This window comes from Oreochromis aureus, linkage group 4 (genome assembly GCF_013358895.1).
Source record: "Oreochromis aureus strain Israel breed Guangdong linkage group 4, ZZ_aureus, whole genome shotgun sequence".
NCBI classification, from domain to species: domain Eukaryota; kingdom Metazoa; phylum Chordata; class Actinopteri; order Cichliformes; family Cichlidae; genus Oreochromis; species Oreochromis aureus.
Window position 1 is genome coordinate 22,709,728 of NC_052945.1, and position 112,903 is coordinate 22,822,630.

General features: G+C 40.5%; 11 protein-coding genes across 15 annotated transcripts; 6 read left to right on the forward strand and 5 right to left on the reverse strand.

The window, feature by feature from the left end:
* Positions 1 to 1,230: 1,230 nt before the first annotated feature.
* zgc:55558 lies at positions 1,231 to 5,394 on the forward strand. Its single transcript, XM_031732665.2, has 5 exons — positions 1,231 to 1,537; positions 1,736 to 1,848; positions 2,899 to 3,077; positions 3,575 to 3,734; positions 3,831 to 5,394. Exons 2-5 carry the CDS (start codon positions 1,738 to 1,740, stop codon positions 3,942 to 3,944), a joined length of 564 nt encoding a protein of 187 aa, XP_031588525.1. The 5' UTR covers positions 1,231 to 1,537; positions 1,736 to 1,737; the 3' UTR covers positions 3,945 to 5,394.
* Positions 5,395 to 6,110: 716 nt separating this feature from the next.
* Positions 6,111 to 17,157, reverse strand: pold1 (polymerase (DNA directed), delta 1, catalytic subunit). Of its 2 annotated transcripts, XM_031732664.2 has the most exons (27): positions 16,941 to 17,157; positions 15,874 to 16,069; positions 15,613 to 15,726; positions 15,272 to 15,412; positions 14,943 to 15,068; positions 14,508 to 14,676; positions 13,944 to 14,058; positions 13,684 to 13,813; positions 13,378 to 13,544; positions 13,177 to 13,281; positions 12,877 to 13,017; positions 12,654 to 12,764; positions 12,340 to 12,531; positions 12,174 to 12,262; positions 11,960 to 12,076; positions 11,457 to 11,570; positions 11,171 to 11,318; positions 10,080 to 10,175; positions 9,835 to 9,972; positions 7,860 to 8,035; positions 7,522 to 7,674; positions 7,328 to 7,430; positions 7,105 to 7,237; positions 6,809 to 6,922; positions 6,637 to 6,689; positions 6,422 to 6,519; positions 6,230 to 6,317 (listed from the first exon to the last, which is right to left on the reverse strand). In XM_031732664.2, exons 2-27 carry the CDS (start codon positions 16,058 to 16,060, stop codon positions 6,230 to 6,232), a joined length of 3,318 nt encoding a protein of 1,105 aa, XP_031588524.1. In that variant the 5' UTR covers positions 16,061 to 16,069; positions 16,941 to 17,157. The 2 variants fall into 2 exon arrangements, with proteins under 2 accessions (XP_039466983.1, XP_031588524.1); XM_039611049.1 differs by lacking the exon at positions 16,941 to 17,157 and having other exon boundaries at positions 6,111 to 6,317; positions 15,874 to 16,060.
* A 2,057-nt stretch (positions 17,158 to 19,214) lies between these two features.
* On the forward strand, positions 19,215 to 29,240 carry gys1 (glycogen synthase 1 (muscle)). 2 transcript variants are annotated; one of them, XM_031732662.2, is made up of 16 exons: positions 19,215 to 19,377; positions 20,964 to 21,122; positions 21,222 to 21,403; positions 23,505 to 23,696; positions 23,847 to 24,032; positions 24,202 to 24,346; positions 24,768 to 24,885; positions 25,009 to 25,129; positions 25,241 to 25,347; positions 25,437 to 25,496; positions 25,760 to 25,952; positions 26,193 to 26,319; positions 26,401 to 26,496; positions 26,614 to 26,777; positions 27,560 to 27,640; positions 27,760 to 29,240. In XM_031732662.2, exons 2-16 carry the CDS (start codon positions 21,005 to 21,007, stop codon positions 28,003 to 28,005), a joined length of 2,136 nt encoding a protein of 711 aa, XP_031588522.1. In that variant the 5' UTR covers positions 19,215 to 19,377; positions 20,964 to 21,004; the 3' UTR covers positions 28,006 to 29,240. The 2 variants fall into 2 exon arrangements, with proteins under 2 accessions (XP_031588522.1, XP_031588523.1); XM_031732663.2 differs by having other exon boundaries at positions 21,004 to 21,122.
* Positions 29,241 to 29,250: 10 nt separating this feature from the next.
* On the reverse strand, positions 29,251 to 32,669 carry aspdh (aspartate dehydrogenase domain containing). Of its 2 annotated transcripts, none has more exons than XM_039611368.1 (8): positions 32,598 to 32,669; positions 32,380 to 32,436; positions 32,135 to 32,279; positions 31,884 to 31,968; positions 30,943 to 31,092; positions 30,627 to 30,850; positions 30,400 to 30,539; positions 29,251 to 29,461 (listed from the first exon to the last, which is right to left on the reverse strand). In XM_039611368.1, exons 2-8 carry the CDS (start codon positions 32,432 to 32,434, stop codon positions 29,424 to 29,426), a joined length of 837 nt encoding a protein of 278 aa, XP_039467302.1. In that variant the 5' UTR covers positions 32,435 to 32,436; positions 32,598 to 32,669; the 3' UTR covers positions 29,251 to 29,423. The 2 variants fall into 2 exon arrangements, with proteins under 2 accessions (XP_039467302.1, XP_031588521.1); XM_031732661.2 differs by having other exon boundaries at positions 32,531 to 32,669.
* A 700-nt stretch (positions 32,670 to 33,369) lies between these two features.
* On the forward strand, positions 33,370 to 35,056 carry tmem86b (transmembrane protein 86B). Its single transcript, XM_031732694.2, has 3 exons — positions 33,370 to 33,660; positions 33,826 to 34,069; positions 34,261 to 35,056. Exons 1-3 carry the CDS (start codon positions 33,610 to 33,612, stop codon positions 34,710 to 34,712), a joined length of 747 nt encoding a protein of 248 aa, XP_031588554.1. The 5' UTR covers positions 33,370 to 33,609; the 3' UTR covers positions 34,713 to 35,056.
* hspbp1 (HSPA (heat shock 70kDa) binding protein, cytoplasmic cochaperone 1) lies at positions 34,897 to 39,609 on the reverse strand. The gene is made up of 8 exons (XM_031732682.2): positions 39,253 to 39,609; positions 38,902 to 39,032; positions 37,418 to 37,634; positions 37,112 to 37,336; positions 36,673 to 36,828; positions 36,000 to 36,096; positions 35,795 to 35,906; positions 34,897 to 35,553 (listed from the first exon to the last, which is right to left on the reverse strand). The coding sequence occupies exons 2-8, from the start codon at positions 39,019 to 39,021 to the stop codon at positions 35,473 to 35,475; spliced, it is 1,008 nt and encodes a 335-aa protein (XP_031588542.1). The 5' UTR covers positions 39,022 to 39,032; positions 39,253 to 39,609; the 3' UTR covers positions 34,897 to 35,472.
* Positions 39,610 to 40,061: 452 nt separating this feature from the next.
* On the forward strand, positions 40,062 to 44,445 carry tufm (Tu translation elongation factor, mitochondrial). Its single transcript, XM_031732659.2, has 10 exons — positions 40,062 to 40,151; positions 40,888 to 40,934; positions 41,024 to 41,162; positions 41,280 to 41,446; positions 41,573 to 41,842; positions 42,108 to 42,240; positions 42,944 to 43,048; positions 43,291 to 43,442; positions 43,663 to 43,782; positions 43,975 to 44,445. Exons 1-10 carry the CDS (start codon positions 40,115 to 40,117, stop codon positions 44,143 to 44,145), a joined length of 1,341 nt encoding a protein of 446 aa, XP_031588519.1. The 5' UTR covers positions 40,062 to 40,114; the 3' UTR covers positions 44,146 to 44,445.
* Positions 44,446 to 53,123: 8,678 nt separating this feature from the next.
* On the reverse strand, positions 53,124 to 60,900 carry kcnj12b (potassium inwardly rectifying channel subfamily J member 12b). Its single transcript, XM_031732689.2, has 2 exons — positions 60,119 to 60,900; positions 53,124 to 55,904 (listed from the first exon to the last, which is right to left on the reverse strand). Exon 2 carries the CDS (start codon positions 55,806 to 55,808, stop codon positions 54,525 to 54,527), a length of 1,284 nt encoding a protein of 427 aa, XP_031588549.1. The 5' UTR covers positions 55,809 to 55,904; positions 60,119 to 60,900; the 3' UTR covers positions 53,124 to 54,524.
* A 22,455-nt stretch (positions 60,901 to 83,355) lies between these two features.
* LOC120440019 (putative leucine-rich repeat-containing protein DDB_G0290503) lies at positions 83,356 to 98,100 on the reverse strand. Its single transcript, XM_039611569.1, has 17 exons — positions 98,084 to 98,100; positions 97,514 to 97,574; positions 95,900 to 96,236; positions 95,597 to 95,699; positions 95,330 to 95,465; positions 95,086 to 95,195; positions 94,690 to 94,949; positions 94,318 to 94,511; positions 93,964 to 94,074; positions 89,684 to 92,590; positions 88,490 to 88,637; positions 88,166 to 88,271; positions 87,241 to 87,397; positions 86,894 to 86,980; positions 84,918 to 85,059; positions 84,664 to 84,746; positions 83,356 to 83,694 (listed from the first exon to the last, which is right to left on the reverse strand). The coding sequence occupies exons 1-17, from the start codon at positions 98,098 to 98,100 to the stop codon at positions 83,638 to 83,640; spliced, it is 5,016 nt and encodes a 1,671-aa protein (XP_039467503.1). The 3' UTR covers positions 83,356 to 83,637.
* A 1,847-nt stretch (positions 98,101 to 99,947) lies between these two features.
* On the forward strand, positions 99,948 to 103,959 carry natd1. The gene is made up of 3 exons (XM_031732657.2): positions 99,948 to 100,270; positions 101,251 to 101,369; positions 102,263 to 103,959. The coding sequence occupies exons 1-3, from the start codon at positions 100,171 to 100,173 to the stop codon at positions 102,377 to 102,379; spliced, it is 336 nt and encodes a 111-aa protein (XP_031588517.1). The 5' UTR covers positions 99,948 to 100,170; the 3' UTR covers positions 102,380 to 103,959.
* A 1,029-nt stretch (positions 103,960 to 104,988) lies between these two features.
* Positions 104,989 to 108,466, forward strand: tmem11 (transmembrane protein 11). Of its 2 annotated transcripts, none has more exons than XM_039610638.1 (2): positions 104,989 to 105,105; positions 107,882 to 108,466. In XM_039610638.1, exon 2 carries the CDS (start codon positions 107,889 to 107,891, stop codon positions 108,396 to 108,398), a length of 510 nt encoding a protein of 169 aa, XP_039466572.1. In that variant the 5' UTR covers positions 104,989 to 105,105; positions 107,882 to 107,888; the 3' UTR covers positions 108,399 to 108,466. The 2 variants fall into 2 exon arrangements, with proteins under 2 accessions (XP_039466572.1, XP_031588541.1); XM_031732681.2 differs by lacking the exon at positions 104,989 to 105,105 and adding an exon at positions 105,438 to 105,580.
* The last annotated feature ends 4,437 nt before the right edge of the window (positions 108,467 to 112,903 follow it).

The window sequence follows — 112,903 nt, forward strand, 5'->3', positions numbered from 1 at the left end:
TAAACATGGCTACAAAGTCCAGTTCAGTGACTCCAGCTTTAGGGATAGAGTAGTGGTTAACACATGTTTGCTTACTAAGCAAACGGTTGCTAGCTCAATTCCTGCAAGAGACAAAAATTTCCCTTGGGGATGTCAGACAGGAAAGCAAACTGCTGTGATGACCCATATTTTTCAACTTTGGGGATTGTCAGCAGTTAAAAGTTAATGCCACGTGGTACTGTTGGTTGTCTTTGATAATTTAATTTTGAAATTATAAAGACTAACAATGATTATAGCTACTACTAGTGATTTGACAATCAGCAGTGACTCCCCCAGCTTTACCCAAGAAATTGTAAATACATTTTTTTTGTGTAGGTATGTAACATAGATAATAAGACTATTAAAACGTAAAACAAATCAACATCATGACACACCAGTAATACAAAATTAGAAAAATAAAAATCTAAGTGTTCCTAAAGAAAGGTATTGCGAGAAGTAAAGCGCTTTAAAGGCAAGTAAAAGAATATATGTCTCTATCCCACTTCACTATTTTAGATGATTTGTTGAGTGGGCCGTGCAGTTCATGTCTGTCTGTAACTCTCTCTATAAACCTAAAATTAAAAGTTTTTATCCAGTTGAACTGCAACAGGTCTGAGACGTCCAAATATCATTTGGGAGACAAAAATAATATTCCTATATTACTATTATTTTATTTTATTTTTGTTGTTCTTTTTAACTATGGTTTTGAGTAACGGTTTTTATTAATATAATAATTGCTGTATTAATAATTACATAGTTACTGTGCATTAACTAATTTGGTGTTGCAGTTCCTCAATTTGGCCACAAGGGGGCGATGAACACACATGTACTGTATAGTGTCGAGTTAAATATCGTAACACTTCCCGTAAGCACTTTGAAAAGAAAATTAACTGAAGTCACGATACGCAAAGCATTCACAAAGCTGCTGTTTGCTTCAATGTTGTTTATTGGATGTATAACATCGTATTGTTCGGAATCCAAATTAAATTTAGTTCTCTTTGTGAGCATTTCTTTCCGCTGAAGTCGACAAGTCGAGTATGTGAGAGGAGGAACTAGAAGATTGCCTTTTAAATGCCACGCCCGTTTTAAGCCGTACCTTTTTATAATTGGACGCAGCAACTCTGGGCGAGGTCATGAACCAGTTCCCTGCTGTGATTGGACAGTTAAAATGTCCGTCTTCGTGCTGTGTTCTCATTGGCTGCTTCACCCGGGGATTAACGTAAAGAAAAAACGCTCTACTTCCAATGAACGACAATGAAGAATAAGTAGGAACTCGAACGAATCTGGGATTTTAATTATTTAATAACATAAATTCTGATTTTTACTAGTAGCTCAACAGTTTTACTTTAATATTTTTTGGACGCGTGGGTCAGAAAAGAAAGTTCTGGACACATCCTGAAGTGGTTCTACAAGTGTCTTAAACAAGGAAATCAGGCTAACGTTATGTAGCGAGCTAATCTCATTTATCTAGTCCAAAAGTCCGTTTTCATTTTACGCCGTTATAACTTCTTTTACAAAGGTAAGCCAAGCAGCATATGTCTCCATTTGGTAATCATTTCGGTCGACTCTACTTTGGCAAGAAAAAAAAAAAAAGACTTTAAACGTCTGCGGATAAATCTGGGTCAGTCAGTGTCTTCTTCGCCATGTCAGCTCAGTGAAGAAGAGGGGCAAATGGTTAGATCTCTTAATGTTCACCTGTTGGCTTCATCCTCTGCAGGTATGACCGAGTACAAACTTGTGGTGGTCGGGGCAGGAGGTGTGGGCAAGAGCGCTCTCACCATCCAGCTTATCCAGAACCACTTTGTGGATGAATACGATCCAACTATCGAGGTAAGTGACCAGCAGACGCAAAGTACACGGTCTAATCTGGCGCATAACCAGCCTCTGTACTGCTCATTAGTGCTACAGATGTGTTATTAATCAGGATTTTATTTTATCCATCAGAATTCGTCCGGTTTTAATGGTTTATATGTCCCGGTGTTGTTAGAAGAGTTGCCGCTTGGAGCAGTTACAAGGATCCCGTGTTTATTTAATAAATTCTTCTCATTTCTGGCAAATGTTTGTGCATGAAACTGAGTGTCCAACCCAAGTAAAATCCCGGTTTATGACCTCAGAAGGAGCATTTCTTTTAAGTATCGCAATTGCATATTAAAAAGAATCAGATTAATGTAGATTGTAGTTTTACAGTAGTGCAGTTACATCACAGAATTACTATTCCTGCTGCACGACCACGTAACAAATCTTTCAAAGCGTTTTTGTTTGACACTGAGCTGATTTTAACACCATTTAATTTCATGTTTTTCTGTTAAGAGATTCACAGTCTTTATATATTTTGTGTCTGCAAATGGTGTACGTCACCACGTGGACTGCTGCTGTCAGAGTCAGGCCAGAAAACGTGTTAAAACCTGCCCAAAACCTTCTAACACTGTAGTCCTCTGACAAGGCAAGAGTTGAACTGGAGGTGCAGCTTTGTCAGCAAGACTGTGCATGAAACACCAAGGTGAAGAGGTGGAGTAACGGATGAGCAAATATCCGTTAAATTTCTGTGCAAATCCAGACCACTTTAATTTAAAATTGTTAAACAGACCTGCCTTGGCAGAGCCCATGCCCTCGGGATAACCTTCTAGTTAAAGATGGCAATATTTGATAAAAATATAATCATCTTACCTGCAAATAACTGTCACGTTCTAAATTATCCTGGGCAAATAAATGTCAGCCTTCGTGCCAGTAAACGGTGGGATTTCATAATTGCTTATAAAATATTCACACTTGGGCACATTCATTTCAAAACCACCTAATCACCAAGATCTTGTTGCTACATGATGCAGCAGCGTGAGACTCAGGATGATGCAATCCGGCCTAACTCGTGCTGTCTTGCAGGACTCGTACAGAAAGCAGGTGGTGATTGATGGAGAGACATGTCTGCTGGACATCCTGGACACTGCAGGTCAGGAGGAGTACAGCGCCATGAGGGACCAGTATATGAGGACGGGAGAGGGCTTCCTCTGTGTGTTTGCCATCAACAACAGCAAGTCCTTTGAGGACGTTCACCTTTACAGGTACAGGAAGTCTTGTGGGTTCACGTCAGCACAGACAGCTGGACAAAGAATTCAAACAGTGGTCTCCAAGTAGGACTAATTCCTTATTTCAGTCACACAGAGATTTAAGACAGCTGCGCATAGCTGTCTTAACTGTGCATATTTAGGCACTCAAAGGCTATTTCCTGTTTAGCGAGAACTGCACTCAGTTGTCTACCAAATATCTGCAGATAAACTGAGCGTGTCTGCAATTTTTGTGGGGTCATTTGTAGATTTCGTAACTGATCCAAATATGTTTTGACTCGTAAATATAAAACGTTGCAAACAGGGAACCCACAGATAAAAGTGTAACACACACAGAACTCAGCAAGTGTTGCAACACCAACTAAATTATTCTGTCTGCAAATGATAAAACTAAAAAAACCACAGGCCTTCAGTCTGGCCTGCTGAATATTATTGTCAGTCTGAACTGATAGATCAGTGTTTACAACGTGCTCTGTCGCGTGTGTTCTCCTCAGAGAGCAGATCAATAGGGTGAAGGACAGCGACAGCGTCCCCATGGTGCTCGTGGGGAACAAGAGCGACCTCAGCACCCGCACAGTGAAGACGCAGCAGGCACAGGAGCTGGCGAGGAGCTACGGCGTGCCGTTCGTAGAGACCTCCGCCAAAACCAGACAGGTAACGGTAACCCATCGACAGCATTCATCAATCCATTCTTGTGTTCCTGAATAAAACCTCTTAAAACGTCGAATCGGCTTCTTCTCTGTTTTGCAGGGTGTGGAGGAAGCTTTCTATTCTCTAGTACGGGAGATCAGAAGATACAAGGAGACCAACCGCAGCAACAAGAAGAGCAAGAAGAACACTCAGAGACGTTGCATGATACTATAGCAAACCACACAGAGAGCCAGCATCACTTACAGCACTTGTGTCATCCTCCCCTCACCCCCACACCTGCCCCTGCACCTTGGAGACATCGCACACACCTCCACACAAGGACATAGACATGCAGGGAAAGAAAAAACATATATATTTTTATTGGTGTGAAAGTTTCCAGTTATGGTGTGTATTCACAAGGTTTGTTATTCATACATTCATGTGCAGTGTCAATTTAGCAGCATTTGGGCAAGAGTACTTTTTAAAATATGGTTTTACTGGAGGTTAGTGAGTCATTTTTAGCTTCTGTTGACCGTTTAGATGTCAGGAGTTCACGGTAATGCATCACTGCACTTTACGCTGTCACATTTCCATTTGTTATTGTAGTGCTCAGCACATTTCCACTTTTTTTTTTATTTTTTATAAAATTTGCTGAATGGTTAGTGTTTGACTTCATGAGGAAACTGTTTAAATGAGCTGGAGAGTTTGGAGGTTTTTTTGTTTTATTTTTTTTTCCTGTGAGACCACTTTACCATGGACACGTAGTTAGTCAAATCCTTCCCCTTGTGTGCATGTTTTTAAATACATATAGGTTGGTGCAGTCTCTGGGGCTTGAAACACATCAGCATTATTTACTTTTGAATTAATTTTTTTCTACAACAAAAATGTTGTCGTGTAGGATTATCCCGTTAACAAACCTCAAAACTGTGTTTCAAACTCCCAGGTGCACTTTAGTCACTTCCTGTTGTGTGGTTAATGCAGATTTTAGGATTAGTGCCACTTTAAAAGCTACTCAGGAATACAGCGTCGTATCAGACGCTGATTTATAACAGAGAAAAATCAGACGATCTGATTCCTCTGCTAGTTTTTTCTACCATCCAAACTTGAGGTTAAGGCCATTATTGGTGTGAACTGTCACACTTGACTCCAAAGTCCACTTTTAACGCAGTTTTTGTGCCGGTCCTAGTGTCGTCGGGGGTTCGTTACTGTGTCCAAACACTGTTTATGTGGCACCAAACTCTACCACAGCACATAGTTTGTCAAAACAACCCTGTGGTACTACACAAAACATGTTGGGCACAGTAACAGTCGTGAGGTGTGGTCATACTTGATGCTGGATGTTAAGGATATTCAATAGAGCACTGTAATTAATGGATTGTTACATTTATATAATCATTTTTCTGTTTTCTGTTACTACAAACATCCCACAATTTAAAAACCAGCATCTATGTATTTACTAAAAACTACATCAGTGTTCAGTGAACTAACTTCAGGGGAGTTGCATCCTGCTAACAAGTCAATCCATCCATCTAGGATTTTTACTTTTTTAATTGTCTTAACCAGAGGGGTCTGAATGCCTAATGCATATATGATTATTATATGATCAAGGAGGTTAACTGAGTAAGACTTTGTAAATCTGTAATGCGCTCTGCTGTAAGAAACGAGTAAAAGTCTTCAGCTTTTCCATGGTGTCTGTTTTGTTTATATAATATTTTTACTTGCAGGCTTTTGAGAGGGAAACACTTCTGTGCAACAGGTGCATGTCCCTGAATTGGGATGCAGCTTATGATGCAAATTTCCAACTTTTAAGAGTTTTTCTTACAGCCCGGCCTTGAAAAAGCGTCACGTGCACTTCCACAGGTGATCTTCAGACCAAGCCTCACAGAAGTTATCAGACTGGTTTTTGACCAAACATTGTGTCAGCTCTCAAAAAAGGAAAAGAAAACAGTAAAAAATTATTTTACCTATCAGTGCTTTCGGTCGTTCTTTGAACATAAAGTTGTAGCAGTGGTTTCCCCTGACCTCCTTTGCACTCCCGTTGCCGCTTGCAGCTATATTTACGCGTTTTTCTTCTGAAGTGCAAAATCAGTGGGGAGGAAGGGCTGTGGTTTGAGGTTTGACTGAGACAAAGTGCTGAAGGTAATCAAGTTCCCCTTTTCATTTCTGTGAAATTACACACTTTGATGTCAAAGACTCGGGTATGCCAGTATGTACAGCTGAACAGGGTCATTCAGAAACTGTAGACGTGATGCTGTTGACGTGTGTTGATTCATCACTTCTACAGAGATTCCCTTTTAAATGTTCAGTGAGTAAAAACCATTATTCCTTTCTTTGATTTTATTTTACAAAACACTACTTATTGTCATTTATTCATATTAGAAAAAACAGAAAATAGATATACAAGCATTTCTTTTTTTTTTTTCTTTTCTTTGTTTTTTTTTTTTTTTTATACAAAAGACAGAGAATAGAGGTCGTCTGAAATTAGGCACATGAGCGATTGCAGCATACTAGCGTCTCCCTCACCATCCGAAACGAGACACCAGATTGCTCTGGTCGTCCAGGTCTTTCTGAACCTTTTTCCTCATGTAGAAGATCGGACAATCCCGGCTGCAGAGGAGACAGCGGGTACAGCGTTATTGTAATTCTGCTGCAAACCAATCAGCCGTTGCTCGTTATCATGAAAATGATCATAATGTTATTCATATACACACCTGGTGCACAGCACATCTTCATGGAGTGAGCCTTGACAGCGCTGACACTGAGTCCACAGGCGAGAGAAACGCTCCTCCAGCGTATTCAGGTGAAAGATCTGTGGTTGATAATGTGCTCATTAGCAATGCACTAAGACAGACCTAAATTTTATTGGTTTGGTTTTTATCCCCCGACAATCTGATAGAGAGGAGCTATTCTGCTCTGCCACTTTTACCTCTTTTTGGTACAGCTCAGACTCTTTCTTCTTGCAGAAATCACACACGGCCGCTGCAAAGGTGCACATTACATGTTAAACTTCCAGCTTTGTCATTTTTCAAAACACCAGCTGAAGTAAAGAAGGTGGAAATTACACACACACTCACACACACACTCACACACACACATACCGTCTGTCTTGAGCACAGCTTTGCAGCCAATACAGGTGCTTCTCTTCTGAGCAAACGCCATGAGGCCTCCAACCTTTGAGGTTAACACAGTTTTACAGCGTGTGTGGTCGCCCTCTGAAACACACCACCAAATTCAAGAGCAACGATAAGATTTACAGTAGCACATCACACTTCTTACGTTTATGTTCACAATAACCGTTTTTGGAAAGTCTAGTTCTTACTTTTATTTCAGTTAACTTTTTTAAACTTGTAGTTTTCATAAATGTTAAAATATTTGCTCAGGTGTGCTGACTTACTGAGCAGGATGCTCTCTGCTTTGCTCTCTCCCAGGATGGGCTCAAATATTCTCAGCAGAGGTTTGGACAACTGCTGCTCCAGGTAGTATTGTGTGTCAATGGGAATGTTGTTCTCCAGCACGTAGATGGGGTCCTGAATGGACAATGTGGAATGGAGATCATTATCAAAGCTGAAGTGTCCACTAAGGAGGGAACAGATGAAACATCAACAGGCCATACACACCTCTGACTTCATGTATGCCGCTGCTCCCTTCGCAGCCTTGATGATGACATACGGGACTCGGTCTCCCAGGTTGGGGGCGCTACCTGCATCTCTTTTCCTCATCCTATAAATCAGATTTAAAGGCTTAAATGTTTTTTCTCTGACATCTTATTTGAAGTAAGACACCTCAGTATCTAGCAATCAGCCAATCAGACCTCTCTGCTAGCTCCACATGCGCCTGCTTGCCAGCGTACTCCTGGGCAGTGCGCGTTAGCTCCTTGGTGATGACCAGCTGGCTGATGTCGATGCGATTGCAGAGCAGGTCTGAGATCACCTCTTTGGCGTGTTCCACGGCCCCCTGGGGATCCCTGAAGAAACATCACAATAGCTCTGGTTGTTGTTTTTAAGCCATGTCAACATCTCATAATTCATGGTTCATAATTAACCAGATTGTCAAAGACAGAGCTGAGCAAATTAAGTCCAAAGTTTAGAAGTCATGACTTATTTCTGGACTCCACAAAATAAACTGAGTGCAGCAAGCGTATGCCTTTACCTGTCAATGAGGATTTTCTGCAGACAGGTGTTGATGAGGTTAGCCACCAGAGGGCAGTTGTCTCTGCGGACGGTCTCAATTCCTTTGCAGTCCATTTTGTCATGCGTGCTTGCACTGGAGGAGAAATACAGGCCTGCGTAGCGCTTCTTATTGATCAGCAGATACGGGTAGTACACCTGGTGAAATATTAATAAAGACATAATTAATACAACAACTCTCTGAAAGCATCGGGTCTGAGCTAAGAGGACCTGACTGCAAACCCAGGTCACCTTTAGACCTTCAATAGGAATAGGATAGAGGAAGACAGTGACACATACAGAAAGCAAAAGGCCACACATTGGACAGCTGAACTGAAACATGACCCACATTCCTGAACTGTGCTGAACAGCATGAATCTGGTAAATACGGGAAATTACTTGCTGGCTTGTACTGCTTGGTTACAATAAAAAAAAAAAAAAAATACAAAAAAAGTTTGCATAAAACAATCCATCTAATCATCTTTCTAATTATCTGATATGCACCACTGCAAAGGTAAAACGATGAAGGACATTCCAAATTAACCAAACACTCAAGGCAAACTAATTTTCAATCACAACAATTTAACTTTCGTCTCCATCAGTGAAACTATTAACACATCATTATTAAACCACCCACCCACACAAACACGCACACACACACACACACACACACACAGTGTGACTATAAATGAAAGTGAACTGTGCAGTTTTTGTTTTTATTTTTATGTGGCCAATTATATTCATAGCATAGACCTGCATCATTAAATAAAGCCATAGTATAAGCGCCCCCTGTTGGAGTTAAATAGTATTATTGCCCCAGTTCCTGCTCTCAGGCTGTAGCCTAATCCATATGCGATGTAGCATTAGCCAGCAGCCCTCTCTGAGGACCTGAGGCTCTAGTTTAACTTCACTGACAACAGCAAGCTGCAAAACTGTTCAGGACTTTTTATTATCTTGCAGAGTCCGTTTTTCAGGTAATAAGTTGGTGCTTTTTGAACATTTTTAAGATCTTCAGATCACCCCATCTTAATCCATTTGCATCACATTTTTAAAGGTTTGAAAACTATAAGTCCCGCCTCACAGCCACATGTTTCTGCCATACAGTCACACTGAAGTTCAAATCAGCGTTTAACCTGACTCATAACAGGCTGCTTAAATAAGGGGAACACTTAATCATCACAGCATAATGCAAAATTATTTCAACTTCAGGGATGCAAGTCTGTCCAGTTAGAAAACGCATGTTGTGGTATGACTAGATTCTATTTGCACAAATAGGTATTTAATTTTTTTCCCCTCAGTCAAAAGAAATCTTTCCACACAATCATGCATTTGAGTGAACTGGTGGACATGCGTACCAGATGTAATGTATATGATCAGTTTTTCTACATGCTATTTTGAAGTGCTGCCTGCGATGCATTTTTGATGATCCTGATGAAGTCTACAGGCCAAAACACATTGGTCAAAGAATGAAGTTGTTCTTCATACTACAAATGTTGCTGAAGCAACTTCAGCAGTTTATGGATCTGCCAGTTCTGTCATTCCCCAGCAAATAACACTCAAGCTGCACGCCACTGGGCTATATGCAAAGGTCACAGTAAAGCTGTCAGACCCTTATACCATGGTCATGGAGCCTGTTCCTCCATGACCAGGAGCAGATGACAGTGCTGCTGTTGGGCTTAGAATCTTTTATGTGCACTTTGTGTAACAGACTGTAAAACCAGTCAGAAGGAAAGAGGAGAGATCGTGACCACCACCTGGAAAAACCGCTTCTCTTTTTGGGGGCTGTCTTGTTGTTGCCTTTGGCATGCACCTGTTGTCACTTTCATTTGCACCAAAACAGCTGAAACCGTTTCACAACAGCTTATTTGTCCTAACAGGACAAAAATATCGAGATCAAGTGTTTTGAGCAGTATACATGTAGAGAAGTCGGAGAAGAAATTTCTGGACTGAAACGGTACCTTCTCAAACTCCAGTTTGATGGGTGGTGTAAAATGGGATGATACCCACTCGGCCGCCTCTCTCCCGATATCCATGGCCTCTTTTACTGTTGCAACTCCAAGCTTTACCATGACAGAGTCCGTGTCTCCATAAATTACCTGAACAGGACAAAATAAAAATGAAAAAACAAAATATATAACGTGTCAAGTGTTTTTGATACATCAGATCATCAAGGAATAAGAGATTGGTTCATAACTGGGCTCACCTTGGCGTCAGCCTGGTAGCCATTGGAAAGTGTGTACTTAGACTCCACCAGCTGCTTGGTTTGCTCAATCATCTGTCTTCCAAAACCGGTGACACTCTGGATGAGACAAAATGCAATATTTCAATACATTTACCGTAGTTTTCGGGTCATACTTTTTCCCCACACTGTGAACACTGCGGCTTATACTGACGTGCGGCTAATGCATATTTTTTTTTTCATGCGGCCAAAAACATTTTGCCTGGTAACAGTAGACCAATCAAAATGATAAGTAGTATATATACGGTATATATTTTTATCGGTTGTTAAGAGACGTTGTAATATTGTTTGTGCACTGTTCCGTAAAAAAAAACATAAGCAACATAATTTGTGTGTTACCGATACGTACGTATACTTAAAGGTAGCTGTGTTACAGGCGCTGTTCGATGAAAAAAAGCATTTGCAGTATGTATTTTTGTATGTTACCATAACGTTTTTGTTACCATGTTTATGTTACCTTTAATTTATGGATTAAATTAAACGTTAAAAATCCTCATGTGTAATATTTCTGTGTAAATATCTCATATTACAAATGAAACGCATACAGCTTAAGATCCGGTGCGGCCTGTACAAGTAGAAAATTTTTTTTTTTTTTCTACAATTAGAGCATGCGGCTTTTAATCAGGTGCGCTCTGTAGTCCGGGATTTACGGTAATCACTAAATTACCAATAATGCCGGAAAAACCTTTAGCATTTCAGCCACACTGCAGGTCAGAAGTTTTGAAGTTTAGGGAAAAGATCTCACAAAACAGCCTGAAACTGAGATCACTGTAGTTCAGCTATCACCTACAGAAGGTCTTTGTTTTTGTATTTTTTGTGAGGGGGTAGGGTAACATTTTTCTCCACCTGTTCTGTGGTGTCTTTTTTTTTTTCCCAACACTAATCTTTGCCCTACATCTCTGATGTTTTCTGTTTACATCTGTGCACAATAGAACGTACTGTGCAAAGTAGTTAAATGAAGGCAACCTGGTTTAAGACTGACAAATGCAGTTTTGCAGATCCTGAATTGTGAACATTTGAAGTCCAAAAACAGTCGTCCGATCGAAAGCGCTGACCTGTGAGATCTCTAGGCAGGGCAGTTTGCCCACTTGGGCCCCCGTGAAGCCATACACAGAGTTCGCGCTGATTTTGAGGGCCAGCTGTCGGCCGTCCAGCACCTGCTTCTTGAAGGGGTCGGTTTCCTTTTTTAGCTCCGCTTTGGCCCTGCAGACAGACGGTGGGATCACACAGGTTGTGAACTCATAGATCAACCATTTCCAACTCAACTCTTCTTCTACAGCTTTTGGAAAATTGTCATTCCAGTCCAAACAGTTTCTGTGATTTATTTTAAACAATTCAAACCTCTTTCGGGCAGACAGCAGGTTTTCCAGGATCTCTGGGAGAAGTCCCTTTCTTAGAGAACTCTTCACAAAGAGATCGCCTGTTGGAGTCTTAATGAAGTCCTCGGGAGCCAGGCTGAAAACAATCATTAAATAACTCAGCTTTCACTCAAATGTAATATAAACAGTGCATGAATAAAGTGAATTCACATCGTGCACAACTGTTCTGGTCTTTGCTTACTTGGTCAATGGCCTTAAACTAGCTAAAGAAGCCTACCTATAAATTCAATTGCTTTCTCAGTTTCACATCACCCTTTGAATACTGTTCAATATAATTTTTGTAGTTTTCAACAGAAGTAGACAAAACACATTAAGCTTGTTTGTCTGCGTGTTTTATTTGGCTGATTTTTAACGCGGGTTCGCTGTCCTGAGAGGGGACGCAAATCTCAGAATCCGGAGTTTTGCTTGTTAGGAGAATGCATAAACCATTACGCCACAGGACCACCTAAAAAGAAAATTGCTTACCCCAGTTTATCCACTGAGCCCTTCTGCAGCAGAGTGGTGTAGCACAGATTGTGAGCCATCATGATGGACGGATACAAGGAGGAGAAATCCAATGTGGCAATGGGAAGGCTGTAATATCTACACAGAAGAGAGCAGGGTAGAAAATGACATGACAAGACTGCACATGTAACACGTGTGAACAACAGTGGACTGACACAATCATAGGTATATTTACCCTTTCTCTGGCTCGATGACAGTAGCTCCAGTGTAGTCCTCGCCTCCTTCTGTCTTTACAACAGGCATTACCAGATCCTGTTTCATGGCCTAAACATAAACACGCACTCAGTTTCCAAATCCCAGGTATGCAAATGCAGGAGCCATGTTTGCTTCGGGATTGTTACCTGTCGCAGCAGCTGAGAGACCACTTTGATCTGCTGGCCTCGTGAGAGCAGGTACGTGAGAGGCACGCCGGTCACTCTGGCCATCTCCATGTAGTTAATCACACACATTAGCTTCTGCAGCAGGCGCAGGGGGAGATAGGCGTCTTTCAGGCAGTAGACTGCCAAACGACGGCGCGTCTGCTCATTTCCATTCTGTGACGGAGGAACAAAGAGAAAAGGATGAGGGAAAAACAAATTAATATTAGATTTTTTTTAAAAGATGATTGCACAAAAATAGCCCCAAAAACTCCCCAACAAGGCTGTCTTGATCTTACCTGCAAATCAGTGATGATTGAGTGCTGCACGTCCTCCTTCTGCTCTTGCAAAAAGTGGAAACTCACAGCGTTCAGTGTGTATGAGCGCAACTTATAATCCCTGAGAAGAACCTGAAAGAAAAGGCACCAACTCAAAGCTCAGTCTTTCCCTAACAACATTCCCAAATACAAAATGTACCACATAATGTCTTTGTTGACCTGCACAGAATGAGAAAGTACTGACCTGGAGCAGGTCAAACTGAACACGGCCCTCCATGTTAATGGTCTTGTTTTCTCTGCGGCCCATCTGCTTGCTCTGAAAATTCAAGTCTTTCAAAACTGATTTGATGCCTCGCACTCGGCCCAAGTACGGAAAATAATTCACCTGAAAACAAGAGAACATTTATCACCTAGTGGATAAACACGGGAATGAATGAGCAATTAGGTTTTTCCATTAAATCTTCAATATACATGTTGAACCTTCATCTTTTAAGAATAGTTCAGGCCTTGTCAGTGGCCTAACATAAATCAAGCTCCATCTAACCTTCAAAGCAGCTGCCCTGTTGAGCAAGTAGGGAAAGTCAAAGTTTTGGATGTTGTAGCCAGTAATAATGTCCGGATCCACAGTCCTCAAAAACTCAGCCCAGCTCTGCTCATGCAGACACAAAACAAAAAAGTATGACTTGAAAGGAAACCATATCAAACTATGTATGCATTTCACTGCTTTAAATGTACACGTGTATACCTGCAGTAACTTTGTCTCTTGTGTGAAGCACAGTATCTGAGAGCCAACGATGCTGGCGCAGGACTGCAGGGTGAAGACTGTGCGAATGAAGGGCTCCGTCTCACCCTGACGCTGCACCATAGATGCAATTTGAATCACAGGATCTTTGTCCGGCTCTGGGAAGATTCCTGGAAGTAAAGAGGCAACACCAGAGTCATTTGATTTTCATCAAGTTAGACCAGCCTTGGTCATGAGCTTAAATAACTTTTTAACAGTTATTCTAATGCAGAGTAAGAACTCCAGAGAATTTTTTTGTAAACAAAGCACCTTTTCTTCCTGCGCACTCTATGTCAAAGCTGAGGACTCTGAGCGGTGCAATCCTCTGCCACTCTCCCTCTGCAGGGTGACTTATCAGATCCGTCCATCCCACATCCACCTCATACTGACACAAGGAGGCCTGGAGGGAAAGAACAAGAGTGGCAAAGTTCACAAACACCATTTACCTATGCAAATACATAAAAACCGCATGATCGAACATGAAAGTGAACTAGTGACCAAGGTAACACCGTGAGAGATTGTACACCCACCTTGCTTGGGGACTGAGAACTGGTGTTATCTGTGCTCTTCTCTTCACGTACTCTGTACTTCCCTTTTGGGAGCTCAATCCAACAGCAACCCACCACGTCGCTGTCCACCATAAACCTGACAACACATACACATGCATGAATATATATACACACACACACACACACACACACATGCATGAATATACACACACACACACACACACACACACACACACACACACACACACACACACACACTCTAAAGAGACACAATGTTGATTTTTTTTAAATTTACTGGCAATTTTTATACATACAACATTTATCCAAATAACTTCATTAATTACAATAAATGTCTTCCTTTGAACACTTTAACAATGCTGAGATTTCAACAGTGTTTTTGTACACAAGGGTAAGCAAAATTAAAGCAACAGAACACTACAGTGAATATAAGTTTAACCTTGGGTTTCGTTTGGTATTTTCAAAAAAGATACAGCCTTCTTTTGTGTATTTAAAAGATAGTGGTCATTTTCATCTCTCCACCATGTTTTCAAAATTATTTTTTACCTTTTTCTTAAGCACACACACCTGATTTCAAAGTCTATGTTGGCCTCATAGGATTGGTAATTGCTGGTAGGGAAATGGGAAAACTTAAAGCCCTGTTCCAGCAGTCTCTTTGCAGGGGCGATGAGACGAGGCATCGCCATGGTTATCCGCAAGAAATCGATAATGCGTTTCCCATGGTAACCATACATGCCTGTGAGAAAGAAACAAAAAACAAATAGAGGGATAAATGAAGTTTTCATCTCAAAAGAACACCATTTTGTTTTATAATCGTATAAGATTGTAACACAGTAATAAAATATAAATGTTAATGTAAGTTAATGTATTACTGAATGTTGCTATCTAACAAGGTTCAAGACCTTGATCACAATACACATCTGCATTTGTGCTTGTCTTCACAGACTCTGGTTTTTTGTTTTTTCCACTTAATAATAAACTTTAAACGTCACTTGTACTCACTCTCTTTGCGGGTGATGTCCACAGCCAATACTGTGACTGAGATATTGTCCTTATTGGAGCGCATGTCCTTCAGGACAGCAGAGTTCAGCTCCTTTTGAAATTCCACCAGGTGAGCAGATGTGAACCCTTTTCAATTAAAGCAAACAGAGGGCAACATTAGATATAAAGCATGAATTACATTTTTATTATTTTCTCCCTAAAAGCAGAAATTAGACAGCTTAGAACAAAGAGAAGAGGTTACAACTGTAACAGCTACTTTAAAGCTATTTATAGTGAGGAAATGTAGTATATCACATAAATGCAAAGTCAACATGATGACAAGCACTCACCATTTGGAGCAGGAACGTAGAAGTAAGGGGCAAAGCCGTGAACATGGCAGCACACGCTGTTGCCATTGTCTGTTACACCAAACATCCGAATGATTGGCACTTTTCCTTGCGACTGACCGGGCATGCCCGCTACCGTTTCCCCTGCATGACACAAAACCATTGGAAGCCAAATTACACACCACAATATTCATGATCAACAATGAATATGCTCTGAAAGGTTGATATAACTGTAAGTCAGCTCGGATGTTTTCATATGATGCTACAAGCTGGCCAGGTCGATATTTCTGGGACTCAAATTTAGAGCAAAAGCGGCTTTGACAAACATTATATTTGATAATTACCCAAATAGTAGTCCAGATCAATCTGCTGGAACACCAGAATATCAGATGATGGGTCCAGTGAGGGGGCAGGAGGACGTCGCCAGCGAGGGTTTAGGTCTGCTGAGAAAAGGTCACCTGACAGGATGGAAGAAGAAATTAAATTATTATGCTTGAGGGATCTGTAGCTTTACTACAGGTCACTAAATAACTCATTAAATTCCTCCTGCGTGATGAGAACATTTACATCACCTGTGAATGTGCGCTTTGCAGTTAAATACTCACCTACTGGAATAACATCGTGTCCCGCCTGCCCCTCCATCTCCTCTGCATCCAAGTCTGCTTCTTCAAACATGGACAACTCCTCTTCAAACTGCGAAGGACTGTCCTCCCATTCACCCATCGTTTTACCCCGTTTGGCCTGGGATGGACCACCCATGAGACGGCTGCCGTTGTGTCGTTTATGATCCATGCCTGCAAGCTGATTTAAAGAAAACTTGGTAAAAATCTATGGAACAAACTTGGAGGTTAAAAGTCTGTAATATGTTTAAGCACTTAAATGTGCAAGCTCAAGTGGTCAAAGTGTAGTTAGGAAAATGAGTTTTAGTTAACATAAAACTCGGCATTTAACATATTCTTCTAACCATTTTCTAAACATAAATGAACCAAAATTGTTTCTGCAGGGAAAATCCTGTAAGTATGGCTCTTTGCTCAGTCTATATTACTCCTGATCTGTAGTCAGCCACAGCATATAACAAGTAAATATGAAGGCCAGTGACAGATAAAATTAGTGCAATCCTTTCAGTAATAATTCATTATAGCTGCACTGGAGGGTATTTACAAGTGAAAGGTAGAATGTACAAAGAGTTACAATAAGAAGAAGGAGCGATATCAGAACACAGAATAAAAGGGAACACATGCAGTCTCGACACGGTCAAAAACACAGTAAAACAGGGATGTTGGAAACATAAACTGGTGCTTATTAGTCATGGGACTAGTAGTAATCATCCACAACCTTCCCACTGCACAGCCTGTTGCCATGTTACTGTGAGTGCTGTTGCACACCTTTTAGCTCCACACAGCACACTACACAGTTAGCATCACATCCAAACAGTGCAGGTCTCTGTCCCCTTCACCTCTACATTTGTGATAATTCATCCACGTGTCAGTGGCGTACTTTCAAATGTAACATTTGACTGGAAGGTATTACATTATATGACACTCAATAATGGAGCAGTAAAGCCTCATGACAAGGTGCAGGGACGTTTCTTTTCTTTGTAACAGCTAAGGCAGTAAGCTAGCGCGCGCGGGTATAAACACATACAGGTCTCGCGCCCTCGGGCTAATCTTACCCAGTTGTAGAAGCAATCCTTCCGTGAAATCTGACACGAAAACTTATCAGTGGCTGCTGCGTTTCTAACTTCTAAACGCCTAACAATGGCACTTCCTCACAACAGAGCCGGACTGACAACAGCTCCCGCCACCCTTCTTTGAGTTGTGAACTTTCACCGACGAACGCGCGGAAATTTTGCGTCTAGATACCAGGCTAAGAAATAAAGCAATGGACAATTACGTCACAGAATGGGCGGAAACCTAACGGCATAAAAGAGGAAGTTGAGCGCGACTCGACTAAACCCAGTACAAGAAAAAGACCGTGCTTTCCCGGCAAAATGACGTCGGATATTACGTAGTAGTAAGGGAGGGAAAATTGCTTCTTCTTTTTTTTAACCGTCTTTCCTGTTTTTTGTTTTTTTTTTGATCGACAGCTAAATAGATATTTGGCATGCTTCGTTCATTTAGGTAGAGTAATTGAGTTAGAATTGGCAAAAGCTGCGGTAATTAGTTAATTGTTTATTCAGTGCATGCTTATAGAATAGAATAGAATAGAATAGAATAGAATAGAATAGAATGCCTTTATTGTCACTATACAGTTGTACAATGAGATACAGAGCATCTCCTACTCAGTGTAAACATGCTTGGGGGGGGGGGGGGAGGTACAGTTCTGCAGTGCTATGTACATATGGACAGTTAACATAGGGGGAAAAGATATATATATATAAAATGTACAATATACAAGCCGTATTTTTAAGAAAGAAATATACACATATTAGATAGTTAATGCATGCCTATTTATGGATATGATTACTTTATTTTTCTTATATAGTCATAAGCACAGGCTGATATATAATATGTGTTGTAAATGCGCTCTTTAAATGACACTTTTAATAAAAACTGTTAAATCCTCATAGCAGGAGGAAATGGCTGATGTGTCTGCACTTGTATCTGAACTCAACAGTCTCATCCAGCGAATACATGATGGACTGGACTAAATCAAGACTATACTTTCTAAACTATTACTGCTGCTGATGTTTTATTGAGCAATAGAATATAGTTTGGAGATAAGCTGTCTTGCACAATTTGGAGTTGGCAACAGTGAGTTTACTAATCTACAGATGAAAGAAAAATGTAAAGTGTCTTTCGTAAAGGGTAATGCTACCACGTGCAGCAGAACACTTTTAGTACTGGTCCTTCCAGTGTCCTTGGAGCTCTGCTAAAAAATATGAACATTAGTCACAATATTTTCTCCATTCTGGTGGTTTGATTATGTTGTGCTGTGAAAAGGTTATGTTGTATTTTACTGTAAAGTACTGCCATTTAAATACATTTTTTTATAGTATTATTACTGTATAATACACTACTACTGCATACTATTTTAAATGCAATTAGAAAAGAAGTATTATGGCTGTGATTTATTATTTTACAATAATCTTTTACATTTAGAGTAATATACTATATACATATAGCACGGTTTCCTATTGTACACATAGGAAAACAGCATTCCTAAAGAAAGCTGAGATCCTTCGTTGTGTGCAGCAAAAGTTTTGGAGTGGCAGCAGAGATCATTTTCATTGTGATGGAAAACACCGTCACACTGGTCCAGTGTCTCACACAGGGGTTCGGTGGTGCCTGGGATCTAGTGGAGGCCATAGCATATGATTCACATTATTCTCATTCTCATCACACCATTCAGTGACTCGCTGTGGAGAAGCACTGCTGTCCAGGAAAAGACCACTCCCATCAGACTATAAATGCTTTTTAGTAAGTTCAGTGTGATCACTCAGAACAACTATGTGTCAGTTTGCCCTGACCCCTCTCTCAACAACATGCCAGCAAATATCCCCCCGCATCTCTTCACTGTATGGATGGAGAGGTCAAGGTTTTACTTTAATCTGATACCTCTAAGTAGCTCCATGGGTAGGATAGTCCACGGATGTCTCTAGTCATACTGTATTTTTAAAACTATAGCCCTCTGAGAAGCTTATAAATAGCTCTTGCTCTCCCCCTTCTCACAGGAAACTAGAAAAGGCTCCCTGCTGTACGTGACTCTCCTCTTTTGTGCGGCTAAAACGTTCATTCACCAATAACAGCAGCTCTTTAACCAATTCCCAGCCAATCGTGCGTCCCCACCGAGGAAAACACCCAGTTCCTGTGGTGTATTATGCAAAAGGCGGAGACACCGAGGAGCCAGGGACCAATAGGAGTGCTGCTCATGAATAATGTGTGGGCGGAGACTCCGAGCTCACCAACCCAGCCTCCTTCCTGCATCGCAGGCCATGAGCGTCCCGTCCCTCCGCACGACCCGAGCGCACCGGGCCAATGTGAATCGCTGACATTTAACCAACGCCGCCGCCCCCTTCTCCTCACTCTGCGCTGTTATTCTTTTATGGACGGACTGCGACAGCTGCCAATGCGTGCTTCATCTTCGTGAAGTTGGGACAAAACTGAAGGGTAAGTGAACATCTTTATTTCAGCCTGCGCGGTGACAATAGATTACATCCTATCCGTGCGCGCATCGGTTCAGGACGCGCGGTCTGTGTTTTTCCGCAGCTGTGTTGCAGTAGGTGCTTCATGTCACGTTCGCCCCGAAACTCACGATAGACACGCACACAGGCGTGTTGTTGCTCCCTGAGGTCTGAAGACGTGCCTGTCTCGGGACATTGTGCCCTTTACTCAGCAATGTGGACCTGCTGAGCAGTAACCACTTTATCCATTAAAAAGGACGTCAGCAAGGTCACGATGGTGATGATGATGGTGATGATGGTTTACAATGAAATCCTAATGAGGCAGATAGGAACCCCTTCATAGAGCCTGAGGGAATCCCATGTGGATTCCCAGAGAAAGTTTAATTCAGCAGTAAGGTGTTTACGCTCAGGATCGGTGTAAAGCATGGTGATGGTGGAGTGAGGACCTTTCATATCTCGCTATAAAAACACAATCAGAGTAGAATCTTCGAGGGGCTACATCCAAAAAATAAAAAGGCAAATTTATGCAAAGGTTAAGTGTTTGGTTTGTCATCAACTTGAAGGCTTCTTCGTCTGTGAGTCCCTGGGGTCAGCCTTGTGTTCAGTGTTATCAGTAGCAGCTCAGCGCAAACACGCTGGAATTTGAGTATCATCTTCTTCCTTACAGTTTAAAAAAAAAAAAAGATCAAAGCCCAGACAGGACGTTGTCTGCATGCCTGAACATCAGCTGATTGCATTTTACAGTAGCTCATCATCAGCAACATTTACTACAGGATCAAGTTTATACCTGATCGGTGTCCTTATCTGTGCATCTGTTCTCATGCCACTCCCCACTTTGTGCCAGAAGTTTCATCAGATCTACAAGCAGGAACAGAACACGCGGTTTTGTACTCAAAGAAGAGGAATGACCTTTAAATGTCCAGTACTAATGAGAAGACAGGTGCAGGAGTGCTTGGAAATAAAATGTTCTGGCAAAGTGATGGGCATTTCTGTGCACGTGTGTGTGAACAAGAAGCACTATGGTCCTATTAGATGGTGACCCAAGGAAAACCTGAAGATAGATTACTGTTACTCAACACTTCAGTGCGTTTGTTTGACCAGGCGCTTGGTTCCTGTGAGAGCAGCTGCAGGTTTATCTTATATCAGGGAAAGAGGTGAAATGTGTGGAAATGCGACTTGTGAAAAGAATTGAGATACGTTGAGTTTGGATTCCAGTTGTGTAATGTCGTAAGAATGATGCAACAGGGCATGTTGTTCAATGAAAGCGTAAACGTTTCATACAGCTAACTGAGGAAATGTTGGTTAAGAGGAAGTTGCTCATTAAAGCCGCTTGAGGTTAACCTGGTGATGCATAAAGATTAAGGGCAGCTTTTGTTTATGATTTAGACAACGTATTAAAAGACTTGAGATGCTTTTATCGAAGATGAGGGGTTTAAAATCAGTGTGTGACAGAAATAAACAAACTGGCAACGTGTATCCAAGTACATGTGAACTGCTTGGAAATAACTGCAGCACATGACAGTTACGTTTTGTGTCTGTGTCTGTGTGTGTGTGTGTGTGTGTGGTCGTAAGGTGTCCCCGTCTCAGCAGAGTGTGTTCTATATTTACCCAGCATGCCGCTGGCTCGAAGCCTGTCTGTCACGTCCTTGTCAGGACTGGAGGAATGGGACGAGGAGTTTGATTTGGAGGATGCCATCCTTTTTGAAATAGCCTGGGAGGTTGCTAACAAAGGCAAGTGTTTGGTGCTTTTAAAGATAATTTAAAAAAAAAAAAATGCCAAATGAAAATGTAGTTCTTGTTAAATCACATTATATCTTTCTATGTGTGAAGTTGGAGGCATCTACACCGTCATCCAGACCAAAGCCCGTCTGACCTCAGAGGAATGGGGGGAGAACTATTTCCTGGTGGGTCCCTATGTGGAGAGCAACGTGCGCACTCAGGTGGAGCTGATCGAGCCCACAAACCCTGCGCTCAAGCGGACCATTGACAAGATGAACTCCAGTGGGTGTAAGGTACTACCATATGTAAACTAAAACGCACACACACACACCCTCACACAGACACAGACACTGAGTTAAATTTATACGATCCACTGAAGGGCAGTCATCCTAACAACTCGTGGCTGAGGTACTAATAGTTTATTTGTGTATGCGTGCAGTGAATGTGCGCTCTAACGCCCAATTAGAGCTCATCTTTAGCTCGTCTTTTACATCTGACACACTCCCACTCTGCTCCGCCTTCTGTCCTTGACCACAACTCAAAACCCAGTGACATTTCCCCGCAAAGGTTAAAAGTTGTATCGATGTCTCTCTGTCTCTCTCTTTCACACAAATGCGCTCCAGAAATAGATGACGGAGTGCGATACTTCTAAAGCTTTGTGCTGTGTCATTCTGGGTGTAATGTGGAGTTGTGGGAAAAGGTTAGGACTGGTAGCGGTACCCTTTTAAAGGGGTTAGTGCAGCCAGGTCAGTAAAGCCTGTATGGTTTACTTTCAGACACAAATGGTAAGACAATAAGAGAGCAAAGGCAGGCTGCAGCAACACTGAATTTGCATGTTTCATATTATGTTACTAGTTCCTTCCCTCTCCTCTGCTCTTTGTTTCTGTGTGCACGTGGTTTAACAGCAGAGGCATGCGAAGATAACATTACTTATGTTACCTTGCTAATAAGGGTGTCCCAGCAACACTCAGTGTGTCTGAAAAGTTGTTTGTAATGATAGTGTTGTTTAGTTTTAGCCAGTGCATTACAGGTATCATCCCAGGACCTTCTCATTTTCAAACAAAACGTCTAAGGTTTTATGTATCAGAACATAATAAAAATCAGTTGATTCTTACGAAATACTGAAATGATTTATATACAACCTGATGAACCACAGTGCACGACATATTCACTGTGCCGTTGTTATTTTGCAGAAGCAGTGTGGGGGGAAAGAGTACACCCTATGACTCAGTAGTTCGTAGAAACAGCAGCAGTAACTTTTAGTGATTGTTTTTTTTTTTTTTTTGTTTGTTTGACTCCGTCTCTGATCATGGTTGTGGAGGAATTTTGATCCACTCTTCTTTACACCGTTGCCTCAGTTCATTCAGCTCTTTGTCAATGTCCCACCAGAGCATTTCCATCATGTTCAGGTCTGGACTCTGACTGGGCCGTTACAATGCATTGATTCTTTTCTTTTTCAGCCACAAATTTCCTGCCGTCCTTGTGATCATTGTCCCGTTGCAGGACCCATTTTCTACCAACTTTAGTTATCGGATATATGAGCTCACATTTGACCCCTGAATACTTAGATATACACACAAGTTCATAGTGGACTTCATGACTGCAAGGTGCTCAAGTCCTGGGGTTGCAAATAAGCCCACATCATCAGTCCTCCACCGCTGAACAGTTTGACCTTGAGGTGAATTTGCTTGTCCACTCCTGGGAAGATTGAGGGATTGTTAACACACACTTGAATGTTTCAGACAAGCAAAACGTCTGCTTTTATAGAGCTGCTCACACTTACTTATCATTTGATTGATCAGTTTAATTAATTTAAAGTTATCCTCTTAATTCCCGTGCAAGTAGTAAGGATGTCTTTGTTTTTCATACACTTTCATGCAACCTTAGTTATTTAACAAATTTTTCAGACCTGCTAAAGACCGTAGTAGAAGTGGTAGTAGTGGAACCTGAATGAATGGGGCCCAGGGTTGCTTACAGATGCACAAGTGGTGTGGGGGCAGGGTGCCAGCAGTGATAAGGGTGAGGAGGGGAATAATTTGCCTGTTCATGGATCTGTGCAGCCTAAATAAGGTTGAAGGAATGTAAGAACCTCAAAGCATTTTAAGAGTTGAAGATGATGATTTGATTACCAGATGATGTGTTTTTAAAGGTTTACTAATTGCTGGGAGAAATTTTAGATCATTAGTTTTGTCATTCGTGTATTAAACTATTCCACTTTAGTTGCATTTTAAGTAACATCCATTGCAATTGTACCAACAAGACATATTCAATCCAGGTTATCTTCAATTGGAATACATTTTTGTAAAGACATAGATGTTATTACATTTTGTTAGAGAGAGAAGGACTAACCAATTATTATTTTTCCCCCTTCCACCCTTGTCTGTTTTCTTACAGGTCTACTTTGGCCGCTGGCTTATTGAAGGCAGTCCCTACGTTGTGCTCATTGATATCGCGTTCACCGCCTGGTCTTTAGACTCCTGGAAGAGCGAGCTGTGGGAGCTTTGTTCCATTGGTGTGCCGTGGTTTGACCGTGAGGCCAACGATGCGGTGCTGTTTGGTTTCCTGACCGCTTGGCTTCTGGGAGAGGTCAGCAGCTCAGTTTTAATACTACACAGCTGATGAGAACGGGCATAAAACATAAAGATGGATTATCTGTAGGTCCTTCAGCAGTTTAAAAGGCTCTTAAAGCAGCATATTAAACTAATCTGAACCCCTTTCTTTCCTTCCACATCACAGTTTGCAGCCCAGTGTGAGCAGCCTGCACACGTTGTGGCCCATTTCCATGAGTGGCTGGCAGGGCTGGGGCTGGTGTTGTGTAGACAGAGACAGCTTCCAGTGGCAACCATCTTCACCACACATGCTACACTCCTGGGGCGCTACCTGTGTGCTGGAAACGTGGACTTCTATAACAAACTAGCAGAGGTACGTACCTGCTTTTTATTAAGTATCAGTTCAAATAAACGCACAGGAAAGAATAAAAAGATGCCATCAAGCAGTTGTTGGCTTTGAATGTGTGATTTAGCATCAAATATTAACTATTTCAAAAAATAGCTGGCTACATTATAGATCTCTGTGGTCTGTCTGTGTTCAGTTCAATGTCGACAAGGAAGCGGGCGATCGACAAATCTACCATCGCTACTGTTTGGAGCGTGCAGCGGCACACTGTGCCCACGTCTTCACTACAGTGTCTCAAATTACTGCAATCGAGGCAGAACACCTGCTCAAGAGGAAACCAGGTGTGTAGCAGTGAATTGGTGTGTGTAAGACTGGCATCATGCCTTTTTGTCCCATGACAGCTGGGATAGTTTCCAGCTCCCCCTGCAATACTCTGAATATAGAAGTATGAATATATAAAATATATAATATAATGCTTTCAGTGTAGTATTATCTTTAATTAACCCTTAGAAAATCCTTAAAAATCATGACTCATTTTACCTTAAGAACAAAAAAGTAACAGCTTCCCAAAAACCACTTTAAAAGTATTACATAGTAATATTTTTTTCCACTTTAAATTACTCACTCTTTTAAAACTACTTCAGCCTGAACTATACATATCGACTCTTAATTATGCTTTGGGGATTTTTTTATCTACCTGGCTATCAAATCATCACTTTTTCTCTACTGCATGCTTATGCTTTGCCTCACGTGCTTCCACAGATATCGTGACTCCCAACGGGCTCAACGTGAAAAAGTTCTCAGCTATGCACGAGTTTCAAAACCTCCACGCTCAGAGCAAGAGTCGGATTCAGGAGTTTGTCAGGGGACACTTCTATGGGTTAGTCCGCACATCACAGCGTGTGTAAAGTGCTTAAAAGTTAATGAATTTAGCCAGAAAAGAGAAGTGACAAATCAAGTTGTGTATTTATGTTTTTTTAAATTGTATGTTGGTGACCATCAGACACCTCGACTTCAACCTGGACAAGTGTTTGTTCCTCTTCATCGCTGGGAGGTACGAATTCTCCAACAAAGGAGCCGACATCTTCTTGGAGGCTTTAGCCAGACTCAATTATCTACTGAGAGTACGTATGCGTGGCTGTGTTCACAGATGTGGAAGGAGAAAGGTCAATCCTAGGTGTTTTTTAAAAAGATAAAACAAAATCTAACTCCAGTTTCTGTATGGTCCATTAAAGGTCAACCACAGTGATGTGACAGTGATCGCATTCTTCATCATGCCAGCTCGGACGAACAACTTCAATGTGGAGACCTTGAAGGGCCAAGCAGTCAGGAAGCAGCTCTGGTGAGGTTCTTTACAGATGCTGTTATTCATTTAGAACTTAAGTGGAGTAATGGATTTGTATTTTTATTTTATTTTTTTGTCCCTGGCAGGGATACTGCTCAGACTGTGAAGGAGCGCTTTGGAAAGAAACTTTATGAGTCACTTCTGGTGTAAGTCGACCCCTTTTTAATCCTGCCTCTTAAAAACTATAAGATGTAAAAAGATAAGTATTAGACACCCAGCTTATTACAAGAAATATCTCCTAATAAACAGTCCCCAATAAAGGTGTCCATTAAACTTGGATATACCTGAATCTGTGAAAATATTGAAATCTTATTGGTTTTATTAAATTCAAACCTGCTAATTATTTGACTTTTTTGTCACTGCTTTGCTGTGAGTTTCATTTTAACATTAAGTCGAGCTTTTTCTTCAGTGGGCAGCTGCCAGATGTGTCGAAGATGCTGGACAAAGAGGATTTCACCATCATGAAGCGTGCCATCTTTGCCACTCAGAGGCAGTGCCAGCCTCCAATCTGCACTCACAACATGCTGGAGGACAGCAGCGACCCCATCCTCAACTGTGTTCGCCGCATCGGCCTTTTCAACAGCTCTGCTGACCGGGTCAAGGTAGGTCGGGTGACCGCTGGAAGATTCCCTGTCACCTTTCTGGGATTTAAGTTGTTAATTTATTTTAATTTATTTTTTTAGTTTGTGAGGTATCCTAATCACACCTAAAAGTATAAAGTGTTTATGTGAGCATGATTCAGTAATTTTATTTTTTCCTCAATCTGAACTACCCCTCATGCTGCTGGTTCTGGTAATGTGCCCTATCTGTCTGTAACACTGAATTTCTTCTTCATCTGTTAGATTATCTTCCATCCCGAGTTCCTTTCATCCACCTCTCCTCTTCTTCCAATGGATTACGAGGAATTTGTAAGAGGTTGCCACCTTGGCGTCTTTCCCTCTTACTATGAGCCCTGGGGCTACACACCTGGTATGACTCATTCATGCTGACAAGGTGCATCTATGTGTGTATTAATATAAAAGTACTAATTATTGTTTCCCTGATCATCAGCTGAGTGCACTGTCATGGGAATTCCATCAATCTCCACTAACCTGTCAGGTTTTGGCTGTTTCATGGAGGAACACATAGCAGACCCAACGGCATATGGTGCATCTTCATGTCTTATCTTCTAAATTCTACTGTTTTTCAAAAGAAATCATCTTTTTAAGATAATCAGGAAAAACTGCTGCTTTTTTTTTCACATCATGCATTTTTGCTTTGCAGGTATCTACATCCTGGACCGCAGGTGTCGGGGAGTGGACGAGTCATGTAACCAGCTCACTTCCTTCCTGTTCCAGTTCTGCAAGCAGAGCCGGCGCCAGCGGATCATCCAGAGGAACCGCACTGAGCGTCTGAGCGATCTCTTGGACTGGAGATACCTCGGCAGGGTAACGTTACAAATCCTGTTGCACATCTCTGGACCCCCTTGGCCTTCATTGTCTCTGTTGTTTTCCTTCTTGATCAGGGGTGTCAAACATAAGGCCCACGGTCCAGAATCGGCCCGCCAAAGGCTCCAGTTCAGCCCTTTTGGCAGGTTTGGAAGCTGTGAAGGGGGGCATAAATTTTTGAGCTTCTTCTGCTGTTAAAGTCATCCCCTGTGGCCATTCATACTACACCAAAGTAATTCAGTAATATATAAACAATTAAATGACAGAAGGAGAAAAAAAGGAACTATCTACTATAGAAATTTATGCTTTTTTTTTTTTTACATTTGGTTCACATTTAAAAAAAACAAAAAACAAAAAAAAACATAATTACTGAACAGTCTACACAATGAATGAACAGAACTTTTTCTGTGATTTTTACACATTTATATCTTACGGTTTAATCCAAAGAGATGCGCTGACAGGCTTTTCCTTATCATGAGATGTATTGTTGAAATTGCACTTCTTTCTTATATTAAAATGTCTCAGGTGTTAAATGTGTATTTAAAGTTCTTTAGACTGACAGACAGGAGAGTTTCACTCATCGGCCTTCTTAAGTTCAGTGGGCTGTGTGTTGCCCACCATGTAACATCAGTTTAAGTACAATCTAGAGCAAGGATCTCAAAGTTCTTTAGTTATTGAAAGAAACTCTGTCTTTGGAGTTTCTTGTGTATTTCTCACAGATAAAAACTTTACAACAGTTTTTTATTTATTTATTTTTTAATTCTCCTTCTTTTCTGCATCAGTATTATATAGCTGCCCGCCACATGGCCCTGGCTAAAGCCTTCCCTGACACCTTCATATATGAACCTCAGGAGGCATCCCAAGTAAGTTAACTTGTATTTTGGTTTTTTTTTTAATAGACACAGTATTTAAAACAAATGTGAATTATTTTTTTAAGCGTCCTCTTCCTGTTTGTTTTAAATACTTTCACTCCTGTCCTCAGACCGCCGGTTTCCGTTACCCCCGACCAGCCTCAGTGCCACCATCTCCAGCCCTGTCCCGCCACTCCTCCCCGCACCACAGCGAGGCTGAAGACAACGAGGATGACGAGCGCTACGACGAGGACCTGGAGGCCGAAAAGGACAAGGTGAACATCCGCCAGCCCTACACCCTGCCTATGAAAAACAAGTCCATTGCCATCATCGGAGCCAACGGGAACGGCGTCGAGGTGACGAGCGAGAAAAACTGAGACCGGCGCACTACTGCTAAACCTCACTAGTGAAACTCTTATCTGTGGTTCAAGTTGTCCGTGTACTCGCAAAACTTTGCAGACGACTGTGGCTGCGTGAACGCGTGTGACGAATTTAATATTGGCATGTTGTGACAAAATGCATTACTGTCAGTGTCTTCCCAACCTGTGCGTACCTCAGAATTTTTAAAAACAGTATCTGTCAGTTTGATATATTTTGGTATTGTTTCAGTTACACCAGCAGTGTGACCGGTGGTTTGCTTTGTGGAGTAAATGCAGCAACTTTAATTAAAAATAAAATGAGAAAAAAAAGGTTAAATGACAGGTCAACACAGAGGAAAACAAATCAGGATTGCTGGATTTTTGTAGAATACTAACAGTGAGTAACGTGGATCTAACAGAGGATTATTAATATTAACAGCAGACTGTGGAGTCGGATTTTATACTTGATTCAAACGTAGGTCGGGGCTGGGAGAACAGCTTATCTCTCCCTTTTTACCAGCTTACCATCTCTACAAGTTCAAAACAGGAAGCTTCCTGTGAAAAAGCCCACATAGCAATATTATGCATTAAGAGCCAGAAAGAGCATCTGTTCTTTTTGTTGTAGTTTTTCACTCGTGCCCCACCTGATGTGACAACCATGCAGTGCTTCACACTTGACTTTCTGCCTTGTTGTAGCATTTTTTTTTTTCCTTTTCTTTCTTTCACGCACCTTGTTTTTTGCATAACCTCTCAAAATGGAAACCAAATGAATCGCACACACTGATAATGCTGAAAATGCTCTCGTTCTGAGAATAGTGTCGGCTTGTGTGTGAGTGTGTTCTCATTTTCTTTCTATGCCTTACAGTATCACAGTGTGTCCACTGTACTCCTGCTGTGTGTGCGCGCGCTTGTGTGTGGAGATTATTCCTTGGTTCGCCTGTTTCAGCAAGTATTTATTTGTGAAATGAAAAGAGGTGAGACAGAGGGGAAATGGTACCGTGTCCTAAGATGGAAACTGTGTTTACAGGTAGAAGACCTGACAGAGAGAAAAGGCTGAAAAACAAGCTACTGTATGTCTTGAGTATTTGTTTTGGAAAAAAGGAAAACGGTTTTGCCAGGCGTATACTGTCACTATCACTCCATGTAAGAGTTTAATAATAATAATTAATAATTTCTTACAATCTTGCACCAGATAAACATATAATAAAATTGAAATATCTGTATACACCTGTTTGGTGTTTTATAAACAATAACGGGCTCTTCTTTTATTGTGTTTGTGCAGTTTATTGGAACAAATATATCCAAAGATTTGCTTCTTTGTAACATACTGATCTTATCTACACAGCATCTCCTTCATAAATCATTCAGATCAGCTGAAATGTTGCAGTCAATCCTCTTCTTCTGTTGTAGGTAATCCTCCATAGTGCTCGGCTGTTTCAGCACAGGTAAACTCTGCCCCCGTGACCTTTGCAAACTGGGAAAAACAAGAACGTAATGGTTTAAATCTGAGTCTTCACATGAAAAACATACTGATACACACCGTACTCCACACTCAAAGAGGACCTATTATGCTGTCGCACTTAATATAATCCCCATTTATCTTATGTTTGGCCTTGGTGCAGCTCCCAAGTTCATGAAGTGAGAGAAACTTCCTTTAAGGCTATCTGTGAGCCAGTTTTCTTTCTTTCTTTCCCCCTCGTAAACGAAAGCTTTGAGCAGCAGGTGTCATCAAGGGTTTGAAATCTTTTATTATCATGGTGCGTGTGCTGGAGATGACTATATTAAATATATGTGCATTTACTAGCGCCATAAAAAACAATAGAAAAAATTGTAAAACTGAATACTTAGTTTTATAGTTTTATACTTTAATATGAGCACTCACCATTGTAATAGTGTGTGTGTGTGTGTGTGTGTGTGTGTGTGTGTGTGTGTGTGTGTGTGTGTGTATATATATATGGAAAAAATGTATGAAACACTTAAACCACGCATAAGATATTGATATGAGTCATTGAGTGAGAGCGAAATGATTCAACAACGGTCACCAGAAACCAGCCATTAATCATTTGGGGGCTGAATTTAAAATTACAACAAAAAAATGAAATCGCAAGTCGAATCACCGCTTTCATCATCCAGGAACCGCCTGCACGCTCTGGACTCATGAGGTCAGGCGTTGTCCTGCACCACGAGGAAGACAAGGCCCACTGCACCAGGTCTAAAAATGGCTCTGAGCATTTCATCCCTGTTTATAACAACTTTAAGGAGTTCACATGAGATACAAATAAGGGAAAGCATAATTGGTCCATAAGTGCTGTGCGGTGTTTATGTTGGCATGATAGATACCTTAAAAGGGTCCCACAGAGTGCTTTACATCAGAATTACTGAGAAAGTGTTTGGCAGTCATTTAGGACTTACTGAGTAAACTATTCCAGAAAGAGCTGTAAGTTGCGCTGCCAGTAACAGCCCCGAGTTTAGCTGGATTCCTCCTCACTGTGTGTACTGAGAAACCATCAGGCCCAGTCACCTCTACTTCCACCACATGGTAGTCTCTTAACCTGCGGCGTGAAGGTATATGAAGCTGGAAGATGCAGGCAGGATGTAAAAGGTTTCAAGAAAACAATCCGATTTTTAGAAGCACTCACGCTGTATCTGATACAATCTCTCCCTGGACACCAGTGAAGCCGAGTGTCCCTGCTGCCACTGCTGCTGCCGCCATGGTGTTCACATTGTTAGGAGCGAGTGGGCACAACTCTGCAACGGAGCCTCTGAACAAAACACGCCTGCCTTCTCCCTCCGTCCAGTCAGTGAGGAGGTCTCCTGTCAGCCGAAAGCAGGAGGGATGCTTGGACATTCTGATGAACAAAGCCTGAAAATAAACCATGAAAGGAAAAAGCAACATTAAATCACTTATATGTTCATTTCCACGGTTTTAAACACTGTGGACTATCCTTGTTTTACCTTTAATTTCCCACTGTCATTCAGCCTCTGGATGTCCTGGCCTCCCCATAATGCACCACTGGGGACGTAGAGAGTCCTGCCATACTTCTGAGCAGCCTGACGCAACTTCTGGTTCAGATCAGGATCAGCGAGAGCAGATGGAGAGCCCACCTAGAGGAGGGGAAAAAACAAAAAACAAAGGTGCAAAACAAACGATGAAGCGTCATTGACTTCTCAAGTGTTTATGGGTCAGGATGACCGTCTGTGGACACTGAATTTTGAACCTGTTATTGAATTTAAATCTTCAGAGCAAACGCTGTCAAACCTAATGCCCGTGTACATGTGAGATTCTTCAAATGTTAATGTGGAGATATATTTAAAATGTGATTTGCAGAATGCTTCATAGTCACAGGTACAGCTGGAGATACCATGTCCTTGGTCTTTTATGCATTTAAAACCAGTCTGTGACTGAGACGTGTTAATTGGAAAGTATCAAAAACAGATGAGGGTGAAGTAGGACTTTGCTGGGGTTAATCCTGAGGCATATGAAAGACTATTATCTCCAAAAAAGTGGACATTGAAGTATAAAAATGAATTTGCTAAGTAAACACTTTGCACATATTCACCAAAATTAGTCAAAAAAGATTGGAAATATGCTGCCTGGTCAAATGAGGCTTGATTTCTGCTGTGACGTTTAGATGTTAGGGTCAGAATTCGGTGTAAACAACATGAAAGGATGGATCCATTCTGCCTTGTATCAATGGTTCAGCCTGATAATGATTTAATGGTGTGAAATTATAAAAATGACAGACTTAAGACATTTAAATCAAACTGTATCAGTCAATTAAAATAAAATCAATCAAGTACTATAAATAAAATATAACATTGAAAGAATCTGTCAAAAAAAAACAAAGAAATGTACTAGCTGTTTCACTGAAATAGCAAAATCAGAAGTAGCTCACCATGAAATGAGACTGAGACAGAAACTGGAGCCCAAATTCTTTAACTATCTGAGGATGGCACACTTCAATAATCACATCGCATTGCCTGCAAAACACACAATGATTATTCCTCAAAGTTCAGAAGAGAAATTCCAGAAGACAAATACAGCACATGTTTATAGCGGTCCTGAGTTAATACATAAAAACACGTGTGCACAGAACAATCATGCTGTGTGCACGTGGGTTTTTAATGCTTATGCACGTGTTTGCACCTTTCTGCAAAGGACGATAGATCCCCGAGTATGAGTTCAGAGGGGACTAAACCACTGAGCTTGCCAGAATTCCTGTTCCAGACAAAACCCAGAGTCAAACCGAGGGCAGGTCCATCTTTATGGATCCTCTCCACTAGGTACTGACCTAAATTGCACACACATACACACACATGCACATGCTGTCAGGAAATAATATACAGCAATTTAAAGAGTGTTTGCCTGGGATTTAAAAGAGGAGTTCAGACCTAGATGTCCAAATCCTACAACTCCAATCCTTAAAGAGGAAGAATCGGTGGCCATATCTGTACAAAGGAAGCAAACAAAGCAGAGTGCAGTTGCAAAGCAAACCAATACACACGCACACATATACATGTCTATATTGACCTTAAGCCCTACCTGATATCTCTCAACCCCTTCTTGTACAGTTACTGCATTTATTACTCTATACACCCAGTAAACTTACACCCCCTCCAGCGGTGTCCCCCACCTTGAATTTCAATAACCAGCCCAGAGCTGCAAGAACTGTGTTCAAGCAAAGCACAAAGTTTGACTCAGAGTAGCCTGTAGTTAATCATTGTTGCAGGTCTGTGAAATTATTACACGCAGGGCTCCTCCTCCTTCCGCTTGAACTTAAATCTCAGCTTCAGACACATTATGTGCAAAAATGTAATTGTCTGAAATTTTTAAAACAAAATCCAATCAAGACAAGCACTGAACATTATTCAACATACAAAGCATGTTATTCTTCTTCTATGTTAGAATGTGTTTCATACTTTCTTTAAACACAAACAAAAGAAATGTGTCATATTCATCAGTATTTCATAATTTATGAGTAAACGAGCCTTTTCCTTTACTTTAAATGTGAAGCGCTGGAAACTGGATGGAACCTTGGCGTAGCGTGTTTTTCATAACCATCCACATTTCTTGGAATAGTTGCCACAAAAAAAAAAAAAAAAGTATTGCTATAACAAATTTACAGCTGTGTATCAAAGAATCCAATCCTTTCCTGTAAAATGAACTTTTTTTTTTTACACATTTGTTTTATGAAACATTGAGACATAAAAAGTCTCAACAACAACAATCATCAGGTTTAGTCAGTTTCCCAATATTAAAGTTTACATTTCACAGTGATTACACCTGCACAGTTCAACTTTGCTCCTTCCGTGCTGATGTCACCAGCGTAATCCTGCTGGTGAGGTCAAGGGTGAGCAATTTGACCAGCAGAACTCAAAACAGGGAGCGCATTGATTATCAGAGCGCAATCAGACAGTGAGGATCGGTCTAAAGTTCATCGACATGAAACGCAGGCAGATTGAAAGACACGGCAGAGGTTCAAGGCAAGGGGTACAGGAGCTGAGGATCGTTGGAGCTGAGGATCGCTGGCAAACAAGACAGTGAAGACAGAAGAAACAAAGGAGTCAGGACACTTTTATCCTTCTGTGACCTCTGCCCACAGCAGTGCTGTTTGAGAGAAGATGGACATCCTTGAGACTCACGCCTATCACAGGCGGCAGAGGAGAAATAAGGTACAGTTTACCTCTATTTACAGCCAATATTTCTTTATTTCTAGCAGCACTTTGCTTGGTGAAACCAGATGGAAAGGAGATGTTTAAAATCATAACTTAAATCTACTTCTGTACAAAAACTTGATGCATCTCTCCCTTTTCTTTCTCTTCGTCCCTTTCTGTCAGTCCTGTGCTCTCTTTTTGTCTCTCTTGCCTTTCTTTTTGTCTGCAGCTCTGTACTTCTACCTTTGGACTCCTGATTCGCCCCCGTCCATCATGTCTGCAGGTGTCAAATCTGCACCAGTACTTCTATTGGCTGCAGCGGTGCTGAGCTGGAATGGAGGTCAGAGTGTCCTAGGTGTGGTGGGAGGACTGGTCTTCTCTGCTGTTGGTGACTGCTGCCTGGTGTGGCCTGAGCTTTTTCTGCACGGTAAGTGCTGTTGGTGCATGAGTTCAATAGAAATTGGAGCATTTCTTTCTTTTATGAAATCTCTATTGCTTGCACATGCCTCATTATTGTAAGAGCTATTTGTAATAGTTACTTTGAGAGAGTAAATGTAACACTCCAGGATTCACAAACTGCAAATCACATGCCCATTGTGTCTTCAATATCTGTTTCAGGAATGGGTGCATTTGCTGTGGCTCATCTGCTGTACTCAGTTTCCTTCCTGTCCAGTCGTTACACAAAGAACTCCTCTTCCTGCTGGAGCCGTTTTCTCTATCTGATCCTGTTTATGGTTGGAGGAGGTTACTACACATATCTATTTTCATTTCTGCAGAAGGACCCGAACTCTGAAGTGCTAACTCCAGCTGTTGGAGTCTACTTTGTCTTAATTACTCTCATGGGTGTATTAGCAGTTAGAACTGGCAACATACCAACACTTTTGGGAAGTCTGAGCTTCATGGTATCTGACGTAACGCTGTCTCTGCAAGTTTTTAAGGTGGTGGAACCAATGCAGCACGGTACTACTGTTGTAATGGTGACCTATTATCTGGCACAGTTTCTAATCGCTGTGGGTGACATGCAAGCAGTAGAGGACACGGATGACTTTTCAAAATGGAAGAGGTCCTAACCAGTATCCCTGTGGTACTCCAAAAACTTGTCATACATTACGAGCTCTCCATTTCCATAAATATTTGCTGTAAGCGGTGATTTTTTTTTTTTTTAAAGGAAATGCATTTAATTTGCAATGTTCTAAAAATGAAAGAATTTATTTCCAAATGAAATGGAAAAAACATTCAGTAAACTTCAGTTTATAATATTTATATTCTGTGATTTAATGATCAAAATATTTTCTTTGACATCCATGTTTACATGTAGATTGTGCATATGGTGGCATGATGTGAACTGCTCATACTGTATGTTTATACACGCAATCCCATGTTTTATTAACAGTAATAAATATTATGTCAACAACTGGGAGTTTTGTTTCAAGAAATATTGAAAAGAGTCAGGAAATGAAAAACTAAACCATGATAAAATAAAACAGACTTAACTAAATTCAGCATTTGTGTTCTGGCAATTAAAATAGAGTACTATACATACTACCTTCAATGGAGATGCTTGGGTTGACAGTTAAGATATTAAGAATAGCAAATATTGGACTGAAATAGTTGTTTTATACATTACAATATACAGTACAATTATTTACACAGTGAAATCCAGGTACTGGATTACATGCAACTGTCGTAACAGACCAAACAAACAAACAAACAAACAAAAAAAACATGTCCCAGCTCATGAATTTTCTGTTATCTTTTCATACTGATGCCAAAACATGTCAGGGTAAAAAAAACCAAAACAACAAAAAGCAAACAAAGAAAAAAAGAAAATCAACGATCCATCCCAGTGTCATCTGGCTGCTGCCCGGAGAAACACATAACCCTGAGTCGCTCACAGAAATCAAGTTCTTCCTGTTGGAAACAAACATGTGACTTCAAGAGGCAGAAATGGAAGATTCAGCTTTCTTATTTTTATTTTTTAAACAAATTCAGTTATATATCTCTTCATTGTTTACAACTAGTTAGCATTTAACCACAATCACCTCTAGTTTTACATGGAAAAGACACATTTCATGACAGAAATGAAATTTTGTAGCATAACCACAACATTTCTATCCAGTTTTACGATCTGATTCTCAAACACATGAATTACCTGACTTTCTTCTTTGCCTTGGAGCTCTTTGGATCTCTGTCGGAGTAATTCTTCCAGGCCCAGAGCAGGATTCCTGCAGTCTTTGAGCCCTTGTGGAAAGTCTTCCACCAGACTACACCACCATCAGAAACAAGGACGGGTACAGTTACTAATACAATCCATGAAATAATGTCAGATTTTCAGTATCATAATGAATGTTTCTTACCAGCAAAGGGCACCAAGCACATGTTCATGGACGGGTGAATGCGGTGTACGGAGAACTGATACCAGCTGCTGTACCATACCCATGGCGACAAGTGTGTCTGTGGGGGAAATAATCAGGAATATACTTGAGTTTATGTACATCAAGCCATATTTTAAGAAAAGCTTGTAAACCTTTAGATAGATGTTTAAAGAGTAAACCAATTAAAAATCCAAAGTAAAAGATCTGATGTGGTTCTTCTTGTTATGGTCTACTATGTATGTGTAGTTAAGAATAAAATAGTTTTTCCATGTTTTCCCCGGACAAAGGTAGCAAGCTCAGTGAGAAACACACATACTGCAAAGATAAAACTAAAAGGGAGAAAGTATAAAAGTTTTAACACAAGATTTAATTGTTAAAAAATCTTTTTAAAAACTATTTATGTTATTTTACCCTTTAACTGCAGAACTTGCCATATTGGCGACTAATCATGGATGAAGAGCAAAGCTGTTCACAAACTTAAATAAAATATCTTCATTTTCCACAGAAAAGGTGGCTCTATAAGCTGTTAGAGACATTAATAAACCATGTTGTGTCTTAATAAAAGGCTACAAAGTGTTGTATTGTCAAAGTAAACCTACTAGTACTGGTGCAGGTTTACAGCACTATCCTGTCTGAATGTCCTTCCCATCCATACCTTTCTGTTCGGGATGTGACGTCAGGAGATTGAGCAACAGGAAAGCTGACTTGGTTCTGAGCTTCTCGTTCTCCGACTGCATGCCTCGCATCAGCACGGAGAATCCATCGTGGGACAGGAAGGCCTGGAGACCTGCCTCCTGCTCTCGAACCAGACCTATGATTACGACAGGACACAGTTTTGTTGAGGTGAGGTAAACATAGGTAAACATTTGGGAGGCTGGCCACTAAAAATAGCTGTTGAATAGCCTGTCCATCTAAAACATCAACTATGGGAACCAACTGTTGACCTCACTAAAATTCTCAGACTGTGACACGGACAATCCGAGGTTCTGGATCATGTATGTAAAATGACTGATGTGCAGCAATTTGTTGCAGACTTGTTGTCATGAAGTTCAATTTTGAAGCAAAACAGACGTGTGTGTTATGGCTCTACTCACATGAGACAGCGTAAAGAGCTTTCACCCTGACGGTGGGGTTCGGGTCTGAATCTGTCAGCTGCAGCAGCTTCGGCAGCGCCCCGATGCTAAGCAAGTGGAACTGCAGCTGTGGCATGTTCTGGGCACAGGAGGCAATGAGCTGGGCAGCACGCCACCTCAACCCACTTTGGGCATGATTAAGATACTGGGAGACGCACAACTCCAGCCCACCAAGGGTCATCAGGTCTGCAGAGGACAAGATGCGGTGAGCGTACAGTGAACACATGCTGTCTTTAGCGTGGCCTCTGCTCTAATACCATTTATTACCTCTGGCATTGTCCAGATTCTCACACAGCTCGGACAGCATCTCAAAGGCCGTTTCCCGCTCATCGTCCTCATCATCGTCTTCCCTCTCTTCCTCTCCACCCCTCTCCCTTTCACTTCCTTCTTTGCACAGAACAGCCAAGCACTGCTTCATCTGCTCCACTTCATCCATCTGCCCTTTGCACAATTCTGTAAGAGCTTCTCTCAGCCATGTTTTCCTCTGGAAGAAAGAAAAAAAAGAGCGTGAAGCAGTTTGTCATGCTGAATTCAAATTCTCTGATGTGATACCTCCAAACACGCATTAACAAAAAAAAAATAAAGGATGAGGACATCAGTGTCTTACTCAAACACATGAGATTTCAAGTGATGTGCAACTATATATTACTGTACAAAAGTCTTGAGTCAGCCCTCATTTCTTTATATTTGACTTCCAAGAAACCAGACTTTCTTTGAATTTTTAAGCAATAGTTGAGCAATAACTCTCCAGGATTTCCAAAGATCTTTCAAAGCTTTTCTTTCAACATTGGCTTCTTTATTAAAAAACTGATTTTCAGTCCAGTCCTTGTACCTGACCATTTTTAGAAGAATGTTTCTTTGTTTGTCTGCTGAGCCACTTAACATTCAAGCACAAACAAGGCATCAAACTTAAGAGATGATGCCACTGCTGTGTCTTCACAAAACAGAGAACTTAACATAAAACAATTTAACACTGTATCTTTAAACATTGTTACAATTTCTTTAGTTGAATTTTTTTTTAATTTCAAAGACAGAACCGTTTGAAACAGTGTTTTAGAACCAACACGGTCATTCCCAGAGAGCTGCATGGTGTGCAACGTTTCCCGAATTTGAGGAAACTGCAGAAAGGGAGGACACAAGAAGAAGAAGGAGTAGCACGCCTGAAAAACTAACTACAGCAAATTAACAGTATACATAGCACTATAGTTTTAAGATATCGAGCCCCTAAGTAGTATCAGTTATTGGCTGACACCTGAATAAAAACATTTGTGATGGATCAAGCTAAGAATTTAACTCTGAAAAGAGAACATCATTGATGGCATTGGTATTTATTTACTTATCAAATTTAAAAGTTCATGGTGGGATGTTTTACAAAGTGGAGCAACACATCTTACCAAATGCTCCTGTATAAACAAAAGTATTTATTATTGTTGTTGTTATCATTTTTGGACCCACTCTACTACGTTATTATTACTATATTATTGTAGGATCTACTGCATAATATAAACCGCCTTGAGGTGACTGTGGTTGTGATTTGGCGCTATATAAATAAAACTGAATTGAATTGAATATCCCCATGCAAATGAGGGTTTTATTTGACTAGTTGCTCATTCTACTTATTTAAGCCTCAGTTTTGTTAAAGCCACATTATGAGGCTAAGCTACAAGAGTTACACTGCAGTGGTCCTGGTGTGAGCTACAAAGTCTACAAAGGTTATCTGGCCTGATCCTGCTTAGGGAACAAGTATTTACCTCTTCTGACATGGGTTCAGGAGGGGCAGGACCCTCTGCAGCGGATCCAGCCTCCACTGCGAGCTGAAGGACCCCTTGGAGGTTCTGGGGATATCTCCTGGTCTGCCTATCTTCTGACATGGTGTTAACAGCTACAGGGTAAAGTGGAGAAAAGAAAGAAAAATCAACAAGACAACTAAAGGAAGATTTCAAAATAACCTCAAGTTAATTTAAGTGTACTAGCAGTGGTACCAGGTAAAGCCCCACAGTTTATATCACCAGGATCATACTTTACTATAAACATACAGCTCTGCTAATAATACAAAACCTGCTGCTAGCCTCATATAACTACGGTTATCGTTGCCCACTTACCTTTAAACCGACCCCAAAACAACGTAAAGTTAACAGACGAAGTTTCTCTCTGAGCTCAGATACAGCTCTCCCCCTCTATAAACACAGAAACGTGAAAGCGCTGGAACGTTCTAGCTAGCTCTTCATCTCACGAGTGGCAAGGGGGGCGCCATGTTTGACCGTAAAAAGTAAACCAAATGGGCAAGCAAAGTAATTTTTGGATACTCTTTACTCTCAAATCAAAGTCATTTTAGACTTTCCATTTTTTGCTTTAAAGTCAGCCTCTCAAAATTATAATGGTGAAAATCTGACTGACAGTATTACCTCAATATTTAAAAATTCATAGACGCAAATGTTCCTATACTAGTATAGTTACGGTAATCCAGTAACGCTGGTACGCACAATTTACAAAGAGAATTAATTACATCAAAATAAATATATGCAAATCCCAGAAGAAACGTGTCAGAAGAAACTATGAAAGGCATATCGATTGCGATATGTTTGGTATTATTTATGTATCTGTTATAAAATACACACACCTTAATAATGAATGTAAAAAATAATATTTACCTTTTAGATATCAGCAAACATATTATTAACAAACATTAAGTTCAGGCTACTTGGGATTGCTCTCTTATTTTTGTCATAATAGCTACATAACAGATACTTTCTTGTTTTTATGGGTTTTAGTCTTTTGCTTAGTCTAATGTAATCATTTATAATAGTAGTATTAGTAGTAGTTACGTTAATAGTTACTGTTTTGAACATTTTACGCACCAACTTAAACATGCGCATGTGCATGTACGTAAAAGAACGACATCATTGGGGCTGGGAGATTATTTTCTTGAATTCCGATCGCCTTTGGTTTGTCTAACCAGCAAAGATGGCGGCGCTTGTGGGGCTGCGTGCGTGTTTGTCCGGTAAATATTGTTTAATTCATTTAAACTATGTCACTCTGTTTGCATTTCTGACAGTTAATTGATTTACACCACCTTTATTGATTTATACATAATATCAAACACTGTTCGGACATTTAGAAGTACAAGAATATGAAAAATAAAATGTGATGCTGTGTCTTCCGACAGCAGAGCAAGGTCACGTTACCAGTGACGGTTAGCTAACAATAAGACTAACCGAGGATGAAGAATGATTACTAAAATCAGCACCTGGTAACCAGACACGAAGGGAAACATACTGTTGATATAGGTAGTCTTTAAAGAGAGGTGAAGCCGTCCTTTTTGGTTCTAAAGGCATCAAAATGGATTAATGTTAGCTGCAGCTGTTAGCATGATATAACCTGCCTGGTTTATGCAAAACTCTTTTTTATTAGCGCTGTGTCTGGCACAGAAGCTTCACGGCCAGTGCGAGTGCAAAACATCCGGAGCTGTGCAGCCAATGCTGACTGAGATTTTCAGGAAAAATGTGTATGGCCGTCAGTGCTAATCTCATTTATGTGAGGGCACGCCTGCACTGATTGAAAGGAAAATGAAGGCATGAATAGCCAAATGTTCAGTGACACAGAATTAATACGCATTTCCGAATTTTAAAAAGGTAAATAGTTTAAATATGTTTGGCAATGTTTTAATTATTGTGTTGTGGCACCAAGTAGTCACTCTTTATGTAAGTTTGTCCAACTTTTTGATTCCCTTTTCTCAGCCCTTCAGCTTTCTTCACCAAGCCTCCTGCACAGCTCCTTCAAATTGGTAAGTAGTTGCACAAACAGCATGCTGCACGCTGTGAAGCATTGATTTTTTGCAGTGGTTAAATTATTGGGTTCTTCTTTGTCACTCAGTGTGCTGTGCCTCTGAGCCGGCGAACCTTCGCTGCGGAGGCGAAGAAGACGTACAGCAGAGACAAGCCCCACGTAAACATTGGGACGATTGGCCACGTCGATCATGGCAAAACCACCCTGACGGCAGCCATCACAAAAGGTAGACCCACTCAAGCTGCTGCTGTCACACCGGTCTGGACACAGTCTCGTGTTAATGTGTGTAATAACTTTGTTTAGTCTACAGTGAATTTGTTTCACTCAATTCAATCCTCCCCAGTGCTCGCTGATGCTGGTGGGGCCCGCTACAAGAAGTATGAGGACATTGACAATGCCCCAGAGGAGAAAGCCAGAGGAATTACCATCAACGCCTCACATGTAGAATACACCACAGCCAACAGACATTATGCTCACACAGACTGCCCTGGACACGCTGACTATGTCAAGGTATTCCTTTTTTTTTTTTTTTTTTTTTTTCTTCTTCTTTAACCTGGATGCAGCCTGATGTTACCAGGATGTAATCCCACCTGTTTGTTTGATGTTATAAGAAATGCATCTGCTTTTCTTTTTCAGAACATGATCACAGGCACAGCTCAGATGGATGGCTGCATTCTGGTGGTGGCAGCCACTGACGGCCAGATGCCTCAGACACGTGAGCACCTGCTGTTGGCCCGGCAGATCGGCGTAGAGCACGTGGTGGTTTTCATAAACAAGGCGGACGCTGTAGAGGACAAGGAGATGCTGGAGCTGGTGGAGATCGAGATCCGTGAGCTGCTCACAGAGTTTGGCTACGATGGCGAGAACACACCCGTTGTGATTGGCTCTGCACTCTGTGCTCTGGAGGTGAGGAGAAACGCTTTGTACTTGCAAAACAGTTGCAGCTCTGTCAGTCAGTGAAGTTTTCAGAGTAATTTAATCTTGACATCCAGAAGTCAAAATTTTAGGTTATCTGAAATATTCAGGTTCTGAGAAAATTTGAATTTTCAAGCTGTCAAGTCAAAATTTTGAGGTAACCTCAGGCAAGTTTGTATTTCCTCAGTGGTGGAGAACAAGTTTCAAGCTAGAATGTGATGTGTTTTAATTATAATTTTTTCCCCCTCTATTTCAGAACAGAGCTCCTGAGCTGGGCGTGAATGCAGTGATGAAACTGCTGGAGATTGTGGACTCTTACGTTCCTCTGCCCAAAAGAGAGCTGGAAAAGCCTTTCCTTCTGCCCATCGAAGGGGTTTATTCAATCCCAGGTAGGAGAAAACACTATCTGATATTGTCAGTCTGAAGCTAATTGGGTAGGAATAATGGTGATTTCTCTTCATTTCCATTGGTTGCATTATGTAAAGTGGTAGGCAAATGGAAAGAAAATGATAAACTTTTTAAACCAGGATGCAGAGCTCAAAATATCCAAACATCCAAATCAAGATTCACTCTTTTAAGAAATAAGGCTGAATTTTTAACCATCATTGGGTCCGTTACTTCCTCAGGCTGTCTTCATGCACAACAATTATAAAAAAGTACAAAAAAAAAGCAAAGTACAAATAAAGATTTAAAGAAATATATACAAGAAATTAATATGCAAACAGTGAAATGAGTCAAAAGGACCTGAGCTTTAAAATCTGGGTATCAACTTTGCCATAGAGATCGATGCTCCAGTGATGTATTGTGCAGTTTTGTCACATGTTGCAGAGCTTTGCTGTACTGAACAGTGCAGCTCCCAGCAAAGCTACAAAGAAACATTTGTACGGTGTTTTTGTTTTTCATATCCCACCAATGACGTCTTCAAAGTTAATTTTGTCATAATGCAGTCACAGCTTTGGAGCATCAGTAGCACAACTCATTAGTGATTTTACCAATTAGCAGTAAGAAGATTGCAGATCTCTGACTCTTTCGCTCTCAGTTCAGAAACAGTGTCGTGTACTTTGAGTCTGAAGGTTCCCGCTTGTGTTGCAGGTAGGGGTACGGTTGTGACGGGCACTCTGGAGAGGGGCGTCATCAAGAAAGGAGACGACTGTGAGTTTGTGGGCCACAACCGCAGCTTCAAGTCTGTAGTGACAGGTGAGAAACCTCCTATGGTGTTAACATATGAAATCATAGATAAAACATGATGGCTTGCAAATGAAATGAGAGTCCCGGGAAAAGAGGAATAATAAAGGAACACACCTTGTTTGCAAACATTAAATATAAGCTAAATTAAATTAACTTTTTTGGTGATTGTTTTAAATGTATTTTGAAGTGTGCATCCCCTTCATTTGTCTTCCAGCTTAGTTAATTTTTGTTTTTATTTTTCTTGTTTGCAGGTATTGAGATGTTCCACAAGTCTCTGGACCGGGCAGAGGCAGGAGATAACCTGGGCGCTCTGGTCCGAGGCCTGAAGAGAGAGGACGTGAGGAGAGGGATGGTGATGTGCAAGCCAGGGTGCATCATGCCTCACCAGAAAGTCAGAGCTCAGGTGTGAGAGCCACAGAGTTTGACTTCAGAGGGTTTTAATTATTTAAATTGGGGCAGTGTGACACTCAGTGGACAGATCAGGAATAGCAGCACCTTTTATTGAGATTTAAAAAAAAATATTGATGAGTTTTCTACAGTTATCACACGTTTATAAGCAGTAGTACGTGGTTATATATAACTGGAACTCTGCTGTGTGTGTCTGTGTGTGCTCTGTGTTACAGGTCTATGTACTGAGTAAGGAGGAGGGAGGCAGACACAAGCCGTTTGTCACCAACTTCATGCCCGTCATGTTTTCTCTCACCTGGGACATGGCCTGCAGGGTCACTTTACCTGCTGACAAGGTGTGTGTCTGTGTGTGTGTAGTTGTAATAGCTGTATGTCATATGAGGACATCTTAAACATCTTAAGTGTTGTTTGAAGCGTTCAGTGGTGATTAAAGCTGGTGTTGCCTCTCATTTATCTGCTTTCTGCATTTATAAACATTGATTTCAGAGGAAAATGATGGTTTTCTTGCTCTTTTTACTTTCCTTTAGGAAATGGTGATGCCAGGTGAGGACACCTCATTGACGCTCACTCTCCGCCAGCCGATGGTTCTGGAGAAAGGCCAGAGGTTCACTCTGAGAGATGGAAACAGGACCATCGGCACCGGGCTGGTCACAGAGATTATGACCACTACAGATGAAGACCAGTGCAACTGGGGCTGAGGAGGGCCTCTGCAGAGGGCTGGGCTCGTGGATGGAGTGGGTTGAGGGTGTGTCAGGCAGGAGGTTGAATGTGTGGCTGTCTGTGTCTGGTCAGATCGAATAATTATAGAAATACAAATGAACAATACATAAACACACGCAGATGAGCAGGATTCAGGAGAGGACTCGCAAAAACGCATGGCTCTGTTGTGCAGGTCCGCCCGACTGAAACGCCTGTGATGTTCCACTGTCAGTCAACATTATGTCATTTATGTAATAAAATGTATTTAATAATAAAACCGCCTCCTTTGTTTTGTGCTACTTGCTTGTGTATTCACGTGCTTATTAAAACAACACAGATGCTGCAGAGAAGATTTCTTATTTTTTTTAACTACATTTGTCAGCGACCGTGTTAACAACTCCTTTGGATTCACTGCAAAACTAAAAAACTATCAATAAAGTTAAAAAGAGGAAAATGTCCTGGTAATTTTCTGCCACTATATTATGGACATTTCCCTAAATGGGAACATTTATAGTTTAGTATTTTTATGTTTTTTAACCAATGCAAAAAATTCATTAATTTAAAACTATGTTTTATTGTATTTGTAGGAAAGTCTCCTCAATGTCTCACATTACATTTCTGAGTCGGTCACTTTCAATTATATTTTACACAACATGACTGCACAGTACAAACAGCATCCCTGTGTGTAGAAAGGTTAGAAAGCCACAGGAGGGCAGCAAAGAAGTTCCTCATCCAAGAGTCAAAGTCTGTTGCATCGTTTGTGATGTGTAATACACTGATAACAAACTACGAACCCAACTACAGGATTGTGCCCAGCTACCTCATTAACATTTTGATGCTCAGCAATGTGAAAAAGTCTTCATCCACATCCCACAATAGGAGCCAAACTTCGTTTGAGCAATAGTTCTTTAGGCTTTCTTAAAGTTGTTTTATTTTTTGGTTTTTTCAGATACAGATTTAAGATAATATGCTCCCTAATCTTTCTTACATGTAATTTAGTCTTGCAGTTACAGAAGCGAGTGTGGGGTTCGAATCTACCATGTTGTCCTGAGCCTTTGTGTGTGGAGTTTGCATGTTCTCTCACGGGTACTCTGGCTTCCTCCCACAGTTAGTGGGGTCAGGTTAATTAAAGAGTAGGAATGGTTGTCTGCCTCTCTGTGTTAGCTTTGTGACGAGCTGGCGACCTGTCCATGGTGTACCCTGGCTCTCACCCCGTGATAGCTGGGTTAGCCCCCCGCCCGCACGACCCAGATAAGCATAAGAGAATGGATGGATGATTAATTTTGGTAAATTTGTTTTAATACACAATATGACACTGCACTGTTTTCTAAATGATAGGTTTAAATGGGTTGAGGGATAATTAAGTAGCAATAATGAGTGTTTTTCTTTGTTTTCTTCAGTTACATGTGTGCTGCACCCGTCCTCCCTGATTGGAGCAAAGGTGGAGGCTGAGGGTGAAGTTTCTTTAAAAGCAGAGGCCAACCAAATGAACTACTAACTAACATGAGGATAAGTAACGTTTACATTAAACGGTGGGTGCATTCAGTGTATAAAACTCACCCAAATACTCATTCAAAAAAGAGTCGATACTGCAGGTCATCCAAACAAAGTTTTCAGGTCAAGAAAAACGTGGTTTTTTTTGCTACATAACTAAACAACCACGTGCATCAAATGAGATTAATGGGAAGATTGTAGTTTTCATAGCTGTTGGATGGTGACAGTGTTCGACTTTAGAGCCTTTCAGCAGATCTCAGCCAGCCTGACCTCAGTGTGCACTGAGCAGTCGGTCTCCCTCTGCTCGTTCATTCCCAGAAGGAAGCGCTCCAGTTGCTCCATGTTTGCTGTCGGTATTTGAGTCAGTGCCTCCTGTAATCCAATCAGCTCCGTGCTGTAATCAAATACTGTACGTCTGCAGGAATCGAGGCTGGAGCAGCAAGTACTACTGAGTGATGTGCTCAGCTGGAGGGTAAACATCTCCATGAGCAAAAGTACCTCTGCGAGACAGACACAGATGACCAGACAGAAAACAGTAGTATGTTTCACTGATACAAACCTTGACTGTGTGTTAATATTTAATGCTGAATGTGGTTCAGCTGTGTTTAAACCTGCTGGGGATGTTTGCTGAATCATGCAACGACAGTTTTCTTCTTCATTTTAACAAGAAGAGATGTTTTAGGGTTGAGACTTGGTTACAGGGTTAGGTTGGACCTCTGTTAGCTCTCAGCATAACTTGTTTGGTTGCCTGAATTTTTTTTAAAAAAAGGTTTTATTTACAGACAGTATAAAACTTTATTGATTATAAGCATGTTTTTAAAAAGACTGGTTTAATTACTTTTTGTCAACTATTAAAAACAACAATTAGCAATAAAATTAGTGGAAGGAAGGAAAGAATACATATACTCACTGGCCATTTTATTAGTAACACCTTGTTAAACTTAGTTGGATCCCTTTTGGTCAGCAGAACTGCCTCCATTCTTCATGCCATAGATTCAATAAGGTGCTGGAAACTTGCCTCAGAAATTTGGTCTATGTCATGTTGACATGACAGCATCACACAGCTGCTGCAGATTTGTTGTCTGCACGTCCATGATGTGACTCTCTTGTTCCACCACGTCCTAAAGGTGCTCTGCTGGATTGAGATCTGGTGACTGTGAACTCACCAAAACCAGTTTGAGTTGATTTGAGGTTTGTGATAAATCTTACTGGAAGCAGCCATTAGAAGATGGATACAACTACAAGGCAGAATGGGTCCCTGCTTTCACGCTAAAATTCTCACTAAACTCATCAGACCAGGTGACATTTTTCCAAACTTTTGTTGTCCAATTTTGGTGAGCTGTGCAAACTGTAGCTTGAGTTTCCTGACAGGTCAGTGTGGTCGCACCTGTTGTGTACAGTCACATTTCTCTAGTTATTCATTTTTTCTTTGATTTTTCCCCCTTTTCTTTATTACATAATGATATCCAAGCAGGCTTCTTTAGCACAGCCTCTATTAGAATATGATCATAGTTTACATTGCAGTCAAAAACGCCCTGATTTCCTCCCACAGTCTTTCCCAGACAGGGTGGTGTTTTTCCAACCAGCCATGTTCCGTTCACGAGTGCATTTCTCTAACCTTTAAGCTGGTCACACCCCTCAAAAGAATAGCATGACGCCGCCTTAGCTGCCCGGTGTTGCTGTTAATGGAAGGAAAAGCTGCAATATAATATAATAATAGCAAAAAGATGCTGCAGTGGTTTCCGTGACATGTTCAGTCTTGGTTAGAATTGACACTGGAAGGTCAAGGAGGGCTTTAATGGTTTCATTATCAACATGAAGACTCATTTCCCAAAGCCTGATTATTAGGACATGAACGCTGGCTAACTGGGATTTATATCAAGCTGAACGAGGATCTAAATGCAGAGACCTCAAATCAGCTTTTAAGGTTTTTCTGAATCGATGATTAACGACATGGGAGCAACATTAAGCTCCAGGCTGTTTGTTATTGAACCTGTCCTAAACATTTTCAGCTCCACTAAATTGAAATAAAGAGGCAACAAAAGTGCTGCATCTATTTTGTTTTCTCTAAAAGGGCCACAATTTACAAAGGAGCATTAGAGCCACATAGAATAATTTTTTTTAAAAATTGTCCATTTTGAGATTAAACTCAAAATACTATTTAGCACATAGAGACGGTGTGGTGACCAGTATATGGATGTTGAACAGAGTGTGCAGAAAGCTGGACGAGTTGACTGGATTTGTGCAAGATGTAATAGTTAGCAATGGACAGATGCAAGGATATCGATGGTTACACCCTTGAGCAGTACAGAGGGGGTATGTTGTATCACAAGACACAATAAGACTAGTTGTTTCACTAACTCATCTACACTAGGCATTTTGTAGGGGGTATAGCAGCCGTGGCTGTGGTTTGACTTGAAATGACAAGTTAATTCTCCACATTTGGCTTTTTAGCAAAATTAGCAATACTTCTGTTTTTTGTGGCTTTTTTAAGTGTGTCCCAAATACTCTGTCGTAACATTTAACCTGTTTTAAAAGGATGTGTTGCATTTTAACAGCGGGTAGAACATGCAGAATCAGGAGGGAAAGTGTTAAGTAGAACCCATGCCATATCTTTGCACAGAGAGAGCGTGTGATCTTTTGGGGTTAAGTTTTCTTTTCTTTGTTTGTTTCCTGACCAATTGCTCCAGAAACAATGAGCTCGCAGCGTTTTGTAAGTTTAGCAAATTGAACTCTATGCGTGACTTTATAGTCCATAAAAATAAAATCTGGGCCTAAAATGTCCAGAGTTATTGCTTAAGGAAATGCAGCTGTTAGTGCTGCATCATGTTATTTTCTTTTTTCCACCCTCCACCTCCTTCTAGGAGCTGAGGTAAAGAATAGAGCTGGTCCAATTAAGGCTGAATTTGCCTTTCAGCAACCCACTCTGCATGTTTGAAGACTGACCCTCAACGGCTTCTCATCCTCCACAACAGTGCAGAGTGGGTGGGAAGCATCCCAGGTTTATTCTCAGTGCTCCTTCCATCACACACAGCACATCTCAGAGGATACAGACGGATAAAAGTAAGAAATTGTGCTTTCATTTGGCACTAATAGCATGAAAGTCAAATGTAATTAAATACAGAACAGTGTGCCACGAGTTTAATATTTCTCACAGCCTCACTTTGACTCCTGATATGTCGGGTCACATTAGCTGGTAATTGAGTAAAACTAGATCTGGGTAGAATTACGATTAGACAGAGGTACCCCCAGCACATAGGGGCAATAAAATATTTGCACATTTTAACCAAATTTGGAGTGTTTCCTATCAGTGGAGACTTTCTGTGACTGTGAAAGAGAGCTAAAGAGAGTGAAAATAACCTGTTAAACTGCAGCAGGAACAGTGACGAAGGCTCTACATCAGATTTCTATGGTGTGAGTATATGTGCATGTGATCCCTCTACAAGTGCTCAAGGTTACAGGGCAGCGAAATCCAAAAGAACTGCCAAGTCTTGTGTGTGTGTATGCAAAGACGTGACTGATTGGTTGCATAAGAGCGAAAGAAGAAACCTCTGACCCTCAAACCAAATCACAGCCATAAATCAAAGTCCATTCCTTTCTGCTTATCAAACGGCTCACTTACTTTCCTCAGTCACACTACATCATACGCACTCATCAGATGCTTATTGTAAGATTATTCATGTCCTTAGTGTCTGACTACCACAAAGGGCAAAAAAGAAGGAAAGCTTGGCTTTATCGGATAGATTTTATTGTGGTAGTGAGCAGGAGGAGTCTTTCTTTTTTCTTCTTTTTAGTGCATCTCCCATATTTAAGGTGTTGTCTCGCACAACAAACAAAACTCTGCAAGGAAACAAAAAGAGTTTGGCTTCAAATGCATTTAGTGGAAAAGAGCAAAACGAGGTCAGAGATGTTCAGTTCATTAGATGTCATTTCAATCCTTTAGGCAAAAAGAGTATTTCCAGTTTATTTATTTCTCAAGACACTAAAAATTCCAATCCCTTACTTTTATAAAACCATGTGCCAATTTACACTCACACCACATTTTATTTGGTAACACAGTGTGTTCCCCTCCCACCAGAAGATTACCCGAACCATTAGACCACCAACACCTGACTGAATAGTTCAAACAAGGATGGATCCATGCTTTCATGCTGTTTATGCCAGATTCTGACATTACAAGACCAGATACCCTTTTTCCAATCTTCTACTGTCTAATTTTGGTGAGTCTGTGCAATCTGTAGCCTCAGTTTCCTGTTCTTAGCTGACAGGAGCGGCACGTAGTCTGGCGTTGTGCTGCTGTAGCCCATCTGCTATAAGATTTCACGTGTTTTGCTTTCGGAGATGCTCTTCTGCATACTTTGGCTGTAACAAATGATTATATGATGATTTCCTTGAAGCAGTCTGGCCATCCTCCTCTCTACCATCAACAAAGTATTTTTTCAGGGAACTCACTGAATTTTTTTGTCTGTTGTATGGGAAGATCTCAATAGATGAGCAGTTTCTGAAAGACTCAGACCGGCATCAACAACGGTGCCATGTTCAAAGTCACTTAAATCACTTTTCTTCCCCTATCTAGTGGCTGATGAGATATTTGATTAAGAGCAGCTGGACAGGTGTACCTAACAAAGTGGCTAGTGAGTGTATATATCTCTCTCTGTCTATAATTATGAGCATTCAGCCTGACAGATCAGAAGCAAAACATTTATTTAAAATAGACTGACAGATGTACTAAACATTTTGCCGTTTTACATGGAAAAACTCTTCGACCTTACTCTTGGAGCATTTGAACCACTATTTGTTTTCTAGAGCAAACCTATTCTGATAGTTTCAGCACAAGTCAGCAATATATAGAGATATACAAATGTGTTGAAATGTGCTGAAATGGCAGTTAGGCGTCTAAGTTAACCCACATGGAGTTTTTAGTTTGATGAATATGGAGGGGAAACTAATTCGTCTCTCCTGAGATAATACACAGTCTGACCTATTATTCTTATTAAGAAGAGAAGGAAGTTTAAGACAATATTCCCTCCTCAAGAAAAGCACCAGACTGTTAATAAGAGATTAAATAGCAGAACAAAAATTAATAAAGTGCATCTGTTCAGTGGCTGTTATCATTTCTTTTTTTTAGCCCTGCATGTAATCTTCCATCAGATGATCAGGTCAGAGTAAAACTAGGACGCTCAGGGTCACTTTGCTTTGCTTAGCTTTTTTTTCACATTCATTAATCTCAATTAATAAATAGTTTAAGGTATCTTGCACAAGATTTGATTAGCTTGCACTGACTGAGAATGTTAAAATGTTCTGATTTTACTCTAAATACCTGTTTTGCAGAAAAAAGTATGACATATCTTTTGAAAATCCCCTCAAATCTGAGAATCTATAAATCAAAAGACTTCATATGAACATAGTTGCTGTGTCAGGCATCCCCTTTTGATTTTTCCTTGTAAAGGGCTCAGATGTGACACAGTATTAGCCCACTCTGTGTCCCATGGGTCACATATGGCACAGTGCTTAATTTCAGATGACTTTAATTAGACTCTTCTGTTGCCGATGGGGTCCCTCCAAAATTAACCTTCAAGTTATTTTTTGTTTTGTTTTTTTAACCAGTGAGTCGTTAGATCTTATTAGCGTTTGCTTATTTCTAAATATATTTTTTCTCATCCACACAGCTCAAGTTGACATTTTGATTTGCAGGATAACATTTATAAGGAGAAAAGTGGGCGGATTTATTTTTATTTCATAGTCTGTTGCCTCTGAGAGGAACAGACAATTTATTTCCAATGAGAGTTTTCTAAGTTCTGACTCAAACTGCCAAATGTACAATCGTAGCTCAGGGGCTGTAAGTGAGCAAAGCATGTCTGAAACATTGCTGACCTTGGTAGTAACATCAGGTGAGGTTATCTAGGTAAACCTAGCAAACATCCTTACTTTAGATTATTACAGGGTTCAGAAATTATCTTTCTTGTGGAGTCACTGGTTTAGCAGAAGACAATAAAGGACGTGCTCAGATCAAATCTACTGTAAGCTAATGTTAGCATATCTGTGCTTCATTTTCCATGGTCTAGTTTCATCACCAGCAATCTACAGTTGCAATATTTACTATAATACTAGTTGTAAAAGCCCTTTCTCTGCATTTTTAATCTGTGGAGGATACAAAAGGCCCACTAATAAAAATCTCTGTCTTGGTCGTAGTTTGTAAGCTAAGCCACATTTCCTCAACAAAAGTACTTTTTCTTATCATAGCTATATGGAGGAGTGAAATTTATAACAGGGTACATGGGCTGTTCTGCACTATAATCCACCTCCACAGTTGTTGTGGGGAATTGGCACTGATTTTGGAGTGGATTTGTGGGTCTGTGTGTTTCACAATTGCTAGAAGGCAACGGCTGTGCTTTTGTTGGGTTAATTGAAGGCAGGTGTATTTGATTGTGCTTCCACTCTAGTCTACTAATACTCTACATAGCAAACAATGCTGCGTATTTTTCCTGTTTCTCTGGCCTGCTGAGGCTGGGGTGTTCTTTGGTCTGGCTTGTACAGGGTGGTGGATCTAGCAGGATCATGGTCATGATCTTGAATGCTTAAAAAGAGGGCAACTGGATTTTTTAAGGTTTGTGAAGATGTTTCTCCTCTCAACAATCAACTCTCTTTAAATTTATACTCACAGCCATTGATCAGTGGTCATGACATTGAGCTACTTTTGGTTATTATGAAAATTATTTGTTTATAAAGTCTGAGAAATCTGCCGTCAGGTAAGAACTGAAAATTCACTTGGATGAGTTATGAGATGCCAAGTGAAAACTTCCAGATGAACTATTTCATCTTCAAGCATTCATCAAGACGGTTCACATGATAGTGGGAGATGAAGTTTCATGCCTTTTTTCACACCTTGGCTCTTGTCATGTGATTAATACTACCCACAGGACCACCTCCAAGGGCACAGCCATACTAGGGGTTAGATACCTGAGATTCTCCACCACTTGTTTTAAAACTGAAGAAGCCTCTTGGATGGTTGGCAAAATGTTCTCAGGAGCTTAGAGGAGTCCAGCTGCCTTCTTTTCAATCATTCAGGACTGTGTTTTGTATCCATTTTGCAAGTTGGACTCTGTCCCTCCCACCCCCCAACTTTTAAGCACAAAATACTGTAGCTGGGATTGTTTCCTTCTGATTTAAGTGTTTGTCTAATAATTCCCTCAAGTGATCTTTTTCTCATAGCTTTCTGTTGCTCAGACCTAGAATTTGAGTGTTACAAATACCTATTTATGTACAAGATCAATGCACTTTCTTTATTAGAAGGTTTTATGCACTGGTTCTGCAACTTGTGAGAGTGCACGTTTTGGGCTTGAGGCTTTTAGCCTTAGTCTTTGTATCATGATAGTCACAAGAACTTCTATATTTAAGAACCCTTGTTTTAAAGACTTCACAAAGTCAGCCGGACACAGCCTTTTCAGCCAGATCGCGAAACTAACAATACCTTGATTAAGCAGCTAAGCAGAGCAGATAAAATCATTAGCCAGACAAAACCGATAGTCCCAACCTGGAAAAGCTGATCCTGTTTATCGGGAATCTCTAATTAAGGAGCCTTTGCTTGGAGCTTCTATTATGAGAGTAAACTGCATAATGTGTGCAGTACCAGTGGGAAGTTTGACAATGATAGTAATAGTTACCAACAGAAGTGAGCAAACTAGTTCTTCAATGGTATATTAGCAATGAAAACAAGTGATATCAGGTTACAGCATACTTGGAATACTTAATACAGGGTAAGACAGTTCAATATCTGTGCTAAAAGGAAAATAACCAAAAAGGGGAAAGGAATCATGTGTTTATTCACTGTAATGTGGTGTTAGTTTGTGTTTCTATGTGTCAATATTATAATATACAGTACATAATAAGAATAATTGATTTTATAAACATTTCTAAATTCAATTAATTATCCCAGTCATTTGCTTTCCCCTGCTGTCCAGCACCACTTTCTCCGTGTAAGCTTCTTGCAATAACTTTAATTTAATACACACTATAACAGTCATGGCTTGGTGTCCCTGGTAAATCGAACTAGCAGGGGAATCCGTTTGGGGCTCCAAGATTATCATAATTTCCAGCAATGTAACAAGCTGTACAGGAAAGCTATACAAGATATTGCCTTATCCATATTTTGTCCCACTCCTACTCGTAATGCCGCTGAGTTTCGAGTAAACTGCAAGTAATTCAAATGAAAATTGAGAGTTCCAACATTTGTCACTGGCTGAAATAAACAGAGATGAATAGTTTTCCCTGCTATATACAAAACTTACAAATGATGTGACATAATTTATTTCCCCTTTTTGTGATAGAAATATGTATAACTCTACCTTGTCTTGCGTTCATAACTGCATTTGTGCCAACCAGTCAAGTCAGTCGCTGCCGGTGTTTAATGAAGAGCATTTAATATTGTTGTCATTCAAAGAAGTTTGCTTAGGATGAAAATCTGTCTCTCATCCACTTTTGATTTACACTTTAGTTTTTATCAGTTGAGCTTGGAGAAGTATTCACCAGGTCTAGTTTCCTAAACAATAACTTCAAGTTCAGTCAAGTTCACTGCACACGTCGCTGCAAATTTGAGGAACCTACAGATAGTCCTGCCATGACTGGGAAATATTTCTCAAAATATTTATACAAAACTATGCTATTGTCATGCATTTTATTACTAGGAACTTCTGCAATTGTAACATGACAGCTGTGTTTCATAAAAGTCAGTGATCATCTCTGGAGAGCCTAAAACGTCCACGGATGAGCTTCACTACTCTGTACTGCTGGTCCTCCTCCTGCCTCAGCGGTGTCCTCATATCAGCAGGATGACAGTCATAGGTCACTTCACGTGGCGATGCTCAAAACAAGCACCAGACAAAGGTTAAATCGCAGATTCTCTACGAGAGGGCGTTTCGTGTTCGGTAAATGTCGACTCATTCACTAACTCAGATGGACACTCTCTGTCCTGCTCTTTCTCCATGTCTCCCTTGTCCTCCTCATCCCTGCTGATGAAGGCCAGCTCATTCTCATAGCAGAAAGAGTTGGCGCCAGAAGTTGGGAATTTTCTCTCCTCCATGTCTTTGGCGCTGCACCTGGGGGTGGATGGTACTTCGAATGTTTTGTGAAAGTAGGCGTAATCTATCCTGTACTGGTTCTTCTCCTCGAAAATGACGGGCTCGAAGCGGTGACCCCACAGGATCTCCGAGGGCAGGTACGAGCTGCGTGCTTGCGTCGTCATGGCTGTGGCCTCCACCAGCCCTTCAAGTATAATTACGATCTCAAAGTCGGCTGCTTCGAGATCTTGTTTGCTGATGCCAAAGAGTGGACTTTCTTCATCAATTTCGTGTAGGACGGTGAGCGGGGCAACCAGAAACAGGCGGTCCGTGCCTTTGTCGTATCCGACGTTCATGTCGATCTGATCCAGGGGGATGTACTCTCCTTCCTCTGTGTAGCGGGGCTTCACCAGCTGGGCTCTCACGTGAGCTTCCACGATGTGGCTCTTCCTTAGGTTTGCAACTCTGAACATGAGGCACAGCTTCCCATCACGCATAGCGATTACTGCATTGTGGCTGAAAAGTAGCGTCTCTGCACGCTTTTTGGGCCTTGCCATCTTTGCCATGATGGCGCCAATCATAAAGGCATCAATGATGCACCCCATAATAGACTGAAAGACCACCATGAAGACAGCTGCTGGGCATTCCTCTGTGACAAAGCGAGCTCCGTACCCAATGGTTGTTTGGGTCTCAACGGAGAACAGGAAGGCTGCCACAAAGGTGTGAACGTTCATGACGCAAGGAACAAAACTCTCGTCCCTTCCTTGACTGTCCATGTCACCATGGAGCAGGCCAATGACCCAGAACGCAAAGCCAAACATTAACCAGGACACCACAAACACCAAGCTGAACAGCAGGAACATGTATCGCCAGCGGATGTCCACGCAAGTAGTGAAAATGTCAGATATGTACCGCTGTGACTTCTCATCCATGTTTGCGAACTGGATGTTGCATTGGCCGGTCTTGCCGACAAACCGGCTGTGCTGTTTGCGTCGTGTGTGGATCTTTCCATTGCCAAAACTGCCCACAGCAGGCATAGTGCTCAGTCTAAAGCCTTCTTCTTCACAGGACAAGAAGCTGTGGTGGTGGTGGTGGGCTCTTCCCACACTCATGCCTCAGTGGAGCACAGCCACAGGGCTTCACGCTATCAGCCTGGCTCATACAAAACTGACCAGGCTCAGGGGAAGTGCCCAGCACTGTAAAGGTTGCTGTAAAGGAAACACAGGCAGAATATTAATACACAACATCAAATAATAGGGGAAAAATAAGACAATTGTATTTACCTTTATTTAAGCAAAGAACTGAGATAATCACACAGCATCAGAAGGCGGTACGGTCACATGGTTATCAGCATTGTGTATCAGATTCATTAGTCAAGCCCAGTGAAAATGATGCTCTTTTCTACTTCAATTTCCCCTTCCTGAAGTACCTTTGGCATGATTGAATTAATTTTTCTCTACTCATTTTGATGTCTTCTGCCATCCACATTACAGATATTACATTTCTTTCTCAACCAAAGCACGTCTACACTTATAAATGTGTCACTGCTGATTTTGGTTCAGCTCTCCATGTAGCTTAATTCATCATCTTCAGTGTTTTTTTAAAGTTGCTTATACGTTGCTGAAGTAAAATAAAACAGACATTTAATGGATGAAAGATTTTTATTGGCATCCAATAAAAAAAGCTTTGCTTTCATTCCACCTCTTCTGTCAGAAATTCTGCGGTATATACAATGAATGTTTCACTGTTCAACAAGGTACAGAAATAGCCAGCTAATCCAATGCCCTGCCATTTTATGTGACGTGTCTTCTGTTTCTTCCAGCTGGCAAAACTATTAGAGTCACTGGAGTACAGTGATGAGGCTGTGTGATTCCCTTGTGAGGCTGAACTGAAAAGTAATATGGGCTGAAAAAGATGGGGCAGAACAGCGGGTGTCATGGAGATAGAAATGGTTTGATGGCAGAAATCAATGGCATCACTTCAGGCACTTAATGGGATTTTTCTTTCTGAAAAAGGAGCACTTTATGTGGAGTAAACCCTGCTTTCAAGTGTGTGTTGTACTAAGCAATAATGTTTTACAGCATGCTGAAAGATTTTCAAAGTTTTACAAATCATGTCATTACAAAGCTTTTGTATGACATTGCACCGCCTTCCCAACCAACGAAAAACCCCTGAACTTACTGTCATTCACAGTGTTAAAAAAATTCTTTACACTCTTATTTTCTTGGATGTATTACACCTTCAGTTGCGCAATATTCATGCAAAGGTGCATATAAAAATTTCTTTTCAACAAAATTAGTAAATGTGTTGGATTGAGCTACCCACACCTCATTTTCTGAAATGTTTTTCCCAAAATGTAATAACTATAGAGACTTTTCATTCCATATTTGGTGGTGACTTGAACAAAATTGTGCTGTGGACACAAATTTTGGTGACTGTTAATTTACGTTCGGGCGATGTACATTTAACGAGACACTTGAACCAAACGGAAATGGAGAACATAACATAGCATTCACAGGGGGATGACAAAACGAACATAATATATACAAAATAAGGATTTATAATGCAATAGATTATATTAGAAAATAAAAATATAGATATTAATAATCGCTGGATGTTTGACAACATTTGTGCAAAGTTTTGTTTGATTAGTTAAAAAAAAAAATCTGTAGAGAGCATGAAAATTTCCAGACTGGTAGACTTTTAAAAAAAAAATTCTGTTGTTTAGAAACAGGGCGCGCACGCTCTGGCCAAATCTGCAGCTGACATCTTGTTTTTAATAACGGCCAACATGGTGTAGTTCCTCAAGTCGGAAATTCTGAGTACCCAGTTGTACATTTTTTATGGAAGCCCCCTCAACTCGGATTTCCCACTCGGAAAGTCGGAACAGACCAACATACCCCGAATTAGCAAGCCGGCACTGAACGTAACCAGTAGCATCTCTTCTGCTACTGTTATGTATTTTTCACTCACTAAATAAGCCATACACAGAGCACTGATCAGGCTTTATCCATGAATGTGTGCACAAAAAATAAGTATTATACTGTATTGCTAGTGATAACTGAATGGCTCTACTTAGCTAAGAACCAAAACAAATCCTGTTTTCCGTCACTTTTTCTGGAACGTGCTAACTCGTGAGCGACGTCACTCCTGAGTTTTAACTTCAAGTTCTGAGGTATCTGAAATAGGTTACTGGTTAGAACAGGTAACTCCTATACAGTAAAGCTAATGTCGAGGCCTGGGTTTGAATTTGCTCCGAGGCTATTTACCACATTTTCTTTGTTCTAGTTTTCTTATGCGTACTGTCCTATAAAGGTTAAAAAACACAAAAATATGTATGTATATAAAAAAAAAAAAAAAAGCACCTATTAAAATGCATGTTTTGAGAGCACACTGAAAAGGTAAAAGCCTCTGCGCTTCTTTTACATGTGGCTACAAAGTAGCTGCACCTCTGATTAGGGCTGTGTCACATCGAATTGTTCGCAATAATACTGGTGTAAAGTTTTACGTGATATTAAAATGTTACATTGCGATATTATTGTTATAGGAATGTCATTAGTTTACACTCCCCAGTGTGAACAACAATGCAACAAGCCCGGACGTGTCTGTGCTTTGTAAAGTAAGCAGAAAAAGAAAATTGTTCTTAGTAAAGATTGAAATAACAAACTCGTTTCACCACTTGATGCTAAAAAATATGCTGTTGAGTGCAACCAGGTTGTGAAGGACGAGATTCTAGCAGCTGGTGACGTGTGACCCAAATGTAAACAACTTAACCCAGCAATGCTAGCTGCTTTCCATGTGACAGGAAGAGCAAACAGTGACACAATGGAAAAGCAGGAGTTTAGCTGGTCAAAGAGCTCGACCCAAGATTCAACATCCCAGGTAGAAAATATTTTTCATTCTTGTGTGACAAAGTGTTCAACAGTTATTTTACACCTTTACTTTAAATTTCATGGGGAAACACCACCTAGGCTACTTTTATGCTTACATTTGATTTATGATGTTCTACTACTAGTACACTATATAATGCTACTGCTGCTGCCTATGTTTTGATAGATTTACACTTGGTGGTGTGTCATCAATTACAGTAGCTCATTGGAAAAGAAGGCTGCAACCATCATATGTTTTTCTTTTTTTTTATATATTGTCAGGAATATTGTTATTGTAAATATTCTTGCCATATCATGATGTAATTTTAAGACTATATCACCAATCTCTAGTGTGTGTGCACACGTTTTTAAAAAGGCTAATCTTATTTTATTAAACACAACACTCGGCTATGCAAGGCAGGGCTTGGAGCTAAATGCTAACGTCATCTTGCTGACTTGGTGATCGTTTTGTTTTTCACGTTAATATACAAAAATGTGTTACTGTGTTGTGTGAGACATGATCAGAGAAAAATGGTACCCTGAATGCAAACTTATGTGACGTAAAAGATGATGTTAGGAATATAAATTCCACGGAGGTAAAAGATGTTTTTAAACCTCTTTTTGTTGTCAGAGTCAGCTAACCTGTGAAGCAGTTTTCATCAAATTTAAATGACGATCGTGCATTTGATCGAGCTTGTCCTGGTGACTACTGAAGGTAAAGTTATTCTAAGGTATTGCTTTAAAATAACTGCCCACGTAAGTGCCCAAATTGTTGCCAAAGTAGAGAGACTTCTAGAAACATCTAGGAAATATTATTATTATTATTATTATCATTATTATTATTATTATTATTACATTTAGTTTTTGGTTTCCACTGAATTGAATGATGTAGCTGCATTCTGGTCTGATGTACCTTAAATAATCTGAATTCAAAAAACCCTTAAATAGGAGACAGTCACATCACTGCCCTGGAAACAGGAGAGATTCAGTGGAAAACACCTCAACTACAGGTTTCCACAAGCTGTGTCCTGCTTACTTTCAGATATTTTTATCATGTATTATGTTGTTTGGACTCTCTTTGGTGTGTCTGAAACATTATAGGTGCCTAGTCAGGTCATAAATAGGATAAGGGTATAAAAGATGCATCAAAAAACAAAAGTTAAAAATAGAAGCTGACCACACCGTGGATAGTTAGGCATTAATACCCAGTACATATAACAGACCAGACAGAAGTCAAGAAGGGATATATTTGTTAGAGCTTAAAGTTCAGGATCAAGGATGACACTTATAATAACAAATTTGACCATTTCCCCCTGTGAGTGAGTGTTTCTCGAAGGTCTAGTTGCTAGGAAGCAGGATGTTGAGTGTCCAAGGGATATTAATATCTAATTATTTGTGCGACTGCTCCTCGGCTCTCTCAGGAGCCACACTCTGCCTGCTGGGCTGTGATCTTAACTCAGGAGCAGCGATGAGTCTTTTTATCTGCTGGCATTTATCACAGCAGAAACTGTTTTCACCGAAAACATTAATGAATTGAGCAGCAAGCGACTTACCTTATTCGCAAGAAAACACTGATTTCCAACTTTCCTTTTCTTCCAAATCTCCAAGCTTTTTAGCCAAGCTGCTTCATGTTTGGCTTCCTTCAGTTCTTCTCTTCTTCTATCCTCCTGAGGTAGAAAAGTAAATAGCCACAGAGTGTCTTCATCTCTTTCTCCACTGAATGAGGAGAGCAATCACTCGTGCTCTGAAATACTCCAGGGTCACCCCCGGATTGATATCCAGTTGATCGGGAACAGACCAGAAATAACAAAATGGTTTTCGTGAAGCAGGGAAGTTGTAATTGTGATCTTCAAAAACAGAACGGCACCTCGATCACAGCCATCCCAAATCAGATGAATGTAGTGGTCACGTGGCCTGTTGAGTCCAGTCCAATCAAAAAAGTCAATTCTTCACAGCTTATTTTAGAGTCTTGGGAGAATCGGCAGTCTCTCTTCTTCCACGTGTCTCACACTTTCTGACTATCTGCTATCTGATCTCGTTCTGCTGCAGATCCCACTCTGTATCCCACATCTAGTGAACTATTGCTCACTGCTCAGCTCCAGTCCTCCCCCTCCCTTCCACAGTGTCACTGTAGATACTTGGCATTTGGAGACTACATGCGCTTCCCCTACAAAGTGTTGACAGTCAGGTGATCATCAGCGGCGTTGAAAGAACGGACTGGTTTATTCAGGACTGTTGTGCACCACAGAGCGATGGGGGACACACTGGTTTCTTTGGGTTGTGTTTTTTTAATGACAATGTATTTGATTATACTTTGGCAGCATTGCCTAAAGAACACACCACACTGCTTCTACATGAGTAAACTTTTTATTTCCAAATATAGATTATACTTCATTTGTATACCCTATTTTCTAACTAAAATCTAGCAGATCACAGAGTGGGTGGTCTCCATTTTTACTCAGTGAGAAAGCAAAGCAGCTCTTGTTGAATATGCTGGACTTTGAAAAGACCATGTAGGCAGTTTCTGATTTTTGTGTGCATTCCTGAGTGAATGAGGAAGTCTGTGAGCATCTTAAACATTGCAACGCCACTGAGAAGTTGTTAAAGGCTGCACTAGAAGCTTAAAGCAGTTATACCTATGGATGGCATCAGCATGCCAACAAAGTTGAAATGAGACTATGTTGCAAATTTCTTACAATAGTTAACATTTCAATTCAGTGTGTTAGCGTGATATCATTCATTACTTAGCAACTGAACTCAAACCGCTAATGCCAACAGGAATATCAATGTTTTTAAGGGTGTGTAACCATGATTAGACAAAGCAGCATTTTGAAATGACGGTCATATGATGAGTCATATATACATATGAGTTTGTAAGGTTGTTATCTTACAATATAAAATGCCTTTACATGACTGGTGTTGTGATTGTGGGAGAAAGCTGGACTAACCGGAGTGATACCACACAGACTGGGTTCAAAGCCAGGACACTATTGTTCGGCAGCAGCACTGCTAACCACAGCACAACCATGCTGCTATATTGCATAGACATATCTACAAAAAATTCAATGCCAGTTTTTGTCTAAATAAAAATAGACTGATCTTCAAATCATTTAAGGCATTTTTATAGTTCAAAAAAAGAATATCTGATGTTCAGACTGACAAATGGTTTAAATGATTTGGATGGCTTTAAAAAAAAAAAAATCTACTTCTGGAAATTGGGGGGTTTATTTTTCTGTGTCATTAAAAGAATCAGAGAAACCTGAAAAGCAGCACTGACTTTCATGACTGCATGACCTCTTATGGTCTGACTAAGGAAAATCTGAAATTCTGGTAATTCTGGTCGCTGCATCCTCTGTAGGAGGAGAGTCTGTGGAGGTTATAGGTTAAAAGCCAGCATGTTATGAGGGGTGCATTAGTGCCCAAGGCAGTGATAGCCTGCACCTATGTGAACGTCTAGTTATTGAATATATGCAAATTTTAGAGCAACACATGCTGTCATCCAGAGGGTATCTTTTCAGGTAAGGCCTCACTTATTTAAGGGCAATGCTAAACTGGAATTTTCACGTATTACAAAGTGTGGCTTTGTGGGGGGGAAAAGGCTCAGCAGTCTGCCTGTAGTCCACAGATGTGAGCAAGTGAAAACATTTAGAGATTATGAAAAAAAGACAGAACAAAGGAAGCCCATATCTGCCGGGCAGCTGAAATCCTATAACAAGCAAGAACTGCAAAACATTTGGCTTCCAAAACCACAGCAGCTGCTCCTCCAAGTTCCTCAAAATTTGCAGAGTGCTACTGAAAGGGAAGATGATGCAACACAGGGGTAAACTTGCGCTTGTACAAGAATAAAAAAAAAAAAAAAAGACAAATATTGTGATTATGTGAAATTAAGGCACCGTGGTGCAAAAAACTAAAAAACACAATGTGTTCAAACACAATTTACGTGTGTGTGTGTGTGTGTGTGTGTGTGTGTGTGTGTGTGTACATGACCAGTAAGAATGAAAATTAAAAATTGCATGGTTGGACTGAACATGGGTTATCTACAAGCTGCGTGTAGCTGTCCAGCACTTTGTAATTCTTAAACAAGACAAAAACAGGATTATCATTTCCAGTGCTAGCCTAACCCAGATTCACTGGAGAAGGTCACAGAGCAGAGGGATCGGTGGAAGGTTTACGTGCAACAAGCCACTATGATGGCCTGCAAGGAAGCTAAGGCGAGATGACTTCGGTATCAGTTTTCTAAATATAAGAGGAAATAATATTTGACCTTTGTGAGTGTTAGTCCCACTGGATCTGTTTTGGGTGCAAGCATCTTGCACGTGAATCACTGCTTTGCATGCAAGATATTGCACGCAAAAAAAAAACAAAAAAACAACAACAACATTCATGAAGAATTGGCCAGACTACAGACAAACACAAGCACTACAGATCTTAGCACTCTAAGTGCTCATAATTATTACTGTACATGTACACTATGAAGTCTTACTATGATGTCAGACCTGTAAATAGGTTATGGGTTCAGTTAGGGGATGGCGGCCCCAGATGGGGATGTGGAGTGTGCTATCAGGACAAAGTGTGGCCAGTGCCCGGCCTATACTTCACACCCAGCGAGTTATTTAAAGGGCCCTTCTCTGCAGCAGGATAAAGTGGGCCAGGCTCGACTGCACTGAGGAACATACAAGGGTTTGATCACCTTTAAGATTCTCAGCTCATTGCTGATCAGCACACTACACTTTCATTTCCGGTGTTTCACCATGTTGTGGTTATGCCTGTGTGGATAAGGGCACACGGTTTTTACTCAAAGCTCTGTTAAACAAAACTATTACGGCTGTTATGCAATTATAACCCAGCAATACTCTATACTGGTGTACTGGTGGTAGCTTGTAATGTGCTCCTTGTTAAATTCTTTTGTTAAAGACAGCAGGGAGAAACAAAGTTAGGGTGTAAACTTTGCAAAGCCCCGAGACAAGCTTGCTTCATACAGCAGTGATCAAGGAAGAGAGAGAGCAAACACGAAGGATGAGATGCAGTACAAAATATCTGTTGGCAGACAACACAAACTGTGTGAGTGGGGAAGAGAGGCGTTGTTCACCCACCCGACAGAAACAAAAGGCTGAACATACACAAGATGCATGATTTTTTTTTTCTTTCTTAAGTAGCTGTTCTCCAACCTCCCTGTTCCAGTTAGTGAATATGCTTCAGACCTGCATAATGAACATAATAATAAAGCACTCTCAGTTCCAGTAACACATAGAGGCAATGATAGCTCCGCACTGGAGGTTGAATCCAGGTCAGTCTTTACTGTACTCAGTCAAAAGCCTAATGAAATCTTTGTTTCCCTTATTCTGCCTTATACAAGTGAATAATGAAAGAGTGTGGATTTTTTTTAATCACATTATTTCCATCAGTCATTAGATTTAAAATAAATAAATAAATAAACCACGGCGTGGTCTGTCAGATCACAAACAGATCTCATGAACCAAACTTGTTTAGTTTGCTCTTGGCATATTTTCCTTACAGCACAAACACCCATCAGCCTCATCACCCCCCCTGGTCCCAGGGCTGGTATTCTCAGGTGAACAACGTAGGATTTATCCATTGTCATGGAAACACTGACGAGTTTGAGTTAAGTTGCATGTAGGTCACACGCCTCTAGACCTGATTTTATAACAGTGTGGTTCAAATCAAAGTGGGAATGAAGTTTGCGCAGCTCTGTGCCGATTTGAGAACACAAACTTGGGCTCCCGTCGCACAAATAATCAAAGCCGTGGTCCTGTCAGCAGCACTGAAGTGTATCACTGGAGAAGCAGACTGTGCAGACCCGAGCGGTCTCTGAGCCAGTTGCGGTAATTGATCTTTGCATGGCTAAATGGGCCACTTATTTTTACAGCTCGAGCAGGTGCACCTGTGTACTGGTGTTTCTTCACCAGTTGCTGATCAGTCATGAGGGCCTGGTGAGTTTGTGGGGCAGCTCGACTAAGAACAAACCCTGCAGGTGCACATGAAAACACACACACACAAATACAGTGAGGAAAGTTTATGCTTTCCAGTCACTATTACTCTGATGTAGCAATTTGAATACATTTTACACAGTTATTTAAAGAGAGGATCATTTTAAAAAGTACATGGTAATGATTTTATTGCCATGAAGAATGATTTCTAAACAGGTTTTGTATTTAAATTCAGTTCTTGGTTGGCATTGGGTGCCTAGTAACTGCTCTGAGTGATGAGGATGGAGAAGATTAGGAATGATCAGCATGTCATTCACAGATCAATTACAACATTATGATGTTGTAATTAAGTCATCTTTAGGAGGGTCATCTTCGTCTTCGTCCATGGGCAGAGTCAAATATGCCTGTACACGGACTGCGATCACCTTGTTTATCATGGACTGTATGCAGGGAAGAATACATGTGGTAAAACAGCAAAGCAATAACAGTAAAACTCCCACAAAAACTAATCCTTTAATCAAAAGGGACTTCCATGAGCCGCTTATCAACCATGTAAGCCAATCTTCAGTGTTTGTGACATAGTCTTGTTGTTGTGCAGCCCTGAGTTGTCTCAGTGTGTTCAGAGCATCAGTCATATTGGATGAGTGTACATTATCTGGAATGTATGTACAGCATGTGTTGTTAAAGAGGACACATGGTCCTCCCTTTTCAGCGAGGATCATGTCTAACGCCACCCTGTGTTGCATTACTGCAATGCGCAGAGCGTCAATTTCTTGATTCTGTTTATCGTTTATGTTACAGGATGCATTCAGGAACAGTCCAAAACGGTAGTCCAGAGTTTCAATTCGTAAAGCATGTTTTCCGACTCCTACCCAGGGAAACAGGGCGTGGGTCACTTTCTGGCCGGTTGTCCAAAGCTTAAATTCCTGTGGAACATCTGATCCCCAGATAGGGTCATGTGGTTGTACTGCAGAGACGTCTCGTCGTCGTCGGGTCCTTGTGGCGTTTCCTGTAGTTATTTTGAAGGTGTGATCTGAGATGAAGATGGGAGCGCAAACTCCGGTCCACCCTGGAGGTAGTATGAAATAAGCACGTTGTCCACATAGCCAGGCCATTCCTTGCACCCAGTAGGTGCCATTAGAGGGGTTGGCTGTGTTCACAGGGGCACCTTCTCCGTTTCCAGCGGTCTGATTTAGAGATGGCACGATACCACTTTTTTATGTCCGATACCGATATCATAAATTTGGATATCTGCCGATACCGATATGAATCCGATATTGTGTTTTTAATCAATAAAACTGTTTTTTTAATATCTTGCTGCATTTTGTATAAGTTCATACTCAAGTTTAAATAAACAACAACACTAAAGCTATTCTGTTATACCTGTGTGTAAAAAATACACTGCACCCAAAATATTTCATAGTTCAGCAACACTGATCAATCTAATAAACCTTACCTAACTTAAAACCTAACTTAAACCTGCTCCATCCTCCCTATTCTGGTATTTTAAAGAGTACTTAGCAGAAATATTAAGCAACCTAACTAATAGGGTTGCAAACTCCCAGCAAAAAAAAAAAAAAAAAAAATAGGGAACCACCCACCCTCCACCTCATGATGCTTAATCGATGTAATCAACTTTAATTTGATGCAGGGTGAAAAAAAATGCACAGAAACAAATTATTTTTCAAGAATAATTAAATAGATTCAAAATCTTTCTTCTACAGAATTGCAGAATTCACAGATGGTACCTTCCCAAAGGAAAAAGTACTATAGCTTACTAGGGTATATAGACTTAAGAGTTACTATATATAGTAATGGAGGAGGAGGAGGTCAGCGCCCTGACCCACTGGTGTCAAGACAACCATCTCACCCTCAACGTCGCAAAGACAAAGGAGCTGATAGTGGACTTCCGGAGGTGCAGAGGAGTACACACCCCCATCACCATCAACGGCGCCGCTGTGGAGAGAGTGAGCAGCTTCCGCTTCCTTGGTGTACATCTGGCTGAGGATCTTACGTGGTCAGTACACATAAACAAGACAGTGAAGAAGGCGCAGCAGCGCCTCTTCTTTCTCAGGAGACTGAAAAGATTCGGCATGAGCCCCCGCATCCTCAGGACCTTCTATCGCTGTGCCATTGAGAGCATCCTCACTGGATGCATCACCACCTGGTATGGCAACAGCACCGCTTACAACCGCAAAGCTCTCCAGAGAGTAGTGCGGTGTGCTGAACGGATAATTGGAGGTGAGCTTCCTCCTCCAAGACATCTACAGGAAGCGGTGCCTGAGGAAAGCGGGAGGATCATCAGGACTCCAGTCACCCCAGCCATAAACTCTTCAGACTACTTCCATCAGGAAGGAGGTTCTGCAGCATCCGGTCCCGAACCAGCAGACTGAGAGACAGCTTTTTCCACCAGGCCATCAGACTGCTGAACACGTCATAGACACCTCACCCTCACTACTGGAACTTCAACATTATGCACTCCATACTGTACATTAATGCCACTGTTTTGCACATACCTACCTCTGTATATTTTATATTTTATATATCTTATTTTATTGTTTACTCTATTTCATTTGTAAAACATGTATATACACACACACACACACACACACACACACACGTAGAAAAACATATTTAGTACACACATTCAGTAATGTATATACCTTTATATATGGTACATATATTTATTACTTTTTAGATTAACCATTTTTATATTTTGCTTGTTGCACGTTATTGTATTTTGCACAACTCTGTTGCTTGTGAAGCTTGCACACAAGAATTTCACTCGCATGTACTGTACCAGTGTACCTGCACATGTGACGTGACAATAAAGGTGATTTGATTTTGATTTGATTTAATGGACTTCTATACATTTTACATCAGATTAAAACTTTGGGTGTAAGATTCAGATAATTATTTATTAAAAGCTACATATTTTAAATGAGAATAAGAAAGAAAAGTATGTCTTTGTGCCCCCTTTTCCCTGTTCATGCCCTATCGGCCCCCCTGGCTAAACTTTGCTAGATCCGTCCCTGCACAGTTACCAGCCGTCAGCTACGTAGAAAAAGATCCTGGTGTAGAAAGTAATATTAAATAAATTCTAACAACAGCTTATCAAGCTTAAACGTGCTGCTGTTGTTCAGCCGCTGGTTTCCTCTTTCTGGCGCGAAGTGGGCCAAAAACAAAGAAGAGAGACGGACTCGCAACAGAAAAGCCGATCAGCTGATCGTTAAGCAGTTTCACGATTGAAGTAGCGGCAGGAAGGTGAGGGAGAGAGAGAGAGGCAGTCGCTCCATATATCGGTTGTTAAGCTTAACATGGGAACGCTTTACAAACATTCAGAGATGAACTTACACACTTGCTTTACTTCTCTCTGGGATAACTTCCTCGGAGATGAAATGCTGGTTTGGTAGCGAGGCTCCAAATACACACAGCCGCTCTATCATGTGACGCATACTGCTGCAACGTGCTACGGTTATGAGCCGAGTTACGCCGTGTTGCAAGTTTTGTGAGATGCTTTTTTTTATATTTAATGGATCGGAGTACATTTTTTATTTTTCGCAGATATCCGATCCAGTAATTTAGGTCAGTATCGGACCGATACCAATACGTAATATCGGATCGGTCCATCTCTAGTCTGATTACAATTAGTGGTGTTTCCAAGCGGTCTGTTACCGTTGTCTTGCCGGTAGCACATGGAGTGGTTCTTCCCTGGGGTTTGGTCCAAGAACACTGGGAAGTGAATGGATGTGTTCCGGTTCATCACGTTGAAGTTGATCCAGAAAAGTTGGTCACACGTTCCATTGTCAAGTCCAGCGTCTTCAATGGTGATTATCTCGTGTTGGGGTGGTCCCTGAAAGATACTAAGGAAGTTAAGCGAGTAGATGGTAGATGAGCTTGTCTCGTTGATGATGATTTTATTATGCTGATAGCCAACGCCCGAAAAGCTGGCGGCACGTTTGGCTTGTGTTTTGTTCTTTATTGTCCTCGAAAAGTGTGAGGAGTCCTGCTAGGAGCAGGAGGACAGCTGCTAGGACGGCGAGTGTCTTCATGACAGCCAAACACACCTAGATCCTCGGGTGAGTAGACTACTGGCGAGAAGTAGAGGGCGGGATATACCCAATCAGCCCTCTCTTCACCAGGTAGATCACCAGAAGGTAGGGGTGCTGGAGTCTATGAGTCTGGGCTGTCACTCACTTTCTTGCAGTGGCTTTGGTGAATCCAAGATGGTCTCTCTGCTATCTTACAGGCGGTTGGTGTGGTGATGAGCACTTGGTAGGGACCTTCCCAGCGGGGCGAGCTCCAATTCTTTCTATGGAGAACTCGAATCAGGACCCAATCACCTGGCTTCAACCTGCAAGATACTGGAGAAGATTCAGAAGGCAGTTTATTGTTCAAAACAATATCTTTGTTTTCTAGTAGTTTCGACATCCATTCTGCTAGTGTAGTTTCTCTGATTGATTTATCTAAAGGTTCACTTGTGATTGGCAGTGGAAATGGTCTGCCATGAATGATTTCAAAAGGCGTGAGTTTCTGAGAACCCTGTGTTAGTCTCATCCACATTTTTACTACACTGTTAGCCTTTGCAGTAATTTCCATAGCTTAGTACTGCAAAATCAACAGTAAAAAACTCTAAAGGATGTTAGCAGTTTAGTACTGTAATTTGCATGTAATTGTGGGAAAATTCCATGAGATTACATTATTTTTACGGTAACTCACCGTACTCATGGAAACAGCTGTAAAATACAGCAAATGTAACAACTGGTGATGTTACTGAGATTATACTATTACACCATCCGGATTTCTGTTGTTTTCTACTGTAGATCTAAAAGTAATTACTTAAATCCTCATTCAGAGTGTATTACCATAAAATGTGATTCACTGTGAAAGTAGTATAACATATAAACTACAGCATAATTTTTAACTTAAGGAGTAAGTTGCAGCCACACTAAAATTTAATTCCTTGAACTGAATGGAACCTCATATATTAATAAATGTATTTGTTAAGTCAAACAATGTGAAACATTAGTAATACTATTAATTAATAGTATACTTGTAAGGTTAGTATTGTGATAGAGTCGCGTATATTTTAATTATACTCTTGTAGACATTATGACATTATGCTAGTACAATTATGGTGAACAAAAAGTACATCTAAAAGTTAATTTCAAGAATACTGTTATGTACTAAAGCGGGGCCAATATAGTCCCAAGAAGCATTATTAGTATACGTACTAGGTAAGGTATACTTGGGAAATATAATTGAAGTATACTTATTTTTTGTATGGCCAGCAACAAATACTAATGGCTACATTTAGAGTAATGTTTAAAATGACTTAATTTAGCATGGTGTTCCTTTTTCTCTTCTTATTCTTTCTGGACCTTCATTTGTTTTGTATAAGGTGGTACTTTTAAGACACCTCTGCCTAACTACAGTGAACTAACCTAATAATATGCTCTGCACATTATCACAGTTTAGCGCGTTGGGTTGTGTTTTTAAATCAATTGTTACGTTTTCAAAGCTTTTTAATGCGACAGGTGCGATAGCTGACACCACACCTTCACCTGACGTATAACGTGACGTATGACGCACACGTCGGGTATTCACTTTCAAAACAACAATGGGGATAGAAAATATTGCTCGAGTGGTTAATGCTCCTTTCGCTGGTTGCCAACCACCATTAAATAACAACAAGAAGAAAATATTGATCTGCTTCTCTTAGTTTTGCACGTTTAAGCCGCAATTCACACTCAAACAAAGCTGCAAAGCAGGAGAACAACATGACCATCAACTATTCTGTGCCACAGATCCAGTTCGCTGCAGCACAGAGTGATGATGAGACCGTTAACATGTGCAACTTAGAAGTAGTCAGAGGTAACTGGATGTTCAATCGGGTTAAATGCAAGGTTGATTGGATTATATCTGAAGATCGTATGCTATTCGTGATAACTCTGCTAGACTCCAAATTGCTCGTCCATGCGGGAGTATCCCAAAATTAAATGAAACCACTTAACACTTTTTCCCTAAAACGGACTGACATGGGACACATTAAAGTTGGATCGGAACCAGCTAATCAGTCTGAAGGTAAGTGTTTTTTCACTTATTCGAGAGAAGTCCGAAATGCGTTCTTATTACTGTTTGTTTTGACTTTTAAGCTACCCTACCAGGATATTTTCATTCAAGTGCTAAGACAAAATGTCAATAGCTATGAATGTGGAGACTCAAAAGACTAGTTAGGTAATAGTTGCCGATGGATTTATGAGACTTGATAGAAACTTGGACGTTTGCAACAGGTGAATCGGTGAACTACCGAGGTTGCGCCCAAATGCTTAAAGCTGTTAGCTGGTCAGTGTTTTCAGGTGTGCTTGTACTACCTGTACGGTGCGGAGTGCTGACTAAGTCATGTTAAACCCATTAAAGCGTCGAGCTCAAATATCTTTTCGTTTTTGTGCACTGCTCTCTTGTCGGCACACATTTTCTGTTTATTGAAGCCTTTTGTGAATAATTTTGATCATGTAAAAACTGGGAATTGGTCCCTATTGACAATACTCTTATTTTTGCATTGCATATGTCATTCAGGAAAGGTAATTGGTCACTGAACTTTTTGCAACTGTGTATTTCTAAATTTTGTGGCTTCAGTGCACGCAAATTTATATTGTTCAGTTTGCATGTTAAAAGCCTGCCAAGCACCCCAAGGCTGATTATGCTTGGTAAGAAGTCATTTATGAAATAGAGCTGATTAGACCATATTAAAATTTCTGTTTGGCACAGGAGCTTTTCGTGGACACAGGTATCCAGTCTCTGTTTTGTTAGCTCAAATTTCTGTAATTTTCTTTATAAACCAAGGTTGTTGGACATGTGTCTCAGTGAATCCAGCAAAGTAACAATATCAAATTTCACATTACATATTACTGATCAACATAGTAATCTAGCTACACCAACAGCAAAAATACTGAAGTCAATACTGTAAAGTTTAACAGCAGAACAAACTATAAACTCCAAAATAACCATACAGTTGATTCATCTCCGGTAATTTAACTGGGCTGACTCTTTGTTAGGTGTGTTTAATGGGCAGAATAATTCCCAATTATGTACAATTATAATATGTTAAAACGGACTTATGTACATAAGGCCATTAATAATTAACTGTACATAGCTATTTGCTTCATGACTATCTAGACAGTGTGAAGAAGTGAAGTATTGAAATTATTTTATGTTGCATAATGACAACATGTTGCCCCTATACATTTAAGGACAAAGTTCAATGACCGCCACCTGCTGGATGGTGAGTGCAGAGGGCGTGTAATTGTTGAGCTGGACAAAGAGAACATCTTTGCTGATGCAATGTCAGTCTTCTTTGGTTCATTCTATGTATTGAACCTGGAATACCAGGAGTCAGCGTGTGCAAGGTTTTTGTAAGGATAAACCCTGAAGAGGGAACAAAATGTACCTCCAAGGTTGGGACAAGCAGAAAGACTGGGACCACTGTGAAGTTTAAAGGTTGTTCACATTAACCCTCATGTCACAACTTTCCTCCAGTGGCTTACTGAATTTGAGTGGAGAACTTCAAATTAGGTAACTGTTTTTGCCATTTTAGTGAATTTCTTGTATAATTTAAGTGACCAATGTGTTGTTACCTGTGTCTCCACAGATGATCCATGGCCCATGCTTTCTGGACATTTACACAAGATGAGCAACAATGAAGACAAGCTCTCTTGCCATCTTGCAAGACGCTGTCTCTGTCCAACAGGTTTTTGAGTGCAACAGTGTTGATTTTTTTTTCCTTCTTTTACCCGTTTGTTAAAAATTATTGCAGCTACTTACACTTTAATTGTCACATGTATTGGCTCACCCTACAAATCAATGAACTCAGTCCACAAAGCAAGATCAGGGTTCAGTGCAGGTCAGTCAAGTTCCTTCACACCACACACGCTCATCCATGTCCTTGTGGACCCTGCTTTGTGCATTGATTTGGTGGTGTGAGCCAGTATTTTGGACAAAGTGTATATAAAGGCAGAAGTGTGGGGCTTGATATTATATTCATTACAATTCAGTTTATTTGTATGGTGCCAACAAAATGAATGCTAAGGCACTTCACATTGTAGGTTTAAGACCCTACAAAATATAACTAAGAAAACCCAACACTTGAGCATATGTTGTCTGCCATGATATGGATATGACATAATATCGTTATTGTTTGTACAACCATCTGAGAAAATAATGGATTACATGGTTTAGTAAAACAAGTGCTTCCTCAATCAAAATATGTTTTCAGTTCTTTTCAGTTTTGATTTTGGAAATGTGTATTTCTGCAGAGGAAAATCAGAACTGAAATAAAAAGTGGTGTAAAGCACATGAATTATTTTTGTGTGTGTGTCTATCTATCCATCCATCCATCCATCCAGTTTTTTTTGGAACCCTCCAGTCTCTTACAGTATGTTACTGTTAACTGAAATTACGGTAAATTACGACCTGTTAAACAGTAAATGACCGCCTGTTGGGAACGGTATCCTCTAGCAGAGATGAATATTTTGGTACTGATGATGCGTGATAACGGTAAGTTACTGGTTAATATATTGCAGTTTATTACCTTGCAGCGGGCTTACAGTGACATACCGTGAATAAACGGTAGTATACCAATTTCTTAATCACAGTATGATGTTACTTTGTTGACGTAATTTACGACATAACGACATAACGGTATCTCACTGGCGACAGTGACGCCAGTGAGATACCGTAAAAAGCTTCTGATGCGTTACCATAATTTGTCCAAGAGTATTATACCACACCAGCAAAAACGGTATCATCCTGCAGAACGGTAAGCTACCGTAACACGGCGTCACGGTATGACGCTGGCAACAGTGACGCCAGTATGTTACCGTAAAGTGGCGATGAAAAGTCTAACAGTGTAGGCCTATACACTCAGGCCATGGTCTCCCTGTTTCTTCCATACATGTTCTAAGTCTCTGTTTTATTGTGCCGTTAGTTCTTTCCGCTAATCCTGCACTTTGCGGGTGATAAGCACAGTGATTTTTGATGCTGAATCCTAGTGCTTCAGAGACTTTGCTGATTACCTCATTGACAAAGTGTGTCCCATTATCTGATCTTATCAGAGTGGGGATGCCATATGTTGGAATAAAATGGTTACATAAGCATTTTGCTACTGAAATGGCATCTGCTTTCTGTACTGGGTAGATTTCTGGCCATTTTGAGATCACGTCTATGATCACTAGAGCGTATTTTGAGCCTTGGCATTCATTTAGTTCAATAAAATCCATGTGGATTGTGTGGAAAGGATGAGGTGGTGTGGGAAAATGACCTCTTTTTGGTCTGAGATTCCCTTGTGCATTGTGTTTTTTTTGGCAAATCATGCATGTTCTGACAAATTCTTTTGCTGAAGTTTCGAAATTTAGAGTGTAAAAGTGTTTTGGAGATTATATCTACTATCCCTCCTGTTGACACATGGAGAGTAACTCCATGTGTCACTAAGGCTGCTGTTTTGTGTAGAGATTTTGGAAGTATTGGTTTTCCTTCACAAATCATCAAGTCATCTCTTAGTTGCGCTCCGCATTTCAGCCATTTCTTTTGCTCAGCTGTGGGAGCTGCTTTTTGTTCATCCTTTGTCAGTAAAATTGTTTCCCTTTGTAATTTCATAGTCATTCTTCTGATGTGCTGCACACTTGCAAATTGCTAAATGTCGCATCACATGAGGAGTTTCCTCCCATGTAAACAGATGTGTGCCATGATAAAACCTTCTCCACACACTAGAAACAAGAAACTAATTTCAACCGTTGTTACATCTTATTCACTTATTTTATAATACAGTTATTTTTTCAAATCTAATATCAATCAACTAATTTGCACATCAGCTTATAATGCGCTAAATTGACAGGTCAACAGAAATGCACGTTCAAAAGATTATCACAAAAGAGAATTTCCTCCATACAGTAAATTACTTGTGTTGCATCAATCAAGCAGAAAGCATCTCACAATTTATTGTATTACCAACTAAATTTATTGTCTGGTCACTGCTTGGTCATACCAGACTCTCTCTGTGTCTTTATTTTTCCTTCTCTGTTTTCACAAACGTTTCACCTATTGTCCTGCAAGCTGGAGAGTTAAATGTCAGTAGTGGGTAAATTCAGCAGTTGATAACAAAACTATTAAGTTTTTCCTGTTTTAACACCAATGTGAGATATAGAGGCGCACATATAGTGTGTGCTCTAGTGTAAGCTGCTCTTCATTGCATGTATGTGTGTTAGTACGCTTGCATGCAGGGCCTCTGGGCCTGTCTCACCCAAAAGGGCATTTTCTTAACAGTTGCCTTTCACTTGCGTGTGTTAAGAAAGGCAAATGTGCTTGTAGCAGTTGTGAGATTATATTACATTATACCTGTAATCAAAATGAGTGAATCATGATACTGCTGTAGGCCACATCATACTTCTTGTGTAATCAGTATGTAGTTTTAGTTTGCGTCACACTTCTTAGTTAAAAGAATGTGAAAATCATTAGATTTATTAGATAGGTTTGTATTATCCTATACTGCTGATTTACTGTGAGTGAGTTACACTGTTACATGACATTTCATACTGCCGAGTTATGAAGAGAATATTGTATTCAGAGAGTAGGGGCCGCTCTCTCTTTTTTTTTCTTTGTGATAGTAAAGAGAACAGAGCACATGCCACGGGAGCGTCACCCCCACCCTTGGTGGAAGCAGAAAAACAGGGAGTTAAGGTCATAACTCAGGCTCACAAAGAGTCAGAAAGAATGTGAATACTTAGTTTTTTGGCTGTGGCGCATTTTGTATGGCTTCTTTTCTTTGTTTAGTAGCTTTCTGCCTTCACCTGAGGGTGTGCCCTAAGCATGTGACTTCAGGTCTCCATAATTGGAGTTTATTTAAAGATAAACAAGATGATTTCATATATTGCTCGCAGATTATGCACTAGACGGTATGTTGCAGTATTAGCCTGCTTCAACACTTAAGCAAAACATCAGTCTTTTTTTTATTATTATTATTATTATTATTATTATTATTATTATTATTATTATTATTATTATCATTATTATTGTTATTATTATCCTGTCTCAAAACAGAAAATGAAATTGTAGTTGTTCTTGGCTGAGAAACACAAAACCTCTCTCTTTTTTTTTTTTTCAAAACAAGAAACTAAGTTTTAATTTTTCAGCCTTGTCACATAAAACAAAACAGACAACCCAGCTCTCAGCTGGCTCTGGACTTATCATCATCAAGGACACATGGTGAGAGCCACTTCAGAAGTTACAGTGCTCATCACTCAAGCAACATTTAAAAAAAGGAACAAAAAACAAAACTCAGCACACTACACAGAGAACAACAACAAGACACAACTGAAGGTGTTGTTCTTGTTTGTTCTCCTTGAATTTTAGAATAAAGTTATTACATCTCCATTAGTAAATCATATGCCTAATCATTATGTGCCACTGTGATCCACAAGTATGATCGCAAATTTATTTATTTTTCAACCCAACAAAACAAACAAACAAAAACAAAAAACAAATTGCCAATGGCATGAAGGCTTTACACACATGAGTCAGGACACAAAAAGAAAAAAGAAAAAGCTGCTGCCAGAAACAGAGCAGAAGTGTGAGGAAAAAAACTGAGCTCACAGACAGCTGCATGTGTGAGCTTTAATATGCAGCTTCTGCTCTAAAAAACAAATAAAAATAAAAAAATGTGTAACTTGCTCATCAGCTTGGTAGTGTCCACATATTTAATTCATTTTATTCAGCTTCTCAAACCTGTAGCTTTAGCTGTTGTATACAGGGTTTGGCTTATTAGTTGTTAGTATAGGTTTGCTCTTCATCTCAACAAAGTCTCATCTAGGATGACAGGTTTACAACCAGGTCAAGTGTCTCTATGCACCTGATTAGTGTAGTTATTTTCCTTATTTTCTTCATCTCATATATTATTATACTGAGTTTGAGCAAACCTTAAGCTTGAATCAGAGTACTTTTAACAATCTTCCACCTCACATCATAACTGACTGAGGTGCCTCTTCTTATTAATATTATGTCACTATTAATGTTATTATTGTTTTGTTTTTCCTTTTTTATAACAGCAATAGTATATCACAATACACTACTTTACTACTAATATACAATAGTTTATTATTTTATATTTCATTATGTATCCATCAAAGGCCGATGTGACCTGCAGTTTCACACCTTCCCAAGCAGGAGACATTTGCTTTTCCACACTCTTCCCTGGCTGAACAATGACACAGCCTTAATATACCTATGCATTTCTCTATTTTATTTAATATGTTTTGTGTGAATTATCTGCTTTCATTTATTCTATTCGTTCAGCTTGGTTGTCTTCCCAATTTTGTTTCATTTGTTAGTACCAATTTACAGGTTGTTATCTTTCCTATTATTAGTTTGAATACATAAGCTCTAATTTAATTTAACCCTTTGTTTATTCCACTATGCATTCCTCTTGTATTTATGTGTATTCAGTTGGGTCTGTATCCAGCCCTTTTTAAACTTTGATCTCTAATCTTTTACTTGATGAGGGATTACTATGTTCTTCCTGATATGGGTGAATGTATAGTGGGACCAGTGTTGGGACTAACGCGTTATTAAGTAACGCGTTACAGTAACTACGTTATTATTGTGGTAACGAGCACGGTAACTAGTTATTATGCCAAAACCAGGAACGCGTTACTCGTTACTGGGATTTAGATAGGCTCATTACCAGAGATGGGCAGTAACGCGTTACTTGTAACGCGTTACTGTAATCTGATTACTTTTTTCAAGTAACGAGTAATGTAAGGGATTACTATTGCAAAAGCGGTAATTAGATTACCGTTACTTTCACGTAGGAACGCTGCGTTACTGCGTTACTAAAACCGTGATTTTTTTTGCGAGAATGTCTCATGACAGTGGCGTAAGCGAGTCGCGACGTTCGTGACAACAGCTGTCTGCAGATCATAATATATCGAAAAGGGACAGAGTGTAGCATGCAGCGTTTAAAGCGTGGAAGTACTGACCTTATTTTGAGTTTGATTCCATAAAAGTGACAAAAACATTAGTGTCCGTTGTGCGTGGGAAGAAAACTTCTTTTACAGCAAAAAAACCCTAAACTTCCAAGCAAGCACCGAGTGCGCCACGACGTAATGTGAAATTCACAGAGAAACTCGCGGATTCTTCCACTGACCGCTGCAGCACCTGCACCAGGGTAAACCTCCTCCGCCTACCCCAGTCCTGCTTTACAGGTGAAAATAGAGCAACAGGACCGCTAGTCTTTGATTTTATTTATTTTCTGCTGTGTTTTACTTGCATCTATTTGAAAGAGTGAGTGTAAACACAAAAAATATTTTATTTTATGTGCTGGAATGTGCAGAAAATAGGTTTAAATGTTAAACAAATTTCTTCCAGTCAGAGAATGTTGCATATAATTTAATTTTTGCTTGATGCATAAAGTTAAAAGATTAAAACTAATAAAACAAGTTTTAAAAAGAGACTTTTCCATTTGATTACATTTTGTATGATGAATTATGCAGAAAAAGTAGAATTGGGCTGAAAGATCTATCGCTTTATCACCTATTCAGGTTGTAAATCGTGTTTTTAAAAAGTAACTAAGTAACTAAGTAACTAAGTAATTGATTACTTTTGAAAATAAGTAATCAGTAAAGTAACGGGATTACTTTTTGGGGGAAGTAATCAGTAATTAGTAACTGATTACTTTTTTCAAGTAACTTGACCAACACTGCTCATTACTCGTTACTTCGTGTGGTGGATATCGCGGAGCTTCCACAGATTCAATAACATTAGCAAGTGGTGGAGGCCAGCAGGTGGATGAAGGAAAAGGGAGGCAAGAGGAGAGACCCGAAGCGGCCGCCGGTCCGCGTGTCAGGTGAACTGAACTTCAGGTAAGAAGTTATGACCTGCAGTCTATCTGGGTCAGATATAAACCAAGTTTAGGTGGAGTTTATTTTCGGTATGCTGACATTTTCGTACTGCGTGCTAGCTAGCATGACGGAGTTTCTATACAACTGTGTGGGTGCTATGTTACTGATTTTGTTCATACGGTTAATTATTAGAGTTGCCAACCGTCCCCTAAAAAACAGAATCGTCTGGTATTCAGAGAAAATATTACGCGTTTCGTACTGAGGTGAAAAGGAACACAGTTTGTCCCGGACTTCAGCTACAATGAAAAAGACACAAAGCTGAAGCTGCACAGCTGCCTCTTCTTCTCTCATTCTCTCCCGTTTCTACTTCAATCACGAAACTGATCAATGATCAGCTGATCGGCTTTTCTCTCTTGTTTATTTATCGCCCACTTTGCGCCAGAAAGAGGAAACCAGCGGATGTCGCGTTAAACAACAGCAGCACGTTTAAGCTTGATCAGCTGTTGTTAGAATTTATTTAATATTAATTGCTAGTATCAGCTGATGTTTGTTGGAGCCACAGCTGTAAAGCTGCTGGTCATGATATCGGTTTGGTTATCTGGTGAGAGGAAACATGAAGATGAAACCAGGAGATGTTCTTACTGAATCATCAGAGCTGAACAGGTGATGGAGAAACAGGTTTACCTTTTAGGTGACATGAATGAGTTGAAGGAAGTTATGAACTGTTTCTGAGAGACAAATAACACCAGGATCCTTTTCTAGTAGCTGACAGCTGGTAACTGTGCAGGGGCGGATCTAGCAAAGTGTTGCCAGGGGCCAGGTAGGGCATTAACAGGAAAGGGGGCACAAGGAAATACTTTTCTTTATTATTCTCATTTAAAATGTCTCGCTTTTAAAAAAATAATTATCTGAGTCTTACAACAAACAATTGATAGATTGATACATATATACCATCAGAACAGTGTACATCACTGTCACAACAGTGTTTATTTTCATCCAAAGGCTTTATGATTTTTCCTATAATGGTGGGCGGTCTCTAGTCAAAATGCCCGGGACGATTTTTTTTGTCCCAGTCCAGCTCTGTATGCAGCTCATCTGCAGTCTGGTGTTACCTACATCTTCCTATTCAGAAGGCAGAATTTCCAAGTTCTGAGTACAATCAAAAGCACCACGACTGCAGTTTTTGTGTTGGATGTAAAAGCAGGCTAGAATCATGGCGGCGGTCAACGACGGTCCAGGCGTGGGATTTCTCTCGTGGAAATGTGCACATTATTTTTTCCTTTCTATTGGTAGGTGGCACAGTGCACTTGTGGCAAGTAAGCAAGCTAGAAGACTGGCAGTCTGGCTGGGTATCCAGTTACGGAAGCAACACATTAACAAGAGAATTCTGAGTAAAACCAAAGTTACTTTCCCTAGTAACTAGTTACTTTGAAAGTAACGAGTAACTTGAAGTAACTGAGTTACTTTTTTAGAGAAGTAACTAGTAATGTAACTAAGTTACTAATTTAAAGTAACTTACCCAACACTGAGTGGGACGTTTTGTTTTCTTAGGCTTTCTCCATCTACAAGCACTAATTTGTCCGGCGCCTGGACATCTTTTTTCTAACCACTGCTCGTCAGCAGTGAGTTTCGTTGCTTCGTTGCCCATCGTACTCTTTTATATCTTTTAGTGACTTACAAATACACAGCTGTGGCACCGTCTCTGGCACGAGAATCGAGAGAGGTAGTTGACACGGCCTTCTACTTTCAAGCTATTCTTGAAAGTGGTGTCAGCTTTACGTGATGAAACACGACCTTTTTCTCTTTTCACCAGTACTTGGGTGTCCAACAGTAAACAAATCAGTGGAATAGTTCAGCCTCCTTATCGTGCTGTAAAATCAACTTATTCCACCAACATAAATAAAACAATATAAAAACAAACAGTACTTTTAGACGCGCGTTATCTTTTACCCCCTACGGGGGAGCTACCAGTCCTTAGACGAGCTCTATTTTATTTTAAAATGCTACCAGCCCCTCTGGGCGAGCCTGTTTTACCCCCTACGGGGGAGCTACCAGTCCTTAGACGAGCTCTATTTTATTTTAAAATGCTACCAGCCCCTCTGGGCGAGCCTGTTTTACCCCCTACGGGGGAGCTACCAGTCCTTTAGACGAGCTGTATTTTATTTTAAAATGCTACCAGCCCCTCTGGGCGAGCCTGTTTTACCCCCTACGGGGGAGCTACCAGTCCTTTAGACGAGCTCTATTTTATTTTACGTTTTACGCAATTATCACTGTCTCAGAATATTTCCGTCTTACCTTAATGGTGGTATCTTCAGATGCACCCAATCAGCCCCCGACGGTGCGGACCGCTTGTAAAACGTTGGCCAAGACCCGAATTCACGTCCTTGGGCTTTATCACGCACCTAGTGCGTGAGCTGTCGACAGACTTCTGGGCTTCTCGCACCGACGGGATCTGGTGAGGTGCCTCTTATAGGAGCTGCTTTAAATAGCCCGTCCCATCCGGCTCGAAGGACCAAGAAATGTTAAGGGAACATCCCAAACCGCAGACTGCAAATATAAACAGAAACACAATGAGACAGCGTAATGAATCACATGTACATGGGTGAGCGTCTCAGAAGAGAGTCACACAGTGTCCCTTTTTATTCGTGCATTTATAGTCACTGGTGCCCACACAACAGGGCGGCGTATTTTCGCTCTTCTCAGAAAAATGACTATACAACAGTATGTGGCTATCTTACTGGAACATTCCGTTCCTCTTTTTATCAAGACATGTTACACAGGCGTGCTCTCCCGCCCAGCAGGCCGTCCAAGGACGAGCTTCCGGCAAGCAATATGAATCACAAACAGCAATGCATTTAATAAAAATCTTTTTACAATGCATAACACAAAGAATCAGCTTTGCTATTTCAAAGTGTCAACTACCATGACTGGAGTTTCACAGGCAGTCACAGGGAAGGAAAGATGGGTGCTGGGTTTTAATAAGGTGCGATGTTCCTTTTTGGAAATGCGACTCCAAGGAACAGGGTACCATCAAAGTTATGTGGTCTGCAAAAGCACTGAGAGCTGTGACATGGACAGAAATTTGATCTCTGGAGATGTGGGTCAGTGTTTCCCCAAAATAAAGCTTAAAAACATGTTTTAAAAAGCTCTGCTGACTACACTAATTAATTAATACATTTTAGCATACATAAATCTTTGGGAGGTATCTGAGCTGTGTTTGAGTAATATGAACCAAGTCTGTTTTAGTAAGGCAGTTATTTTAGAAGTCATTAAAAGACTGTTTCTACCTTGGAGGAGACACACAGTTTGATCCTGAGCTGTGCAGCAGCAGGTTTTTGGTGACTAGACACCCTGCCTTCATCCTGTAACCCTAACAGCTCGGCTATATCTACACACGGGATGTCCTGTGAGTAGTTAAATGAACATTTCTGCATAAACATGAAATCTAGTCAACTTTTTTATGCTCTGGTAACATTTGTTTTTATTCTGGATTAATGTATGCTGTATTGCCTGATCCAGACTTATAGCAGTGGCGTCAAACTTAAGTCCCGGGGGGGCAGAGGTAGCCCAGCAAAGACTTTAATTTGAAAATAAAAAGGAGGGCATACATTTTTGGACTTTTAAATTTATTTTTACAGGTTTTACAGCTTTTCCTCCTGATAAGTTGCTTCCCCACAGCCCTTCACACCACATAGAAACAGATAATCAACAGATAAACAATTAAATGACACAAAAGTTCCTTTTTTTTTTCATTGTATACTAAACTTTGCTTAGAAAAAAGAAAAGAAAGTCATCAATCAACTAAAACTTTATGTTTTATAAATATAGAAAAGTCTGGCCATTGAGCTACCAGAATGTTTTCTGTGTTTCAAACATTTGTCATGTAGAAAAACTGAGACATGCTGTTGAAATTATACTTCTTTATCTTATATTAGGACATTTAATTGATTGAATATGTAGTTAAATGTCTTTACACTGACAGGAAGTGGAATTTCACTCATCCAGTCCACTTAAGATTAAAGTGTCTGTATGTGGGCCTCAGTGTAAAATGAGTTCAGTTAACTTTACATTTTGCGTCATTTGTCCTCAAGGGGCAGTTTCCAGGTAACATTGTAAGATCACTAGAGTCACATTTTACATGCTGAGGTCAGACGCTTTTAATGGTTTATATTTAGGTTGTACACAGTTACACGGTTCTTACTGTGTAAGAACGTAAATAAAAACAGAATGCAGAAGTCTAAATGTTTAGGTGGTAATGTTTAATTTGAATGGTGGTAATGGTAGTAACAGTAATTTTAATGGTAGTTTAAGGCCATCGTTTTCTTTGTTTTCTGATTGATCAAACAATTTAATAAATCACTGATAAAATCAACAAATTCACTGATTATAAGTGACTAATAGTTTTAGTTCAGCTGTCATATCACAGCGAGACCCAAAAATAGATGATGTGTCGCTGTCACAAATGGTAAGTCGGATAGACAAGGAGACACATTACATCTAAGCAAAATATAAGCAATAAATTATAGTAAGGTATAAACACTGTGCTTTGGTGTACTGTTTAACAGATCATACAAAAAACTTTCCTTTCCTCTTTTCATTACCAGAGATTATGTTAAATGATATTACCTATTCTAAAATGTTTTTCTTCCTTTTGGAGGGTAATTATGATTTTAAAGTCCCTTTTTCTTCCTGAAAGGGTAAGATTGTGGTGACACGTGTACATCAAAATCCAGTCAGTGTTATTTTGTCTGTAGGAAAAATCAAAACAAGCACAGAAACACTGACATTAGTTAATGGTTGTTTAAAAAATAAGAAAACAGAGACCCACATTATTTTGATCAACCTTGTTTTACTTGAAAGCTCATTTATTTCAAGTCATAAAGCAGCTGTTTTGAATAAATATGAAGGTTCAGAAAGTAATAAAAGTACAGTAACATCTCTTCTCTTTCAGGAATGTATTTCCTCTGCTGGAAGGGTAAATGTTGTGTTATGTAGCCTAGAATGTCAAATACAAGTGATCCAATATACTTATGTGAGCTGTGTTTCAATAAAAATACAGTTTGTCTATAAGTTACAAAACCTCTGTGTAATGCACTGAATGCATGTGTAAAATGACCTGTGTTTGTTGCTCCCTCTAGTGGCCTGTTCTGATAATTCAACACATGAAAAGGTTATAATAAAACAGATTTCTGAAAAGCTCTGAAGTGCAGGTGTCAGCTGGTCATCTTCTCTGGATCAGAAGGACTCGAACAGCTTCATCCTTTCTTGGACAGAAAGGCCCTCTTTTAAACTCTGAGGAATGAAGAGATGCACAAAAATGATTTCAATAAGAAATGTTATCTGCTAAATGTATTTTGTCATGATATAGGGCAAAAGTTGTAGTCATGTGATAAAGAAAGTGCACCCCTATAAAAAACCTGACTACACCTCTGCATTTAACTGCTTCAACCACCTTTAGCTGCAATAACTTAAAGTCATGCAGAGACTGATTACTTCATCAGTCTCTCACGTTGTTGTGGAGCAATTTTAGCCCGCTCTGCTATACAACATTGCCTCAGTTCATTGAGGGTTTTTTGGGGGAGTATTTGTTTATGCACAGCTTTTTCTTAATTTGGCTCCACAGCATTGCAGCCAGGTTGAGGTTTGGATCTCCTGCTGTGCCTCGGATCATTGTCCGGTTACGGGACCCAGTTTGAGCCAAACTTTAGCTGCCAGAGAGAGGGCCTCACATTTGAAATTAGAATAGTTCATGGTAGAATCGATGAGTGCAAGATGGCAAACTACTCACCCCTCCTTCCCCGCGCTGGCAGTTGGTATGAGGTGTTTACGATTATATGCTCTGTTTGGTTTTCTAGTGCTCTGCATTATGGCCAAACATTTCCAGTCTTCCGATTTGTTTAGATACATCTTTGCAAACCTAAGCTGTGCTGCCAGGAGTCCATGCTGGATGTGCGCTCCTGGGAAGATTGTGGCATTGCTCTATAACACACGTGAATCCTGAAGACCAGCAAACTGAGAAAAATTCTGATTACATGGAGTTGCTCACTCTTGCTGATGATCAATTAATTAAGTGCATTTGATTAGCAGCATCTGACTGCTACTTACCTGCTTCATTTCTATGGAATCAATAAGAAGAATCTGTGAGTGCACTTTTTTTTAAGTGTTTGTAGACAAGATTGCAACAGTAGAATCTACTTTTTAAAGATTTTAAAAATTGATACTTTTGCTTTCCGGTCAAACTGAAGACGCATCAGTTCTTACCTTCGATCTAACCGCTCTTATTTGTCGCACGAGGGATGATTTCTTTGGAAAAGTAGCACTGTTTGTTTTGCCCTCAGAGTCATCTGAGGAGGAGAAAGAGGAAAGAAAAAACAGTCTAAACTTGAGTTTAACTTTATTACCGATGTGCTGATAAATGACATCAGGCTTCAAACTGAGGCAGCACACTTTGTATGAACGTCACACACTTGAGATTATTTAATTTTATGGTGTTCACATTGTGAAACGTGTCTCACCGTGGCTTGGCCCTGCAGTGACTCTTCTTGGAGACCAGGTGCAGAACTTAAAATCTTCACCAAGCCTATTGACATGTTGATGGGGTTCACCTTGGCTGTTTGTATAGGGGGTCTTGAGCCTATTCTCAGCATATATTTTGTCCTGTGTGACACACACACACACACACACACACACGCACTTCGGATTAGGTTATATACAGTTAAGCCCATAATTATTCATACCCCTGCCAAATTTTGACTTAAAGTTACTTTTATTCAACTAGCAAGTTATTTTTTGACTGGAAATGACACAGGCGTCTCCCAAAAGATAATAAGATGATGTACAAGACGCATCATTGTGGAAAAAAAAATATTTCTCAGCTTTTATTTACATTTGAGCAAAAAGTATCATGTCCAGAATTATTCATACCCTTCACAAACTGTCACAGTCTCTGGGAAAATCCAAAGTTCCATACCATTCCAAATAGTCAAAGCTGTTCTAAAGCATCCTAATTTCCCTGATTAATTGGGAATAGCTGTTTTAATCAACCCAACAGGTGAAAAACAGCAGCTCTCTGCAGGTGGTTTGTGGACAGTCATGGATAAGACAAAGGAACTCAGTGAGGACCTGCGGCTGCGCATTGTGGCTGCTCACAAGTGAGGAATGGGCTACAAGGCCATATCCAAATGTTTTCAAGTTCCAGTGGCTACAGTGCAAAGTATTATTAAAAAATACAAGATGTTCCGCACTGTGGAAAATCTCAGAGGACGTTGTCGGAGGCCAAAAGTGAAACCTGTGCTGGCCAGGAGGATAGTGAGAGAGGTGAAAAAGAATCCAAGGATCACCACCAAGGCCATTCTGGTGAATCTGGGCTCTGCTGGTGGCAATGTCTCAAGGCAGACAGTCCAACGGACACTGCACACTGCTGGGTTCCACGGATGCAGACCAAGGAAAATGCCACTTCTCCAGATAAGGCATGCAAAAGCTCGTTTGGCCTTTGCAAATGCTCATCTGGACAAAGAAGAAGGTTTCTGGTCTTCAGTGTTATGGTCAGATGAAACAAAAATTGAATTATTTGGTCACAATGATGTTGCCTTCATTTGGCATAAAAATGGAGAAGCCTTCAACCCACAGAACACCATCCCCACTGTCAAACATGGTGGTGGGAACCTAATGCTTTGGGGGTGTTTTTCAGCCAATGGACCATGGAACCTAATCACAGTAAACAGCATCATGAAAAAAGAGCAATACATGAAGATTCTCAACAACAACATCAGGCAGTCTGCAGAACAACTTGGCCTTGGGAACCAGTGGACATTTTAGCACGACAATGACCCAAAACATACAGCAAAAGTGGTGAAGAAATGGTTAGCAGACAACAACATTAACGTTTTGCAGTGGCCTAGCCAGAGTCCTGACTTGAATCCAATTGAGAAACTGTGGAGGAGCTAAAGATCAGGGTGATGGCAAGAAGACCCTCCAACCTGAAAGATTTGGAGCTCATTGCTAAAGATGAATGGGCAAAATGCCTGTGGAGACATGCAAAAAGCTGGTCTGCAATTATAGGAAGCGTTTGATTGCTGTAATAGCCAATAAAGGCTTTTCTATTGATTATTGAGAAGGGTATGAATAATTCTGGACATGATACTTTTGCTAAAATATAAATAAAACCTGAGAAATATTTTTTCCACAATGATGCCTCTTGTACATCATCTTATTATCTTTTGGGAGACACCTGTGTCATTTCTGCTCAAAAAGAACTTGCTTGTTGAACAAAAGTAACTTTAAGTCAAAATTTGTCAGGGGTATGAATAATTATGGGCTTAACTGTATATTACTACATACAGGATATTAAGTTAAATTCTAAATTAAACGTGGCTGATGTGGATTACTTGTTTTTTTTGGGGTTGGTTTTGCTGTTATATTTATCCACTAATTCCAGTAAATATGAAGCATGACATAAAAGTTGACATATACCAAAAATTAAAATTACTACCATCTGAGCAATCTTCAACTCTTCTCTGAGAGAATGTGATTCCTGTCTGAGAAACTGAATTTCTGCCTCCCTCGCCCTCAGAATCACCTGTAACATAGATAAATAAGTATCAACACACACACACTGTCTATAATTTCCTTCTTACTTAACTATATAAGTAACTATATTAAATATAAAAGTGAAGAGCAGATAAGGAACTGGACTATTGCTGTTGCTGATGCCTGTTTGGAGTAATTAAAAATACAGGAGCTGTATTTTCTGGACTCTGTTTTATGGACAGCAGGGAGCACTCCCTCTCTGTGTGTCTCTCCTGAGATGCTGATATAAGCTACCTTATGTCTGTCTACCTGTTTCTTTTTGAGTTCCTGGTTTTCTTTTTGGCACTGCATCATTGAGTTTCTCTCATCTTGCAGTTCCTCTCTGAGCTGAGAGTTTTCCAGGCATTTCTCGGTGTGCTGAACCGACAGCATCTCCAGCTCCTTCTGCAATAACTGGATCTCCTTCCTTTGATGACAAAGCAAAGCACAGATGACGACGAACGGGAAAGCAAGCAGTTGTCTCATCCTCCATGATCTTGGCTGGTTTATTAATTCATAAATCTCATTGCAAGTAAAGATTGTGTTTTAAAAAGCTATTATGAAAGAATGTGTATTTGTCAGTTGCCGTCTGTGTTTAATAGATTTCCAATGATAATCACTCTCATTAATGTCATTTTTAATTAAAACTGCCATCCCAGTTCAGACTTTATTCTGGTGCAACCTATTAAAGCCTTATCACACTCAAAATAAGACAAAAGTATGTCTTATGACAGATTATACTACCAAATATTCATATAAACAACATTAATGGATCTGCACAGGAAGCCATAAAGGGAAACTGAGAGATGAGTCATTCAACAGAAAGCCCTGTATGTGTGTTTGTATATATCGTATATGCACTTTAGTCAGTCTGTCTCATGAATAAATGAAAAGTTAAAACAACAATGAAAAAGGCTGTTATTGTTGTAGCTTTCACATCTGTATATATGCATCCTACAGATTTACAATCTTTTTAAATGAAAATGATGTTGCACACAGGGGGAAAAATAGCACTAACTAACCTGCAGTTCTAGAAACATTTCATACCATTAACACTGTTACCTGCTCACGATATGAAGAACAAGTAACAAGCACAGATACAGTACAACACCTCTACAGTAAATGCTGCAATAAAATACAAGCTGGGGGGGGGGGGGGGTTGGCAAACATTTTGAAACGACCACACGTCACTCACTCGTATTCGCCGTGGAGCTGTGTGACGTCATCACTTTCCATGATGCGCTGGGACTGTCTGCTTTTCTCTAGCTCCAGTTTGTGAGCTCTCCTCATTGCCACAATAGCTGTCAAGAAGCAGAACTTACTTTCAGTACTGCCTTGGTGAAATTATTCATATCAGGCATAACTCTATAGGCTAATAACATTCTTACAACTACTTAATCAAATTTATTATTACTGAACGAATGCCCCGTGAAGAGTAACTGCACAGTGATTTTCCCACAACTGAGCAATAAAAATGTTTTGACAACAGTGCATTTATGTTCCATGTTTTCTTGCTTGCCTGCCATCGTCGCGGCTGTCTCCTCCTGCAGGAGCTGCTCTTTCTCCTTCAGAAGTTCAGCCACCTCCTTCTGATGCTGCTGCTGCAAGTCTTCTATCAGATCCCTGTGCATTTCCTCCACAGCAGTCAACTCCTGTTCACAGGAAGCCTATAATGATATTTAAAAGTAGTTGTTGTGTGATATGAGTGGCTCTGTGGTGTCACGGTTTTCACATTTGCCTAACAGGTTCAGTTTCAGGAGGATACCCAAGTCCATCGGGTGGTGTGTCAGCTGCTGCGACGACCTTTGTGAATAAGAGAGCAGCCAAAAATAACTTTTGTGCTTGGTATAGTCTATATACACTCAAAACTGCTTTCTTAAACAAAACAGTGATTTAACTGTACTCAAATGGCCTCCACAATCACCAGATCTCAATCCAGCAGAGCACCTTTGGGATTTGGTGAAGCAGGAGATTCGTGTCATGGATGTGAAGTCGACAAATCTGCAGGAAATGTGTGATGCTATCACGTCAATAGGGACTAAATTGACATCACCATGAATCTGTGCCATGATATAAGGCAGGTCTGAAGGCAAAAGCATGCCCGACTCTGTACCAGCCAGGGGTACTAACAAAGCGGCTGATGATTATATATGTAAATAGTAGGGAAATCTGCACCAGCAGCCATAACACTGAAACCAGCGACACGTAAAATCAGTACCATTTATTTATTTAGAATTCAATTTTCTGCTGGGAAATCATGGATCCTGTGGTTGATATATTCATTCACTAGCTGGAACCACATCCTCATTTAGATTTAACAGCATTTCTAATAGGTAATGGCAGATGGAGTAAGCATGAATTGAGGCTCTGGTTAGGGGAAGGCAGACGTCAGTGCTGATTTCCCAGGAGGAGGGAAACCTGCACAATATCAAGCAGGTGGTTTTACAGTTGTGGGTGATTGAGTGATTGTATTTTTAATTTTAGGAATCATGTTTGTTCCATAGTTACATTGTAGCCTGGCTAATTCTGATGTAAACCTAATTGATTTAAGGCTTCGAGTAAGTAAAGTAATGAATAAAGTGATGAAAGTAGAATATTTGTCGTCGCATTTTCTGAAGTTTCAACTTGATAGAGAAAAATAAATCTGTAAAATGATTTTTAAAAATACATACTTTAAGACAAGTTATCTCACGTGCTGCAAAGTCTTGGTTACCTGAATGTTTTCCAGATCTTTCTTGTAATTCATCTGGATCCCAAAGTCCTCCTCTGTTTCTCGCTCCATCACACTCTGCTCTGGTAGACGAGATGTGTTTGGGATGAAAAGAGGTGCCTCTGTGCGGGATTTGCTCTGTTTCTCTCTGGAAACACAGGACTTGGTGTAGTAGCCATGTAAGTGCTTCATCTCCTCTTCGTGGATCTGCTGCAGTTCCTTTATCTTCTCCTGAAACTCACCTTCCAGTTTTTCCATTCGTTCTGCGTGATAATCCTCAATCTTCTGTATGTCTTCTAGGAGTTTCTGGTTTCCGGTCTCTACTGATATTATCTTCTTTTCAGCCAGCTCCAGTTCTTTTCTCAGCGCGCCGTTGTCTTCTTGAAGCTGGCATATTGTGTCATTTAAGGCCTCCTGCTCCTCTATTACATCGTTGCCCTGCTCTTCCACGTCAATTTGAAACTCTTGCTTTAAATCCATGTACATCCGCTCTGACAAATAAATTAACTTTGCCTGGTCCAGCATACATTTTAAGTCAAAGGCAGCAGTTTCCTTCCCTCTATGCTCCATGCCATCACCACCGACAGGTCTGCTGTCACCAGAGATCACCAGGCAGAGCTGGTGTAAAAATGTAGCCCTTCTCTGCATCTGGGATATTAGCCTCTCTAACCAGTCTGGCTTTTTCTCTGCCTCGATTTTTTTGTCATCTGATTGGTCCTCTTCCACTGGTTCTTCCAAGCCCCTGGCATCTTCCTGCACTCTCTCCTCATAAGAAGCCAACTCCGAGGGACTGATATCTGCCAGACCCATCATTCGATCCTCAGCGTCTTTGCTGTTTACTTGAGTCACACCCTCGTATTGTTGATGAATTTTTAAGGCAGCATAAATTAGCTCCGCTTCAGCACAAACTGTACAGATTAAACTTTCTAAAAGTTCATCGCTGTCACACCCTGTTCTCTCAGATCGCATCCTTTCTTGTGCTTTTAACGCTATTCTTCGGGTGATTATGTTTTTGTACCTTTGTGCCACATCCCCCTCATCGTCTCTTGATTTTGAGGTTATCTGACCATGTTGGCTCTGAAGGACAGACACGATTTTTTCTACTATGAATATTTCCCTCATTAAGCACCTCTCAACACTTTCCCCCTCATCCAAAGAGAACCGAGTATTAGTCTGTTTGCTCATGTTACTCTCAGCCCCGGCTGATTTCTCTTCATTGAGGATCTTGCCCTCCCCTTTGCTGACATTATATGATTCATGCTGGTGTTTCACTGCATCTTTTTCTCCTTGCTGAAGACAGGCAGCGACAGTAGCCAGCTGTTTCTCCAAGTCTGGAACATCGAGGGGACTAGCTTGAAGTCTCTCCCTGCAGGCCTGTATGATGTTCTGAGCCACCTGAAACCTGCCGACTAGCATCCTGCAGCGATTCTCTGTCTCTTGGGCAAAGCGCTGGCTCTTCTTGGCCTGATTGTGAAGCAGTAGACTGAGGTGCTGGGTAGTCGCTCGACTCTGGGTCAGCTGGGAGCAGAGCTGGGGGTCCCGGCAGCTGATGTGACTCTGGTGTTCCTCCAGCCTCTGTGTGATGTCCCTTAACTTCTCCTCCGTTACATAAAGTTTGGTTTCAAGCAGCTGGATTACAGACATAAAGCGCTCTGGGTCATCTCCTGCAGTGATGAGGTACTGATATGATTCATCCAGTGATTGTGTGCCAGTTTCTGCAGGTTCTTTAGAATTCATCAGGCTGACATCTGTGGACCTGTTAGACAACTGGTAACTGTCTATATCCTTTTCCACAGTGATATGCTGTGTTGCTTGCTGTTGCCTCTTGTTATGCTGAATAGTCTCTGGTGAGTTATCCTGCAGATGAGAAGAGGCACAGGTGCATGCTTTCAGCACCTCATTCAGCTTCACTTCCGTCTCCTCCAAGCTGTTACCCAAGACTTCCATCTTTAGGAAAACTTCACTCAGCTCTTGCTCCTTCCTATCAAGTTGTCTCTCATATCCTTCTCGTATGTCCTGTGTGTCAGACTCCCTTTGCTGCAGTTTTCCCAGTGCCACCTGCAGTTCCTCACAGACTCTCTCATACGTGTGCTCCAGGTTGTAGTAGTGCGTTTCTTCTGTTTTCAAGCGCTCCTGCAGCTTGCCCACCTCCCTGTCTGCCTCTGCTAACTGATCCTGCAGCTCCAGGCAGCGACGATCGAGTTGCTCCCTTTCCTCCTGGAGTCGCTGTATGGCAGATATTGTACGTGCCAGCTCTTCCTGAAGCTGCCGTTGTGCCACCTCGATTTCTCTCGTCCACGTCTGGGTCTTAGTGAGACTCTCCACCTGCTGCTCAGACCTGTCCAGTTTCTCCTGGAGGTCTTGTGAATGCTGCTCAGCCTGCGCCAGGCTTGCCATCAAGCTCACTCGCTCCCTCTCCTGACTTGCTTGAAGGAGCATGAGGTGCTTTTGTAGCCGAGTATCTTTTTGAGCCTGAGTCTCTTCATAGATATGAAGCTTTGCTGACACCTCATCAAGATTTTTCCGCAGCTTTTCAGCCTCCAGCTGAAGGTTTTGGTAGCTATCTAATTCCTGCTGAAGCTGTGTCAAGCGAGACTCGGACTCCCTCCTCTGCTCCTCGCTGATGTTCAGCTGGGACTTTAGTGAGGCCACACAGCGCTCCCACTCCACCTGCCGCTCCTCAAACCTCTGGCGATCTTGCTCAATATGGGCTTGTGCGAGCGCCGTGGCGTCACCCGTAACCAGCAGCTGAGCTTGCTGGGCTAAGAGATCTACTCTTCGCCGTAGTTCTGCCTCTCTGGCTTCCTCCTGACTTCTCTTTTGTGCTTCCAGCTCAAAGCGAAGGTCCTGATTTATCTTCTGCAGTCGCTGTAGAGCCAAAGCTTGCTGTGAAGATGAGTTGATGTTATTCTACAAGACAAAAAGTTTTGATTAGGAGAAAACTTTATATTATATTATATTATATTATATTATATTATATTATATTATATTATATTATATTATATTATATTATATTATATTATATTATATTATATTATATTATATTATATTATATTATATTATATTATACTTTCTGATGGCTTAAAAGAAAGATTAACATTTCATGGATGGAATCTGCTACCTTAAAGTATTTTAACTTGGAAGTTTGCTCAACATTTAAGGAGGCACCAAACTGAACATCACTATTGGCCAACAATGCCCTTGCTAATTGATATTATCATGGCATTTATTAGTGTTCATGGCTGATGGTTAACTGCTAAACTTTCCTGGTTTTGTTCCAACAAAGAGGGAAATCACTATTTATTTATTTATTTATTTTTAATTTAACCTTTACTTAACCAGGAAACCTTTTTTTCAAAGGAGACCTGCCAAAGAATTCACACCAGTATGAAAGGAAGTCAGCAAGTAAAAAGCTACTTTTGGCTGTTGCATTATTCATGAACAGTCACCACAGCACACAGCTCAGCATGTTTGGGTTGACATATTTTATGTCTGCATGTAAATTATTTTACTGTAATCAAGCACATTTAAAAATGCAGCCTGTACATGTGTGTTTCCTAACAGATACATTAAGACAGGCCCTATTTCAAACTCAGCCTAACCTTCCCTTTTTTCAAGTGCTCAATATGCTCTCTGAAGGAAAGTCTGTCATAGGACTGGATATATGTCCCCAAATATTTGTGGGACAATACTAATGTTAATAAAGGCTCCTCCCAGGGTAATACCTGCAATATTTGAGAATATGGAAAGCAACTAAAACAACAAACAAATGAGGAAAATATCAGTACTGACATGCCACCTATTAACGTTCCTATTAAGAATTTCCATAGATATATGTCACGGCCCCTGAGTCGGATTTTGAGTTTTGTTCTGGATTTGTGTTTTTGAAAGTGTAACATAACGATGTCTGTCTGAATATGTTATTTTCTAGGTTATGATAAGTTTTGTGTTTGAGCTTCAGTCTGCTGTTTATGTTCTTTATTATAGTTTCTGTGAGATTAGTTTCATCTTTTGTGCTTCCCTTCAATATCCTGTAACCCAGTTGTGTCCCGGGTCATGTACCCATGTCTGTCTCCATTCTCCATCTTTACTTGTTTTGTCTGGATGTAATTGTCTGGATTTAAATAGAAGAATTGAAAAGATTGGATCTTCCAACTGCTTAGACCTTTTTAAACTGTGTTTTTGATATTCACTGTAAATAAGTTCAGTTTTCACTTTGCGCGTGAGTCCTGCTTCTAAATAGCTCTCCTATACAGTACATTTGAGTGTTAGATGCATTATACCTGTGGGCCAAACCAATCCCTTGAATGGATCTCTTTCTCTCTTTGAAGCTCGTCCTGCAGATTCCTGTTTAACTGCTGGAGTCGAGACAGTTCCCTCTGAGTTTGTTCCAGCTAAAAAAAAGAGTAATAAACTGGATGTGTTCATGTGTTATTCAGTTATTTCATTTATTCGACTGATTCATTTGATGTCTTTTAGCAGATTAGAGATATCTGTATTGATGTTTCCTAAAAGTGCAGCCCAAAGATCAGATTTTGGTACCTATATAAGTTGGACTCTGCTTTTTGGTTTGATGCATAAGAAAATATATCATGTGTGTTCTTGTTATTGTGGTGGAAATGCAAATACAATCTCACCTCTTTGACAAGTTGTCCAGTTTGCTGCTCACGTGCCAGAGTTTCCTCAACTTTTGTGCAATCACAGGTGCTGTTTACCTGCTGGTCCTCCCTCTGGAGACTCTGCTTAGTTTGATGTTCACTTGCACTCTGCATGTTCAAACTGTCATTCACCACATCCTTTGGCAGCACCACTGAGCTGAGACTTTGGCATTCTTATCACCCGTTGCACAGAAGACCACATGTGTTTTAAAAAAAAGTATATATATAATATGTTAACATGCGTTCTGTTAGATTCATATTTATGGCATGTGTCAGTATGAATAGATATTTTAGATTTCACAGCAGGTCATTGAATAAGTTACCTAAGTCTGAGTTTGTTTAATGGCTCACCAGTTTGTGTGGTTCCACTAAGAAACGAGCATTGGTGAGCACCTGTGCCCTCCTCCTCCACCTGGGATGGAGAATCAGTAGGAGCTGGAGCACCAGGTGAGCCAGGGAGAAGAGACAATGAAGCATTTCCATTGGCTGAGCTCTGCACTCTTTCTACCTGCACTTTCGAGTCCTCTTTTTCCTGCTGCTGATGTGAAACTTCTCTCTGGTTGCTGGTTCCATGCTCTTGCAGCTGCTGAGTCTCCGGCTCTGAACGAAAGCTGTGAGTACAATTTAAGTAAATTCATCTACTAAGCTTGCTTGTAAGTATTTAGACTATCACAAACCTTCCAAAAATCATCCCATACCCGCTAGAATATATATTAATATGATGCAGCATCTTTTGAAAAAGTTTACCTTGTGTTGTCATTTGTAAAACTGGGCCGCACGTTCTTGAACACTGCGTGGACCCAGTTCCGTTTCATCCCAGCAGTCATTGCACACAGCGTGTACACCCCATCTGTGGTCTGTGAAAGTGGACACAGTTTTTTTAAGATATTTACAGAATGGTCTGTAGCTCATCAGCTGCAGCATGAGTGTGTTAAGATTTAAACAGAAAACTGTCATATATACATAAATAAGATCTTAACATTAACAGTACCAGTTTCTTTCCTTTGATGCAGTGATGGTGTTGTGCACTGGTGGAAACCAAAGAGGAGGAAGGCTCTGCTAGCTGCGGGGAGCTGCTTGTTTTCATTCTGTCAGCATTATTTCCATGGCATGGCTCTTTGCTACCTCTGATTAAAAGCATAAAAGCAGATGGACAAAACAGGAACATACTGACTGCAGACCATATGTAACATTTATTTTTCATTAGAAAAACAGCAGCATTTCAGAGAAGAAGCGTTTTAAAAGAATTTAACCAAACCTGATTTTCTCCAAAGAGGAAGACAACCGACTAGAGTTCAGAGTTTTCTTCCCAGAGGCTTGTCCTTTCTTAGCTTGTGACTTCCCTAATGCACCGTCCGACTCTGACATAAAGGCAGCAGTGAAGATAAAAACAATCTGTGAGTCCTTTTCAGTGTATTTATCATTATTTTCTTTCTAAATCAGCAACTTTTTCATCTTTAGATTAAGAGAACTATTTAGGAAGTTGGCCTTAATGGATAGTCTGAATATTTATTTTAAAACTAGAAAACTAGACACAAAAATGAAACATGCGTGGAGTTACCATCTCCGGCGGATCTCTGGTCGAGCCTGTTGAGAGAGCGGCTGCTTCTCATGAAGGGAACAGCAGAGAGGGAGGTGGTGTGGAGGGATGAAAAGCTTCGGCTGCTGCAGAGGCGGGGACCTGCTCTCGCTGTGTGGGAAGCTTGTCTGGCAGCCGGGTGGCCAGCAGAGCCCTGGTGGCTGAGGCTGCCTCTTTTCAAACTCCCACCAACTTTACTAACAGCTGCAGTCAAGTCGCTGCCTCTGCACAGGCTGCTGCTCCGTCCGCTGCTGACACGGGCTTTAGAAACACTGCTGCCGGCCTGCTTCCCTCCAGGTGCTGGTAGTGATGTGAGGTCCTACGTAAGTGTGTGATAGAGAGAGAAAACAGAGCTTCAGTGGTTGTGTGAGGAGAAATCAATCACAAAATGATGAAGTTCTGCATGTTTTTCACTTATATCTCATGTTCACCCTCCCATCCTAACTTCCCCTCTTTGACACACACAATGAAGAGGGCCATTTAATCCTGATCGGAGCTTTTAATTTGCTTAAGAACCATCTGACGACACTGCAACCATGAACACACACACACAAGCTGTAAACTTAATCACACTTGAGCACACTGGGAGAGCCAGCAAATCTAGGCGGTCTATTCCAGTCTCAGTAGATGCAACCTCACTAACTGCAGAGGTAATGAATCTGCGGCTGGACCTCACGACAGAGAAATCAATTAGAAGATGCTCGACTAAGTCCTGACTTGGCGATATGTGCAGGTCTTAACTGCACCACGTTGATCTTTAGCCATTAATGGCTACATAAATCAAAATCAAATGCGTGAAAATCTCACAAAAAACAAAAAACATGCACTCAGTCTGAGGGAACTGTCCGTGGTTACACAGTCTGGGTTATCTAAATAGAACAAAAAAGAGGCGCACTTGCAACAGAACGGCTCGGGTTTTTTTACATGATAAAGAAATGTTGCTGTAGGTAATGAAATACATCTGTTAGCACGACTCCTTGGGCTTAAATCGTAAGAAATAAATGTTACAATTACAGAAAACATTCTGCTAGCTTGTTGTCAAGACTGCCCTGTAATTTTAAAACAAAACATTTTGGTAATTCACAGAAAATTTCTTATTAGATTTATTTATTTTACAGTGAACACATTTTTAAAAAATTCGATTGTAGATAGTGAAAAACACAGGAACTTTTCTACAATTTCATTGTTTAGCTATTACCTAATTACTTTGGTGTAGTGTGAATGGCCGTGGGGGAGTCTTTATCAGTAAGACAGATTGTAAAATTCATGGATATACAGTTAAAAGTCCAAAATTTATGTGCTCCTTAACATTTTCCAAAAACATCCAGTGGACTGGATTCGAGTATTTGCCGGGACACTTCTAGCCCCCAAGCCTAAGGTTTGATAACCCTGATGTAAGGTATGTAAGGAAGGGTTTAAAAAGGATGAGACCAGTGTCCCGTCAAACCTAATTACAATATTTAGATGTTTGTAAATGACTTGTTGGATTATAATCTGTAAACATATTTTAACATATAATAATCCCTGTAATTACATCTATAAAAGCAACACTAAACGGTCTTACTGCGAGTTTTAAACCTGTCCGTTAGCACTTACCTTTCCCCCTTTCTTCTGTGTGGGATTGTTAGTCTTAGTGTTCATCAGGGTCTCCTGCCACCTGCGATAGATAAGATTAAGGCAGCTTCACATAAATCCTGGCAACAGGCAATCTGCACTTTCCCGAAACACTTATTTAATGTTATTGCTTTATTTGGTTACAGTTAAAGAGATGATCTATCTCTTTACTTCTATACAAAGATACTACCTTTCTTTTTCATATTACTAGTTTCGCAACAGTTGCACTGATATCATACTTTACTTATAAGAGAGCTGTAAGGCTTGTGAAATAAACCCAACAGCATACAGCCAGTGATGACTGCTGCTGGTCAAAATGATAACCTGTGCAGATACTTTTATTCATGAAGACATAACATACCAAGTAAACAGCAAACATCAAACTAGGTTTGATTTGATGAGGTTAACAGGCATAATGAAAGTCTGCTGAAGTTTTTATTTTAACTGAGAAAAAAAGCCAAAAATTAGAACTGTAGTATAAGGTACATTTAGTTTATACCTGTCTTCATATCGACTTGTTTTAATGTAATAAATAAGTAAATAGGTACCTACCTTGGCTTCTTGGACATCATTTTCAGTCATACAAGGTTAACACCCTGACAGAGACTAACTAAACGCGAGAACTTTTGGCTCACATTGTGATCTGTCTGGTAGATGTGAGCTCTGTTTTACTCTGGCAAGATCACGAGAGAGAGAGAGAGCAAATCACATACAGGTCTGTACCACAGAGTCCCAGAGAAACACACCACATGCACACACACACGTAATCCCACAGCGAGTTGGCAAACTCCATTAGAGTTTTGCAGGATTAGGTCGACAGCTTAACTGGATTACTACACAGTAATTTTAGTGAAGTTAATGTATTGGCTTACATTGTCCTTATAGCCTACTCCTGATGTCTGTCAAGTATTCCTCTCACATGAGCACAAGAGTATAGTGGAGAAAAACACACACGCTCAGTTTGTGTCCTGGGTTATTGTCCGCTGACTGTACGCTTGATGTGCTGAAGACGCGCCTGCCACTGCGAATCCCTGAGCTGTGACCTGACCTGAGCTATCAAGAGCAATTTCTCAGACACAACACTTGTCTGGATAAAATCCCTTCTTGTGTGCAAATGTGCCATTTCCCTCTTAAAGACAAATTCTATATCTGTTAATAAACATATTTTAAAATATCACACCATGAAATGAAAGCTAAAGTGCCATAAATTAGTTGTACAGGGGGAAAGGTGTAACTGTGATACAGTTATAATAATAATAATATCTTTATTTGTACGGCACCTTTTCAAAAACAGCTTGTGCTTCACAGTTTGCATAAAATCACACATTTAAGATGAGTGTACAAACATATTGTGAAACACAAGCTCTTACATTAATTCCTACATGCACACTTCAGAGTTTCAGCAGCTGTTTAAAACAAATCACAGATGCAGCTGACCTGAGAAAGGCTGTTCCAATCAAGTTTAGGAGCTACAACCACAACAGTGTAATATATATGATATTGAATATGCAATTCTGATACACTTTTACAAACCTGTTTTCTCTGTACTGGAGAGAAGAGAACTGAAAGTCAGTAGAAGCAAGACAGAATACGTGTGTGAATGAAAGGTAGACAGGTGTAATAGTGAAGCTGGAGGGAGCAGAGGTGGTGAAGGTGGATGAGCTTAAATACCTGTGATCAGGCATCCAAAGCAACAGACAGTGCATAAGAGAGGTGAAGAAGAGAGAGCAGGCCAAGGCGGAGTGGGTGGAGACAAGTGTCAGGGGTGATTTAAGGTGTTAGTGTAGCTATGATGTGTGGTTTGGAGATGTTGGCACTGACTAGGAGGGACAAGATGAACAGGATTAGAAATGAGTATATGAGAGGGACAGCTCAGGCCGAGCGGTTTGGACACAAAGTTAGAGAGGCAAGGCTGAGCTGTTCTGGCCATGTGCAGAGGAGGGATAGTGGGCGGAGGAGGAAAAGAAAAGACCTCAGAGACCTCATCCATGAATGAGGGCATGCAGAGGGTTGGTGTGACAGATGAAGATGTTAGGGACAGGGCCGATCATTTATCAGTTTAAATTGACAGATGAACCAATCAATATTTATAGCGATTGTGTTTAGATACTTTATACTATACCTATTCCTACCAGAATTAAACAACAAAACTTACATTTCAATTCTCTTAAACTTTATTTTAAAATGATAATAAAGAAATAAAGTAGCAAAAATATAATCATTCACAGGGATTGTAAAAAAAAAAAATACAAAATGAGCAGAAAAGGTACAAACGAAACCGTGTAAGCATGACAGCAAGTTCTTTTTATAAGACCCACTTTAACAGGTCTTTAACAGACATAACTGTTTATGATCCCACGTCACGTGAATGCAGCATATGAAACGTTTGCGTTCGGAGTCAGACAGTTGGTTTTATCGTTTCTCAGCAGGCGTTTAGAGTTTATTATCTCGAGGGGAGTTTTCTTACAAAGCCGCTCTGTTTTCGCCTCTCTGAAGACGACGCCTGCGATTGGCCGCGCGTCACGTGACCTCACAGCTGATTTCGTTGGATGAAGTGTTTTGCTTTTGTAGCCATTTCTGGTTAGCAATCCCGTAGGGTAGCGTAGCAGTCATTGTTGTGACTTTTTAACGGCGCTACTATGGCACAGGCGGCACAGGCTAATGCCTTTGATGCAAACAACTCTCCAATCCGGGTGGAACACGATAAGAAGCGTCGGCAGTTTGTCATAAGGCTGAATGGTGAGTTCAACATGTAAACATTAGCGTGCCAGCTGATGCTAGTGTTAGCTTTCGCTCTTGCTAACGTCGTCGTTGCTCCTTTATTGATACCTACAGCTGCCATTTCAGACACAGATGGCTGCTCACATATAGACGTAGCTTGTCTTCTGACCTTACCTCCATTACCGGTGCTTTACTTTTCTTTCTTTTGGGCAAGACCAAAGTATTTGGCCTCCAGACCTCAAACCAAGTATTCAAATTTGAAAAGCACACAATCCCAAATACACAAATTCCTGTATTAATCTTCCAAGTAAAACTCCTTTGTAGCAAAATACCTGCCCCTACGGTTATATTAAGATTCAAACACCATTTCAACTTTCCAGAGTAACCATTTTATTTGCCAGGCCTCCAAATGTGCTGTGCTACTTCCTTTCAAGCGTTCAGCTCAAGTGCTTTAAACATATTTTAAAGTTTTACACTAAGTCTCCTTCGTTTTAGTAGATATTAATCCTTTACGACACACTAATATTACTGTTTTAAGTGTCTCAGTACTCGTGTTTGTCCTGGTCAGTTGTGGGTCAGCTGTTAAGAGGAAAATGGTGGAAGCCATTGTTGTGCTGAATGGAGATGTTTATCTTTTCTTCACCCAGCAACACGACCCTTCCTCCACAAGGGCATGCCTGTACCTGGCCACTCGTGCCTTGTCTTTCTCAGCAGCCATGTTGCAGCGCTACATGCAAATTAAAATCTGCTACCACACCTTAATAATGTAACTGGGGCGCTTAGAGTCAGCTTTAAAATGCTGAAACGTTGAAGTAATTGTGGGATAAAACTTGTAGTGTGCAGGGTGGCAGGCTTCTGCGGTTTCTGTTCTTTGTTTGTTTTTTTGGTCATGTTGTCAGGTTGTTATGTCATGTTTGTAATCGATAATTAGTAAATCTTAGCAATAGTTGAGGTGAAGACCAACCTATGCCAGAGATAATATTTGTGTTTGCTCTTAGGATCCCATGATCGTGCGGTCCTTCTGTACGAGTATGTTGGAAAAAAGACGGTGGACCTGCAGCACACCGAAGTTCCAGATGCTTATAGAGGGAGAGGAATCGCCAAACACCTTGCCAAAGTAATTTTTTAAACCCAAATTTTGTGTTTGTTTACGAAACAATGCTTAGGTAGGCTCTGGCAATGCTCAGTTGGTATTAAGGTGCCAAAAGTGTGCCAAGAAAATATCCTCTACACCATCAAACCACTATCAGGCTGAATTGTTGACGTAAAGCAGGGCGGAGCCATCCTTTCATATTGTTTACACAAAATTCTGACCCTACCTTCTCAATATCACATCAGAGATTAAGACTCTCATCAGACCATCAGTGTTTTACTAATCTTCTGTTGTCCAGTTTTGTGAGCCCGTGCAAATAGTAGCGTCAGTTTCCTGTTCTTATCTGATAGCAGTGGCACATAGTGTGGTCTTCTGCTGCTGTAGCGCTTCTCCTTCAAGGTTTGACGTGTTCTTAATTCAGAGGCGGTCTTCTTCATACTTGAGTTTTAATTACTGGTTATCTAAGTTGTAACTATTGTCTTCTGCTCAGCTTAAAACAGTCTGTGCATTCTCCTCACAAGCCAGTTTCTCTTAGATTATTGCCATTCTCTGTAAACCCATAATATGGCTGTGTGGGAAAATCCCCATAGATCAGCTTGTTTTTGAAAATCTCAGATCAGCTCATATGACACCAGGAACATTCCGAGTCTCTTAAATCAACCTTTCTTCTCTATTCTCATGCACGGTTTGAATTTCAGGAGGTTTCCTTGATCATGTTTACATTCCTTTTTGAGGTTCTGCCATGTGATTAGCTGATTAGATATTTGCATTTATGAGCAGCTGAAAAAGTGTACCATACAAAGTGGCCGGTATATTAAGCTGGTACAGTGAGAATCGAATATGTTTCCACTGAAATCATTGTCCTAGGAAAAGCCAGATGATTTTGATGTGAGCTGTTATGCACCATGTCATTGCAGGCAGCCATGGATTTTGTGGTGGAAGAGGACCTGAAAGCTCACCTGACCTGCTGGTACATTCAGAAATACGTGAAAGAGAATCCTCAGCCTCAATACTTTGAACATATTTACCAATGATCCTGCATGGCGGTGAAGGAAGGTGGCAAAATGGACTCCAAGGAGAGAAATACTGCGTGGCGGCATGCTTTGGAGTTACAGGAGAACACGCGACAAAGGACCTTCTAGGCATGGTTAAACACAACACTGACTGAATCCAGAGAAATAGCTGAATCTCGAACCATAGACGCCTGTGAGCTGAACGTTTGATCAACCGATAAGACAGCTCTCTGCATAAACATGAGGATACACACTGGCCACGGGCAGGAGGGGAATCAGCCTATCACGACTTGTACAAACAAAGCAACCAAAGGTGAAGCCTGTTACCTCAGACAGAAACTTCCAGGACCCAACACTGACAGAGCAGATTTGAGTCAAATGTTACAGTGTGTTGCAGATTTCTGTCCTCAACTGGACTCACTGGTCATGAGCAGCAGTACGAGGTGACCACCCCTGGTGTTTTTGTCTTTGACTCCACTGATGCTCAAATACTCGTGTCTTTTGTTTTATGTAAATTGCAACCTCTCTTTTTCATTTTTTTCCTATTCTTTGCAAATAATTCAATTTAACCCCTTCTTCTCAAGTTTTTAGAAAATATGTTTCTCAGAACTGATATGCTAGTGTAGAAGGTTTTGTATGCAAAAAGGCTTAAAAACAACAACACAAATCTAAATTTTTTTTGTAAGTGACAAAGTGGGAAAGCCGAATCTGAATTTTACCAATATTCCTCCCCACATAGCCTTGTTATAAACATCACTCCATCTACTTTTATTCCTCTTCCACATAACAAAAATGAAGTTATTCCAGTCATATATCAATTCGCCGAGCGATCAAAGGTGTAGAAAACAGTGACGATGTCTGCCTCAAGATAACTCTCGCTGTTTCCATCGTACATTAAATGTTACAGGCATTGCTGATAAACGGGGTCCTGGTGTGGTGTGACACATCAGCGTGTGTATGTATAGATGTCTCTGTTCGAACCAGCAACAAAAACAGCACTGTTCTTTTCAGGGCATTCACATTTATGTGGTGTCAGACGGCCCTTTGTCCTGTCATTGAGGAAATGCACTGGGTGGCTGTGGCTGTTTTGTTATTTGATCCATATTTCCTCTTACCCACAAGGCTTTTCTGCCCAGCTGATATCAAAATGATAAAGATCTCTGTTAAAAAATAAAAATAAAATATCCCCCTCCCCCCCTTTTTTTTGTACTCTTTCAAGAGGTTTTGCTGTTGACAATCTTAAGTGTTGAGGAGAAAAATATACCTCAGGTAACTCGGCACACTCTGGCAGGACAATGCAGATTCTTTCTGCTGTGCTCACCTCGAGTTAATTGCAGGAATTTCCCTTTTGTTAAACTTCCCCTTGGGTGGAACACACCTAAGGATAGGCCAAGGTATTCAAGGTATTATTTCATTCTGTGTATGTGTGTTTTGTCTAAATTTGTGTGTTTCCTTGGAAGGAAGCAAATGTCTCATTTGAGCGAGTGGCTCTCACAGAGGCATCAAAATCCAAACCTTATTACACTGTTTTGTGATTTGGACTTTTTTTTCTGTACTTGCTGTCAATAAATGCATAAATAAATCAAATACACATCAGATGACTAATGCTTTATGTACGTTGGCAGGAGCAGAGGAACATGTGTGATTATTTATGGAGAAAACATGTGATCATGTACAATATACTTTTTATAACCACTGTGCAGTCATCACTACGGTGGTCATACGCTGATAATAATTATCTACAATGGAGTTCGTCTTGTGCTGTTAATAGTTTCAGCATGGAAACTCCTTTAATACTTAAACCAAGCTATTTTTACACTGGCAAACCAGAACGTTAATGGTATTGGCTTTCGCTTAGTATTCAATCAGAGTACATGCAGAAAATCGAGGTAGCAGAATAGTTTCAAAATACAGAATGAGGACTGCTGTATTTGTTTAAATACTTGATCTTCTAACGTGTAGATGAACAGTGTAAAAGTAATCGTGTAAGACCTAAAATTAAAGAAAAGGTGGAATTTTTACACTCCACTGAATATCTTTATCAGTCCCACACATCACAGCTACTAATGGAGTAGATTCATGTTCTAGATTACTGATGACAAATATCTGTACGTATATATGTATGTATTGGCGCCATCCAGTGGCAATTTGAAGTTATTAGATATAAATGCTCCCCATTGCTAACGGGTTAAAACTCGTGGACTGTGTAAAAGACAGACACATCCACTGGTTTGAGAAGTCCTGTTTCACAACTTCAAGTTGAGCATGTTGGTTTATTCCTGGTGGTGTTGGTGTCACTGAGCTAATACATTTAATTAAAAAAAATATATTCAAAAAAGGTAATTGGTACACTGAAAAAGCATGGTACTTGCTAATAACTCAAACTCTGTGGCAGGAACTACTTTCTTTCTCTTGACTTCTTTTAAATTGATAAATCCATCAATTTATTTAACATGTCTACATGTGTTTAAAGCTACAAAATGCACCTTTAAATAGCCTACAGTCCTTATCTGAATAGAAAATTCCTCACTAAATTCTTAAAATTACCAGGCTTAAATATCATTGGAAAGCCACAGCTGTCAATAGCCTTGGTTGATGTGATTCGTGCTGGCACAGCATTTGTTCCCAACCATCTCACATTCCTGAACGTAGCCATTATAGTTGTGACAGCCAGCGCGCGTCGGGTTACAGCACGCGGACAGGCAGCGCGCACGAACACAGCCAGAGCACGCGAGGACACATTATGGGTGAGTACCCAAAGGTCTCCACATAAATCCTATTACAAAACGAGATGACGGAACAATGTGTCATATATTATAACAGACTTGACTATGCATGTAGCCTGTTTGCATTATTATGGGTTTAAATATGTAAATGGAACCGGTATTTTTGCTGCTTAGTTTTGCTGTGCTAACTTCATGGCTCGCCAAATTTAAATAAACATACCTTCATTCAGTTTGTTAAATCTTTTCAGAATGTGTTCTGACCTCCCCAACTGTACCATTATAAAATACGTAAAGGCAGGTACTCTGTCCGAACAGCATCATGGGAATAGTAGTCCGCATTCGAGTTCAACTGGTGAGTCGAACAGAAACTGTATTTTTTTTACACACTACAAAACCCAGAATACTGGGCGCTGTCTTACGTCAACCGCAATCACAGTTGTATCTCCAACATGGCGTCGCTGGGAAGGAGGCGCGGTGTCCCAGTAAGCAGGGAGAGGTCAGTTACTCCACATCTTGGCCATTTAAAGAACATGTTTTAATATGAAGCATCGTTTGGTCGATGACACCACTTGTCAGGTTCTGAACGTGCTTCCCGTTTGGGATTCAGAGTTAAATATCAACGGGAGAAGTCTGGATTTTTTTTTAACCCAGGGTTAGCTCATGTTAGCGGGCTAACGTACACGGCTAGCTGTCGCTAACGAGCAGCTCATGTGATGTTTTGATTATTTCACAGCAAGCGATTGACCGGGAAAAGTTTGGTTTTGCTGCTTGTTGGGGCAAACGGCAGTGCTGTATGTGACTGTCGATGTGCTTCACGGTATTGGCTCGGCTCGGCGTGTTGACCGCCGTGTTTGACGACCTGCTCGCTCAGTAACTTAGCTGGCCGGTACTCCAACTTTCTGCCAGTCAAGCGAGTTGACTAATGCACCTAACTGAAGTACAACTTTCCCCTTGCTCCGCGAGGCTGAGCCAATTTTCCCTAGTATCTTAATATGTCATAAAAATTCACACCTCCGGTGTGAGAAGCATAGTGTTTAGTGTTTTAAGGTTTGTTTGTTGGTCCAAAAGAAGGCCTTATATTGTAACCATTTGGTACTTTTGGCATTGGATAATTGGGACTTTATGGAAAGCAGCCCCCAAAGTCTGTGTTTTTAAATGTGGTCATACACATGTTAAGATCTGTGTGCTGTTGGGACACCATTATGATGTTATGATCCCTAATTACAACGGTTGGGTGGTAGGTTGTTTTTTTGTTTTGGTTTTTTTTTGGTCTTTTACTTCTTTTGAAATCGTAAATTCAAGAATTTCACTTACAACAAAAGTCCACACTTTTGATTGAAACATTTTGTTATTTATTCAAAACATTTTGCACACCTCATCTAATCTCACTGTCATAGTCAGTTCAACGTGGTGAAACTTTAGTGCCGTCAGTGTAAAAGTCCCGACTAAAACATCAACCAAAACAGTGAATAAAAGTACAGTTTCTCTGACAACAGTTTGTCCAGCTGCCTAATTAATTACTAGAAGAAGATAATAGCATTCAACATCTTATGCATTGGGGACAAATGTGCTAAAGTTAGCTGCAGGTCTGCTGAATCCAGCTTTCAGCTGTCAGATATATGTTGTATGTCATTGGATTAAAAGTGTTCCCATGGCTGTCTGTGCATTTTGCGTTCTCTGCGTGGAATTTCGAAAAGCGTAACCACACGTAAGACTGTTTTCAGCCACATGGTCTCGCTCTCATTCTTACTCCAACATCCGATTTAGACTTTTGTAGTGAATCTTTGTAAAGCTTACGTTGCCTATGTAGGTGGCCAACGCTATTGCCAACACCTTCTGTGCAGTTGTGTCCTGGAGTTTTAGATGCAAAGGCAGCCATGATAGAAACAAATAACGTTCTGAGACTTCTTTTCCTCCTTTGCTGTGGTCAGTTGATTTCAAAGGCAAGTATATTGGTCCTGAAAGGTTTTACATTTCTTCTGTATGTTCTCTAAGCAATCTCCCTCCAGGAATTTGCCTGCCAACTTTGTGTCCTTATATTGAGGCTTTTATAGACATAACATGTAGTTAAATTTCCAGGAAGGTGCACATCAGGATAGAGATTAGGGTTTCAGAGGAGTACACTACGACGTACCTACGGTCTTAACACAGAAGCCTAAATCAATCAAACTGTATTTCAGACATAGTCTGGTACTAAAATTTGGTGCTGATTGAACAATCAATCAGTTCATTAGTACCAAAATATTTTGGTTGGTGCCTTCAAAAAAGCATTCAGTACCCAGCCCTACTAATTACACTACATATCTTACTTTCAGAAAGTCATGGATATGAAGACATACGTTTAATTAAATAAAGTACAACAAATATTAAATTCACCCCCTGCTTTTTGTTTTTGTGTGTGTGTGTGTTTTGTTTTATGATTATTACTGCAGGGGGGGGGGGGCAGCCAGTCCAATGAGTCCTTCATGCAGACTTATGGTTGGCATTATAGCTGTTGTGAAGCTGTTGGCAAGCAATTTCAAGCTGAAACTGGGATATTTTAAACATTGGTATTGCTTCCCAAAATCCACACTTACACTCCAGTTATCGACTTAAAACAGTGTTAGAAGTGGGTGAATGAGCCTCTGGTTATTGGTTAGAGAAATATCCTTCCCTTTTATGTTTGTTAGATGGTGACAGAGTGGACATTTCAGCAGGCAGGAAATGGGGAAATGCAGTCTTCGCTTAATTAAGGTGTGTTTAATGTCATCTGTTCTTACACTCACTGTTCCCTGTCTGTTCCTGTGTTTCTGCACAGGGGTGTGATGGCGGCGTCAGACTGCTACATCGTGCACGAGATCTACAATGGGGAGAATGCACAGGACCAGTTTGAGTATGAGCTGGAGCAGGCGCTGGAGGCCCAGTATAAATACATTGTTATCGAGCCCACGCGGATCGGAGATGAGACGGCCCGTTGGATTACTGTTGGCAACTGCCTGCACAAGACAGCCGTGTTGTCGGGTGCTGCTTGCCTCCTGACGCCACTTTCGCTGCCTGTCGAGTACACGCGCTATGTGGCGTTGCCCGCTGGCGCCCTCAGCGTGGCCTGTGCCGCCCTCTATGGGATTTCGTGGCAGTTTGACCCCTGCTGCAAGTACCAGGTGGAATACGACAGCCAAAAACTCTCGCGGCTGCCCCTGCATACACTGACCTCCTCGACGCCCGTGGTATTGGTACGCAGGGATGACATCCACAGAAAGAGACTCCATAATACGATAGCACTGGCTGCCCTGGCGTATTGCGCCAAGAAGATCTACGAACTCTATGTGGTATGAGTGCACTCTGAAGAGGATTTAAGAACCAACAGAAAAAAAAGGAAAAATGAAACAAAAAAAAAAAAAAACAGAACCTACCCACCCCCCATGTAAGGGAAAAAAAGTCACAATCAAGTCCAGCATTCAGCTCCACATGTGGTGGGTGCCTCTTTTTTGAACTTTGATCAGAGGGATATAGTTAAAACTAGAAGGAATTGGTTTTTTTTCCCTTTTACATTTCCTTTACTTCTATGTGACAACAACTGTACACTTATCTCTGTAGTACACTCAAGCCCCCACTTTCTCCATCCTTGACACACAATAAGTTAGCGCACAAGGGTATGGCAGCAGTTCCTCCGGGCAGAGGTGTATTGGAATGACAATGGACAGACATGTTTTGTGTACCAAGTTCTTTCCCTGTTTTCCTCGTAGTTTTACTGTACCCCTTTCTTGCTGATCAGTACATCACCATTTCATTAAACATTAGGATATTTCAAACTCACTTTTCTGTATTTTATTTTGCTTTTTACATCAAATGGATTCAACACGATGTCCGGGAAGGAGCAAATAGATCCAACTTCTTTGAGATTGTCTTGTTCATGTCTGATTTGAACGAGTGCAAGTAAGGTCTTATCATATTAATAATGGGGATCAATATCCTTTTTTCTTTTCTTTTCTTTTTTTTTTTTTTGAAAAACAAAAACCCATGCACACTAATTATGTACAATACTGGTCAAAAATTTGAGAACATCTTTTCCTGTTTTTATTGAAATTCAGGCAGTATAATGTCTCATTGTACTCTTGAATGAAAACAAATAAACAATTGAAGTTTTTTTTTTTTTTTTTTTTGTAAAGAAAATATCAGAAATCATTTATAAATCAAAATGTTTTGATTCATCAAAGCATCCACCTTTGGCAGATATAACAGCTTGTGGCAGTTTCCTCTACAAGGGAAATCAAATATTCTTCTGAAAGTTCTTCCCAACCCTGTTTAAGAAGTTCCCACAAACGTGTGGGACTTGCGTGTTGCTTTGCTTTTATTCTTCTGACAAGTTAACTTAAAACAAACCAAGCTTACCATCTTGTTCTGTTTTTTCTAAGGTAAGTCTGCCCCTGACCACCTTGGTACATACCAAGGTTCTGCATGTTGATGCAGAACCTCGTGGTAGCTGTTTTGGTTCAGGGTGCCTCTCAATCTGTACTAGTCATTCACCCTGGATCCAGCAAAACAGCCCCAGAACATCACACTTCCTCTGCCATGTTTGACATTTGATGTCACACACTGAGGAACCTTCTTTTCCCCTTCTCAACGGCATACAAAAATCCTAAATGATGAACGGAAGATTTCAAATTTTGAAAGTCTTCAGTGGTCCATTGGTGGTGTTTCATGGCCCAGGCAAGCCTTTCTTTTTTCTTATTCTGACGTCAAAGCAGTGGGTGCCTTGCTGCAACTTGACTTGTCAAACCTGTATCTCAAAGTTTGCTTTTTACAGTCGAAACTGAGACTTGCTTACTATTAAGCTATGGTCCCGTGAGCCACCTATCACTCTAGCTGTTGAGTCTGTCTTGTCTTCTGATTTTGTTGTGGCTTTGGGTTCTGCAGACCTCTTCCTGTCAGTTTCCCTCAGTGCCTTTTGATGGTAAAAGAGACTGTAATCACTGATACATTGCCTTTCTTCACAATTTCTCTGAAGGAAAAACCTACACTTTTATGTTATGATGGTTTGTCTCTTCTATTGTTAATTGCCTTTTTCCTCACCATTTTTCTAGCCAAAACGTTACTTTCTGTAATACAATACTGTTTAAATAATGCTTACAAGTGTATGATGCCACAGTGTACCAACACTACTTTTATGTAGACTCAGGAGGTTGTAAGTAATCAAGAAAAGTTGGGACACCTGTAGGAACCAACTTTCAAGTCTTGATCAACTTCGATTGCTGCAGAACCTCTGGCAGGTTACCATTTACCTTTATACCACTTCGAGCTATTCATGTGGACTTGAACTGCTTGAATTTCAGTTAATAAACTAGAAGAACTGGGGTATTTTAAAACTTTTGACCAGTAGTGTCTACATTAAATAATTAAAAGACAAAATTAAGACTGTTTGAGTCAACAGATAAAACGGAGTGAAGTTTGTGTTGTTGTCACGGTTTCGCTTCTTTCGAAATACTGATCACTGTAAATCAATACAAAGTTTTTGTGAGTGATCACCTTTGTCCTACTGATGAAAGATTTCCAGTTCCCAAATAACGTCATGAGGATGGAAATGATCGTATGTTGTTCCTTTTGCAGTCACCACCTTTCAACCCATTTCAACAATGTGTGTGACATTTTGGACTGACACATCAGAAAGTCATATAATGGAACATTTTTTTTGGAAACAGTTAATGTTGGAAACATGAACTCTAAAGGTATTCCCACCTGTAGAGTTTCAGAGAGCTTGAGACTCAAGTATAAGGTGGATTGAGGCTCTTCTGGTGGCACATAGTGGCCCAAAACCTTAGTAAGTGGCACTTAATAAAGTAGCTTGCTGTGTGCATTGTTTTTTTTAAATTTGCCATTTGTCTATTTAACCTATAGTAAAAAAAATAATAATAATAACATGAAGTGAAGCAGAAGTTGTAACTGCATGAGGCAAATGCAGTTAAATATTAAGTAACAGTATGTTAAAGGAGATTTTATATTAAACTGTTTAATAATGTACCTCTGTTCTTAAATTTTCGGGAGACAAAAAGTAAATTTGGAAGCTTTTCAGAATATCATAAATTTCTTTAGTTTGTTTCTAATATTGATCTGATAACATAACACAGTTGCTGAATATTTGTTGGTTCCACTTCCATGAAAAGAATCTCCTGCTCCACCATCTCAAAGGTGCTCTTTTGTATTGAGATCTGGTCACTGAAAAGGTCATTTGAGAACAAATAACTTATTCTCATGTTTAAGAAACCAGTTTGAGATGATTTGATTTGAGCTTTGTGAAATGAACTGTTAATCGTGCTGGAAGCAGCCATCAGAAAATGAAAAAACTTCACAGGATGGACATGCTCAACAACAGGTAAGCTGTGGCATTTAGATAATGGTCACTTGGTACTAAGAAAACCCCAAAGTGTGTCCAAAAAATAACCCTCACACCATTACACCACCACCAGCAGGCTGATTTGTTAATATAGGGCACGATGAATACATGATTTATAGCATCAACATTTCTCCAATCTGTTGTCCAGTTTGTTGGACCTGTGTGAACTTTAGCCTCAGTTTCCTGTTCTTAGCTGACCAGAGTGGCACCCAGCGTGGTCTTCTGCTGCTGTAATGCATCTGCTTCAAGTTTCAACATGTAGTCAGAGATGCTCTTCTGCATACCTTGGTTGTAACAAGTGGTTATTTCAGTCACTGCTGCCCTCCTATCAGTTGGAAGCAGATTGGCCATTCTCTGACCACAACAAGCCGTTTCTCCTTCTCAGACTGTTCTCTGTAAACCCTAGAGATGGTTATGTGGAATAATCTGCATAGATCAGCAGTTTCTGAAATACTCAGACAATCAGGAACCAACAATTATGCCCCATTCAGAGTAAGTAAATCACCTTTCTCCCCCATTCTAATGCTCAGTTTGAACTTCAACAGGTTGTCTTGACCACGTCTCCATGCCTAAAGTTGCTGCCATGTCTTTTGCTAATTAAATATTTGCGTTAAAGAGCGGTTACGCTGGTGTACCTAAGGAAGTTATCCTAAAATTGCTTGTTTTTCCAAATGTCAGAGTGATGCTTTGCTAAAATGTGTGTTTTTTGATTTTGTTGTTGTTTTGTTTTTCAAGTGTTGTACAGAGTGGATGTAAATGCCTCAGACAACTGAGACCTAAATCCTTGGAAATTCAGGGAGAGTCGGTTAGCAAGGTTTTTATTCATACAGACTTTTCACACTCAGCCTTGAGGTGTTTTCGCTCTTGGGTCTGGAAAAACCATAACTATTTCCAAATCATAGCCCTTAACCTCCTCAGCTAGTTTGAACCTAAAGGCAAGTGGTCTGAGACAACCTCATTAGTTTGCAGGTTTGTGACCAGAGCAGGCTAATTATTTGCCAGCTGACCTGGCACGGTACCAGTGGCTTCCAACAGCAGTTTACATACTTAAGATGTCTGTGAAGGTTCTCAATCAGGTCATCGTAGTCTAAGGAGCTTGAAAAGAAAAGCATCTGGACTTCTTTAAATTGCTTGAAGATGTTTCACCTCTCATCCGAGAAACTTCTTCAGTTCTAGGGTCAAATGGTGGAGAATCCCAGATTTAAGCCCTGTGGGAGTGTCCCCCCAAGAGGGACAATGGCCCACTAATGATCCTCTACCTAATCACATGAGCCAAGTCTAAAGGGAAAAAAGTAACAATATAAACACATTTGAAGGTGCAGACTGGTTAAGAAGCAGTTTTTCAGTAAAAGATTTTTTACATTTTTTGGGGTTACATGAGGGCCCTGAGGGCTCACCCAGCACCCATGGGAAAAGATTTAAACAGCGACACTGAAAACTGACTTACAA

Excerpts from the sequence above, each read along its gene's own strand:
- zgc:55558 (XM_031732665.2), top strand. The coding sequence starts at position 1,738 with ATGACCGAGTACAAACTTGTGGTGGTCGGGGCAGGAGGTGTGGGCAAG. Across the intron at positions 3,078-3,574 it reads GAGGACGTTCACCTTTACAG|AGAGCAGATCAATAGGGTGA; the intron begins GTACAGGAAGTC and ends TGTTCTCCTCAG. Across the intron at positions 3,735-3,830 it reads CCTCCGCCAAAACCAGACAG|GGTGTGGAGGAAGCTTTCTA; the intron begins GTAACGGTAACC and ends TCTGTTTTGCAG.
- pold1 (XM_039611049.1), bottom strand. The coding sequence starts at position 16,060 with ATGGATCATAAACGACACAACGGCAGCCGTCTCATGGGTGGTCCATCC. Across the intron at positions 8,036-9,834 it reads TCAAACTGGAGTTTGAGAAG|GTGTACTACCCGTATCTGCT; the intron begins GTACCGTTTCAG and ends ATATTTCACCAG. Across the intron at positions 6,318-6,421 it reads GAAGATGTGCTGTGCACCAG|CCGGGATTGTCCGATCTTCT; the intron begins GTGTGTATATGA and ends TCTCCTCTGCAG.
- gys1 (XM_031732662.2), top strand. The coding sequence starts at position 21,005 with ATGCCGCTGGCTCGAAGCCTGTCTGTCACGTCCTTGTCAGGACTGGAG. Across the intron at positions 25,348-25,436 it reads GCAGTCAGGAAGCAGCTCTG|GGATACTGCTCAGACTGTGA; the intron begins GTGAGGTTCTTT and ends TGTCCCTGGCAG. Across the intron at positions 25,953-26,192 it reads GCTCTGCTGACCGGGTCAAG|ATTATCTTCCATCCCGAGTT; the intron begins GTAGGTCGGGTG and ends TTCATCTGTTAG.
- aspdh (XM_039611368.1), bottom strand. The coding sequence starts at position 32,434 with ATGGCCACCGATTCTTCCTCTTTAAGGATTGGAGTTGTAGGATTTGGA. Across the intron at positions 30,851-30,942 it reads ATGACAGTGGGAAATTAAAG|GCTTTGTTCATCAGAATGTC; the intron begins GTAAAACAAGGA and ends GTTTATTTTCAG. Across the intron at positions 30,540-30,626 it reads GAGATTGTATCAGATACAGC|GTTAAGAGACTACCATGTGG; the intron begins GTGAGTGCTTCT and ends TTCACGCCGCAG.
- tmem86b (XM_031732694.2), top strand. The coding sequence starts at position 33,610 with ATGGACATCCTTGAGACTCACGCCTATCACAGGCGGCAGAGGAGAAAT. Across the intron at positions 33,661-33,825 it reads GGCGGCAGAGGAGAAATAAG|TCCTGTGCTCTCTTTTTGTC; the intron begins GTACAGTTTACC and ends CCTTTCTGTCAG. Across the intron at positions 34,070-34,260 it reads GCCTGAGCTTTTTCTGCACG|GAATGGGTGCATTTGCTGTG; the intron begins GTAAGTGCTGTT and ends TATCTGTTTCAG.
- hspbp1 (XM_031732682.2), bottom strand. The coding sequence starts at position 39,021 with ATGTCAGAAGATAGGCAGACCAGGAGATATCCCCAGAACCTCCAAGGG. Across the intron at positions 36,829-37,111 it reads AGCTCTTTACGCTGTCTCAT|GTCTGGTTCGAGAGCAGGAG; the intron begins GTGAGTAGAGCC and ends TCGTAATCATAG. Across the intron at positions 36,097-36,672 it reads GTCACATCCCGAACAGAAAG|ACACACTTGTCGCCATGGGT; the intron begins GTATGGATGGGA and ends TTTCCCCCACAG.
- tufm (XM_031732659.2), top strand. The coding sequence starts at position 40,115 with ATGGCGGCGCTTGTGGGGCTGCGTGCGTGTTTGTCCG. Across the intron at positions 41,163-41,279 it reads GACGGCAGCCATCACAAAAG|TGCTCGCTGATGCTGGTGGG; the intron begins GTAGACCCACTC and ends AATCCTCCCCAG. Across the intron at positions 43,443-43,662 it reads ACCAGAAAGTCAGAGCTCAG|GTCTATGTACTGAGTAAGGA; the intron begins GTGTGAGAGCCA and ends TCTGTGTTACAG.
- kcnj12b (XM_031732689.2), bottom strand. The coding sequence starts at position 55,808 with ATGAGTGTGGGAAGAGCCCACCACCACCACCACAGCTTCTTGTCCTGT.
- LOC120440019 (XM_039611569.1), bottom strand. Across the intron at positions 86,981-87,240 it reads AGGAACTCAAAAAGAAACAG|GTGATTCTGAGGGCGAGGGA; the intron begins GTAGACAGACAT and ends TCTATGTTACAG. Across the intron at positions 85,060-86,893 it reads AGTTGAAGATTGCTCAGATG|GACAAAATATATGCTGAGAA; the intron begins GTAGTAATTTTA and ends TGTGTCACACAG.
- natd1 (XM_031732657.2), top strand. The coding sequence starts at position 100,171 with ATGGCACAGGCGGCACAGGCTAATGCCTTTGATGCAAACAACTCTCCA. Across the intron at positions 100,271-101,250 it reads GTTTGTCATAAGGCTGAATG|GATCCCATGATCGTGCGGTC; the intron begins GTGAGTTCAACA and ends GTTTGCTCTTAG. Across the intron at positions 101,370-102,262 it reads TCGCCAAACACCTTGCCAAA|GCAGCCATGGATTTTGTGGT; the intron begins GTAATTTTTTAA and ends ATGTCATTGCAG.
- tmem11 (XM_031732681.2), top strand. The coding sequence starts at position 105,534 with ATGGCGTCGCTGGGAAGGAGGCGCGGTGTCCCAGTAAGCAGGGAGAG. Across the intron at positions 105,581-107,881 it reads GTCCCAGTAAGCAGGGAGAG|GGGTGTGATGGCGGCGTCAG; the intron begins GTCAGTTACTCC and ends GTTTCTGCACAG.